Source organism: Pecten maximus, chromosome 16 (genome assembly GCF_902652985.1).
Source record: "Pecten maximus chromosome 16, xPecMax1.1, whole genome shotgun sequence".
Classification (NCBI taxonomy): Eukaryota; Metazoa; Mollusca; class Bivalvia; order Pectinida; family Pectinidae; genus Pecten; species Pecten maximus.
Window position 1 is genome coordinate 20,877,208 of NC_047030.1, and position 144,179 is coordinate 21,021,386.

The window sequence follows — 144,179 nt, forward strand, 5'->3', positions numbered from 1 at the left end:
CAAATGAATTAAAGGAATATGTATAACTAAACAAAACATGTCTGACATTTAGTCATTTATCGAGACCCAATTAGGCCTACTGTGCGTTCGTGGTTACGTACTGCGAAAACAAATTGATGTAGTGTCAATCAGATTTGATATAATTACTATGCAGTATTAAAGCTTTATGAAAGAATCATAAACTGCAATCAGTAATTGAGTTATAATGATGCATTACAGCCTATTTTCACGAAGATTTAATTTATTTTCCCGATATAAGATGTTCTTGTTGTTTGATTTAATATTTACATGTATAATTTTAAATGTACTGTACAGTGTACAGTAATACGACATGTACGTGTCGTTACTTTCAAGTCATGACTAAACTGTAGGCATAGTCTTTGTCTTGTCATTACAGATGGTACACATTCATTCGCTTTTCTTCAGAAGTCTGACAAAATTATACCATGAAAGATCTATAACTGAATTGGGTTTATAATGTAGAAAATCTTGAGGAATAATTTAAAATGAAATTATGCGTTTATTTTTTAAATACGTTTTAAACTTGTTGATTTCAAACTGATTTCAAACTTAAATTAGGTAACTTCTTCAGAAAAATCTATTTAATATATATGTCTATGTTTAGTGAAATAAAAACAAACCATGCATTCTATGAGATATTAATAATTATTTTTAATCATCTTTTTTTTAAAATTTAGCCGATAGCCATGGGGCTCCAACTGTGTCTGCTGATCCAAATGCAAAGGTTGCAGCACATGCTTCAACTGAAACAGAAAGTAAAAATGAAAATGATTGCAAGTCAGCTGGAATTTGTAAAAAGTTTCAAGAGGACTGGATGAAGAAACACAAATGGTTGCAATATGATAAAGAACTAAACCTTATGTATTGTGAACTCTGTAGAAATTACAATAAAGACAATGCGTTGGCCCTGGGAACTGATAATTTCCGAACAAGTACCCTAACAAGACATGTATCACTTCCAGATCATCAGCTACTCATAACGGGTCGAATGATGGAAAAAAGCACAAATGCAGCATTTGACAAAGCATTTGAAAATGAATCTAAAGCTGCCATTACAGCCATAAAAGCAATTTATTACCTGGCTAAAGAAAACTTACCACTTAATAAGAACTCTTCATTAATCAGCTTGTTCCATGATGTCAAGGCGGAATACATCCAATATCTCAGAGGTGGTGAAGGGACAAAATATGACAGCACATATGCTGGAGCAGAGTTTCTGGAAGCAGTTAGTGACTATTTTATTGAAAAAACTAATGAAGCTCTCAGATCTTCTACTGTAGTGACAATTCTATGTGATGAAAGTACTGATGTTGCTACACACAAGAAACTGTCTTTGTGGGCACGGGTTATCAATATTAATGATAAAAATGTTAATCCAGAAACCCTCTTTCTTTCAGATCTGTTCCTTGAAAAGGGTGATGGGGCTACTATTGTAGATGTCATAAAACAAGATCTGTTTAAAAGGGGTATCCATATGTCAAAGGTCATGGGTCTAGGTACAGATGGAGCTAGTGTCATGACAGGGAAAATAAAAGGAGTAACTGGTCTGCTCATGAGAGAAAATCCTCATTTAGTCAATGTACACTGTCTAGCACATAGAATAGCATTAGTAACTAGTCAGGCAGCTCAGGGGTTACCGGTTCTCAAAGATTTTCAACAGACGTTAACAAATCTGTTCTATTACTTTTCAAAAAGTTCTAATAAAGTTCAAACCCTTGAAGAAATTCAAACTATTTTAAATGAACCTGTGCTAAAAGTTAGAGAAATTCATGAAGTAAGATGGTTATCTTTCTTTGAGGCCTTAATGTCGGTGTACAAATCTTTCCCTGCCTTGTTAACATATTTTGAAGAAGTAAAGAAACAGAAAGACCCGAAAGGAAACTTGTGACAAAAAAATTCATTTATTTGACATGCATGATGCTTGATGTCCTGGCCCCAGTCATGATATTGTCTCAGAAATTTCAAAAACGGGACCTTAACCCATCCATGGTGGCAGTTCATTTGGAGGCATGCAAATCAAACTTGGTAAAGGTCAAGGAGGGAGCACTTCCGGGTTACCTTAGTACTCTTGAAACAGATTTAGATGACAATGGGTATAAAGGCTATAAAATAGATATGTCTCCACCCCCACCCACTGTTCTATCCAAATTTGTTGATAAACTGATAGAAAACATTGATTCCAGATTTCCTCAGATGGATATTCTTGGTGCTTTTGGTGTTTTGGCCATGCGACCAATTTCCCTTCTTGACAAGACTGAGTTGGCTTCTTGGGGTGAAGATAAAATGCAGGTTTTGGTTGATCATTTTAGGAACAAACAGATTCACAAATGGAAGGAGGGTAAAGAGGATATGGTGAAGGAGTCGAATCCTATAGATGATCCTGAAAAAACAATGCAAGAGTGGGGACTCTGTAAACTTACTGTCTTAAGTCAATTGTATCCAAGGGTCTTTTATGGCAGATAATAATTAAGTTTCACAAGGAGGAGTTTCCTAATCTGATTAAGTTAGCTGCCCTAGCACTAACATGTCCAACCAACACAGCAGACTGTGAGAGGTCTTTTAGTGTCCAAAACTATATCGCGTGTCAGAGAAGGGCAAACATTGGGGCAGAAAAATGTGACCAGTTGATGAGGGTTTGCATTTGCGGTCCACCCAACTTGGGTACAAATGAACTCAACAACATTGTTTCCCTCTGGAAGAAAAAAAGGAAAAGACTACTTTTCTCTAAGAGAAAATCTTGTGACTGATAATATGTAATCAATGAATTTATTATGAAAGATGAAACATTTCACTTGCATGTAGTTTTACATGTCAAACTGTAGTGTTTTAGTTTATATTTACAGTACATTGTATATGTAATAAAAAAGAAACACAGTTTCATATGCGTTTTTTTTTTATTAGTAAAAATATCACCAATAATATTTGATAATTTTAACACCAATAGGGACCGGCCCATGGTTTTGGAAAATGACCCCTCATTTCCGACCCAGAGGGGTCATGTGGCCCACACCCACTGAAAACAATCTGAGACACTGAACGTGAGGCAGTGTCAAGGGAGGCGTTAGGAAGAAGAAAATTGTCAAGAAAGAAGAGAAAAGATAAGATCCCAAATTAAGTCGCCTCTTACGATCATGCAATGGGGGCAGCAGGTACAATTCCTACGCCCTGTACCTGCAGGGAAACAGTGAGATAGCACTTTAAATCGGCAAAAGTTCCGGCCTATCACAAGGAGACTTAACACGAACATACCGCAGCCTCCCAAAACACACATACGCACTCGCCACACGCATACATGTCGCACGCATGGGAGGCCGTCCTTGAATGACCTTGGATGTTGGTGGGACGTTGAACAAAATAAACCAAAACCTGGGATATCCACCCATCGTTCCTTTGGATTTATAATGACATTGTCTTTAAATTTTCCTCTTAAACCCTTTTACGCTCACTTGCTAGGCAGACCATCTGGAGACAATCGTCCTGTGTCCAGTTCGGACGTCTTGTCTTTTTTGATGTCGCCATTTTCGGAATGCCAGGAACGCCGGTGCCGAACCGCACGAAGTATAATTCAAGTAGTGTTTTTATCTGAAATGGCCCTGCTATTTGGCCTGTATCATGTGCGATTGTAATATGAATGAATATTGGGTTTTGAATCTGGTGGTTTAGGTTTAGGTTTATTTTGTTTAACGTCCTATTAACAGCTAAGGTCATTTAAGGACGGCCTCCCGTGCGTGCGACATGCATGCGTGTGGTGAGTGCGTATGTGTGTTTTGGGAGGCTGCGGTATGTTCGTGTTAAGTCTCCTTGTGATAGGCCGGAACTTTTGCCGATTTATAGTGCTACCTCACTGAAGCATACTGCCGAAGACACCCAGCAGCACACCCCACCCGGTCACATTATACTGACAACGGGCGAACCAGTCGTCCCACTCCTAATATGCTGAGCGCTAAGCAAGGAGCAGCAACTACCATTTTTAAAGACTCTAGTATGTCTCGGCTAGGGGACAGGGCCCAAAGCCTTCCTCACAGGGGCGAACGCTCAACTAAAGGCCAAAAGTGAGGCATTGTCAAGGGAGACATTAGGAAGAAGAAAGTTGTTCAGAAAGAAGGGAAAAGATAAGATCCCAAATTTAGTCGCCTCTTACGATCATGCAATAGGGGCAGCAGGTACAATTCTTACGCCCTACCTGCAGGGCAAGAATCTGGTGGTTATTCACAGATGACGTACAAAATCTAAAACCGAACTCCAGTGACGGTATACGCGATGCAGTCTGATAACCTGAATGTCCAGAGCTCAAGATCACTAAAAAGTGCAACGATGTGCATTTTAGTCGCAGATCATCTCAAAATATAGGACTTGTTGTCGCACTGGGATGTAAATTCTGGTAAAAGTAAGTAAGAGAAACATTGATTTTAAAATTGGTGGTATTCGACTGCCTGAAACTAGTGTCCTCCATTTTCATAAATGAACAGAACCTATAGGTTATGAACTCGGTACTATCGGGAGTATCAATAATCTGTCATTTGTTTAGCACATCACTCAGCTGTTGCTACTTGTATATACAATTCACAAAATGAAAGTGCATTAAAGTCCGAGGCAGTACAGAATTGTACCTGCTGCCCACACTGCATGATCGTAAGAGGCGACTAAATATAGGATCTTATCTTTTCTCTTAACTTTCTTCTTCCTTATGTCTACCTTAACAATACCTCACTTTTGGGCCTTTAGTTGAGCGTTCGACCCTGTGAGGGAGGCTTTGGATTCTGTCTCCTACCAGAGTCTTTGAAAATGGTAATTGCTTCTCCTGCTTGGCGCTCAGCATATTGGGAGTGGGACCACTGATTCGCCCGTTGCCAATATTGCTGCATTTTATGGAGTCATGAAACTAGCCCCGAGGCGCTGCAGACAATAATGAGTTCGTAACCTAGATGTCACTGGGAGAAGGAAAGTAAACGGTACTAAACACTGAACGATGTAAATAAAGTTTCCTCGTCCCAGAATCATCATTTTAACCATAAATAGATAACAAATGATTGATATCAAATAATCGTGTTCGGGGCATCCGATTGGGGAACTATTCGGGGCTCTACTCTTGGCAACCCTTACCAGACGGAATGAAAATATTATTTTAAACTATTTTTAAAAAAGAATGTGGCAATAAATACGTGTATCAATGAATGTAACGTGCCTGGTGCCGTTTAACAATTAAGAACATTTAACAAAAAGATGTAGCTTCCAAAGGGGTAAAATATTACCTTTTTATCTGGCGAAACAATGCTGCTGCCGCACAGATGAGTGAGTGGAGGAAGAATCCCCGATGCACCTGCTGAGACAATAGACATGCGCATCGGAGGTCGAGCGTAAAACCGACCGACCAATGATGCGACGCGATCAATACAATCAGCCAATGATATCCTACGTATGTACTTCAGTAGGTTATTAAAACACTTCTGACAGTATTAGAGGATACTTAGACGTAAGTATGGCCTAGTGATTGTTGTTATAACAAGGTTAAGATGCTATCCTATATTTAATACTTAGGAATAGCATAAATACTTATTAAATAATTAGTAAAACAACAATTTACATAACGAGCTGCAATGAGCTGATCTAACAGTAGGCTAACAGTACACAGATTTTTGTAACAACATAATGTGACCAGGTGGGGTGTCTTGCTGAGTGTCTTTGGCAGTATGCTTCAGTGAGGTAAAAACAACTTCACAAGGAGACTTAACACGTACATACCGCAGCCTCCCAAAGCACATATACGCACTCACCACACACATGCATATCACAAACACGGGAGTCCGTCCTTAAATGACCTTAGCTGTTGATAGGACGTTAAAATAAAACCAACTTAAACCAAACCAAAGACTACAGTATCGGCAACAGCCGTATCGATATTTTACCTACCTGTATTTCACTTTCCGCCAGGCCTCTGCCTTACATTGAACGATATCAAGGTACTCCCCAACAGCGTCAACCAAAACTTCAACCTCTTTTGAGGAAAAATTGTCTTCGCTTTTTCTTCTCCGCAGCTTTTGGGCCTCCAAATGAAGAGTTATCGACAATTTTCGCGCAAAATTTGTATTTACGTACACTAATCTTAAGTGTGAGATCGATAAGTCTGCGTAAAAATGGATCGGCCTGGTAAAACAACAGATGTTGCGAATTGCAATGTGCCGATGAGGGACTGAATTTCTTTCAGAGTAACCTTTTTTCTCTTTTTAAAGGATGAACATAACTCTTTACATTTCGCTAGTTTATCCACTGGAAGCCATGCCTCCATGATTATAGCATCTAATGTTATTCCAAGTAATGGCATTACTTAAGCAGGGCCAAACGTTTTTTCAGCAGATAACGGTACAACGACATGTTCAGATGATTTTTGAAACTTGTTTAAAATGCTTTTACATGGTTCAAAGCCCTCTTCTATGAACAAAAAATCATCTAGGACATGAACAATAGCACTCAAGCGCCTTGCTGAATTCCTCAAAGATCCTGCAACTTTCTGCCAACCCCATGGGTAAACATTTATCAAAATAGAATTTGTTTTCCCAAAGGACCTGAATATCGTTTGTGTATATCTTGTACCTTTATCTTGTATGGAGATCTGTAGGTTTCAACAGATGTCTTAGAAACAATTTAATATCAAGTTATTTGTGGTTAATGAGTTGGAGATGGATACCGCCCATATGACTCCCGTTTTTTTCAAGATTTGATAATAACTTTGAGAATGTTATTTGCAGGGGAATGTCTAACGTCAGGACATTCACTAGGTCGGGGTTTTAAAGCGAGCGAGATCTAGCTCCGGATAGATGACTTGGCAATAGAGATATTTGGAATCTCGGATGATTCATTTCTCAACTCGTTCCGTCTTTTCCTTGACAAGGTTTAACTCAATATACAGACATGAATCTGAAGCAATACAGCATCATGATTGGAGTGCCAGGTCTTTGTGGTCCGGGCCTGGTTATCCAATGGACCACCATGTATCAGACTGTTATTGCGTTAAAAGTCGTAGCTTTTGTTTTAACGCGTTAAAATGACTAAAATAACAGACCAATCGAATTCCTTGTTGCATATATAAGTATTTGAAGGACTTACAGTATGGCTGCCAGAGCCAGCTTTCTGGGGAGAATGCATTGACTCTACCGTCAGACAACTCGGAACGTCTGTAAACAATGTGACGTCATCAGAATGTACCAGTTACAGTAGTGTACAACAATGTATCTTACAGACCTACACAAATTACCAAAAGAATGAAGCACAGTGAAAGAGGAAAAAAATTGTTGGTTCATTGCACAAATTGGATATTTTGATACGGTCTCTGTTCAAATCGGTTTTCAGAAATATCAACCTTTCTCTTTAATGTGTTGATATTCTGTCAACGCGTACTGTAATATTCTGTCATTAAACTGTTTGAAATAATGATAAAAAAAATAACATCAGCAGACCAAAACAAACCAAACGCCGACATCGGGATTCACACGTAGTAGTCATACATACAGTTGACTCTTCATTTTTTGGACAAATGACCATTGTCAAATAGTTTATAGTCTACATGCCCACTGACAATATCGCCGAAGTGAAGAGATAGTCTTGGCACAGCCACAAGGCATTCTTGCACCACCGCCCGAACCTCTCTCCTTGAAGCTTTCATATTGTTTCCCGCTTCCATGAAGAACTTTCACCCGAATGCTGATATGCAATGGTGCAACTGATTGGTAAGTCTGATAAATTGTAACGCGTTAAGATTTAACGTGTTAAAATAATCATGAACGTGATAAAACTGTATTTAACGCGTTAAATCTTTAAAAATGGTAGTTGCTACTCCTGCTTAGCGCTCAGCATATTTGGAGTGGAACGACTGGTTCGCCCGTTGTTAGTATAATGTGACCGGGTGGGGTGTGTTGCTAAGTGTCTTCGGCAGTATGCTTCAGTGAGGTAGCACTATAAATCGGCAAAAGTTCCGGCCTTTCACAAGGAGACTTAACACGAACATACCGAAGCCTCCCAAAACACACATACGCACTCACCACACGCATGCATGTCGCACGCACGGGAGGCCGTCCTTAAATGACCTTAGCTGTTAATAGGACGTTAAACAAAATAAACCAAACTTAAAATGTATCTCGTTTTTGACATGAACGGCCTTTCATAGAAGAATCCCGACATAAACCAACAACACAAAGCCAAAATTAAAATTTGTGTTTGCCCTCAACGACTGACCCTCTTAAATAGGCCAACATTTATTTCATTGCAAATTTTAGAAGTATTTTTATTTTTTTTGTTTTGTTCCGGTTACTGAAACTCCAGGTTTTAGTATATCTGACCACCAAAAAGTCGGTCATCAGTGTTTTCGTTGTGAACGTCACAGCATATCTGCGACTTCGATCTGGCTCTGCATTAGAAATGATAATCAATATCACCATAGCTGTCGAGGAAATGATAGCGATAAGCATCACAGTATTGAAGTGAATAATTATTTCGGAGGAAAAGAAAATGGAACCATAAATGTTTTAAAATATTCCATATTCAATGTTCCTTAGTCTTTAACAGCATTTGATTGAAATGGGGATATTTTTCAAAGGGTGTTTAAATACAAAATATGTTGCTAACAGAATATACTAATTAATGCACTTTTCATGAAATTATATATATATATATATATAGTAATAATAATAAAAAACACAAACCAGAAATTCACACTAGCGCTTTCACATGCTTTGAGAGCAAGCTCTTCAGGTGTGTTATGAAAGGATTTACTGTGTGTCATGGTTACGTCAAAACAACATAGATTGATGACGTCATAAAAGACAATGATCAAAAGTACACATAAATACAAAATTTATGAAGTCAAAATAAAAAGATACCCAATTAGAAATTATGTAATGGAAAACAACTGTTTTTACAGTAACATTGATTTGGAATCACACAGAACTACATGAATTAAGACTTGGTTTTAATAGATTACTAAACATATTTTTCTTTTGATTCTCTTTCTATAGATAGCATCTGAGCTAGACATTTGGTATATAGGTAAAACATAAAACTCACTTTTAGAACTGTTAAAAATCTTAGATTGTCTGTTCTTATTTGCTGTCTATGTACTGTCATACGTTTTCTTATTTCGTTGTCCGTCTGGCCAATGTAAAATTCTGAACAATTTTTGCAAATCTTAGCATAGATAACATTTTTAGATATACAATTCATATTTGCTTTGATTTGAAATTTAAATCCATTTTTGAACGTAAAGTTGGAACATTCTATGATACTTTCACATGTACCACATCTAGGTCTACCACATTTAGATATACATGGAATTTGATGTTCAGAATCAAACTTTTAACAGCATAATAAACGTTTCAAATTTCTTGGTTGTCGCTTACAATTTGTGATTTTATTTCTGTCTAATATCTTTTTCATCTTGTCACTATTCTTAAGAAAATCCTCACAACTTCTAATGATTGGAAAAATATTAAAATTGTTTGGATTGTATGTAGAAACAAAAGGTAAAATGTCTGTGTTCTTTTGGCTTGCCACATGGGAAGTAAAAGGTCCCTTTTCCTTAGCTTTCTTTATTCCATTCAAAATTATCTCATAAATAGATAATAAATTGTTTTTATCCTTACGGACGAATTATAAAAGTAAAATTTAAAAAAAAAACTCCGTTAGCGCTTTCGTCGCGTCATGGCGACTCTTCAGAATGATTTTATTTTCAAAATAGATCTGCCCTGCAGGTAGGGCGTAAGAATTGTACCTGCTGCCCCCATTGCATGATCGTAAGAGGCGACTAAACTTGGGATCTTATCTTTTCTCTTCTTGATAACTTTCTTCTTCCTAATGTCACCCTTGACAATGCCTCACTTTTGGCCTTTAGTTGAGCGTTCGCCGCTGTGAGGAAGGTTTTGGGTTCTGTCCCCTAGCCTAGACATACCAGAGTCTTTAAAAATGGTAGTTGCTACTCCTGCTTAGCGCTCAGCATATTTGGAGTGGGACGACTGGTTGGCCCGTTGTCAGTATAATGTGACCGGGTGGGGTGTGCTGCTGGGTGTCTTCGGCAGTATGCTTCTGTGAGATAGCACTTTAAATCGGCAAAAGTTCCGGCCTATCACAAGGAGACTTAACACGAACATACCGCAGCCTCCCAAAACACACACGCACTCGCCACACTCATGCATGTCGCACGCACGGGAGGCCGTCCTTAAATGACCTTAGATGTTAATAGGACTTTAAACAAAATAAACCAAACCAAACCAAGTATTCAATACCTTGTTTTTTCTCTACAATGTCATACAACTTTTCTTCTAAATATCCCAATACTAAAGTTGCGTATGTTGGTGCGACTTTCGTACCCATAGCAGTACCCTTTTTTTGGTGATAAAAAATATCATTAAAATAGAATACATTTCTTTTGAAAACGATCTCCAGAGCATCAATAATAAATTTCTTTTCAAAACGTTGATCGATCTTATTGGGATACTTTTTCAGCCAATAATCTATGGCTTCTAATCCAATATCATGAGGTATATTGGTGTATAAACTGACCACATCAAACGATACAAGTTTAGATTTAGATCTGACATTTTTCGGAAGATGTTGTAAAAAGTCAAAGTCATCTTTAATGTAACTTTTAACTGAACTGCACATAGGTTTTAAGATAAGGTCCAAAAATGACGAAGCCTTTGAGTGCTACTATTAGGACCACCAACGATAGGTCTGAATTTCAAATCATCTGGAGCTACAATCTCTACATACATAGAATTTTGCTCTCTGATAGCATCGTTAATTTTTACGCTCTTATGTATTTTTGGCAAGCCATAAAAATAACTAGTATTATGGGAAAAAACTGTAAGGTATTTTATCTCCTCATCTAGTAGAGTGTTTTATTTTTGTTTCTTTATTAAATCACTTATACATTTACGGGTATCGTTGTCAGCATTGCTGTCGGTTACTTCATAAAACTCATCATTTAATAACATATTGGTTATATGTTCACAGTAAAATTCAGAGTCCATGATGACTACAGCACCACCTTTATCTGCTTCCTTAATGATTATAGATTTGTCGTTCTGTAATTTTTCCATAGCCTATATATATTGTGAAAAAATAGTTTGTTTCCATGTGAAAGTAAGAATAAAGATATAATAATAAAAAAACTCGACGACTGACTTTCAAGCGCTTTCGCAGCTCTTGCTGCTCATCAGGAAAGTGTTTATTTTGAAAAGACAACTTAATGACGTCATAAATAATGTGACGTCACCATGGTATACATGTACAACGTTTCAAAACAAGCTAAAATTGTGGCGCCATTTTACACATTTATAACAATTTTTCTATGGCCTGTTGAGGCTTGGTTTTAATATTTTTATATTTGGTCCTCTTTCTTTTCTAATAAAACCGTGTCAGTCGAATGTAATTGGTATAAAGGTATCACATTAAAATGATCACCGGCACAATCATGAATATGCTTATTAACATGTAAATTTCGTAACGAGTCGATCTTAGTTTGTTGCCTATGTACAGTCATTCTTGTTCTAAGTTCATTACTAGTTTGACCAATATAAAAATCACCACAATTGGAACAGATAACGGCATATATAACACATTTTGATTTACAATTCATATTAGCTTTTACTGTAAAATTTAAGCCATTTTTGAAATTATACGTATCACATTCAATAATAATAGGGCAAGTAGCACATCGAGGTGTCTTACATTTTGATACCCCGGGACTAACCCTTTGAGTGCCACAGGATTTTCTTTAGGGAGTGCCAAGCCAGATTTTGAACAAATTGGGATTTGAAAATAAATGACGTAGAACAATCGAACAATGGACAGAACGATGACGTCACGTCATCATGTCATGCCCGAAGTCTCCGGAATTAATTGACACAAACTTGGACTTTTTTTAGCTTTCCTTGGTTGGTGTGTCGACTTTCAACTTACAAAAGGACACGTTACATGTTTTTCGTGTCATTATTTGTCAAAGTGCAACCTATTACTAAATGTAACAAACTTGTTTTTCGAATTACATGTGCGTATTTGTTTAAACAAAAAACTAGAAATCATGTATGAGTGAAGCTTGATATATACAATGTATAGATGCATTTATTAGTCTTCACGACGGCATCTATGTCTTGCTATACACATTGCATGTACTCCACGGAGACACCTAGAGCATGCTGTACTTGCTAGGCGCCTCCCGTTACCCCTGACCCGCGAACAAACGACACACTCCTTCTGCTGATGTTGCGGGAGGTGTATCAAGTGATGCCTTCCCGCCGGTTGTCGTTCGGTTTCCCTTCCTTCTAACTGTTCACTACAAAGGCTGTCCACGAATCCTGAATGAAGGCCACCCGGCTCAGCTTTTGATTAGGGTCTGTATTTTAAGTATAACATATATAGGCATTTAACAATACCCTATGAAGGACATTGAACACAATTTTTGTCCATAATTTAAGGGTTTTGCGGTTGTCGTCATAAGTTAGAGTAAGCATGTCATTTAAGTCTACACCACCCATATTTTTGTTGTAGAACTCTACGATTTCCGGTTTCCTTAACCATTTCTCGCCGCCATGCAGTTAGTTACAAGCCGGACAGCTTTCCTGTTTGGTCGCTCTTTATATGCGCACAATAATATGTTCCTTTTTCGCATGTAGACACATTGCCCAGCATTGACATGAGGTGTTCTGATAGCATTCGGTTGATCTCTGCTATTTGCTCGTAAAGTGCCAGTAAAGTTTGTACCAACTTGAAAAAGTCTTCTTGCAAGATCTATTGAGGAAAACAAACTGTCGGTTATCAGATGAAACCCTTTACTTAGCAATCCCGCCGCTTCCAATAACTCCAATACTACAGAAGATCCCTGCGTTTGTCCAGCAGGAACAGGATCATATCTGCGACCCCGGTAGACCGTTATATGCAATATATATCCAGTTACCGACTCAACCAACATCCAAACTTTGGCCCCGAACTTTCAGTGCTTCGAAGGACTATACTTAAGTTATTTCAGTTCTATTCTTCGTACTAATCAGTGATTCGTCGATGGTAAGATTCTGTGAGGGTTTGTAGTGAAGTTTAAATAGCATGTTCACGTGTTGGACAAAATGTTTAAATTTGTCACATGGGTTATAGGAAGCATCGGTCCGTTTTGGTTTCTTTGAATTGTCGACAGTATAGAAGTATTTCAAAATGATTTGAAACCGATTTCTGGACATAACGGATCGAAACCATGGTGTTTGTTGACTTGCTTTTGTCGACCAATATGAATGGGTGGACGGCTTCTTAATCATTCCCATGTTTATTATAATCCCTATAAATGCGGTCCTAATGTCGCTGCTGCTGCTCGCAATAGGGCCCGGGCGTATCTAAAAGAAAGACGGGAATCAATCAAACATATGATTTGAATTATTAAGTTTTTAAGTTTTTAAATTTTTAATTTGTTTTACATAAGACGGACAGAGCGGGACTCGACAGATAAGAGAGGGACGGAGCGGGACGGAGCGGGACGGAGCGGGACTCGACAGATAAGAGAGGGACGGGCTGAACGGAGCGGGACCCGACTGATAAGAGAGGGACGGAGCGGGGCTCGACAGATAAGAGAGGAACGGGCGGGACGGAGCGGGACTCGACTGATAAGAGAGCGACGGGCGGGATGGAGCGAAACTCGACAGATAAAAGGGGGACGGAGCGGGACTCGACAGATAAAAGAGGGACGGGCGGGATGGAGCGGGACTCGACTGATAAAAGAGGGACGGGCGGGACGGATGTGAATGACTTTGTGTACTTATATCAAAGGTACATTGCATATACTGCAATACGGGGTTTAAACAAAATACTTGAAGCAGGGAACAGTTCGTCTTTATTTCAAATTAATCAGAAATTGTGTAGAGTAACGTTTTAGAAATGTTCAGACTAATGAACGACTGTTAAAAAACAAGAACCGGTAATTTCAGGTTAATGTTTTCATGTAACATACATGTAGCGTCAGTTGTAGAGAGCAATGGTACACGGAATCCAGGGGTAACAACCTGCATCAATGAACAGCCATATTCCTTCCACAATTGCCGATAAGTTGTCACCACGATCATATTTAACTGCCATCATTATCAAAACGATAACGCCCACGGAACAAAGACAAAGATACAGAACCTACGTTTTATCAAATTTCTTTCGTACAATGTCTGATTTCAAAGATAACTATTTGTTCATTGCTTCTGTATCCATCACATGGTAACAATGGAGTCTTGAGTTATCAATAGGTACTTATGTGCTAGACCTTATTCATGCAAAACGGTTAAAGCGGCTTCATTATACAATAAAAGTTCACCTGCGCCCTTCTAATGTTGTGTGCCTCAATATAACAAAATCCAAACACTTTTACCTGTAATGTTCAATCATTGTTTCGATGCACATGAATATAAAATACTGTAAGACAATATCACTGCAAGTACAGTAATAATTACAGTTCGTAGCTGATATAAATGTTATTCAGTATCAGTATATAACAAGTATGTACCACAGTTCAAAAATGTCATTGAAACTATCAGATTGCGTACGTTACCTGTTTGTTTCCAAGACGCATTTCTGTAATAAATTAACGGAAAAGAAAAGCAAGAAATATGCAATTGGAGGTGAATTCCTTGGAGGCATATCGGTTGGTCCCGGAGGTTCCAAACATGGTTGGATGAAGTCACGGTTCTCAGGGGGATAAGGTCGAAACCAAGGAGCATACAATCGCGCCGCCATTATTCCGCCCAGCTGGAATGCCGAGACACGGAAACGCCGTCTATGACGTTATTTAATTGTCGATGACGTCATTGATATTGTTGAACGGTCGGATTTCGGAGAGCCTACAAATAGGCTCTCTGGCACTCAACGGTAGTAGTATAGGGCCTATAAATAGGCCCTGTGGCACTCTGGGGGTTAAACCAGAATTATCAAACCTAGAACGTGATAACATTTCCTTCAAATTTGTAGGTTGCCGTCTACTATGTAAAATAGTGTGGTTATCAAACATCTTTTTCATACGGCTGCTACTTTGCTTTAACTTCTCACATTTGTTTTTTATCAATGAATACACATTGAAATTCCGTGGATTAACAGTTGAAACAAAAGGAATCAATCTTGTGTTACATTTTTCTGTGCGTACATGGGATGTAAACGGTCCCTTTTCAATAGCCTTTCTTATACCATGTTCTATCACCTCAACTGGATAGCATTGAGCTTTAAGATATTGTTTCAACTGACTAAGTCTAATATCTTGTACCTGTTTCTCGCTGACAATTGTTATAATCCTTGAGGCAAGATTAAAAGGAATATTCACCTTAGTATGTTTACTATGATTTGAATTAAAATTAAGATAATTATGTGCATCAGTAGCTTTGCAATACAAATCAGTAGAATTTTTTCCATAAGTATCTATCTGAATTAAAACATCTAAAAATGGTAACGAAGTATCGCTACACTCCATGGTATAACGAATTGATGGGTGAAGAGTATTCAACATTTGACGAAATTCATCTTCGTCCTTACCAGGAGGCCATATTATAAAACAATCATCAAGAAACCTTAAAAAGTTATTCTTGACATATTCAGTAAAAGTTTCTCCAAACGTAGTTTCAATTTTAGAATAAAGAGTTTCCTCTGGATATCCTAAAACTAAAGTAGCATATGTAGGGGCAACTTTAGTACCCATAGCAGTACCTTTGATCTGCTGGAAAAATCCTTTGTCAAAGTAAAAGGCATTACGTTTCAAAACAATCTCCAAAGCTTTAAGTATGAAATCATTACTAAAGCGGGAATCAATCTTGTCCCTTTTCTTATTTAGCCAATATTTAACAGCCTCTATACCAAGTTCATGTGGAATATTAGTGTATAGACTTACCACATCAAAAGAAACCAGTTTACATCTATGCTGAACCTGCCTAGGTAAACGACTAAGAAAATCAAAATCGTCTTTTATATAGCTATTTACACATTTACATAATGGTTTCCGTACCAAGTCCAAAAAAATGACTCAAGCGTTGGGTTGCACTATTAGGTCCACCAACTATAGGTCTAAATTCCATATCTGTAGGATTTTCCACCTCGATATATAAGTACTATTCTGCCCTTCTATAGCTTTACCTATAATTGAACTTTTGTGAATTTTGGGGAGACCATAGAAAAAACTAGTTTTATGCATAAAATTAACAAGATAATCTTTTTCTTTTTCGTGTAAACATGCGTGATACTTTTGTATAAGACTATTGATAATTTTACGAGCTTCAGTATCAAAATCGTCGCTGGTTGTTGTGTAAAAATTAACATCATTCAGCATACTATGTATATGTTCACTGTAGACATATGTATTCACCACAACTACTGCGCTACCTTTATCTGCTTCTTTAATAATAATGGAAGAGTCAATTTTTTAAAGTTTCAATGGCACATTTCTGTTTATAAGATAAATTACTTTTAATATGTTTCGGATTGTTGTTTTCGAAAGGAAATCTCTTTAGAGTATCAATAGTATCTTCTAAATATTTATCTGAACTTTTTGGTGGCTTATATTTTGATTTGTTATAAATCAAATTATCGTTCTCAATGATACAACTTTCTCCTTCTTCATTGCAAAATTTTTCACAAAGTCTAAGATTTCAAAGAATTTAAAAATAACTGTAGTAAGTTCCTCATTATTGCATTTAGATGGAGTTGGACAAAATTTCGGACCTTTAGATAATACATCAATTTCATCTATAGATAATTTTCTTTTAGATAAATTGATAACTTTAGGAAGAACTTTTTCAATCTTGTTGTAGTATCGTCTGTCTTTTTTCGCCTTTCTTTGGCTTCAATCCTCCTCCTTTGTTTGGAATTGGAGAGTGTCCTAAAAAATGATTAGATCTATTTACACTTTGTCCAATGAAAGTAGTTCTTGGTTCTTTACGACATGGAGTTTCCGGGACTTTGTCTTTTTGAGTTTTCTTTGCGTTACGGTGGAGTTTTGTTCGTAAAATATTCTTCTTCGGTGTTGTAGTTATATTCAAAGATAGAGGAGGAGTCCGTACAATGTTTGCGTAAGATGGAGTAGACTGTAATTCTGCTGAAGGCCTAGCTGTTGCAAAAGGCGTGCTACTCTTGGTTGGAGTTATATTTTGACTCTGGAAAGATCTCTTCACGGTATTTTTATATGTTCCGCTTTGAATAAAGAGTTTGTTTCCATATGTTTCTTCATATCTACCAAAGCCCTAAGGATTTTTCCTCTTCAGTTTGACATGCCATCCTCCATTGCTGTTGAAGTACATCAATGATTTCAGAACTTGAGGTTTTGTTGTGTATTATTCCATCCATAAATTCATCTGCGGTTTGAAATTTACATTTAGCTCTTTCGGCCTTGTTGCACATAATTCTTATTTCCGACTCAAAATATTCCGAATAGCTGTTCCTTTTCTGATTATACGATCTTCTTCCATTTCTCCTTCTATTTCTTTCGGTCGAAATTTTCGTTGAACCACCGGGTTTTCTTTATTCAGCCATTCTTCATATATATCTATTGTCTTTGTCAGTTTGAGGAAATTCCAGTACTGCTGCTTTCTTTCATTTAGCGTTTGCTTCCACTGTTGAACAATGGACTTCCGTAATATCCGAGCTCCGTCATTTACGGAATCTTCACCAGGAGTAAACGTTTCTGTATCGACAGTAGAATGTTTCTCTTCAAATGAAATACTCGAGATATCTGGAGTGACCAAGTCCTCAGCAGTTTCTCTTACCAACTTGTCATATTATTTATATATATATAGTGAATAAAAACATGTTCAAAATTCTAAGGCAGAAAAGAACACACGCTGTGAGGCAGGAAATGGTAAACAAACATTTTAATTTAGGCCCAACCATGATGAAATAATTGAAAGTGAAAATAGATGATTTGCTGCCGTTGAACCCTATCTGTGGTAGATCAATGCATAACACTACTGCGAAGTATCAATAGTACATTATGCAATACAAGTAAACCGTCACTTAAAGTAGGCGGGGCTTCAAGGACATCGACTTGTTGTGCAGGTGTGTCTGACTGCTGCCCTGCAGGTAGGGCGTAAGAATTGTACCTGCTGCCCCCATTGCATGATCGTAAGAGGCGACTAAATTTGGGATCTTATCTTTTCTCTTCTTTCTTAACAACTTTCTTCTTCCTAACGTCTCCTTGACACTGCCTCACTTTTGGCCTTTAGTTGAGCGTTCGCCCCTGTGAGGAAGGCTTTGGGTTCTGTCCCCTGGCCGAGACATACCAGAGTCTTTAAAAATGGTAGTTGCTGCTCCTGCTTAGCGCTCAGTATACACGGAGTGGGACGACTGGTTCGCCCGTTGTCAGTATAATGTGACCGGGTGGGGTGTGCTGCTGGGTGTCTTCGGCAGTATCCTTCAGTGAGGTAGCAATATAAATCGGCAAAAGTTCGGCCCATCACAAGGAGACTTAACACGAACATACCGCAGCCTCCCAAAACACACATACGCACTCACCACAAACATGCATATCGCACGCACGGGAGGCCGTCCTTAAATGACCTTAGCTGTTAATAGGACGTTAAACAAAATAAACCAAACCAAACCTCTTGTTTGAAAAGTACTGGAGGGATGTTTCTCAATTTACACAGATTAGTAAGAGGAAGGGAATAATAGAGAGAAGATCAATCTGACATGGAACCTATAAAGATCATTCATTTGTGGGCGCCAAGATCTCTTTGGGATCTCTTGTTTGCGTACTTCCAAGATTGGGATAATTAACTTTCCGACAGGGAATTTGTAAAGATCATTGATATTGGTATACAAAGAATGGGATTTTTAGATGTATTCAATCGGATCCAGGTTAACAAGCAATGTGAAGCGTAGTAGTTCTTTGACTATTTCTTCGTCGCATGTTGTGATCTTGAAATGGTTGACTCGCTGGCCTTGCTGTGAATGAAGGTAGCTCTCCAAATGGTTCCTTGGTAAATACGCTGCTGAAGAAATTTATTAATACTAATACTTCTGCTGTTTCTGAATCATCTGTTGCGTTTTGCTTCGAGTCCCTATTATGTCCTTTTAGGTCCGAAATTCCCAGTTTGATTTTTTTCATAGCATTTATATATTTCCAGACTGTTTGGGGCTGATGTTGTGTTAAGTGCAATTTCCTTTTCTATTTCTTTGACTTCCGGAGTTCCCATTGGACTTGATTTCTGAACTTCGTATGCTCCTTGTATCATCTGGTGTTTTTGTTTCCACATAATTATGATACATGTACATAGTTTATATTATTGTAACGACGACTGATCAGGACATGTACCAGTGCTCAAAACCGCCGATCTTAGCCTTCATAGGAATCAAACACAAGATTGCACAACGAAGGAAGGACCAACACAGTGATGGTTTGAGGCTGTGACTAACAAGGATCAAGTGGTATCAGAGCTGCCCTAATATGTTCATGAATTCGAAGTGGACCATTGCGGATCCTTGGCCTTTGGATAATTGAAAATGTTATTTGAAAATTTTGAATCATTTCATCAATGTTATTCACACATATGGCCCTGGGACCTTGAAAGTGTGCCAAGGTGATTCCTTTAAACTAAGTTTGCAGCATGATAAGACAAAATCCGAGTTGAAATTGTGGACTGACCCAATATCATGGGCCTGTGCATCTTGGTTATTGAAAAGCAGTCATAACGTTTTAGATTTTAACACATTTCGCCCATGTGACCTTGAAATTAGATCTAGGTCATTCATGAACAATCTTTGTAGAGTTTGGAAAATTATGCCGATTGGATAATGCGCCATTGCAACTCGCTTGCTCTTCTGACAGATGAGCAAGAATGCAGAAGCATAGCATAATTTACTATTCCAATATTGTTCTTACCAATAAGAATTTTTCATATCAGCATTTAGTATACAGATAATTGGTAAAAACCATAGACAAATAACTCTACATTATAATGTGTATCATATTATTTATTTTGTTAAAGGTAAAATGGATTTAAACGAAAATCCAAAAATTATCACATGATCTAACAGTAGCCAATTAAATATCTTTTAACACGACAACAAAGATCATTAAGCTGTGCCACAAGACTCAAGCTCAACAATAAACACACAATCATTCACAAGGTTGTTTATCTATACAGCAGACCAGTAGTAGTATTTACTGGTGAACACAAATTACTAATCAGTTAAAACTGGAGTAATGACTCTAATGATAATGGACCAATAATCAATTTGTTTTTAATTGCAATTTCCTATTGCACGTCAATGTTTGAAATGAACTTCGTAAAAAAAAAGTTTTATCCTTAATAAGAGAGATCAGAGCTTTTCTCTTTCTCTGTAATGATAATGGATTTTGTAATTATATTAATACTGTTTAAAGTATAAAACTAATTTGATTAAGGAATGCAGATTCACAAAATCAAACATATGCTTCCGATAAAAAATGCTGCAATTTTCTTTAAGAAAATCATTTACACTTTTAACAAAATTTTTCATTGAAATTTAATTTCTTCAAGAAGTCCTTTTGATTTAATACCAAAATTTACATATATTTACAACCCAGATATCGAGTCATACTAAGGAGCTGCCTTACATTGTAAGGAATTCTATGTGACTGCTGTAGGAACAACAACTCAAACATACTCTATTCTACTGGGCATTTATAACCACACAAGCACACGGAATATTGGCACATATAAATATCTCACAAAATATCACCATAGCGATGCACCAACTGTTAACGTAAACATGTACAGTGTGCGCTGCCTACTAAACGTCCATTACTACATGTTTACAATGAAAATCGTTATAAATACTTTGATGCACTGAAAATCATTTCATGTTTGCCTCAACTTTAAATTGTCTTCTTGTGTCATTTTTATGACATGACAAGCATCAGATTTATTTTTCGGGGTTTGAATTTATAAATTTAAAAGGGAGTAACAAATGTTTTAAGTTTCTTTTACAAATGCACTTAGAATACTTTGTTAACAAACCCTATAAATAAGATGTCATTCCCCACCGCCCGCCCCCCCCCCCCCCCCCCCCCCCCCCCCCCCCCCCCATTACAGTGGAGTGTGTCCTTAAATGACCTTAGCAGTTGTAGGACGTCAAAAACTATGCAAACCTAAATTGAAACATGTGGCAGTGATGTATGTACTGTAATAAAAAAAAAGGTGGAAAAGTTTTTAATTAAAAAGAGACATGTTTTACTAATAAACTCATTGCAGTACCTGGTAAATTTAAATGCCTGCAATAACTTGTCAATGAATATTTATGAAACATAATTATCACATTACAGAAGTAAAGTACAATTTAATCTGGAGCAATGATTAACAAATGTTTATGTTCCATTTAACCCTTTTAAATATCTTTCTTTCAAATTAACCTAGATACCATCCAAATAAAATTGGGAAAAAATAGAATGAATAATTGAAAACAACCAGTAGTCACAAGTCGAATTGCAGTTTCTGACATACCAGGATCAATGAAATGATAATTTCTAACGGCTTCCTAGCATAAAATTTAAACTGAACTTGGTTTTTAATGTCTGGGTTTTCCAATGCATTTTAACAAAGACCTATTAATTTGAACTATATTAGAGAAAATGATATCAAGGAAATGCTGTGATATATCAAAGACATATAGTTCCTGTTTAAAACAATATGTGAATAATAGTATATTAGAGAAAATGATATCAAGGAAATGCTGTGATATATCAAAGACATATAGTTCCTGTTTAAAACAATATGTGAATAATGTTATCCTAAATATCTATGCCTTCCATAAAATGAATGTAATTTTTAAATAAAACATAAATATATAAATAACAGCACTGAGTGACATGGATATCTCTAATCATAGGATACATTGTTACAACAGTAGGCCATACTGAAACACTGTCGCAGTGATGAGCTTAAAAATCCTAGATTGACAAATAGCAACCAATATATACTGAAACTTAATGACTCTGACAGCCTTATGTCTTCACAACAAATGCTAACAATATTAATTTGTAAGAAATACATTATCTAATTCAAAAGCAATAGCTTTATACTGTAAGTCCTATTCCAGTAAAATATATATCCCAAGGGAGGGCTATGCATGGTTGATGCAGACTTCACTAGCCAAGGGTGTTCAGTATGATACTCTCCACGGAGTGTATCTGATATACCTCCATGAGCCCATATTCATAAAACTGTTCTCTTGCTCAAATACACATTTTAAGCTCAGACTTTCGGTTATCAATCTGATATCTGGATTAATATAAAATGTATTTCAAAGATTTGAAGGAATCGCAAACGCATTTCAACCGAAATAATATTCTTTGATTTTTAATTCATTAAAAAAATAAGCAAGTTTAAAGGAAATTGGGTTGAGCACATATCTTATGCTGAAATATGGTTTCATGACTATGGGCTCTGGAGTTCTCCAGTTGGGTAGATATTTTGCTGGAGTGCCCCATCACAGATTTGATTTTTTTTTTACTTCAATGAACATCACATCACAGATATCATAATTGCAAATAATACATCAAAAGTTCAAAGTTTTCTTGGAACACCATCATCGGATACCCACGGCCAATTGCACTACACTAAGTGACATTTGCAGCTAAGCATAGTGCAATTGACTGTTGATATCCCAAGATGTAGAATAACATGCTTAAAATCTACAGCTGACAGGTGAAACCTTCCGTAGTGGAATTACATATATATTTATTAATACATCAGTTGTAATTATATCAGTTATAATCATGATAGAATTAATGTCCATGATATCATTTAAAATTTCTCATCTTACGAGTTGTTTGTACATAAATGTATCTGACAAGAATCTCATAATGTGTATATTTAGTATTTTCTAGTAATAAGTATATAATCATGCATATGATCCAACTGAACCCAATACTTTTAATTTTGTTTTTCATTTGGGTAGGGGATGGTGCTAGATTTGCAGCTGATTATTCTCCTCACCTCTCCCATACAATATAATACTTGGTATTTGAACATATCATCAAAAAGGAAAATTTGTGATGGACTTTTTCTATTGAAAGCATTTCAATTTAAAGGCTGCTTTAGAATATCAAATCATTGAAGTTCTGGTATAAAGAGGATTATTATAAGAATTATACAGTCTAGTTTTAAGTATATTTTCCATTTAATTTCTAGCCTGACAGGACTTGTGATTCTACATTTAATTTAGACTCCCACATGATTGATTTTGAAAAACATATAATTTTGATCTGTTACATTTATAAAGTCCATTGCAGGTAAATTATAATATTTTTTAAAAATAATAATGAAAAAAAAAAAAAACAAATATATAAATTAAGCATGATAGCACTTTGTAGATTAATTTCTAAATAATTTGTTGGCTGCTTTGTCATGATTGTCATGTTTTAAGGAGACAGAGTGATGTACTACTTGCATGTTCAAACTTTAACACACTTCTTCAGTTCAATATTCAATGATCATTCGCAATCTTGGTTAAGTGCAAAAAAAAGTTGTCAGAAGACAATATAGCTTACTGAGTGGGTTTAAATTCGGAATAAGCATTTTAAGCGTAGGTCAAGATTCACGGACAAGGTCAGCAGGTTCACCAATGGAAAGGTCTAATCAAAAGGAACACGTCAAACATGAAAGCCCTATCTCATACGGTTCACATGCTATGGCCAAGGTTAAAGTTTTTATAGAAGTAGGTCAAAGGTCACCATGTCCGTAAATGTAGTATCAAAGAAAAGATCTTGTCATAAGGAACATATTTGTCAAATATGAAAGCCCAATCTCATCCATTTATGAAATACTCCTACTGTGGCAATTGCATGAGAGTCAAAAATGTGTGTAAGGAATGATGAAATTGTAAGCAATATACAAAATTTCACTGTGATTTGTGATATAAGATTTGGTAAATACAAAATAATGCACAATTGATTTTTGTCAAAATAAAATATTATGATTTTGTTTCCAGTGCAATGTGATCAAATTATGAAATTGATATTCTGTCCCCTTTTCTCTCAAAGAACAGACTTTCTGACTTGGAAATTGCCATTTTTGGTCAATCAATTTGTAAACACAAACATGTACAATGACTGCTCCAACACAGACAACAAAACTTTAATGCTTTTTGTACCAGACATCACTTTCTCCCTATCATTACAATACTACACTTTTTTGTTTTTTTACAAAATGTCATTTAATAAAAGAAATGTCCTGTTTTAATATTGGTAGTAGCATTGGTACATTTGAATCTACATCATCTAGCCCCAATCAAACCATGTTGTACATATTAGGTAAGTATTGAAGCAATACTCGGTGGTAAGTCTTGGGGGTTTGTCATTCTTAGTCAACGAAAATCACTATCACATTTACATACAGCTTTATTATAATGAATACTTCTGACTAAGAACACCATTTATATTAATTTGGAATCAGTTACTTTTTATCAAAAGTAATAAAATATAATTGACTTAATATGAATACATGTTTCAGTATTTATTACAAATGAGAAAAACATGTCATTGGGTGTGAATACATCATTGAGACAGCTTTTCATATGGAAAATGTCAAAACAAAACTTAGTCTAATTTATACATTCTGAATATGTTATAGATTTCATATGAGAAATCTAATTATTGTTTATGTATAACAAACATCATACATGATTGGAATCCTGGTACCACATCAATCACCAGATCTAGAGTAATGGAACTTTTCCTGTTGACCATAACGTCCACAACCTCAATTCAATGACGTCACATCTCATACGGTTATATACATCAAGACTTTCAATGTTATTAGATGTAATATTGAAACATCTGAACTCAAATAGTTGTTTTATGGGCTCACTAGTCAGGATTTTGAAAATAATATCATTTTTGATTTGGGTTCACGGGGTGCAACTTTTTGGGATTTATAAGGGGTACGGAATGGGAAGATTCTTAAGTTAATAGGCAGTGACCTCAAAAGGAGTGGTAAGATTCTTAAGTTAAAAATTATGAGATTTTCTTAATGTTTGGCAGTATAGAATTTCATCCTGAGAATTGATATCTCCTTTTCCATTACATCGGTTAGCTAGCCTGGTTTCTTCAACTTAAGAATCATCCCCCTTCGATTGAGATCACAATGTGTCACACCCAAGGGCGTGAAAGATTCTACAAGACTCATCCACAAAATTCTTTACCTTATTTTTCCTCTTTTGTATGGAATATTGATGCTACAGCTACAATACAAGACATACTGCAGAGACATGATTGAAATACCAACCATGATATCTTTGTACTGTTGCCATGGAGTCGTACGATTGATAAGGACTTTTACACTGGGCAGACGTAGCTACTTTTTGAAGGGTATGTGAGTTCCTCATTTCAAACTCCAGTCACAAAAGCTGCTTGACATCATGGTAACAATACAATGGTGTCTTATATTGATGTCTTGCTGCAAATCAGTATTACATGCATAAGAGGAACCACAGGATAAGAAAAAAAATTGTTATCCTATATGTTCAGCCTGACAGTGATGATCATATTAAATTATTTTTAACAGAAGATCTATTTATATTTTCATAATCTATTAAAGGCGTTGAAAAAAAAACCTTTAAATCTGAAATAAAAAATTCCCACTTGAACTTTAACCCTGTATTGAACCCTGTATCAAACATTTTCACGAATGATGGCGAAATGTCCTGGAAGTGAACACCGTATCATGATCATAATACACTTTGTCATATAATTAGAAACCATTTCACTTGAATGACTTTACAAATGACTGGGAAATGTCCTGGAAGTGGACACTGTATCAAGATCATATTAAATACACTTTGTCATAATAACCAACCCTTTCACATGGTCAAAACAGCACTCCAGCAGATTTGTAGGTCATTGGTACTCTGTCTAAACACAGGGAAAATAGTTGATAATGATGAACGGCCTTTTCATCATCCTTATAATTATGTCAGTACATCTATATCAACACAAGTATCGTGTAAAGGAAACATCAGATCTCTTGTACATTTATTCTATCTTGACTAGTAGCCCATCCAGCATAATTGATCCCCGCTCCTTTGTTGACCATTCCAGCTCATTGTTGCTGATTTTGGGGTCAATCTGTTCATTAACCCCGAGTGACTGAGGCCCCACCTTGTAAGATCCTGGCTTCAGCCACACTTGGAATGCTACCCGTACATGATATGTCTTTCGTGTCTTGGGGTCAACCATTCTGTTCAAATTAAATGTAAAAACAAATTATTTTTAAATGCCTCTACTAGTCGTCACAGTAAATATGATCACTGTCTAGTCATGTGTTAATTACCTGTCAATGACTGTAGCCGTAATCGTCATTTTTTGACGGAGGCCGAATGACGAAAGAAAGAAAGAAAGAAAACAATTTCTCTTAAAACTGACCTACTTTTGGTACATGACACACTGCCTCACCTAGGTAAACCTATGCCCCGTGTATATATTTCCAATGAATGGTAGTCTAGGAAAGGAAGCCAGAGAAACTTTTGATGTAGGTTAGTGTCTAACCATACATTTCACTTAATTGGACATGATTGATCAAGTCTAAATCTTTAGACCATGTTTACTACTTCAGAGTTTGATTTTCTAGACACAAGTTATTTGAAGGAGAGCAATTTTTGGAGGAAAGTTACCTGTACTTTGGAGAAAACTCATTGCAGCCTGCGTATCTGATGGTAGGTGATAGAAAGATTTGTTTCAGGCCACAGCCGTCTGGACTGGACTTTTCTGTGACGGGTACAGGCTGGGGGAGGAGTATACTGCCTCCAGTCGCCACCTCACCTATAACATACAGTAGATATTCTGTTTGAACTTTGGTTATATTGAACTACTTCTTAACTCTTCTTTGTCCTAATTCTCTAACCTTCAAAATACACAACATTCAAAATTGACAATTTCTGTTTACATGGTTATTTCAATGGTGGTTTAATTTCATAATAGGTAAACTGTACTCGTGGGGATATTCCCATGAATTTTTCTGTTTCACCCGTTCTGAAGATACACCGAAAGATCCTCACTTATTTAGGGTCAATTTCCATGGTTACATTACTCTAAGCATACTAATTTCGGCACGTAAATGGATTACAATAGATAATCAAAAAGAAGAATTTATTGGTACATCCACAATGTTTGCCAAAGAAAGAATTGAAACTGAAATCTAGAACACTGATAAGACACCCATATCCCCAATATAGGGCCCTATTTATGCCAATCATAATTAAGCAGACATCTTTCAGCACAAAAGCTAAAAATAATATTACCACTAAAATAGTTCTGCTTGCAGTACACCTAGACTATTTTTTGTCTCATCGAGTCTTATTTATACTTAGAGTCTGAACAAAATGAAATTTTGATATCTACATCTATTATGAATCTTGAGACCATGCTCCTAGAGTTATCTGCCCTTACCCACAGCATGAAGATCTCCACTATCGAGAATTCTCCTTACAGCTTCCATCCTGGCCCCATAATAACCAACATGCCACTTCTCCGCTATATTTAATGCATTCGCTTTGTTGAGTAACCTGAAAATATTAAAATATTTATATATACATGTGTAGATGTAGAATCTATATATTCTACCATAAATTGGAATATTTTGGTGCTTTATGGTCAAAACAGGGTGGTTTTATTTTGGTGTTTAAATTTGGCATTTCCATCAGCCCTATATCAAATTTTGGAGTATTATTCTGATGTTAACGATGCATTACCAATATTTCTGCCATCTGAAAAAGGATGTAAAATGATTCCCTTTGGGCCATGAAAGTTTATCATCATGATGTGGTGATTGCTTTTGGAGTTATTACAATTCAAAGACTGAAAGATCTGCTGTGACCCATACAAAGGATTAACCCTTTTTTGTTAAAAATTACAATATTTCATACAAGTAATCAATTCTCATATATAGCCAGTGCAAGTGTCAGCAAACCTATATATTAGAACATTTTGGTTGATTGAATTTGAACTCTGAATTGATTGAAACCATGGCAACTTAACTGAGATACAACATGAGCAATGCTTTTAATACAACAAACAACATTCAAAACGAAATCAACACAAATTTTAGGAACCCTAAGTTTATTGTAGAATGACAAACCAACAAATTCCTTTCAACACCCTGACTCTGATAAATGGTCCTCTGTAAACAGTCGTTTTCACAGAAATTAAACTCCATTATGTAATTAGAGAACCAGAATACAGTGCGACTTGGAACCGGAAATTAAATATGATGCAAGTGGAATATTTGGCATTTTACAGTGTAATACCGATAATATCATGATTTGGTGTGTTAGATTTTGCTACTTAACGCCAAATTAACCAAAATATAACTACTGCCAAAATATCCCGATTTTCTGTAAATGATATAATAGCACCATTAATTTTTTTTTTTTTTTCAAATTAAGAATTATGGAAAAAAAATTCACATGACATCTGAAAATATCTTTCCATCAGTGGATATTTACATGATTTTATTGACAAACAAGGTACAGTTGTGGAATCGCAATTGTAGACTCTCACCTAATAGAAAACCTGCACCATCCGTAGGGGAGAGCATACTCCCGAGGAGGATCTCCACGCTTATGGTACACCTCCTCTCGTCTGATCTTGTGACAGGTCTCACAAAAACACACATTACTCTGAACATCAAAGTAGTTTTCTACAATACATAAAAAACATTTTAAAGACCACAGTTAAACTATTCATTCATACTCTAACTACAATGAAGACTTGACAAGTAAAACGTAAACACTGTATTCTTTTCTAAAATGTAAATTTTCACATAGGTTTTAACTCAAACCTTCCTAATATCACAAACAGAGGAGAAAAAAGAGCCGATAAAATAATCTTCTCTTTGAAATTTTAGAAGAAAATTAATTGATGTAAATTAATCCAGTTCTTTAAAGGGGCATTCCTTCGTTCGGACATCAGAAACATGCTCAATTTCTGTTGATGAAATCTATGTCCGAATGATGACTAGACGAGAGTTTGTGCCAACAAGTAATGAAATAAACACCAAAATGTGCAGAAAAACTGTATGTCTTTGCAGTAATTAGTCATACTTCGGGTCGAACTAAGAATTTTCAGGACTAAATACTTGAACAACTTTGGTTTATCTTGAGAGAAAAACTGCCTTATTAATGTAAAGATTATAACTTTTACTACTTGGAAAAATTACATATTTTCCAGTAAGTTTAATTTTGACAACCTAAACTTTGTTCAAACGAAGGAATGCCCATTTAAGATTGTTATAATTATGCTTCACATTCATTTGAAATGAAATAAAATTGCTCCTACCATGACAATATTCCTGGGTACATAATTATAACCATTGTAGATAGTTTTACCATCACATAATGACCTCTTCCTCTCAGAAATGTGTATTCATAGATGGAGAGACATTATCTGACCTGATAATTTCAATGACTGTATAACTAACCTGGTAGACCTAGCTCAGATTTGATCCTGGCACAGATGTTCTGGTATTCACAGTTCCTCGTCACATTTACATCACTGCTCACACGATGTAACTTTTCTTTCACTACTGTATTACATAAATTGAAAGGGAGATAATTCATCACAAGTGAGGTTTAATCTGTTGAAACTAGCACAAGCCAGATATTTTTTTGTTGCAGACACAAGTGGTAAATGTCAAACATTATGTAAGCTTAGTTTCAATATTGATCTGTTTCATTATCTGTGCCTTTTTTAAAAGTTGAACCATTTCATAATCAACAGTTACACAAAAGCAGCCAGTGAATCTAATCCAGAAACTTTATATGCAATTGTATTATTAATAAAAACATTCAATTATTAACCCAAGGAAAGAAATTGTTTGATAAAGATCTATAAAATCGCATGTTTTAATCTGATTTATAAAACTCCCCAGCACTTACATGTACCATATCATTACTTTATCAATTCACATCTTACCATCATCAATGTCTGCTTTTTCTCTCTCATCCACAGTGCTGACTGGTGATGAGACGCTCGTGTCCTCTGTAACTACGGTGATCTGTGTGATATTTAACAATAAACATTTACAATGTGAACAGTCAATGACAATGTACAAGTCCAACAGCTTTATTTCTTTATTACAGCCAACGAGTAAGGGAAGGGATTCTAAAAATAAACTTTGATATGTATGTGGCATCCTATGGTATAATATTTATCTGAAATCTGTGCTTTAGTATTTGTGTTTTTTATCTGCGTTACTTGTAATCGCATGTTTACTTTCATTTCATCTGTATCATACAGTATGCACTATTATAGTAGGCCCTGAATAGGCATACTATTGTTATTTATAGGTGTCGTGTGATATGGACAATGACTGCCCGCTTGACCCTTGACATGAGCTGCCCAATTCTTTCTTCCTTTTCCCGCCTTATCTTTCTTTCCTGTCTAACTTCTTATTTTGGATTTGAACCAGAAAAGACAATATACTGATTTGTACCATTTTCCTAAAAAGAGTTAAACGTCCTTCGTGCCATACACGGGCGACATTTAGTCAATTTGATTCGCCTGATTGTGATCACTATGGTTCAACAAATAAATATTCAGAATGTCTTCAAATAGTTGGTCGTTTGTCAGTCAGTCAACGAAGAGAACTCTTAATATGGCCTCAAAAGGTAACTAGAAGGCAATAGACTGACCAAAAACAGACTTTCTGTTGAAAATACAGCAACCTTGACCTTGGATTAACCATGACGATTGATTCATGACCTTGAAAGACAAACCTGAATGAGATATTTGTCCACTGAAATCTTACCTGCTTGCCTGCTGTAATTTCACATTTTTTACTGGTACAGAACCTACCTCCTGACACTGGCCGTACAGGTCAATAAGAGCATGACAAGGGTTAGGGACATCCCGAGCCGCCACACCTTGGTCCACCCCATTGACATACAGATGGAGACACGCCTCATCGTCCACTAACACACCCACACAGTGACCAGACTGGAGGCGGTCAATGTTTGGGCCATAGTGCTCCTTCACCTGTAACAAACAATAGTAGTTAGATCATGTGTTTAATTTACTAAGTAATACAAAAGATACCAGAGGGATCTTGGCACCCACCATTGAATGATCTTTATGGGTTCCATGTCAGACTGATCTAGTTAATCTCTCTATTTTTCCCTTTTTTCTTTTTTCCTCTAATTAATCTGATAATATGACCACATGGAACCTACATGTGAAGTTTGAGTAACATCCCTCCAGTGCTTTTCAAGAAATATTGATAACAAATTTCAATTATCAAAATTCAAGATGGCAGCCACTCTGCCATTTCGTTTTCTTGATCGAAAATCTTCATTCAAATGGCAAACTTGGGACCAAGAGGAACCTACACATGAAGTTGAGGAATATCCCTCTTGATGGTGGGCTAAAAACTTTATTTATTTCATAATAATTTTTTATACAATTTATGTTAACTTATATTAATCACTCCTGTTGGCCTGGACTGAAACTTTTGCAAGGTGTTAATGCTGGAGGAAACAATGTGGTCCGTTATAAATTAAAGTGGGGAAATCCCCAAAGAACCAACGTTTAGGAAAAAGTTTGTCTTCTAGGTCTGTGGTCCGTTGGTGACCTCATACCTTTTTCACTTCTTATTGGAATAAAATTCTTCATTGCTTACGGTGACAGGTGGGTTATCACTGTGCCACCACATTACCCAGGTAAATTACTATAAAATCAAAGGAACTCCTCTGTGGTAAGATTTGTCTACTACTTAACACTCTGAGTGACAGATATTTTATTCTTTAATAAGCTGATAGATATGATAAAAAAAATGATTTCTGCAATAATGCATTTGTTGCTGGTAATTACACAATTTAGCAGTACTTTTCATCCTTATAATTATGCAATTGTTATTTAACTTACCGAGTGTCAGAATTTACTTCATAACTATTGTATAATAATACGCCGTTACTGTTAACAAGAACTTGGCGATATGTAAAACATCTTACCTTGCAGCCACAGTTGTACACAGAATCCCCTTGGATGATCATGCATGACTTTTTAATACAGATGGCAGACACGGGAAAGTTGAATCGCTCAGGTGAGAAGCCTAATATTCCTATCATCAGTGATGCACTCCACTTAGAGTTGAGACTGTTTAGCTGCACCTGCAAACAAACATTGGAATTGTTTTAATAAACCTACAGTCTACCCTCGTTATATCGCCACATTTCGTCCGTGTCAATTATGGCGGTATAACGAGGGTGGCGTTAGTATCGAATCATGAAAATTACAACAGTAAAAGATAATGTTGTACCAACGTTTTAATAAATACACAATGAGTTAACATATAAGACACCATGGTATTGACCGTATATTTCGTAGCTTACAAAAACACATTTACATATGTAATTTCTGAAAAAAGTCATTAATTTGCTCAAGAAGAACACGCTTTCTTCTTGGAGTTTCCATCTCGACTGACAAAGCCAAATCGCTCATACCATAAATAAGAACACTTATTGAGCAGAAATCAGTCATGCTTTATTATAAATCAAACCATACCTGCGGGTAGATGTCACATATATAAACATTGATACATATATCTACCTGAGTGATAGAAACTCATTCAAGCGTATAACTAAGTAATTAGTTACCTGTGAAAAAGGAAATACCCTAATTCTATAAATAGAACACTAAAGAGTTCCTCGTTGGCAGAAAAAACGGACCAAGATGGCGATATCTTCGAGGGTAATATATAGGGATTCGGGACGTTCGTATTGTTATGAACGTGGCTGATGGCGGTATGCGAGGGTGGCGAACTTAACGAGGGAATTATATAGAAGGGAAATCCGTTCTAGGGGTGTAGGTGGTGGTATGCGAGGGTGGCGGTAGATTCGGGTGGCGATAGGTCGAGGGTACACTGTATTATGCATTATCACAACGGTATTGGATTTAAAAGTGTGATGCTTTCGTGACAACTCCGTCACCTTCATCAGACAAATGACCAGTGGATTGTACGTACACCGAGTGCTACAAGCATGTGTAAGTGAAAGAAATATCAAACTGACAGGTCTTTATGGCTACACTATAATTAGACGTACATAGAGCTGTTAAACAATATCCAAGTTGGCTACTCTGTATAGAAGTCAATTTGATTGGGATTGCTTTTAAAAGCTCACATAAATTAACATATTAAATGTGAATGATGTAGTTCAAATAGTCAGGTGAAACAATTTATTAGGGGTCTATATACCTTTCACAATATGGACAACACCACCATGTCCCATGCTTTACTTCATATTGCATAGTATAAATATCATGGTTAAATGTTACGAAAAGTCCATAACTAAACAAGAGAAGAGATCCTAGAAAGATCCTGCAGCCAACCATTGAATGATCTTTATCAATCTTATGAAAGACTGTTCTTTTCGCCTTCTTTCCCCTCTTAATCATTTGATAACATGGAGAACCTACACATGACATCTAAGAAAGATCTAAGAAGAACTTCCTGATAAAACAAACTGAATTTGTCAAAATACAAGATGGTCACCTGTAGGCCATTTTGTTTTCCTGATCAGGTTCAAAATATAAACAAGAAGGGACCAAAGGAAATCTTCATGTCAAATGAGAAATATCCATCCAGTAGTTTTTCAAGAAATAGCAATAAGAACTTCAATTGTCAAAATGCAAGATGGCTGCCTTTCAGCCTTTTTGTTTTCCTGATCAGTCTCAATATTAAATGGGCACAACAAGGCACCAAGGGAGACTTGTATGTGAAGTTTGAGAAATATCCCTTTTCAAGAAATAGCGATAACAAGGACAGTGGACCACAAACAGAGCAATTTGAGTAGCCCACTATCTGAAGATGGTGGGCTACAAAATTAGCATAATTATACATTTCATATACTAAATTGTTTTCTCTCGATCAATAATGTATTTCTAAATGTTAGATATAATGGTAATTTTATGAATTTTATTTACATTTGATTTAGCAGCCTTTTGTATTGAACATCTGGCACACATACAAGTGCATTAGTCCAACTACTGATTTTTTTGGTGAGTTAATGTCAAATTATCTCTGTCATCAATATAAGTATACATAAGTGACCACCTCCTGTTGTCTACATGTGTACATAAATACTTGCCTGGAAGAGTTTGTTGCGTTGTAACGGTCGACTAGATACAAGAACACCTTGGTTATAGCTAGCTGTCCGCCGGGCTGTCAGATTGTTGTTGCTAAGGAGAACATTTTTACCATGGTTACAGTGGAATTCAAAACAACAAGATGTGTTTGTATCCTGGTCCTGGTCACGTTCAGTCTGAAAAAAAAAATCAAAACCATCGTCTCTTAATTCCTAAACTTCTATACATACAACCATCATCCTGTCTCCTAAACTTCTATACATACAACCATCATCCTGTCTCCTAAACTTCTATACATACAACCATCATCCTGTCTCCTAAACTTCTATACATACAACCATCATCCTATCTCTTAATTCCTAAACTTTTATACATACACCCATCATCGTGTCTCTTAATCCCTAAACTTATATCTCTCTTAATCCCTAAACTTATATATATACAACGATCATCCTGTCTCTTGATTCCGAATACAACATTCTATAAAAATTATTATTGTAGTACAAATTTCAACCTTTAGTTATGAATTTCCATCACTTTCAATTTCAAACTGGTAACAGACATCAAGTGTACATACCAATTATTTTAATTGTATGTATATATTTTTGTGAGGGGGAAGAGGGGAATAACAGCATGCCTATAAATAAAACACTTAGTCTAGATCGTTACAGAAAACAATAAATTGTGTATAGCATTGAAGGTAAATGGTGACAGGTGATGGTGGGAGTGAGGCAAATACAGGTCTGCTATTAACATCAAGTGGGCAGGATGTGAGAGTGATAGGTCAAGATAGAGCACTACCAGGCAAACTTCAACTGAATAACTCTGTTACCTTACTGGCCTACTTACCTCATTACTGTGTTACTGGCCTACCTACCTCATTACTGTGTTACTGGCCTACCTACCTCATTACTGTGTTACTGGCCTACCTACCTCATTACTGTGTTACTGGCCTACCTACCTCATTTCTGTGTTACTGGTCTACCTACCTCATTTCTGTGTTACTGGCCTACCTACCTCATTACTGCCTTACTGGCCTACCTACCTCATTTCTGTGTTACTGGCCTACCTACCTCATTACTGCCTTACTGGCCTACCTATCTCATTACTGCCTTACTGGCCTACCTACCTCATTTCTGTGTTACTGGCCTACCTACCTCATTTCTGTGTTACTGGCCTACCTACCTCATTTCTGTGTTACTGGCCTACCTACCTCATTTCTGTGTTACTGGCCTACCTACCTCATTTCTGTGTTACTGGCCTACCTACCTCATTTCTGCGTTACTGGCCTACCTACCTCATTACTGTGTTACTGGCCTACCTACCTCATTTCTGTGTTACTGGCCTACCTACCTCATTTCTGTGTTACTGGCCTACCTACCTCATTACTGCCTTACTGGCCTACCTACCTCATTACTGCCTTACTGGCCTACCTACCTCATTTCTGTGTTACTGGCCTACCTACCTCATTTCTGTGTTACTGGCCTACCTACCTCATTACTGCCTTACTGGCCTACCTACCTCATTACTGCCTTACTGGCCTACCTACCTCATTTCTGTGTTACTGGCCTACCTACCTCATTTCTGTGTTACTGGCCTACCTACCTCATTTCTGTGTTACTGGCCTACCTACCTCATTACTGTGTTACTGGCCTACCTACCTCATTTCTGTGTTACTGGCCTACCTACCTTATTACTGTGTTACTGGTCTACCTACCTCATTTCTGTGTTACTGGCCTACCTACCTCATTACTGCCTTACTGGCCTACCTACCTCATTACTGTGTTACTGGCCTACCTACCTCATTACTGTGTTACTGGCCTACCTACCTCATTACTGTGTTACTGGCCTACCTACCTCATTTCTGTGTTACTGGCCTACCTACCTCATTACTGTGTTACTGGCCTACCTACCTCATTTCTGTGTTACTGGTCTACCTACCTTATTACTGTGTTACTGGCCTACCTACCTCATTACTGTGTTACTGGTCTACCTACCTCATTATTATCTGTTAAGTCGGACACAATACTCTGCGACTGCTGACTCAGTAACATTAAGTTGTCTGTAGAGGCGCTACTGGTAACAGACACCGTCTCCACAACACCGAACAGGTCGATAACAGCAAACACGTTCTGTAAACCAAAATCATGAGTCTTTATTATCGCTATATCAAAGGCCATGTTCACTACCTTTCTGGCTGAGCGCATATTTTGAGGCTAATATTCACACATTCAATAGTTGAATTGTGTTATCTTTGTATATATCAAATATTCCGTGATTATTTAGCTGTCAAATGACTCTGACCTTTTGTATATTGGAGGCTGCTACACCTAAATCTTCTCCGTTCAGTAGTATATGCATCGTACCATCCCGACATCTCTTGACACCAACCTTGTCCCCTACCTGTAAAACACGAATGAAGACAAATTACACGCCATGATAACAAATTCATCCATAAAACTTTTCAATTACTATTATCTGACCATTGCCAATTATCCTAAATAAAATTACATCAAAGTCAAACTCTGCTTACAAGAAATATAAAATGTATAAACTTTCTTTAATCATTATTTCTTTCATTAACATAAAATAGTTCTGTGACTGTGTTTAAATTTGATGAATTATATCTTGATATTATTAATAAGCAGATTATTTAAGTTTAGGTAGTAGTATGACTGTCTTTCCTATACAATACAATTTATCACAAGAAATGTGTAAACAGGTGGTTTCCAGTATCAAAGAAAAAACATGTTATTCAGCAAAAAAATGTCAGAATTATAATGCATAATAAAATCCTCTGTCACTTTACCTCTAAACGTTCCAGCGAAGGGGCGTAGTTTTCTTTGATGACAATTCCCGATTTTCTGACCTCTGAGCTTGTGACAATCCAGGTCAACTTTGTGGTCAAGGCAAGAGCAGATGAAGGAATGGATGAGATAGGAGTGGTGTCCGAGATGGCTAGAGTGGTCAGTCCAATGTGTAATGATCCCGACCATACTTTAGATAACTGCTCAACTTTTATCTGTGAATGGAAATCACTATTTCTATCGAGTTCTAGAAAGCAGGGGTATCCAAATGACTGTTTTAACCTGAGAATTAGATATTGTATGTAAGCATTTTTTATACCAAGTACTCTATTTGAAACAAGTTTTCCCAAGAAAACTATGGGGTGGAAAAATATGCAAATAAGCTTAAATCCGTTACTCTTTGACAACGAAAACCTGGCTTTGGATGTTAATTGCAATTTATTCAAATATGTGCAGTCTTTCATTAAATCTAGCACAAGATTTTGTTCATAAACTATATATTACAATTTACATTAAATGTAATTTTCTTCTTTCTATTGTTGAATTTGAAATTAATTGTCTGTCATCCCTGCATATAGGCTAATCAGATAAAATATTCTGTTGATAGAAGGCTTCATATTAAGTTGCTATAACTTGGGCTAAATTCTTTGTGCCAATGTTGGACAATAAAATATGATTAAAGAAACAAAGTATGTCTGTCCCATACCAAGAAGAAATGAATAATTGTATGAAGTGAACACAAATACTGAAGTTACTATTTTAATAGTATTATAAATTTATGCAACAGATAAAGCTTGCATGTATGATCTTCGAAGAGTAAAATGATCTTTGGTCCCATGACATTTATATTACAATGAACTTACTTCAAAGAGTTCATCCCGTCTCAGTGGATCAGAGCTAAAGATGAGACCGTGCTGGAAGTTACGGGCTCGACAAGCCATAGCCCCGTTGTTTTTTATAGTGATGTTTTTCCCACAGCATTGACTGAATCTATGTGTGACATCTGTGGACACAGAGATTAACTGGATATAAAATACATCACACAACATGATTATACAAACTGGACAATACATATTATCACAATGTATATATCAATATACAGCTTTTCAACATTCATCTACAGGATACAATACATAATCATCATTTACACTTTCATTGCTAGAAATGTTCTCAAGTTATATCCTCGAACACTGAAAGGTCATTAAGAGCATGTCATGCCCCTAATGTTACATACCATATCATGACCTAGATTTGTATTAAAGAGACTTGATATGCTGACTATATGACTTACCTGTGTTGATCGGTGAGGTTACCGACTGTGTGTCTATAGAGACTCGGTGGGGTTACCGACTGTGTGTCTATAGAGGAGACTTGAAATTCTGACTATATGACTTACCTGTGTTGATCGGTGAGGTTACCGACTGTGTGTCTATAGAGACTCGGCGAGGTTACCGACTGTGTGTCTATAGAGACTCGGCGAGGTTACCGACTGTGTGTCTATAGAGACTAGGTGAGGTTACGGACTGTGTGTCTATAGAGACTCGGTGAGGTTACCGACTGTGTGTCTATAGAGACTCGGTGAGGTTACCGACTGTGTGTCTATAGAGACCCGGTGAGGTTACCGACTGTGTGTCTATAGAGGAGACTTGATATACTGACTATATGACTTACCTGTGTTGATCGGTGAGGTTACCGACTGTGTGTCTATAGAGACCCGGTGAGGTTACCGACTGTGTGTCTATAGAGGAGACTTGAAATTCTGACTATATGACTTACCTGTGTTGATCGGTGAGGTTACCGACTCTGTGTCTATAGAGACTCGGTGAGGTTACCAACTGTGTGTCTATAGAGACTCGTTGAGGTTACCGACTGTGTGTCTATAGAGACTCGGTGAGGTTACCGACTGTGTGTCTATAGAGACTCGGTGAGGTTACCGACTATGTGTCTATAGAGACTCGGTGAGGTTACCGACTGTGTATCTATAGAGACTCGGTGAGGTTACCGACTGTGTGTCTATAGAGGAGACTTGATATGCTGACTATATGACTTACCTGTGTTGATCGGTAAGGTTACCGACTATGTGTCTATAGAGACTCGGTGAGGTTACCGACTGTGTGTCTATAGAGGAGACTTGATATGCTGACTATATGACTTACCTGTGTTGATCGGTAAGGTTACCGACTATGTGTCTATAGAGACTCGGTGAGGTTACCGACTGTGTGTCTATAGAGGAGACTTGATGTACGGACTATATGACTTACCTGTGTTGATCGGTGAGGTTACCGACTGTGTGTCTATAGAGACTCGTTGAGGTTACCGACTGTGTGTCTATAGAGACTCGGTGAGGTTACCGACTGTGTGTCTATAGAGACTCGGTGAGGTTACCGACTGTGTGTCTATAGAGACTCAGTTAGGTTACCGACTGCGTGTCTATAGAGACTCGGTGAGGTTACCGACTGTGTGTCTATAGAGGAGACTTGAAATTCTGACTATATGACTTACCTGTGTTGATCGGTGAGGTTACCGACTGTAGCATATCTGTATGAAGTACGTTATTATCCGTAGGTAGTATGCCCGAACCACTCGTTATTGACACCTGAGCACACTGTCCATACAAGTCGATGACAGCAGACACACCTGTTTGGGTAAACAGTTATTGATGACTTACAGGTTAAAGACCTTGTAAACATCTTACTACAAGAATTTAAGTATTTTAACTGTTTCTGAACAATAATGCTAAGATGGTATTACAAATGAGGAGTGAAAACTAAGATTTGAAGTATTTTGCTCATTTGTGAACTTAAGTCTTTGCTGTTTAGTCACAATTATAACCTGAAAACACATGTGGAGTATAACAATGTTGTGGTGGGATAGAGAGACATACGTATAGATATGGGTATAGTATGATTACCGGTCAGTGTTTGTTTTGTGGGAGAGACATAAAATTACACAAGCATCAGTTATGAGTTAAATATCAATGAGTATCAATTTCCAAATACATATCAATGAGCATCAATTTCCAGATACATATCAATGGGCATCAATTTACAGATACATATCAATGGGCATCAATTTCCAGATACATATCAATGGGCATCAGTTAATTGGCATCAGTTTACAGATACAACTTAATGGGCATTAGTTTACATATACATATCAATCAGTATAAGTTTACAGATACATATAATGACCATCAGCTTACAGGTACATATTTATTAATGTAAAACAAAGGAAAGACAGTTCTGATCAAACTAGACAATAAAACGATACACCAAAACAGAAATGAATGACACTGTCAGAAATCACCAAAAAGCTGAAATTAAATACATCATAAACTTGAGAGTGATGGGAATGGTGACAGCAGGGAAGCTTTATGTAGATCTATACATCTTGTTTTGTCTATAGAATGGATTGCTACAAAACGAGTGATACTTTAAAGGGAGATAACCCACCAGGAGGAACATCAGAGCAGGCTACACCCTTGTCCATGCCGTTGAAGTAGTAGTGCAGTGTTCCATCGCAGCATCTCATCATTCCGATACGACAGCCAACTGACATGATGTCTAGGTCAAGAGGGTACCCGTTACGGATGGTTGAGCCATCCTGCATAATGGCCGAACCACTGAAATAAAGAGGTGACTCTCTCAGTTCCAAGATTGTAGAATTTTTAATTTAAAGAACATAAAAAAATTATGGAAACATTTTCTTACTACCTAGGATTCCAGGGAAACCAGTTTCCAAAAGCAAGGCTGCTGCAATGACTGATGTCCCATGTATATAGTTTCTAGCTTTATATACTAGATACATTTTTCATAAATATGATATTTTATGGTGGACTGTAATTGTTGGTGGCAACCTACAATGCGCCTGTACAGTTTTATTGATGAATACTTTCTGTCAAATTTCACATACATGCTGAACTGATACATCTACTTTTAACATGTTCATCTTGTTATGCCAAAAAACAGAACTCACAACATAACAAGAGATCCCAGAGGGATCTTGGCGCCCACCATTGAATGATCTTTATAGGTTCCATGTCAGATTGATCTTTTCTCTACTTTTCCCTTCCTCTAAGTCTTACTAATCTGTGTAAATTCAGAAACAGCCCTCTAGTACTTTTCAAACAAGGGGAACCTATATATAAAATTTAAGATTTAGCGATAACGGCTGTCTGTCGGCCATGTTTTCGGATTGGTCCCAAAATCCAATATGCATAACTAGGCATAGAGGGCAACATACAAATGAAATTTCAGAAAGATCCCTTCAGCAATTTCTGATAAATAGCGATAACAAACTTCAATTGTCAAAATCCAAGATGGCTGCCTGTCGGCCATGTTATTTTCCTATTGGTCCCAAGATGCAATATGCAGAACTACAGACCAAGGGGAACTTACAAAAAAAGTTTGAGAAAGATCCCTTCAGTACTTTCTGAAAAATAGCGATAACAAACTTCAATTGTCAAAATCCAAGATGGCTGCCTGTCGGCCATGTTATTTTCTGATTGGTCCCAAGATGCAATATGCAGAACTACAGACCAAGGGGAACTCACAAAAAAGTTTGAGAAAGATCCCTTCAGTACTTTCTGAAAAATAGCGATAACAAACTTCAATTGTCAAAATCCAAGATGGCTGCCTGTCGGCCATGTTGTTTTCTGATTGGTCTCAAAATGCGATATGCATAACTAGGCATCGAGGGGAACCTACATATGAAATTTGAGAAAGATCCCTTCAGTACTTTCTGAGAAAAAGCGATAACAAACTTCAATTGTCAAAATCCAAGATGGCTGCCTGTTGGCCATGTTGTTTTCCGATAGGTCTCAAAATGTGATATGCATAACTAGGCACCAAGGGGAACCTACATATGAAATTTGAGAAAGATCCCTTCAGTCCTTTCTGTGAAATAGCGATAACAAACTTCGATTGTCAAAATCCAAGATGGCTGCCTGTCGGCCATGTTGTTTTCCGATAGGTCTCAAAATGCGTTATGCATAACTAGGAACCAAGGGGAACCTACATATAAAATTTGAGAAAGATCCCTTCAGTACTTTCTGAGAAATAGCGATAACAAGAATTGTTTACGGATGGACGGACGGATGGAAGGAGGGACAGACCACGGACCACGGACGCAGGGCGATTTGAATACATCTCAAGTGACCGCACTTAATTTTCAAGAAATTGGTAAAACTTCCCATATTTACTACAGTTTTTGTGTCATCTAAATAATAATCATTGTGGCCTACCTTAATATCCAAGTATCATACTCAATATCTGTCATTGTATTGGGAAAGTCCAAATCCTCTGCCTTGATAAGTGTCACACCTGAAAACATATATAGTTTGTACTTAGACCATGTTTTCATTTGACTCTGCAGATAGCAATACACTGTTTTGTACCACATTGTCTCACTTTTATACATTTTTCAATATACAATGATATTTTCAATGTCTTTAAAATTGCAATATGTGCATATTTTCAACCTTCCAGCTCCTAGAGATCCTGATCACCTACCAGCTTTTATAATAGAGCCCAACCACTTACTAGACTCTATAGACCCAACCACTTACCAGCCTCTATAGACCCCGACCACTTACCAGACTCTATAGACCCAACTACTTACCAGCCTCTATAGACCCTGACCACTAACCAGCCTCTATAGACCCCGACCACTTACCAGCCTCTATAGACCCCGTCCACTTACCAGCCTCTATAGACCCTGACCACTTACCAGCCTCTATAGACCCTGACCACTTACCAGCCTCTATAGACCCCAACCACTTACCAGCTTCTATAGACCCCGACCACTTACCAGCCTCTATAGACCCCAACCACTTACCAGCCTCTATAGACCCTGTCCACTTACCAGCCTCTATAGACCCCGTCCACTTACCAGCCTCTATAGACCCTGTCCACTTACCAGCCTCTATAGACCCCGACCACTTACCAGTCTCTATAGACCTCGACCACTTATACCAGCCTCTATAGACCCCGACCACTTACCAGCCTCTATAGACCCCGACCACTTACCAGCCTCTATAGACCCCGACCACTTACAAGCCTCTATAGACCCCGACCACTTACCAGTCTCTATAGACCTCGACCACTTACCAGCCTCTATAGAGCCTGACCACCTATCCACCATCTTCTCTATGATCACTTCGAAGAGTTCATTATCCTTCAGCGGCCGATTACTCATGATGATAGCATCATTAAATTCCCCTGTGGCATTGGGTCGAGCGGCTGTTCGGCCGTTGTTAAGAACTATTGCATTCTGCCCATGCATGGAGTGGAATTTGAGTTCCTCTGTCTCCAGGGCACAGCTGGAGTCTGCATCAGGTGAACACAGGGATTCTGTAACAATGCATAATACAGTTCATTAAAGAGCTGGAATCTCTGAAGGAATCACTCTGAGCCAAGTTTTAGGGATTTGTGGCATGTTTTTACTGAAAATCTCAGTCATTGGATTTCTCAGAATGTGATATATACATGTAATGTCTCATCCACTTTCTCCAATACCCTTATTTTTTCTTTAACATTAATGACCCAGAGTTATCCCTTAAAGGTTAGTAAATATTCACTGAAATTTGACTTCATGTCAGATTTTGAGTTTTATATGCTTGCAACAATACCAATTTAGGATTATTGCAACACAAACATATATAATATTACAAATATTATAATATTACAATTACATTAATTTTGTACAAAGTGTGATCTTTGCTTTCAACAAATTCTCTAAATATAGATGTACCCGAAGGTACAAGCTTACAGATAATTTCTAAATCGGGATAATGAGAAATGTTCAAGTTGAATGAATTCCCCTGTAGCAAAGTTTGTATTTTGTACAAAATTGTGATCATCCAACTTTGTTAAGCATAGATAGCCTTATAGTGGCATTTTATTACAACTGCAGTGAAAATGCAGTTTTGATGATTGCAGCTTGACTATTTACCTGAATGATCTACTACTGTAGCCTGAGCAGCCTGTCCATACAGATCAATGACACCATACACAAACTCAGGAACATTGGAAGCCGCCTGGCCTTGGTCTATACCATTAACATAGAAATGGAGTGTTCCGTCGGTCTTCCTCCTTACACCTACACGGTCTCCAGTCTAAATATGTAGAGTAAAATTTTCTTGTCTAAAGTGTACAGTAAGATAATTTAAATGTATATTTTAAGTTTCATTTTTTATCTAATATGTCATAATGAACGAAAAAAAATATGGTGAACATGTGATCTCTTTGATTTTGAAAGTTTTGTTTCATCTATTTGACTGATAGCATTGAAAAAATTGCACACTGTGCATTCATGGTATAGTTCAATTTAAATTTTTGAATTTAATAGTTAATAAATTAATTTCAGAATATCATAAATGAAATAAAAAGAAACACAATGAAGTATATCATCAATACTAGAGAAATACATTGTAATGTATTTTGAATCAAATATAGATATCCCAGTACAGTCATTAATCAGTATACACTCACAGTAAGAGCACGACAAATAATATCTTAAATATGTGATCTTGATCGTGACAGCTATACTTTACATCACAATATTTTCATTTTCCTGTCACATTTTCTTTAATTATTGCAGGTCATTGTTTTAATAGATAAAATTTAAATGTTGAAGTTTTTTTTTATATTATTTCAAAAATTAGCTATTAATGTACCTGATAGTAATTGTAAGTGGGTCTTAAGATAGTATCTTCTCCTTCGTCCATGATAGGTACATTCATATAAATGTTTTCTTTTTAAAAGTTTTTTAAAGATTTAAAATGTCCTCCTACCTTGAGTCTGTCTAGATTTTGCCCGTACTCATCAATGATTGTGGTGCCATTATGCATCACACCATTTCCCGTCATCATCCAGGTGCCAGATCGGATGTTAGTCATGGTGGAGGGAAAATCAAGGTCATGTGGGGAGTGCAACGTCACACCTATCTCTATTGACCCCGCCCACTTGTCAATCATTCTGTCTATCCGTACTTCAAACAGTTCTTCTGGCCTCAGGTGTCTGCTTGTCAGGACCACACCATTGTTAAAATCGTCTAAGGCGCTGAGTATAAAAAAATAACAGACTATGGTAAAAATCAATTAACTTAAAGACATATCAAATCATTGTAAAAATCATTGTAAAAATCATCTGAAGGTGCTGTATAAACATACATTATAAAAGACAACCATGCTCCATATCCTTCACTTTGTAAAGACATCTGTCCTTGTTCATGCCTCTATGTATATGTTGTTAATAAATTATTATATTATTCTTGTTTAATATTAATAATACATATAAGTGTTCCCATGGCAAATTAAAAATCCCCAGTACAGCTGTGACAAACTGAGCTATTTAAAATACAGTTGTACATTACAGTAGATTTACAATCATAATGTACTGCAAGCATAGTCAAATGTGGTGTTAGTTACTGGTTTACCACCTACATAACTCCATCCCTAGCTAGGCTTCGTCTCACCGACAATAGTCAGTGGTCTATCACCTTTAGTTAGTTACTGGTTTACCACCTACATAACTCCATCCCTTGCTAGGCTTCGTCTCACCGACAATAGTCAGTGTTCTATCAGCTTTAGTTAGTTACTGGTTTACCACCTACATAACTCCAACCCACTGCTAGGCTTCGTCTCACCGACAATAGTCAGTGTTCTATCAGCTTTAGTTAGTTACTAGTTTACCACCTACACAACTCAACCCACTGCTAGGTTTTGTCTCACCGACAATAGTCAGTGTTCTATCAGCTTTAGTTAGTTACTGGTTTACCGCCTACACAACTCCACCTTTTGCTAGGTTTCCTCTCACCGTCACTGACTAACCACTAAACCAGGATTTTGTTCTGGTGATATATTGCCGACTTACTTAGGTCTATGTGCCGTCTTCTGACCACTAATGACCGCTGCGTGAGAGCCACAGTGGGGATGAAAAAGGAGTTTTTCTACACATCCCTCTTCCTCAGCTGTAAAATATAACAATACATATCAAAACAATCTAGCTGCTACTATACAGCTGTAAACATGCAAATGCACCCACAAAAATTAATAAAGCAATGATGCTCATGACATGTTAAGAGAGAGTACATGCAATTTTAATGCAACATTAATACAATTTTCATAGAGCCAGCAAGATCATTTTGTGTTTACTTCTAATCATGTCTTACAGGAAAGATATACCTTGAATGTTTACTCTTTACCATTAAATTATATTTGTTGAAAAAAATGTTGTTCAAGTAAGAGTTTAATGCAATCACCTGTCAGGAACCCAATCTTATATAAAAACATTAGTACACATGCGGGAAATGAAATATCACTCCACCGTTTTGAAGTCTGAAAGTGTTTTCAATTTGTCCGTGTGTACCTTTCAGCTATATGTATTATCAGCATGGACTATTTCTTTTCAATACCAAAATTTGCATACATGTTACTTTACGCTATTACCGCCCTCCAAAAGTTTGAGCTTTGAACAAATAATTAATTAAATTCCAAAAAAATTCTATCATGCCCTTTCTTTGTATGTAATTTCTGGCTTTAAAAGCCTAATAATTTGAATGCAGTGCACAGGTTTTGTTTTCATTTGTTGTCGTTAATAATATATCATTCTATACTCTGTAGTTGGTAAATCAGAACCTAAGTACTATTAGTAATAACTATGTGTACCATTTACTGAATGTGCTGTCAGCTATATAGCATCTTTAAACATCAATCTTTTCTTCTGATAGATTCTGGAGCTGCTAATCAGCCCTATTCCCAATTGAAATTACTTATTATTAAATATATCAAAATTAAAATATTAAATATTTTATTTCATACTAAATGCCAAAATTGAAAAAACTCGAAGCTCACTCCTGAAAATCTTCCAAAATCTATTTTCTTATTTTAAATTATTATATGTCTTATTTCAAGGGCTATTCTAGTAAAACATCTATCCCACCCCAGGACTCCAGGTTTGGTTAAGGGGTACCACCTAAAGAATTTATTTAATAAATTACATAGAAGTAATAGGAAGGCAATCCAACCATGGATAGAAGTGATTTATTGTGGAGTCCTAGGGTCAGGTAGATATTTTAATGGAATAGCCCTTGAAATAAGACATATAATAATTGTATGTATGTTCTAAACCAAACAAGTGATTTAAAACCCTGAGCACAATCAAATCATGTTACTTATAACTTGACCCCAGGTACAAAACTCTTACCCTCCTGTTCGTCGTCGTACATGTCCGGGTACTGCCTGAAGATATTGGTGTTGCGGGGTGCAGCTACAGGTAATGAGTTCGGGTAGTTGGGGTCATTTCGGTCCAGTATGGTTACCTTTACAGCCATACCATACAGGTCAACAACACCCCAGATTGTGACCGGTGGCTCTGTAGAAGCCACACCCTGGTCTTGACCGTTGATATAGTAATGGAGGTGACCATTGGATTTCCTCATAAGTCCAATTCTGTCTCCTTGCTAAAAAAAATTAAAAGATTAAATGTAAGAAATTAAGATTATTTTTTTTAATTATCATTTCAATTTATTCAAATCTCAATTTCAATTTTATCTCCAAAGAATTGGAAAAGTTGAAGGCACTGTGATCTTAAAAATGATGGTAATTGGTACTATGCAAAAGTTATGTCATAAGTGGAACTCATGAAATAAACTCCAATGAAAATATATGATGGCCAAAACCTCTTTCAAGTCTCAGCTATTCCATATCACTAACCTCTAGTTCATCCAAGTTGTATTGTCCATACTCTCGCCGTGTGCCTTTCCCATTGGTCAAGATTCCACATCCACTCATCATTATAGTGCCTACAACAGAATATGAGTATATACAATTATCACAGAGAAATTCAAGACTGAAATTCTGTAGCCAAAAGCTCTCTTTATCAAAATCAGGATCTCAACTATTAGCATAAGACCTAAGGATTTGAGTTTCCAAAGCAATTCTGAACCCAGGAGCCTATTAATGCACTATTGTGCATTGAGGAAAAGCAACAGAAAATATGTGTCTTTTCGTCTCCTTGTATCCATATCAAAAAGCAGAATGAAGTTCATTCTCATGTCAAATTGCAATAAAATTATATTAATCATACAAAAGGGAAATAAACATATTTCAAGTGAGATTAAAAAAATATATATATCTATAAGTTGTTCTCATTTTGTCCATGTTTTCATTGAAAAGTGTCATGTATATCACTTTATGTCACCCTTTGGTTTGAATAAAAGCTGAAAGAATTCAGATAATCTTATACAACTTTCCAAAATATCTGGCAAGAGGCCCAGGAGGGAAAACCAGGTCCAAAGTACCAGTGGGTAAGCTTATTACTGGGATGGGCTTTTGTTGGATAACAACAGTACATTAAATAGCTGTTGGCTCTCATAACTAATCACCTGAAGTCACTTGAAGGGCATGAATTTCTAGTATATAACAAAATAATACCTGATCTCATATTAGTCATAGTTGCTGGAAAATCCAATGTCGAAGGGTTATGTGTTGTGATGCCCACTTCTATGGATCCAGACCACTTGTCTACCAAGATGTCAAGTCGGATCTAAATCAAATAGCAGTCTTCGTATAATAACATCAAGCTACTGATCAAAATGTGTGATTAATGGGTGTGTCTTGGAAAAAAAGATATTTCATTCAAAAGTTATATATTTCAAATTATTTGTGATTCTAATTATGAATAATAATATAATATTCAATCAATGTCAAAGACAATGATGATAATTAATGGTCAAATTTTAACAAAAACGTTTTATGAATATAAATATGAAACTGTGGGGAACATAATACAATTGAAAGACAATAAAACAACAACAGATCAAACTATTGCTTCCTTACTTCAAACATTTCATCATTTTTTAGGGGTCTGTTTGTCATAACCACGCCATTATTGAACTCATCCAGTGGTCGCCGCCTTTCAGCTGTTCTGTGACTTTTGCTCAGTTTTACCAGACTTCCACAGCGTTCATGGAATGTTAGTCGTTCATTAGAATGTAAAGCGCTCTCTTCAGAAACACTAAGGGCCTCAGCACCTCTTGTCAAATCATTCACAATCTGGTTGGACAACTGTGTCAAAAACTCATTGGCCAGCTGACTGGCCACGTCGTTGGTTACTGATACAGCTGTAAAGAGATTGACAAAAAAATAAAATATATATTTTTTCCTAGTTTATTATAAGGGCTGTTCCAGGAAAACATCTATTGGATGGGGAGAAGGCACTTGAATTAATCACATGTGGTTGGGTGGGCTCAAATTAAAATCACATCTATGGGTTGGTGGTCTACTGTTGGTTGTATTTGATACGTTTCTATCATTTTTTATATTAAAATTGCTTCTGTACCAGAGTACCATTCACAAAACAGTGGATATGTGGCCATGGGAGGTCATCAAAATTTCAAATTGCTTCTACAGGTTGGTCCCAAATTTAAAAGTGCTTTCACCCTGGAACAGTTCTTAACAAAAAATTAAACACGTTTGCATTTCACTCAATATAGTATATCTAACCATCATCAATCATTGTTCGCTTCAAGAAACCATCTACAATGATAATGATGAAACATGGACCTTTGGTCCATACCGTAAGGATTGATTGACAAGTATTTTAACCCAACAGTAGGCGTAAGTTTGTCTCCTTCATCTTGGGTTGAGTCTAACTTGTAACTGACATTAAACCAATATTTTGTAATAATTGTATGTATTGTTCTAATTTCCCTGTGTGAAAGTTGATGGATTTTCTGTGTCTAATTTAACTTATATTTATAATTGTCTATGAAACACAGCTTAATCTAGACTATAGCATTACTACCAATCAATGTTATTTCATCAAATATGTAAAAAAAAGTTTAAACAACAGTAAAACAATGACGAAGGAAGACACCGGATCATGACCAGGCCTCAGACTCATGGTCTATTAAGCCAGAAACCCCTGCAGCTTACACCACTACACCACATCATACATGAAAATGCTTATTTATAATTGATCCTTAGACAAGAATAAATCTTGCATTTCTCCACAAGTTAATTACCATTTTGCTGATTTTCTTGGCTGACATTAGACACACTTTCAATAATGGATACTTGGGCACATTTCCCATACAGATCTACAACTGCATACACCACAGATCCGATGTCTACTGCAGCTACACCTTGATCTGCGCCATTCACAAAGAAATGCAAATGTCCATGCGAAGTCCTCATTACTCCAACTTTGTCCCCTTCGGACAGCTGGTCAAGATCTGCTCCATACTCCTCTATCACAGAATGACCATCCTTCAGGATGGAGCTTCCCGACATTACCCATGTGCCTTCACGGAAACCTGTAGCACTTATAGGGAAGTTCAGGTTGTTGGGGTCACAGGTGGTGACTCCAATTTCTATTGAACCACTCCATGAATTCACCTGAAAATATCAAAACAACAGAAATTTAATTTAGAGTCAGAAAATTTCATTTGAACTGTTAATGAGCAGAGATCATTACAGCACACTGTTTCCCAATATCAATTATGACAGTATCAAATCAGCATTGGATCAGACAGTTTGTTTGGGTTTTTTTATTGTTTAACATCCTATCAACAGCTAAGGTCATTTAAGGATTGCCTATCATGTGTGCGACATGCATACATGTGTGGTGATCCTGAAGGTGTGTGTGTTTTGGGAGGCTGTGGTATGTTCAAATTCATGTTTGTCTTCTTGTGATAGCCCGGACTGATATCAACTTTCTAGTGCTATCCTCACTGAAGCATACTGCCAAAGACACCCAACAGGACACATGATAATCTATATGCTCCTGATCAGCCAGCTGAGTGGCAGACTGTATATAAATTAAAACTATATAATGTAGAAGCCAACTGACCTGTTGTTTCACTTAGCATACCATTAATCAGAGTCTGATTTGGACACCGACACAGACCATTAGTGTACCGAAACATCTTGCCAAAGTGACTAAGCCTCTTGTCAACGCTGCATAAAGTCTGGATAACGAAACGTCAGTACGCATACCCCAGATGACAGCTGATCATAAGAAACATTATTTGGAATGCACAGCGCTAGCTGATGCGGTGATACAGAGCAGACACTTTTGGGTTTAAAGAAAAAAATCGTGTAAATCACTTAAAATTAAACATGCAGTAGCTTGCTATTTCCACATAATATCCATAAATAACTATACATACACATATCAAACGAGTTTCAGTAAGATTATTTCAGTACTGTGTTCGGTCAAAATAGTTTTGTATAAAAATGCACCATGACATCACCTTTTTATCAATTTTCACTTCAAATACATTATCATCCTTTAGTGACTCTGCACTCAAAACGACGCCATTGTTAAATTCTTGAGTCGGATGGCTTCTCTGTGCTGTACGACCGTCGTTACTTAGCGTGACTAGCGACCCTGTCCGACTATGAAACTTTGGCAGGGCCGCCATGTTTATGAATGTTTTAAAAAATACGGATCACATTATTAACACAAACGAAACAGCTTTATTTAGGATAACTTTCTTTCAATCATTTAGATAAAAGCTAATACTAACAAACTCAAAACACTAAAAGCAAAATCATGATATTTGTTGGATAGGAATGAAAACTACTAAAATATATTTTTATTAATTTTCGTTTCTTCAAAATATCCAGAATATATGACAACATCATAATAATAATGTACCCGAGGACGAAACATGTTGATGGTTATCTTTTAATAAGACGATGCTCTATTATTATCTTCACTTTATATAGAGAATGCAAAAACAGTAGGCCTACAGTGCACTTATTATTATGCAAGGATATACATTACTTTAAGTAAACCAGAAATTGACGTTTCGACAAGTGCGACATATAACCCGGCTAATCTCTATCACAAAGACGTTTTGTCATCTCCGTCAGTGCCACATGGTTTCAAGCATTTGAGAGACTGAAACAAATCATCACGTGACCAAAGTAAAATATATGCTGAGATGGCGACTGCTATGTATCTTGAACATTATTTGGATAGTAAGTGTGTTTATTGTCAATAGACAGAAATGAGTATGTGGTAATGTTAGTTATTGGGTACAGTTCTTAATACCAAGCACATTAAGTTCATTGATTGGTTCCCTCTGACGTCCTTTAATTAACTAACACACTTCCCGCCTCCGCACTCGACCGCCTTTCTTCATTTGTAAAATGCGCGGTTGGCATGACCGGATTTTTTGGTCATTTATGTTGACTAAGTACATTTTTAACTGATATTGTTAATTTTGTGCATGTATAGTTTCATTTCGACATAGAAAGTCTAAGCAGTTAGCTTGTTTTGATTGTCCATTCATTTTGAGTAGATTTCCTACCATTTTGACAGATCGTCTTGTCATATTATATAATTAGGTAATGAAAACGCTGAAAATAAAATTATAAAATCTGTCTGTTTGAATTAATATTTTATTATAACTTCGAAATGTATTTGTTTTCTTTATGTGATATCACACTCTTTACAAAGTACGTGAAACTCCAGATATGAAAGTATATGTCAAATAGACGAGGGTTTTCAAACTAACAGGAAGGAGCCTGCCATAGGGGGCTAAAGATAAATTTAAAGCTAGCCTCCTGAACTAACCATATGCTCTCCACTTTTACAAGGGTCCCAGCTCCTATACAAAGTCTTTGTCAACAGCAAGCTAGGTTCTTTGACTACAGGGACATCTTGATCTGCTTATGCTTACGCTTGTAATGGTCAATGGTGTAATAGTAAGAAAAATACCCAGCCGCAATGGGCCTCAAACTAGCAACAAGATAAATTTTGTCTCTCCAAGCGGACATCCTACCACTAGACGAAAGGAAAATTCCTGCTGTCAACCTTTAAGAAAAGAAAGATAATTTTTATATTGTGTAGCATCAAGCAGATTTAAATTTGGTGCAGATAACATGTATATAACTGATACCACAGACGTCCGCTTCTGGTCAGTATTTTGAGGGGGGAAATTAGACCCTACACTTAATACTACATCAACAAGTTGGGTAAATTGTTAATTGCTTAAATTGTACAGAATTTGTGACATTTTCTACAATAAACTCTTTGATTCTTGGGAATTTAAATAATAGACATGAACTTTTCTATTTGATTTATGTTTTTTCTAATGAGAAATAATGAGCAAATTAAGATATTTAATTTGTAAATAAAAACTTTCAACTCCTGCATGTATAATATGTCAGTCTTCTGTAGAATTTAGGGAAGCCAAAATGTTAAAACTGGGTATGGCCTTCTCAATTCTGGGCTTCATTTCTTCATTCCCCTTTCTTGATTTTTGTGATGAATGATACTTTTGTTTCATGGAATAATTCTCACATGCAGAGATTTTCAAATAATTCAAATCTGTATGCATTATAATGACCTGTAAATTAGATCAGAAATATTGTTCTTATGATAAAAGTGTGAAAACAGAAATAGGTAAGCAATACAATTTGTATTAGGGATGGGGTTACATGAATTATGAATAATCATGTTTAAATGCATTATTTCCTTCCTTTTCAGGTCTGGAGTCCTTGCCTACAGAATTACAAAGAAATTTCAATCTGATGAGAGATTTAGATCAGAGATCACAAGGTAGTTTAAATTAACAAAAAAAAACTTAACATTTCTACTAGTCTATACTAGATGTGTTTGTTTTTGAGAATAATATATATAACCTCTACAATATTGACATACAAATTAGTTAATATTCAAAGTGAAATAAATCATATGATATATCGAATGTTTCTTTTCACTTTTCAGAATGGGGACAGAGACATAAAATTACATGAGGTTCTTGTTTAATTTCAGACTTGATGAAGGACATTGATATTTTGGCCGATGATTATTTGGTGAACGTCCGTGGCATGACAACAGACAAAAGAACAGAACACCTTGATTCAATTACTAACTTGTATTCCAAGAGTAAAGAGTTTGGAGATGACAAAGTTCAGTTAGCAATGCAGACATATGAAATGGTATGTATTAAAATAAAGGAAATCTTAGAACAAAAATCATGTGGCATAAAATATTAATATATATTTCCTACCTTTAAAGACAAGTAAATACTTTTGAGAATTAGCTGAAATTGATATCAGAAAAGTAATGTTTGAAAATTTTGGTGCCTACGGTAAACCTCCGGTTAGTTTGAACAAAATTAAATAAATATTGACGAACCTGTTCGAATTATTCGAAATTATGCTTCAGAAAATAAGCGTGAGTTCGAACTATTCGAGTCAATATCGGCGAAAATCTCAGCAGAGTAAAATCATTAGACACAAACACATCCATCGTAAATCTGATACATAAACGGTGGCCTGAACAATGGCACATTTATAAGTAAGTAAAGTCATAGAATTTTATTTAATTCAATGTTAATTGATCGTTAAACGTTCTTCATTTCGCGATAATTATGATGGTTATTGCGCGAAGCCGCTCGGTTAATGCGTAGCTACAGTAGGCCCCAAAACAGTTCAGTACACGTTTCATTTGTGACACAAAAGTTAAACATTTGTACAGTATAATCTTAGTGACTTAATGATGAGGATGATCATTAATATATAATGTTATTTATACATTATCGGGGCCTAAATTTGCAATCAGCTGTCTCGTGCGTGGTGTATTTTGCAATGTAAAAAACTGAAATAACGCTAAAATATGTGGCATATATTAAATCACAGACGCATTCTAATGATCACGCATACAATCTAATAACATAAACGTGCTTGCTGAAATGGTGTCAGTTATAAACAGCCAGAGTTCGAACTATTACTAGCTAAAAAAATATTGTTCTATCCGCGTGTTCGAATTATTTGGAGGTTTACCGTACTTAATCTAATTTTAAGTACCTTAAAAATGAAATTGATTAGATATTGATTGACATATTAATGTTTTTAAATTGTCATCATTTTCTATCAGAATTTGTTGGTGATTGTTACTACTCAGTAATTTTGCTTTATCTTGAGATGTACGAAATGGAGATTATTTTTTGCAGGTTGACAAACATATACGGAGGCTTGATGCAGATTTGGCAAGATTTGAGGCAGACCTGAAAGAACGAGGATCGTCAAACATGTCCAACACTGATTCTGACTCAGGGAAGAAAAGTGAGATTTTAGTGAACATCTTTAGATTTACCTTCTAATTGTGTTTTAGAAAAGTTTGAATTAAGAGTCTGTGGCTAGGTGAGACCACTGAACATTACTTACAATATTTGATCTATTTCTATTTGAACAGCGTTTTTGGGGTTGTGAAACAAGATAAGTAATGATACATTGAGGATTATATCTAAAACCTTGAGACAGATTTTTTGGCAGTTACAATTAAAATGCACTTCATAAAATAAACAATTCTTTAGGCCAACATGTTTTTACATCAACCTGATGAGCAGCCATTTTACACTTGCAAGTTTGAGATTGTTATTATTTGAAATTCAAAATACTTATATAATTTAGTTATTTACATCTTTATTAGAAACTTTGTTGATAAATAAAATCATTAAAATTCATAGACCACTTTATATCGGGGGGAAAAAACAAGAAATACTATTGTACTGTCAGATTACATTTTGGTTATGTTTGGAAATTTTATAATAAAATGATATATGTTACATTTATATAAAGACCCTATTTGATAGTCAAATTACATTTGGTTGTTGAGATAAGTGTTACAGATGTATGTTGGTGATAATCAGATATACAGCAGATTACAACACTGCATACAAATATACATATCAATGCATTCCTAGTCTTAATGTTTTTTTCTCAAATTCATCCAGTGTAGAAACCAGTAATTAATTAATGTTTTCTATTTTCAGCAAATAAAGACAAAGATAAGAAAAGAAAATCAATAAAAGACAAATTTGAAGATGAAATTCCAAGGAAGAAAAAGAAAAAAGGACAATCGTCAGTAGTAGTATTTTTTCTTTACTATATTTTAGGAATTAGTGTCCAGTTAAATTGATAACTTCAAAATGTTTACACTACAAAACAAATTTTATAACTTTTCTTTGATTTCTTCCCCCTGTTCAAACAAGAGAGGTCCCTCGTCAGACACCAGTTTAGCAATAACCTGCATTTAATTACAGTTGATGCCAAATTGTGTTATTATTTAATTAGTACAGGTCAATCATATAACTTTACACATACCTTATCAGTTTGTTATATGATTTAATGCATTGTGATCTCTGCTACACTTTGTTTTTGTTTCCCTTTTAGTTTTACATTTTTAGACATCGTCACTGTCAAAAGTGTTGCATAAAAAACATTGGACATCATAGCTAACAATGTAACAATAATGGGATTAGAAATGAACTGTTACATATCCTTTCCTTGTGTAACAAACAACCACACAGCTATTTAACATGTTTCTGTTTACAGTGTTCCTGAGGAAGACGAGGCGCCAACACAAGTTACCATTATCCCCCTACCTATCACCCATCCCTCAGATGTCCTGGACATGCCGGTAGACCCCAACGAACCAACATACTGTCTCTGTCACCAAGTATCCTACGGAGAAATGATAGGCTGTGATAATCTTGAGGTATGTCTGACACCCACACCTTCAATTTAATGTTGAAGAGTAAAATTAAAAAATAGAAACAGTAAATAGTCAGATGAGTTTTAATAGTTTATTTGTTTGTGTTGAGTTTTATTGATTGAACTATGAAGAACTTCTTTAAAATTCCAAGTTTCTTTGACATATAGTATTCAAACAAGCAATTCCGTTATTGTATTGTTAAATATATACCAATATGTGTATGTTCTTAATATGGTGTAAAAATGGAAATAAAATGACAAACATCAATAACAGCCACTCAACCAGTCTAGAAAGTTTTACACAACCTGATACACACATAACTCTAGTAGACCTTTTGGTATGGATTGGTTTGTATTTATCATAATTTTCCAGTTACCAGGGAAACAAATGATTAAAAACCTAAATATTGCCGTGTTTATGAAGCGTAACTCCAAAACAATTTAAGATAACTTCATGAAACCTTATAAGCATATTGCTGAGGTTGTCTAGTAATGTGGTACCCTTTAGCATGGAATTGATTGTTTTTTCCAAAATTTCCCATAACCATGGAAACAAATGATTTAAACCGTAAACATCACACTTCATGCAAACAACCAAATGCATACATGTATGGGTGCTTTCCATTAAGGGAAGGGGGATTTTGATGACTTACATCTTTATGTAAATAATTCAATATCAGAAACCATCGTAGATATCCGATTTGAAATTGTGCTTATTTTTATTACAGTGTCCCATTGAATGGTTCCATTTTGCCTGTGTGGGTTTGAAAACGAAACCTAAAGGGAAGTGGTACTGTCCGCGTTGTACAGAAGAGCGGAAAAAGAAATGATAGATGTCTGTGTTCTTGGGGTCCTATAACACATGGCATTCCTGGGATTGATGGCCGTGACTTGATGTACAGGCCCTGGAAGGAAGGAATCTTCAAAAATATCATCGCCATTCATCATGGTTAGGCTTGACTGGTCCATATCTCATCTCTGGAATGTGCCTCTCAAGAAATTGAGAACAGGAAGAAACAACATCTCCATATATACATCATACCTTGCTCCTTCAACCACCATTCAACATTCAGACAGTGGTATCATACATATAATCATTACATGAGCGAAATAGCTGAAGAAAAAAATGTATCCTCTTACCAGGTGTTTTTGAAAGCATTCTCAATCTTGAGCTTGAAATCTGCTTAATCCAACTTCTTTCAAACTCCCTTAAATCAGAAATAGCAGTTTAAAAGAAAAGCCTTAATGACAAAAATAATATCTTGTCTGAAGTCTTTCTGAAATTCCTTCAGATCATTGAAAAAATGTTAATTGAAACATTGGATTCATCACCAAAATAATTTGAAACTGAACACAAAATGTGTGTTTGAGCACGATTACAGTTTCATAAATACGGGCCCAGGTGTTCGGTAAATATCAGTTTTCCTCCCTGTTCTGATCTATCATATTCATAGGAAATGATATTGTTATTCCAGTAAGATATATATATTACTTGAGTACTGGTGCCCCAGAAATAAATTCTACTCGTGATAGATGTGACAGAAATATGTCTCACTATTATGGTTTTGTTTCATTTTTCTCCCGATTTCCAAACCTGGATTCCTCCCATCAAGCAGAAATTTTACTTAAATAGTCCCAAGCACATTGAAATATTCTTAATTTGGGTATGGGCTATAATGATGAACCTGCCTGGAAATGCTAACATGTTTGGGTTTTTTTTAGTTGTACCAAATTGTACCAAAGATATATCAAATTACTGAGTTACTATTACTCAGTGGTAAGAAAGTTTACCAGTTAAAGTTGTTAAAAGTTAACAGCTTTAAAATGGATTTTAAAAAAAATCTTACTTTCTTTCAGAAAAAAACCTTGTAAGAAACATAATTGGAAAATGTTATAATCGGACAGTCAGTATTTATATATATAAATGTTTACTATGGAACAACTGAAGTTATTAGTGTACATGTAAATTGACAGTCCCTATACCACAGGAGTATTGAATATATTAGGACAAATGTGGTTTCAAAATATCTAACATTGTTGACCTGTTAAAGGAGGGTTACCAACAATGCAACCTTCTGTTCCCCATAAAGTTTGAATCTTCTGTGTTTCCAGCATAAAATCCAACCTAGCTGATGAACTGGAAGCCACATTATTAAAGATGTTTCTAACATGACTGGCATAGAGTTCACCTGTGTGTAGTATAAAACAGACTTTTTTTTTTGGTAATTGCCTTGCATAATTCATTGTTGCTTTTGTCACATCCTTTAAAAACAAACAAAAACAAAAAAGTTATTACATTTTATCATATCAGTCATAGACTTTCATCACAAGTTCACTGGTAGAATCAATTCATCATCAGAATGTTTTCATTTTGTATCACCGCCATTCTGATTATACCTTTTAATACATCATACCATTTCGTAGTCTGTAAGTAATGGTGTCATTGTTACTATTTTTGTTCTATGTTTTTTATGTATGATGGAGTAGTTTTTTGAATCATTACTTTATCTCCAACTTAATGAATTTTGAAAATCGCTAGGTAAAAAGCATGGGGGACCTTGGTAAAAACAAAATACTTAGAATTTGTTATAATGACCTAAGAGCAGAATGGGATGTTAAATTGTTGTGTTTGAACGATTGTTATTTGTTGAAATGTTAGATTGGAGATTTACAAACCTTGTCTACAGCCAGTCTATCTGGTCTGAAAAGATAGAAGTTAGTTGAGACAATTTTTAGGAATAGGTTTCCAGGTACAAAAATGTACTTTGTAGATTTACAACAATTTAAAAATCAAGCTGCACAATTTGTTTTTTGTTCATAGTAAGTGCCAATATATGTATAAAGATGCATATAGTGATGTGTAGGTAATGCTGATGTAATCAGTGAGTTTATTTAATATTTAAAATGTTACTTTCAGTCAGTATTATATCAAACACTGATTGGATTGCCTTGTGCAGTCCCAAATAACGGTAATATCACACCGGTGTTGGTTCTGTGTAAAGACGAGAAAGGTTTTGTTACCTTTCAATTTATTTCATAGCATGCCACAATTGTTGTCCTCAATACCAAAAATGAAAAAAAATTAGTATTATCTTTTGCTAGGTACCAGTTATCTATAAAATTGGTATTTACAGTATTCTTGACGATAGGTATATAAAAAACAGTGTATTAAGAAAAAAAACATACTTCAGAAAGTGCAGTGAAAAATAAAAGAAATCACTGTTAAAGCTTTCATTGTTAAAGGCCCTGTAGTCCAACCAGATGCACTATACAGAGTTACATTTTAAGTTGATTTTATTGAAATTGTACTATTTGAAACTCTTTTTGATTTCTGGGTCATACAATTTTGTGTATTACATAAATGATCACCACATTGTTTCAGGTTTTGTGTACCGGGTACTATATAAATGTTATTTGTATTGAATTTGAATGCATGTATTAACTTTTTCATTTAAACTTCAATTCTAGCTCGTTGTCATCTGAAATGTCATGCATGAACGATCATGTCTTAATGTCGAATCATGGATTTATATCACTCAACTGTCTAGGCAAGTGTTATTTAAAATTATTAGTAAACGCCATGTTTTAGTGGCAGAAGTGTAAGATTCTTTTTATTACCTATTTGAACCTGTAGAAAAATAAGCAAAAGTTGTCATTAAAATGTATTTACACTGGAATGGTTCCTATTTAGATACTAAGACAATCGTAGGTAATTTATGTATGATGTAACAATACTTATAATAGGACAGACCGGTTATGTGATAAATCTCTTTGCAAACTCTTATTTTACTGTCCATCACTTTATCATTAACAGAAGTGTAGATGTAGTTGATTAAAGTAGAAGACTAAAAAAAGAAATACTTTAAAAGTGTTTCGACATACATGTATTATTTAAACTTTTTAAATTTTAATCAGATAAATGGTTCCTATTCTGAATTCAGTCTCAAGTGTTGAGTGTTGAGTGCGACAGAATACTCAGCTGATCAGTTGATAGGAATTTTACAATGTGTGACAGCAGTTTGGAGTGAGAAATCAGTTTAGGAAGTAAAAGTTTGTTGACTTAACATTTTAAGCCACTGTTAAATTTGATCTGTAAATTTATGTGTAAGATATTCTCCACATTTGATATATGTTAATTATGTAATACATACACGGCATGTGTACAACAAATGAAACACTATGTTTTAAATATGACGCAGTGTTGTCTTGGTTATGTCAGTTGGTTTTTAAGTTTTTCGCAAGATTGTGGTTCTTTGATAATGTCATAGGAAGTGTGTGCTGTGTTTAAAGGTTACTACAGTTTAAAGTAAATAATGATTATATAGTAAACTAAGATTAGGAGTCAATACAGGGGGGTTGGGGGGGGGGGGGGGGGTGGAGACACAATGGCCCATAAGGTAGAGAGTTGTAGCAAATCAGACAAATCTGTCGTAGATAAATAGAGGTTACACAACGAGTGGTTGTTGGATATGGAATTTAAAGCGAGTGTCTTTTGCAACTTTTAGAAAATAACTTACGAGTGTGAAATAAATTCCATATCCAACAATTTCGAGTCGTGTGACCTGTTTCTACCACAATAATATCGGCTTGAATCAAAGGGAAACGTGGCCAAGTATAATTTCGCGTATGCAAATAAAGTGTACCGGTGACGTCCGGGACCCTGTGATGTGACGTCATTACATTATTGATGACGTCAATAACAATAGCAGCTTGGGTCAAAGTTCACCGTGTTAGCCAATCGAAATGCGTACAGAGTTTATACCACGTGTGGTATAAACAGATTGTTAATCAACAGCTGTAATGATTAACTGATGGTCTGAGAGTTGAATAACACAGGGTATTGTGGTAGAAATATGTATACATGAGGTCGTACTAAAAATCCAGGTAATGAGTGTGTACAAATGGTGAGCCCACCATTCTCTGTGTTGGGCTTACTGTTTTTACGTTAAGATTAACAATGTTCTCAGACATACTGATTCACTGAATGGAGTGAGATCATTTTTTCCTAGATTAAACTATATTGATTTGTACATAATTATTTTTATTATCCATCTAAAACATCATGAAAGCATCCTGAAAGTGGCTAGTCCATTAAACTGTTTACCCAGCAGAGAAGTGCTATATGTGATCTAATCAAAAATTAATGTTCTAGGGAATTAAGAAAGTGGTCTTTTAGGAGTTTTAGATGAGCTGATTCACCAAAGGTGACAGATAGAAACAATAATTTTAATTATGTAGGAATTGTTTGATATGTCTGAAAATTATACAAAGTATGCATGCTTTTAGTTATATGTGAACAACAAGAAGTTTTTAAATCAAATTTCAAAAAGTTAGAAGTGTTGGTACATGTTTTTAACTGAATGCTTCTGCAATTATATCTAATCAATTAGGTCACTTTATTGGGCAGTCTCCAAGAACTCCGACATAGGTTTATAAAAACGCCTTTAATTTCTATGTAAGGTCTGTCAAACACCCCCGTAACTCTAAATGGACAGATGTTTAATGCGGGAGATATGATTGCATAATGGCGTAATGGTCATATGCCAAATGAAAATGTCTGTTTTGTTGTGAATAGTTTGCAGGTGTACTGTCACGATTTATCATTCAGAATGAACATTTGCTTAGTCACCTGGGTTGTTGTAGAGGACGGGCTTAACATCAGTCCACTATTGAATCTCCACCATGTGGATATCTGTCATGACCAGCTACATCAAAGAATGACAAAAAACCGTGTGTTTACTGTTAAGGAGAATATGAGCCAGGAGACACCTTACTCTATAAATCTTTTTTAAATTTCTTTTGGATAGTAAACATTGTTGCATCTTTAGTGGAACATAATATTTCAACAACAAAAATTTGGATTTTATTTCGCTTGTTTCAATCAGTGCTATAGACTCCAGACCTGTAAATATGCTTTCTCCTCAGAATGAGAACAAATTGCTAATCTGCACAAATTTTGTCCCTTTTTGCGTGTACATCCACCTCAAAATAGAAAGGTTGAGTCCTTCCTTTTGCATCAAGATCAGCTGCAGGTGAAGTTTTGAGGATACTTTCAAACTTACATCATGAGCATTAAATATACAATTAAGTGGGTATAAATAATTATAATTATATATCAGCTGAGATGGGTAAGTCTTGGATGTTTAACTAGCGTCATGTTTTTTTGTTGTTGTTTTTTTGAGAATACAGAGAAAAAAATATTGTAATCTTTATATTTGATTTAGTTTTCTTATTGCATACCCAGTGGTATCAGAGAAGATAAATTATTTTGCATATGGTATTTGAATGTCTAGGAGATCTACAGAGTTCTTAATTGGAAGGGGGGATTATTTACACCAGGGATATTAAAGTGGCAGTGTGATAGCTGACTGATGATAAGACACACCTCTACAACACCACATGTGATTCAGCAAATGTTTGTTCTGAATGATGCTTTGGGATGTACTATCAGAAGTATAATTACCCAATCTAATTAAAATTAGACTTGTAATTTCCACTCCTCTACGATACACTGCAATACAAGTCTTGTTTTGAAGTGTATAGTAGAGTATTGTAGAGGAGCGGAAATTACAAGTCTAATTTTAATTAGATTGTATAATTACCATGATACATCAGAGAAGTTATAGCCACAGCTGACCATTGTTTTGGGGAAACAGATGTTGCTATGGTTTGACATTGGTTTTTGTATCCTTGTATCTTAACTTTGTTTTCATAATCTTTCAATGATACAACTCTCAATTCCTTGTCACTGTAACAGTACAATTTTTCACATGATATGGGGCATTACAAAGATAATGATAGTCTACAGCAAGGGCTTGTGTTCTACACAGTTGGTCCTCAGCTAGAGCTGGTGTTCCTACACAGTTGGTCCAAAGCTATGGCTTGTGTTCCTACACAGTTGGTCCAAAGCTAGGGTTTGTGTTCTTACACAGTTGGTCCAAAGCTAGGGTTTGTGTTCCTACACAGTTGGTCCAAAGCTAGGGTTTGTGTTCCTACACAGTTGGTCCAAAGCTATGGCTTGTGTTCCTACACAGTTGGTCCAAAGCTATGGCTTGTGTTCCTACACAGTTGGTCCAAAGCTAGGGTTTGTGTTCCTACACAGTTGGTCCAAAGCTAGGGTTTGTGTTCCTACACAGTTGGTCCACAACTAGGGCTTGTGTTCTTACACAGTTGGTCCCCAGTTAAAGCTTGCATTCTGTACACAATCGATCCACAGCTAGAGCTTAAGTTCTGAACAAAAATGGTCCAGAACTAGATATTGTGTTCTATACACAGTTTGACCACAACTACCTAAAGCTTATTGATCCATTGCTGGAGTTAGTATTGTGTCGATCCATGACTAGAGCTTATATGTGTATTCTGTATGAGCCTATCTGTGTGTTCTGTATATAGTTGAAGCTCCCAGATACCCAATACAGCTTGTTTCACTGTTGATTGTATCATTAAACGTTGATGTTATCCACATTGATATTTTGTTTTAGTTTGTTACATTTATATTTACCATATTTACATGCAAATAAGCCTATGTGCACAAAGAAGTCATTTTCTACAAAACAAATAAGCATATGCCTCCATTTTCTACAAATAAGCATATGCCTATAAATAGTTCATAAATAAGCATGCCTCAAACATCAATACTAATCTTTAAATGATGGGATATGCTGTACTTTAACATTGAAATACTTTCAGGTGGCATTATCATTAAAGGGGGATCGTTTGATCACTTCCGACATGTTTAATTAGGGATTGCTTACCGACATTTGACAGACTTGGAATTTACTTTGTCATTGAATAACGTTGGATTTACTTTGCTATTGGAAAGCTTGAAACCCTGTTGTATGCCATTGAAAATCATTGCTTATGATATCGTTCCCTATATATGTAATACTAGTAACTGGCAGTATAGAGAAATCTACTTTCAATACTTTGAAGAGCAGCTCGTGTTTAAGTCTGACGACTATGAATTTCACTTTATTGTTGTGAAAGTTAACGTCATTCCTATGCTTCAAAGAGTTACCTCCCTTCCATAGGGATTCTGCAACATTCACCATATATGCGCCCTGTAACTTTTATGATCAGTCGGAACTTGTGTTGCTTTAAATTACCAAATGATAACAAAATTGGTCTTAGGACCGTAATAAACCAGCGTGATCAGATCACCATGACAATAAAAAATTTCCAAAAACAACGTGCATGCACATCTAAATTGGTTCCAAGTTTTCCAGTACATGTCATTGTAATTATATCACAATTGTGGTATTCTGGACAAGCTTCGTCCAAGTATAAAGAACTTATTTGATGACCATATCAGCCAGTACAATATTTTAGGAAACATATAATTGTCATCCCTAAACTTCCAGTATACCAATTTTCAGCGTATGTAGACATTTCAACTTTTACCAATGAGAAGTCCCCATTGTATTTCCATAGTAACGGTTCTTGAAACGCCTAATACTTAAGATAATAAACCTTGATTACCTGCACCACTTGAACAGTTTAAATAGAATTGATCAAAGGACTAATAAGTATTACAAAAAAAAACTTTTAAGTTACCTTATTACCACAACAACCCAAATTTTCAGAGGGAAAATGACGTGCATAAATATCTGCACAGGGTCCCAAACATTCCTGTAAATTTTTATTTAATTGGTTCACAAGTTGAGGAATTTTCAAGTTATTTTATCTACGAAAGGACCGACAAGCTGATTCCAAACAACACCACCCTCCTGAACTACGATTCGTGGGAGGGGGTTATATGGGTAGAATGATATTTTCGGTTACATTCGTTACATAGACTGTAACAATTTCATGTAGAGGTCACTGGAAGCGGAACACCTTTGGTTAAATCATGTGGCCCAGCGAATCTGTCAATTTTGGAGAAGAAACTCGCCAGACTGGTATCGAGAAGGTTAGTCGTATTAAAAGACAGACTATGAATGAAATCATAAGACAGATGAAACTATATAATTAAGTTGTAATTAAATGGTCATATCCGCTAGCCAAGGCCTCCGATTGCGTTACACCTGGCTTCTGTTACACTTGGCTTCTGATTGCGTTACACTTGGCTTCTGATTGCGTTACACCTAGAGTTCAACGCGATCAGAAGCCTTGGCTAGCGAAGATGTGGTATGCATCGAATGAAATCGTCGAAGACATCAAATCTATGATCATGGAAATGTGACCTGTCTCTTCTAATCCTAGAGGGAAATTTTACACGTCACTATTCAAAAAGTCGATGATTTTATTCTGAAGGCTACAGAGATATCGGACGTTTAAAACAATAAACGTGTGCTGGAGTCTCGCATACCAATCCTGATAAAACCCCTTATTGCTAAATAGGCCGCAGTCCTGTGCATAGAGGTTTCTATAAGAGAAAGCCTTACCACTGAGTATACAAATCAACTGTTGATGTGATATATACCACTATAGATAACGAGGAGGGTGTACGGCGTACAGGGGTAGAACGAAAAGTATGGTCATTTATCGGAGATCTCCATAGCAACGGCAAGAGTCTTTTACCGGTGACATGGTCGTTGTGAAGAACCTGTAAGGAGCGAGACAGGTAAGAATACTCAGTACAGACCTAAACAATATCTATAGTCGTATAGAACTAGACAAGACGACAGATTTGCTACAACATGCAGACTTTAGCTATGTGCTTTACACCACAGGGACTTGGCATCGTGTATGGAAGTTCCCAACAAGTCAAGTCAAGTCGAGTCAAGTCAAGTTAACCATGCAGAATCCTTACAAACTCTACCAGATGTGACCACAGGCGCTTGCATAGAAAATATGACTTTCAATTATTTTTTGATATGACAGTGGTATGTGTAATCTGTTATCAGATTACACATACCACTGTCAAAAAAAAAATAATGAAAATAACATTTTCTATGCAAGCGCCTGTGGATGTGACTGCTAAGACACGCTACCGTTCACTTGTCCGGCCTAAGCTTGAGTTGTACACCATACATAACACAATGTCGATAAAATAGAAATGGTCTAACGGAATACAGCCATCAATACTAGAGAAGATTGAAAATCTCCACTAGCCACTCCTAACTGTAATTTCCCCTCCTCTACGAAACATTGCAATACAATTGTTATAAGATTGTCTAAAAACCTAATGATATTTTACAATTTTTTTCACTGTCTCATATACATATGTGGAGCTGTTCCAACCTCTGATTTACGTTTCCCAATATTGGTACTAGAAACCGCAAAGCAAATAATAAGAATTTTCGGACATTTTCTTTAACCAACCTGACTCACTGAAATGGTAATTTTCCCCACGCATCATAGTCTGGTGGAATGTACTTTCTCGGACACGTGAATATTGCGTGTGATGTATGTCTGCATTCCCGCATCCGTTAACGTTGTTGACTCAGTCCAACAGTCGATGCATTTAGTTATCAGATGATCTTGACCTCATACGTTCTACGACACAGGGGCTTGGCACGATTTTCCAAATGATGGTCCATATATATATATGTATTATAGGGGCTTGGCACGATTTTCCAAATGATGGTCCATATATATATGTTGGCACGATTTTCCAAATGATGGTCCATATATAACTATAATACATATATATATGGACCATCATTTGGAAAATCGTGCCAAGCCCCTGTGTTCTACGACGCCTCTAAGATTTTCTGTATATAATTATTATATAGTTTCATGGAAAAGTATCATTTATAAAAATGATAATAATCACTATGGTTGTATTTTAACAAAATTAATAAACACAATTGATTTCCGTTCATGCAGTCTTTGTAATCGACCATACCCGGAAATCAGGTGTACATATGTAAGGTCACTAGAGGACTTCCATGAAGGTCACAGTTATTTAAAATAGAATTTTGCTAGATATTTTACGAAAACAAAATATTTCTGAAAAAAATGGTTGAAATGACATGAAAAGTCGCATAATTACATGTCAGCGTGTCAATTAAGACCATAGGATTAATATGTCAAAAGAGGTATTGCGCACATGCAAGCGACCTCCGATCGAACACCTGTTTTAGTCGGTCGCATTTATCTTAAAGTGCATGTGCCTTATTGGCGACGCTAAAGGTATGATTAAATTAGCTGTCCTTAAACCACATCAGTTATGACTAAGACTTAATTAAAGATCTATATACGAATTAGGTATTTAATTATTATTCAATTTTCAACCACAAACCACAATTAAAAGCCTATATATGCAGATCTAGAATACAAATGTACTTGGATAATATCATTATATGTTTCTTCTTCTTCTTCTTCTTCTTCTTCGATGTTTTGTAGTATGTCTGTACCATTATTTCAAAAAAGGAATTTTTGTTTTCTTTGACGCTGAAAAATACAGTTCAGAAATCAAACATTTGGTATAAGTATGCCATGTGTAAGACCGCAATGCATGACCTATGTCTTTTTAATCATAACATAGATTGGATGACATTTTGAAGCAGAGTTGATTAAGATACATGTAAGTGATCCAAATCAAGAAAGATTAAGAATTTTTAATTCCATACGTCGATATTCTTATTTTCGTTTTGTTCCGTTCGTAGCCACAACTTTTCTGTTGCGAGAAAAGCCGTTTCTCGAGAATCCATTAAGTTAACAAGAAATGCCATTCAGAAATCTAATTAAGTGAAAATAAATATGTACAGAAACACAATTTATAATAAAGCATATAAATACCAAACTCTAGCATCTATCATTATGGTATCCTATACTATGAGGTCTTGTTCCTAAACAGTAGACCTATCCATGTCGTTTGTTGTTGTATTTTGTGACTACAAATGTACTGGACTGCTTTTAGTATACTTTTGGGTGATGTTGGTAACTTCCGGTTTGTTTTCCTCCGACTGCTAGCTCCTTGCAAACGGTGGACAGGTGAGTATGCATCGCTGTTTTCATCCGAAGTAACAAAAAACAAAAACAAAAACAAAATCAACGATGGGAAGGTCCTATTGATTAATCAGATACATATCCGGTGTCATATTTTATGAGAAATCGGTTCCTACATTTACTGGCCGGTCACCATCATTGACATCAGCTGAATGTTTTTCGTCTGCATTGTTGACAATGTTCATGTGATTGATAGCTAGAATGCGTAGGCCTAATGTAATTAAGTGTTACTGTTAATGTAGGCATACGGTTTAACAACTGTGCATAGTCTAGATAGACTTATCTAAAAGTGTTAAAATCCCCTAATCTGACGGAATCTAGTATAGGTAATTCACATTAAATATTTTCTGTACATGTGTTGTCCGCGATAGACAAAATAATTACTAATCAATTTGATGACGTCACTTCAACAATTAAGAAATTGTTACATCATTAATTTCGTGCATTGCGGTTCTGTTATGTAATGTTGATGCCTCATCCATTGCAATTTGACATTACTTTATTCCGTTTTTGATGTGACATATATTATTGCATAGCCAGATGAAACTCGGGCTAATATATGTACAGTTGTCTGAACCTTGAGAACATCCCCTTCTTAACCCTGGGGCGATAGTAATAACATAAATTACCTACAGGTATATCATAGATCTATATATGTATTTGAGATGGATTTATCGGAAAGAGCTGAATTCTGTAGCAATAAAAGTCTTAGACAAAGGCAATATAAATGTTACAGAATGTCAATCTGAGACTGATATACACCAATAAATGATTACATATTTGCATAAAAATGACATAAAGATAATATTAAAATAATTTGCTGCAACAGATTCTTCAATTTGACTGAATTACCTCCCTTGTGGATTTTGGGTCAGAAAAACAATATTGGCCATAATGCCATTTCAGCATTATATATCACTTTGCAACAAAATTTCACAAAAAAATATGTACATGTATGTACTTGGCATTAACACCAAGTTCTGGGTAGCATGGGAAATTTCCTTGCTGCTTGTAAATTCATAATATTCTGTTGTCATATGCATGTGTGTTCAAGCTCAAGATCGAGGGCAGACATTCGGTAACAAATCATGCTCAAGGCAAAGTGGTACAGAATATCAGCCAGAGACTGAGATAAATTAATCTCAAAGGCATATCTGGGTACATGCAGTGGATAGAGTGCATTTCCAAATTGATTAAATTACCTCCCTTAGCATGTGGGTTAATTTTGAATTACTGTAGAAGGATTGCAGTTGGATTTTGAGTTGACATTATTTTAATCAGATCATCACTTTGCACCAATAACACATAAATGTTTCCAGACAGATCAGATAAGTCAGTAGAATCTAGCACTAATAAGCACATGTGATTTCCTTTTTTCATGTACAAGAAAAGGTAGTATTATTCTCAGCCTGTGAAAATGTGCGGAACACTTATGAAGGGTTACCTGGGTTACCATACCATATACAATGTACTTAAGCATTGATGTCATTTTTTTCAGTTTCATCGGGGTATGAAACAAATTTTGTTTGCAAACTGTATGAATCCGCGTAGCGGATTCTTACAGAAGTTTGCAAACAAAATTTGTTTCATTTCCCGATGAAACTAAAAAATTATTGACATCAACGCTTATAATTAATTTTTGAAAATGATTTTCTAATTTAAAACATGTTTTATGTACAATTTTACTGGTTTTAAATGGGATTCTTTTTCTCAAATCAATAAACAACGTCAATTGTCGTATTGTGACGTCACATTTTTCGCGCCATTCTCGGAATTTCTTTCATAGAAGAATGAAAAGAATTTTTCGACCAATCACATTTGAGTATTTATCATGAAAACAAAGAAAAATTAATTATATGATAATGACATTATACTGGAATTGGTAATAATCATGGGGGATTTCATTTCAGTAAATATCTAGGTAATTGAACATACTGCGAAAATGAATACCATGCAAGCAAATATTTAACATTATTTTAAAGTATTATCTATACACAAAAATGTATAAATATATCAGCTATACATTGTTTACAATACAGAGGTGTGCTTAAAATTATGCCATGAATTATCATAATAGTTTATAAAGTTTCAATGACCAAAAAATAATAGCTCTGCAAAATTAAAGATTAAACCATAGAATCTTTCTTTTAACCATTGGGTGCATGTAATTTGAAATCCCAATCAGGTTGGAATTATTAATTTGATATTTTAGAAAGTGTATTTTTATCTTTTACATAAAAAGGCATTTAAAAATATGTTCTTAAACTTTTTTTCTTTCTTTCAGGTTAAATGAGTAGTGAACTCTAAAAGTGATGCTCGAAGGGATTCTCAAATTCTAACTATTCCCCTGAGGACTTAACTTAGGTGCCCAGATATCTGTAGAGCTGTGATGGTACCTCACTGCCTGCTGTGATAGCTGTATACAATAGCATCAGGATGGGTGTGCAGGGTCTCTTGTCGGCCTGTATGCGCCAGAGAAATGCCTGTGTGGAAGAAGTTGATCTTGTACAAGTCGCTCGAAATCGAGGTGGCATAGAGATACTAGTGGATTACTACTCATTCGAATTGTTTGTTCTAGAACAGTTTTGGTTCTCTTTATGTCACCACCAGCACAACGATTACCTGTGGATTATGGGGGGTGAGTACGCCTCCCTTGATGTTTATCTGAAGAAACTTATTTTAGATCTCAAGGCTTTACGCATCAATTTAGTGTTCTATGTTGATGGTGCAAAAGGTGCGTCTACAGAAACGACTCGTGAGAAAATGGACACATGGATTCAAAGACATCATCGGGATGTTGGAAAAATTGACAACATCATGAAGGTATGTTGTGGTGGGATGCCTATTACGGAACTTCAGGAGAATGTACGACCACTTCTGCAGGAGGAACAGTTTATATACACTCTCAGACAATGTGGTTGTGAGGTTTATCAAGATCCTGCAGGAGAAGCAGACTGTGTTATTGCTCAGGCCCTACATCAGAGAGAGAAAGCGTATGGTGTGTTCAGTAACGATTCCGACTTCTGTATATTTAAAGACTGCACATTCATCCCCAACACACAGTTTGACCTGATGGGTGACCTCAAGTTGGGTGCAGCATGCAACATGCCCATCAAACCAGAACGTTTAATTGTCGGAGTGATCACAACTGATCGAGTCATGAACATATTTGGTGTAAGTGTGTGTGTGTGTTTTTTTTTATTTAAGTCCCTTATCTGCAAATAAAGACAGGTGAAGTCTGTTCAATTTGGATTCTATCAGTGACATAATAATATAATTTTCCTTTAAGTTCTAAATCCTATTTGTGGTTACTATCTCTAGTTTTGAGTAAACCCAATTCAACCAATATAAGGAAGTTTTGGTAAAAAGAGCTTGAAATTTTGATCAAATTATCCAATATGTACTGGAATGAACAGTTGATTCTTAAATAATTCAATAAAATTAGCTTTACAATAAATCCCAAAATGTGACTCTGTATTAGCATTGTATATAAACACATATAGAATACAAATGGAAAAGAAGCAGATTAACTCCAGGAGTCAGGTTTCCAAACAATTAATTCAGAAATAAAAAGATACTGTTTGGAAACCTGGCTTGAGGAGTTGCTCCTCTTCTTTTTCATTTGTTTACTACTTACTCAGTTATGCCCAGCATACCACAAGGTATCCTCCTGAAGCCTGATCCTCAACACATCATAACTTAGCATGACATTATACTTCGAAAATTTCTCCAACTCTAGATTTTTCTCTTCTGGATTTAAAGATCTAAATAGCTTATCATTAAAGCAAGTGGTTTCTTCCATTATCATTATGGTAAATTTTCCCTTTGGTTCTACTCAAAATTATTAAAACCATATTTTCTAAGGGTTTTTTTTGGGGGCCATTAATGGGCCCCTTTCCCAATTAAAATTATTCATATTTAAGCTAAATCCCCAAAATTTTGAAAAAAAGTTTACACCTGAAAAAAATTCTTCTCAAAATGAGATAAAAAAGCTCCATCTCAAACCACTGGAAAAACCCCGGATTTGGCCACTAACATGAATGGAATAATTAAATTAAGTTCAGTTGCAAAGTTACATGATCTTGTTAAAGGCTTTTAAGCATTTTTGTCTGAATACCCAATTAAAATATCATAATTGATGGGTAGTTTACCAGTATGAAAGCATATCAAGTTTGAAAATAAAATTACCTCAAAATTATTCTTCTCATAAGGTGGAAAAAATAAATCTTGTCCGAAAAAATATCATATTCTAATGGATTTGACATACCAACAGTATGAAGGTACCATTATGATTTAAAACAATAACAGGTGAGCAATACAGACCTATTGGGCCTCTTGTTTTTGTAGCTTCCTAGTCATGACCACCTGTTGGAGCTGAGTGTTGTAGCTGGTAATGACTTTACTGGTCCATACATGAGAAGTGGGCTCCAACGGAAACTGGAGATCAAAGGTCGTGGGGTCGAAGGTGTAGCAGAATGGATCAGAGAACATAATGTCCCAGAGACTCACCCTGTGTTTGCGCAGGAAATGGTAGGTGATGGTGGTGGATTGTAACACTGTTATGTAACAATTCATATCTGCTTTCTTCCACCATATCTTAAAGTGTCCTTACTCCTATGATGAACTGATGCATGGGCAGGTGGTAAAATAGGAGAACTATTATTTATGTTTAATTTTGAATTTTGTGTTGAAATGTTCATGGATTTCTTGATTTATAGGACTTTACTTTCTTGTATATATTGCATTTCATAATTGGAATATAGTAATGTAGTGGATTATATATATCACTCAAGTTGATGAATCATTAAACTCAAAATAGTTGATCTCAAAACTCAAAATGATAAAATTAATTTGTCATTTGTTTGCCATGGTAATCAAGAAAAGCCCTATTAGAAAGGGAAATGCTTCATCTGCGAGGTGGATACATGTATTAGTTATCTTTTGGATGACAGTTCATGCATTCAACAAACTAGTATTCATCAAACTTGTTAGGGTGACTCGAGTCGTAAGATAATTAAGCAGAAAACCATTTCTTGATCACAATATATACAACTGCATCCACAAATACTTGAACAAATATGTGGTCATCCTATGCAGAACAGACTCTAATAGTCTAACCAAGTTTTACCAAATGTGATTGTACATTTCAACATATAATCATCTACATTATATATGTATGCTTCCTCACAGAGAAACAATATGAGATTCTGCAGTGCAGTAGTTCACAGCCGTAACTTCTACAACCTGGGGGTGCCACCAGTGAAGCCAAGTAAAACAGGGTACCTGTCTGAGCTCCTAGAGAAAGGAATCCGCGAAGGACGCTTTGTAGCCAGGGTGATGGGCATGCACAACAACTTCTACTGGCATCGTGTGGTGGTAGAGGACATGAGTCAAGGTCAGCCCTGCGCAGAGGTCGCCCTTGCCCCACTCAGGGCTCATGTGTATAGAATTGTTCTTCAGCGACATGAGAGCATGGTGGAGGAGTATGGCCGTAGCCCTTGGGAACCTCTTAGGACAGCAGGGGTAAATATCTAGCTTAAAGTTTGCATAGAATTGTTCTCTGTATTTAAATTATGCATCAGAAATGACATGACAGATCAAACAAGATAGAAATATTGAGCAATGAGATTTCGCTGTTTCATGTACTGGAAAATCCTGCTTCTGTGTGTCTGTCCTTTCTTCTTTCCATCCATCAGAATATTATTTGATATACTATTTTACAACAATAATTTGTCAGGTTCTGGCTCTGTCAGTAATGCACAATGGGTTTTAATGTAGGATAAACCAGGAAACAAAAATGCATTGGGAGATTACCTCTCTCATGTCCATCATGGAACAGACCCCATCTGTCTTGTTGGAAGGCATGAATGCTATCCAGTATGCCATCTGAACATTCCAGCTCTAGATGAAATTTAATACTTTTAAAGTCCATTCTAAGTTATGTAGTGATAACATCTTGAAAGTGATTCTCCCAATCATGTAAATGAAAAATAATTTGTTTCAACAATCTTTCTTAAGAGTATCTAACTTCAAGTTTGTAAAAGATATCAGAGAATAAGTTAATTATTGTGTTTTATGTTTACATCTTAGGTTTTGGCAGTAGAAGATGGCAACATTCCTTCAATAAACCGCATCCAGCCTGACAAGATATTCTGGAACCTGAAACATTTCCACTACATCATGTCTCACCTGGAGCAAAGTAAGAACAGTACAATCTTAAGAAATTACATGTATTATAAAGTTTAAAGTGATACAGGTGTATTTGTAGGTGTTTGAATTTTAAGTATCAGGGATTTTCCTACCATATAATCTGGGTCTGTTAATAGGACCCATTCCCCTAAAGAAAACCTTGTGAAAATTCCAAATTTGCCTGCTAAAGATTTCCAAAATAATGGTCAATTTTTTCAAGCTTATGCTTGATGTGAAAAGACCTCGGGTAATTTTGAATAAATAATAGAAGTAAAATATGAAATAAAATTAAAAAAAAAAGAATAAAGGTAATTTCTGTTAAGAACATGAATTTGTTTGAATTTCTCTTTCCTCTCTTTTCCCAATTTCACATTTTGTCGCATAAAAAATTCTCAATTAAATGAACCCTGGACCCAGAAGAAAAATTGTAGGAAAATCTCTGAGTATTTGCAGACAACAATAGAATTTGAAGCAAGATTAGAATAATCCTCCAATACTGATCTCTTTAGAATAATCCTCCAATACTGATCTCTCTATACTGTTTTATTTTGTATGATCATTTCAAAATAATTTATAGGTACATTGTACATAAGTACCTGGTTAGACCCTGGTTTATTGAAAACATGAATTTTGTACTTAAATGATTAAATGTGTATACAGTTGTATATATTTTAAATTAAATGTGACATATACCTACATGTATTATATTGCTATCTCATTTAAATTTGACATGTGCATTAATTACTGTTAACTTACATATTTTAGCGGTAATGTTGATTAGCACTTTTCACTTTGAAAGTCTTCTGTTAAATTATGATTATGCTAATTGAAGTTTCTTACATTGTTTTATATGGCAGCTGTCAATTCATCATTGCTCAAATTCATATACAATGTACTTTCGTAAATTTTGTAAATGAAGTACATGTACATCCTTCCTTGAGGTTGTTTATATTTTTGCTGAGTTTATTTCCTGGAAACAGCCAGGATCATTTTGAGATGGGGTTTCAATGTAGTAGTTGGTGACTACCTCAACATACAGGATGCCCGTGACATGGCATCCAGAGCAATTAAGCTAAATTGTCTTACCAATGGACACAACTACAACAACACAAACCGGCCTGTTTCACAGCTTCCCAAGAAACACTAACTGATATAGGTACGGAGCGTCAAACCACACACCTTGGATCTTTACCATGGCCGGCGCTCTGTGCTATCACAGCCCCTTCCTTCATTTAGAAAGTACATTCTTCATAGTACAGTACTTATTGTTGTTGTGTCTTGTTGAAGTACAGCTGTCCATGCAGAAAGCAATTCACTTCAAAATTATTTTGTGATAATTATAAGTTTCATGATATCTGGCTTTGATTTGACCAACATTTGTGTCATACCCCCATTCTAATCTAATGTACTCTTCATTTTTATTCATCAGGAACTGGTTCAGAGAGTAATTGGTTCGAACGATATGGTAGGAGAACAGGCTTCTCAGTGTACGTTCTTCGATATTTCCTTCTACTCAACTGGGGTCGCAATCTGTATGTGACAGAAAATGAGTTTCTTGCCTTGCTGGCAATGATGTTGGGACGTCCTGCAGCAGCTAAGTATCAAGGGATCTGCATCCGCCCAACGCCTCGCTGTGTTACCCTCGGCAACTGGTTCCAGGTACAGTGGCTGTTTTGATGTGTAAATCATACTGCATTCTACCCTCATTTCCCCGCCACCTTTAATCCATGCCAAATTTTGGCTGTATAACAGATCAGAGGTGGTGATAGGATTGAAATTTGACAAATTACAGCTATAAGATATACATGTATGTAATAGACAAAAATTTTGATTCAGTCATTATATTTGAGGAAAATGCGACAAAATCAAGTATTGAGCAGTGGTTATACCAACAAGTGTCTCACACAACAAATTGTCTAATGCGCTAATGAAAGCTTTTTGGTCAACACTGTCAATGTTAATAATTGATGATTTCTGGCCATCTGGCTTATCTCAGTTATAAGTAATGAGGGGGAAATTACTATCAGCTAGCGTTGGATTTGTTTTGCATAAAGTAGTGGAACTGATTAGTGGTCTTCCAAAAACAACTTTATTTGAGGTTTTCCTGTCTGTAAATTTTGTATTTTGTCGTATTAATGACACATACCTGTTAAAGTATGTTTAATGGAGAGTTTTGAAGAGGAAAGAATAATGTTTTAACATGTTAGATAAATGCATTTGTGGCTGCACATTTTTATGATTGATATGAAAATTAGTTCTTATTTCACTCATTCTAATAACTAATGTACATGTCAGCTATAAGTTTCATCAGAGTCTATTAAAAAAAGCTATGCTCAGGACACCAAAGTTTAACAAAGGGAAATAACTGTAATTAAGGGGTAGTGGGCCCTGAATTTGGTACCCTGCAAATCGTCTTAGTATATATCAACCAGTGTATATACCAAGTTTCATGATCCTTGTTTAAATTCAAGGAAAGTTATGCTCCAGACACAAAATTTTAACAAAGGGCAATAACTCTTTAAATAAGGGGTTGTGAGTCTTGAACCTAGTACACTGCTCATTGCCTTAATGTATCTGATGCACTCATTAAGTTTCATGATCCTTGCTTAATTTTGGGCAAAGTTATGCTCTAGATAAAAAGAGGACAGACAGAAAGATGAATAGATGAAGTGGTAACTATCTGCTCCACTGAAAGTTTTTGAGGAGCATATAAATGGCCATATTTAACTTGAATGACAAATTCAATAAGTGTTCAGAAATACCTTGTACAGTTGGAGTTACTGTCTGAAAGTTGATTGTTCTTCTATTCATGTTTACCTGTAGGATCTCTACTATCATGCATACTGCTTCCTGGGGAAGCTACTGAACATTAGCCACGAATTCCCACTGCCTAGTGAGGTGTACTCCGGAGCAGTATGGACTGTCTTCTACACCTGCTCAAAGGATGGAAGTAAGTTTTATTTAACCGATTCTGTATTGTATAGATTTAACTACGAAATATTGTTTTGTGTTACATATTATCCCATGTATTTCGATATTCTTCCTATAAAGAAAGCCAAAATTCCAGTTACGTTGGGAATCTCTGTTATGAGATGACATAACTTTCCATATACATTGTACATTTGTAGTGTGGTGTTATGTTTCAATAATATAGATGTCTTTAGTGATTGAAAATTATAGACAAAAAATGTACTTTTTAGTATATAGAGGATATCTAACAGTGTCTTCAGTAATACCAAATATATTTCACGAGTGGGGCTAATATTTTGATATTTTTCACGAGTGCGCAGCACGAGTGGAAAATATCAAAATATTAGCCACACGAGTGAAATATATTTGGTATTACTGAAGACACTGTTAGATATTCTGTTTATTACATTTTTTATCAACGAAAAACCTACCCCGTAGGCTAACTAGGCCTACAGCGAAAGTTTGCATACAAAAAAAGTAGTTCTCCCTGTCCAGGTGCTGACATATATGTCGGGCTTTCTGATTGGTCAATTATTTTGGTATTTTCTAATCATTAATTTGATTGGTCAAATCAGCAAAAGTAATATTTTTCACTAGTGAAAAATAGGATTGAAAAATATCACTTTTATAGAAGGAATAATTTTTGATATTTCACTGGTAAAAATGTAATAAAACTTTGTTTTATCTGACCACCAAATTCCGAGTAATGTTAACACATCCTTAATAAACCATACAAATAACTTTTGATAATAGTATTACTAAGTACATGTACATGTAACGTATGCATTATTGACAACACTTCCTGGTTTTAAAACTAAAGCCTACAGCTAAAAATTCACAGGTAAACATGGACACTTCCTATTATCTTTGTGGGGTTTTAATATTTCACTCCTGGGCACTGCTTGTCTATTTGAGCCATTTTCATCAATCATGATTCAAGCAGTTTAACCGAATGAACCAAAGTTGTTCTCTAAGATCAAAGGACGAACCTATTGATCTTTTTTACTTTCTGCCAGGCCTCTACAAAGACTCCCAAAGCCTGTAATGATATCTGCATTAAAGTGATTTATGCCTTTAGTTTTGAAGTTAATTCCAATCAATTTCTTTGCTGTGTTCAAAACTTCACATTATTTCTAATGCTTGAAGTTACTTTACATGTGTTATCCAATAGATAGATGACTTGATTACTTGTTACACATTGACTGACAAAATATTTTCCTTTCCTGATCCCAGCATTCAGATCGGCACTAAATCAGGTATCTATGGACGTATTGAAAGCAACTCAAGGGGATATGAATGCCATTATCAAAGAAAAACGCCACATGATCCGATACATTGTGGAAGGAATTTTCACATTCGATGCTCGATTCTGATTTCTGATTGGAAGAGATTATTCCTACCAATGTTGGACAGATACAGGGTATTCTCATGAACGTTTCTGATTGGATAAGACATTTCTACGTACCAATAGAATGATATAACGGATATTCTGAGGACCGTTTCTGATTGGGTGAGACATTTGACTATTCCCACCAATAGGACGAAATAACGGATATTCTGAGGACCAAATCTGATTGGATAAGACGTTTGGCTATTTCCACCAATAGGACGAAATAACGGATATTCTGAGGACTGATGCACCCATCATGTCATGCCTTGAGAGAAATTATGTTAAATGACAAGAACCCGCGATTGTCTTTAGCAGTACATTATGATTGGTCGTAACATTTCCTCCATGTCTCCTGTAGGGACTTTTAAACGAACGACTACATTCTACGTGGTGTCTTTAGTGATAATATCTGGAATTAGAAGGTATTATAAACAGTAAAATAGTTAATGACAAACAACCATTAAACATCCAACATTATCCATTCTATATAATCATCTAGTGTATGCATATATACATGCACACGCACTATTTAGTTAGATACATTAAAGATTGGTGAAACACCAATGACGACATTAGTTCAGCTACAGAAAAATGAAGGAAATCAGTAACCTTTATATGTCTTTGTTACCCAGATCTAGTTCTTCTCGTATGTACTTATAGCAGCAATCATACAACTGCCGGTGGCGCGGATATCTTTGATTTGTTGTCAACAAGATCTAGTTTTTCTCGTGTGTACTATTTAATAGCATGCATACAACTGCCGGTGGCGCGAATATCTTTGATTTGTTGTGAAAAATAGATCTGGTTCTGTTCGTATGTACTTTCAGATGGCTGAACACACAGCAGTTGAAAGCTTTAATCATATGTGGCTAGACTTAGAATTTATAGAGAGTGTTCTTGATAGTAAGGAAGTGTAAATTCTTTAAACCAGGTGTTTCCATTGATATTGATTTTACTTTTGTTCGTTTGGTATGATATGCTTGGGTCTGTAAGTTCTTCCATTGAGGAAACAGGCAGTTTCTTCAATGATTGCTATACAGATCCGGATGATGCGAGCTATGCAGTCATGGACATGACGATATAAGAGTCACAAGGATGTCTCTTTACCCAGATCTAGTCATGATCATGTGCACTATTTGATAAGCTGCATGCATCTGTTAGTGGCGTGGATATCTTTGATCTGTTGTTAATGAGATCTGGTTCAGTTCGTGTTTGCTAGAATAGGTAAGATCAATCAATGCCGAGCCTGGAGGAGTTCTTTGGCGTTTCCACTTCAGTCTTGGTGCTCATCTCTGTATGGAAAAAGGTATAGTAAACGTTTTTATTCTATTATTTCTTATGATGTAGGTGACAGTTTTGTTGCAGCCTGTTTGAATTTGATTTTACTTAAGAGAATATAAATGGTGCAATTTCAGGTAGCAATTTTTTCCCTGTTGTTTACTTGCTTAATTGAGTGATCATTAGAGTGGCAAATTAGCACAGACAACCAATTGTTTGGTTTTGTATTTTGTTAATTTCAAATTTGATTCATACATTAATAATGTTCCTGTTTTTCTTCTGTTTTAGTTCAGATGCAGTTTTGAAAGCTTTTATTTTCATTTCCCATTAAGTGCTAAAATGGTATATGATATTGGTATGATATCGCGTTTAAGAGAAAATTACATTGTTTTAGATGTAAAGTTATTAATCAAACATGGATAAGAAAAGCAACAATACTGACTATTTAATAAAAAATTGTTTGGTTGTGTTGTTTCATATTAACTTGTTTTAGTATCGTCCATGGACGTAATGGAGGGGGGTCGCGGTTTGCCGAGTGGTTAAGGTGTCCCGACACTTTATCACTAGCCCTCCACCTCTGGGAAACCTACGTGGGGCAGTTGCCAGGTACTGACCGTAGGTCGGTGGTTTTTCTCCGGGTACTCCGGCTTTTCTCCACCTCCAAAACCTGGGACGTCCTTAAATGACCCTGGCTGTTAATAGGACGTTAAACAAAATAAAACCAAACCAAATGGACGTAATGGTGGGGAAAAGTCAGCGACATTGGGGGGGGGGGGGGGGGGGGGGATTATCCACAACATTAATAAATATAAATAAAAGTACAAAACCGACTACGGCATCAACACACTGAAAAGTTATACTGCACATCAACACATAGAATTTATACAATCATCTCACAACACACCACGTCATTAAACAGACAAAATATAAAATATAACACAGCTTAAAACACTGCAACGAAATTGTATAAACTCATCATATGGCAAAATATGACTTACCACAACGAAAGCAAACGGTGTAAAACCAAAATAACATAGTGTACAAAACCAAAATAACATAGTGTACAAAACCAAAATAACAGTGTACAAAACCAAGAAAAGAAGGCAAGGATCCAGACAAATTACACCTTTACTTACATTTCTGTGAAAGTTCTTCTTGTAGATAATTTTTCTTAATATTTTGCCATCATTTCATTAATGATAATTTATTTATTTTCAAGTGATGCGCTTTGCCTTTAATATTTTCAATTCTGCACCCATTACGTGATTCGTAAGAGGCGACAAAATTTGGGATGTTTTTTTTTCTAAACTTTCTTCTTTCTAATGTCTCCCTTGACACTGTCCCATTTTTTGTATTTAGTGAACTTCACCTATATGAGTTTTAGGTTCTCTTTCCTAGCCGAGAAATACCAGAGTCTATAAACATGGTAGCTGTTACTCCTACTTAACGCTCAGTTTTTTTGAGAGTGCGACGATTAGTTCGCCCGATGTCAGTAAAATGTGTCCGGGTGGGATGTCCTGCTGGATGTGTATGCCTCCATGGAGTCAACATCAGTTTCGAGATATCTTAAAGAAACAAGATTAAATACTACAGCCTCCTAAAACACGTACACTTGCGCACGTGCATCTCTTACACAGGGTAAGCCGTCCTTAAATGACCATCGAGATTAAAAGATTAAAACGTTAAATAATACAAAGCCAAACCTAACTTTATTCCATTCATGGAATTCTGACGATACTTAATTAATACCATCACTGGTAGAATTATACTTCATTGAGTTAAGCTCACAAGAGGTATATTAGATATACAATGTATTATGTTAATGATATGCTATATATGGTATACGTCAATAGTATACATTCACCTTGTTGCGTTGACTGCGTACCATAACACATTGATAAGCGAGCATTCACTACCGTTAATATTTGGCGTGTTTCCTTGTACATATCATCCATCACCTTCCTGACAGGTCGATCACCAGGCATGCCGTCGAGGTGTGGTCTGTACCAGTATACATGATCAGAAGTTAGTATTAGGGGAATCAAAACCCGGCAAGCATTTCTTTAACCAATATTATTATAATATGGTATATATGCCCTATCTGCATTGATTAGTTATTCCTACTATACTAACACATGACAGGTCGAATACTTATTGTGATGAAAGACATCAAGGCTATATATATCTCGAAAGGAATGTGGATATTTCATGATAAATGTAAAATATATATATATATTTTGGTTTACATAACTAAATATTTTATATTGATTTCCACTGATGTTTTTCTCGAGATATTTATTGGCATAATTATCAATGTGTAAAAACCATACATACCGATATGAAAACTTAACTATTATCCAAATCAAAATCGATTAACCGAGGGCAAGGACAAACAAAATTTTGTGTTTACACAGATACTCATGAAAAAATACAAGGAAAATAAGACCAGGTATCCCGACAGAGTAAGCGTCTTCTGTTCGTCGACGACATCCGTCTATCTAGGTCCGATCGGGGTTAAGTCACAATCATCTGACACCAACAGTTACACCCAGCTATGCATCCAGAGCAATTGTTTGATAAGCCCGGTGTTAATCGACATCGTCGGTTTTTGTTTAGAAGAACTAAATAAGATACACTGACTTGAAACTTAGTCCATATTTGCTTTCATAGACTTCGTCGTTCCGGACAGATTTCCACATGTTAAATGCCTAAATATGCTATTGCTCTTCATTGTTTATCGTCGGTTAAAATCCATTGTTCTGTACACAGATTTACTTTATGGAAAGACATCTGTATAGTAAAACTGCGAGTAATGAACCTCTTTTGATATTTTGTTATCTTTCGTAGATCAGATATATATCTATTGTGTCTCACCAATGTAACACATTCTGTCTGCTTTACGTGATGACACAAAATACATGCAATGCCGTCATCCCGCCATTGTCTTCAATATAGAAGACTTCAGACTCTTTGCTGAACAATGACTTACCCTATTTCTGTCAGTTTTCGAGGGAGACTATTATTTTGATAATTTCCTTACCTTTACTTTCCACTCTCTTTATAGCAGCACCATGCCAATATGTTCTACATATGTCAAATCAGAAAGAATATTTCCTGTACTAATTCACATGTAACATTGGTATGTTATAATATCATGTATTGACTTTGTCATAGTAAACCCTTGACTTAATGAACGGTAAGTGATATAAATCAATTTCTCTGATGTCGGGTTGATAAATAACATAAGAAATAACAGGAACATGCTCATTTACATCGATTCGTTATTACACCAGCAGAACTAACTACACGCGGTATTGCTGCAGACCTAGAATATATTTATTGTAACCCTTACAGGAATAAAGTCCTGTTCCACTTAGGCAGTTAATACATATTCTATGAAGCTACCGCGTTATTTGCCGAAAGCTAACATATTTGGTTTCATTTAATGACGTATATTTTGCATTGCGGTTTCTCATTAACCGAGATATTTTAGACTATTCACAGAACTCTAAATGTCCGGTACATTCTGGTTCACATGACACGATACTTTTGTTTAGTAAATTTATGTGACCAGATTGTCAAACAAACTACCGGCATAACCATGGGACTAACTTGCCCCTCTGTTGGCTGACCTGTTTTTGCGATGTTTTCCGGATAGGGAAACTTTGCATAGTCCTTCAACTTCACCTGTATGTATACTGACGATGTGTTATCCTTTAACATCAAAAACGTATTGACCATGCCGATTAGATATAACGTAGATCTCGAAATCGTGCTTCAACACCAGCTGCTTACCTCGGTCTCAACTTACAATGTAACTAGAAAGGACAACTTGCAACTAAGCTGCATGATAAACGAGAGGATTTCAACTCCCCAGCTGCTAATTTTCCATTTCTACATAGTAACATCCCTGCTTCCCATTTGTTTTGAGAATAGAAACGTAGCAGTAATAAGATACATTAAAACTCATTAATCCTAAATTTTAGTGGCATATCTCAACATTGATCAACACCATGTCACAGTATGATCTATGTGTAAACTACACGAATATACGTAGCATAGACCATTTCCAGTGAATCTTTTTTGTCCAAATGTATAGAACGATAAGACAGACAACCAATAGACTTGCAAAATGACCATTGGCAAAGATGAAACACTATTCTGATGTCACATAAAATGACGTCACTCTATTGTACTTGCTATATTCTAGGAAGTGAAAAACATGTTTTTAACTAATGTTTGCGTTCAATATTGAATGTGTTCAACTCTTTAAAAGATGAATAGTTCTAAATGTTCAATATCACATCATGCCCACTCGTGTTCTATCCTCTATTTGTTCTATCCTCTATTTGTTCTATCCTCTATTTGTTCGAGCCTCTATTTGTTCGAGCCTCTATTTGTTCGAGCCTCTATTTCCGGCGGATTCTCACTGCCAAACACAGCATACCTTACACGTATTTACCACATACTTACTCACATATACCAATCCCAGAGTGTCGCCAGTTCCTATGCTCGTGCCTTTGATAGGTTAAGTAATTCACCCGTGTCAATCACATGTAGGCGTCAACACGCACGAGGACCTACTCCATCACACGGAGCTCCCATCATTGCTAATCTGGCGGCCATTTTATACGATAATAATATCAGGCTGTTTGAAGCTATGTAGGTACCCGGTTCACATACAATGGAAGCTATACGCTTTGTGACGGTTGGCATGCTTCTGCTGCTGACCGTCGGAGGTGCCCCCTCTGTATGGGCGGGCAAACCTCTCGAGGGGGCCATGATATCCCCCGTGATGAGGTCGGCTATGTGGGCATACCTTGGAAACGCTGGTTACGCCAATCAACTATGGCAAGCCGTCAACCATGACTACTTTAACAGGCTCAATTGTGGCGGGAAAAGAGTGAGTATGCATAAGACATTGTTTATCGGGTATTCATACAAGTTAATATGTTGACACTCGGAAGCTGCATTGTTCTTTTTCGATGGACTTCATAAAAAAAGTATACATATTTTTTGTATTTTGCCACCATTTTGTTAATTTCATGTTGAAATATGATATTAATTTGCTCTTGCATCTATTTTCAAGAAGCAGTGTTTTCTGTTTATAATATCAGTAAGGAAGAAATGTTTACCCCCAATTTAAAGACAATAATACCATTATAACTTAGCCTTGTCCATATGCTGATATTTGATGTCTGAGTGAAATAGCAACATACTATTCACACACGCACGGGCAGAGTTTCTGCGCCACTCTCCTGGCCGGCATATTTTTGTTTTCAAACGAGTCCATCAAAATCTTGTCAAGACCTTAAATTCACTTACGGTATAATATACACTACGGTACATTCCCATAGATATATCATTCAGGTTAAAATGAAAGACTTGGCAAAGATATTGAGCTTTTTGATCAACACCTCGTCGTTTCCTTCTCATATGTGCGTATCATTTTATTACGACTGATTTCAAATTACAGTGGACGTAGTTTAACTGCCTCTGTACCCATATCAGTTACAATAATATCATATTTGCACCAAGTAGCTCTGACGTCATAATTGTCATTAACTTGCATTGCATAATAATAGAATCTAGATATAGAAGATTTCCAAATTGATTATCGATATGAATAAGTTGATATATAAATTGAACTAACTTATCTATGGACACTTAAACGATATTGTCACCACAAATATAATCATTGTCATAAATATGCTCTAAACTAGAGTCTATCTGTATGCTTGTATTGCCGTTTGTATAGTTTTCCTATTGTTTAAAGGTGCAAGAATGCTACAGCTTGGAAGAAGTCTATTTCCTCAATTAATTCGCAACATGATTTTTATACAAGCTTATAGAGTAAAATAGTCAAACGTTTTTGTGACGGAAAAAGACGTCAATGATTGAAGTTATCAAGATATCGTTTGAATTTCGTTAAAATTTTCATTGATTACACAGTTTGAAGAATTTAATTTAATTTTATGCATTATCCTGGTAGTTTTTTATTGTACATATTATTCAATGGTTGTTGCCACTTTAACACAAATCACAAGTAACGAAACGAGTGTTTGTGTGTGCTGTTTGGTTTGTGGAATTCCATGATATTAAATACACACACACACGTACCACATACGGATTAGCCTTCTCGGATATTACCCCGAGGATGTATGATTCCACCTGATGGCGCCAAAGATATGTGGTTTACTTGGTGGTAACATGCCAATATACCAGGCACCTATGTCTGTAAAATGTTGGTCTCGATTGACGCTATCTCTACTGTAGTTAGAATGTCCACCTGTCGTAGTTTTGGGAGACCATATCGTCTACGACTGCCAGTAAAGACTGTTGTGTAAGACAGCTGATGGAAATCAGACATAGCTGACTGCATACACTTTACGATAGTTGGCAGCATCAGACATCCTCTCTTTGTTATATTAAGGTGTATATTAATTATGGTCTTCAAGGTCTGCTGTAGTGAACCTGTTACTACATGTACACGTGGATTTCGTGGTTTTCCTATATTAAATTTTTGCAATTTTTTTGTTTTTTTTTATTATTAATTTTATGGTATATTGGTTTTATCCATAACCATAGTCTCGCCCTGTTCGTATTGAGGACATTTTGTTTATGTTCATGTTAACTAAATTTTATACATAACTGTTTTGTAAGATGCTCATTTCCATTACAATAAATAATTTCTAGGATAGTTGTTCATTAAAAGGTTAAGATTCAATTGATCTTCTTTCCTTCTGAGATATTTTTTGTCTTTTTCCGGAGATGATATTCATCACTAATTCGTTGGTTGATAAACTTTCTCAAGCAGCTGTTATCCTATGAGAGAAACATCTCTTCACTAGTATTGCATATGTGAAATTTTGCTCCGTTTGTCACAAACATTCCAGTTTCATAAATGACTTCTATTTCTTTCAGACAACCGATGCAGATTACGAACAGAAGTGCAGCCCCTGTGGGGATGCTGCCAACTCCAACAGGCCAAATGAGTACGGAGGAAAATACTCCATTGGCAAGGTAGTGGCACAATATCACGAGGGACAGCATATCAACGTCTCCGTGGATATAAGAAGTTTGAATCCAGGAGGCACGTTCCGATTCTCACTGTGTGTAACTGACAAAACCACAAAGGTATCTCACTCCTGCTTCCAAACCCACGTACTGCGCTGGCAGAACACACAGATCACACAAATCCCTTCACCACACCAGCTTGGACTTGCGACATACACCCTACAGCTGCCATCGGGAGTCAGCTGTCAAAACTGTGTGATACAGTGGCTGTGGAGAGGTAACTATTAAAAGAATAGTTGGTATATCAACAATATAATGTAATAAAAACAATATATTACTCTAGAACAAATGTAGGAAATGATATAATACTCCAGGAAAAATGAAGGAATAACAATATAATACTGTAAAACAAATATAGGGAAACAATACAATACAATAGAACAGATGTAGAGAAACAATATGATATTATGGAAGAAATGTAGGACAACAACAATATGATGTTTTCGAGTAAATGTAGGTCAACCCATAAAATGACATCTCTCGGCCAAATGGAGATTAATTCTCAATAGGATACCCCCGTGCAAATATAGGTCAACCCGAAAGTCAGAAATATGATACGCTCTGCCAAAGGATCACTAGTTCACAATATAATACTTTTGAATAAATGTAAGGCAAACCAATTTTAGCCTGTTGTTCAATACGAAATAAATGGGTTTTTTTTAAATTTTTACCTGTGAAACACAAGAAATTATCAACACGATAGAAAACTTCTAGCATCACTGCTTATATCATCACAATGAGGATGTTACTTTTCTGATTTAATCTGTTTTCGGTGCAGATCCAAATGAAGCGAAGGTAGAACGAGTAGTTATGCACTTTTGTAATATACGTTGCAGCTTTTGATAAAATGCTCGTTGTACAACAGCTATGGAAGCAAAATTTACCAGCTATTAGCAGAAACGATGAAATTGCGTTGAGCAGTCTTTTCGAAATGGCGTCAAGTTCCCAAGCTATTATTATTATTTTCTACTTATGTTATAAAGTAATATACTTTATAACGGTTGTTTTGGAACATGTACCCTGATTTTAAGATAAAAACTAGAACAGAAAAGCGGTGCAATACTTTCTCATTAAAATATAATTTCAAAGGGAATATTGATGTTTTATGTTGTGATAATTGTTTGGGTTTTTTCCGAAAATTTTATATTTTGTATATGTATCTAATGATAATAATACTTGCCATTTTCAGACATGGTTGGCTATTTCATTAAGTTTCCGTCAACCATCAATTACATACAGTAATATCTTAATTGGCCATCCTTAACCTTCCCATATATTTACTTAGCCTGTTTATATCAATATGGAACAAATCTGTGAATCAAAACCAGTTTTATACGGTTACTATAACGCAAGAACATTTTTATGGCTTGGATGAATATGTTTTTATATAAAACTTAATTCTAGTGTTAATAAAAATCTTGTTGGAATGTTCTCCATATTTATAGGATTGGCCTGCTAGTCTCACAGAGAACGCCATTTCATTATCAGTTTAGTTAGTTAACTAATTCCATTATCAAACAATAAACAAAAAACAAGAAGGTACTATTAAAATAAAACTGCTGAAAAATATTGACATGGATAGTGGTTACTAAACTTATAACCATACTTATTGGTGTTTGTTTAATGTTCCACGTATTTCCAAACACAATAAACTATGGATTTATGACACTCTCGAACAGATTCACCATGCGTTTTGTTCCGCATATATATTTACAAAATAATGTTTATTGCTTCATAGACTGTCGAATGTTATCAGAATTAGGTCATACGCTTGATTAAGGTTCTAATCGATACTTCTTGCTTTCACATATTTAGAGAAAACTTGGGAGTACCGATTCCCTATTTGGGAATCAGTATCCAACATGTCCTGTTCATATACAATATGTACATGTAATTGAAACTGTTCTATTAGAATAACACCCTTTCAAACACTCGATCACTACCATGGTATTCATGAGATCAGTTTCATGTTTCCTTTATTATGTTTTGATTCAAAATTATTTCAAATTAAAAAAATATATATATAATAAAATGATTTTTTTCTAGGGATATTTTGTATTGCCATTTCCAGTGTAGATACAAACTTCAGAATATTTTTTTCCCTTTTATGTAAAGTGATTTCGGTTGTACTGACATAGGCACAAACTCCCGAAGCATTTTTTCCATTATACATAGTGATATAAGTATTTATATGCAATTGAAATGCAGTAACATTGCGTTAGATTACTCATTAAATCAATATTTCCGAACAGATGCAACGTCGGCTTGCGATCCACAGAGCAGTACTAACTGTGGCCAGCAGACTGTCACCAACTGCGCAGATGTCCAGATCTTAGGTGCGGGGGTTCCATTCTCGGAAAACTTCGACAAACCTAGGTACGATGCTTACTCCAGTATCTTTGATCCGATGGATACACTTAATGATGACGGTATTGGAATACACACACCACGATCCTCTCTTGATCCCGCAATTGCAATCAAGCCAGGAGTAGGGACCACATCTGCAGCAACGTCACCTGGCGGATCCATCCCCATACTCCTTCCAGGTGGTACTCCTTCCACAAGTCCGTCAACTGGTGGATCTATTCCTATCATACCGGGCGGCGGTCTTCCCACCAGCACATCATCGGGCAATTCGTCTTCCGATGGTTCACCTCCGGATACTTCAGAAAAGCTTGTGGACCCAGTCAGTGTCCTTTTGCCGGCTGCGGTAGGGACATCCAGTGTTCTTGCGGGCGAAACAGGTATCGGTATGGCATTGATTCTATTTGCCCTGTTCATGTATCTGTCACAGCAGCAGTTGATACAAGGTGCTCCGGGAATTGGATCTCCGACGTCACCTACATTCCTTTCCACCCCTTGGACGCAACAAACTTACTTGAATCCAGCCATGTCGTTTCAGCAGACAGCTATTTCAAGAAGACCAGTTTTCAATAGCGCTCCAATGCCCTACGCGCAGGCCATGAACAGTGGATTTTCTCAAGGTGTATCTGGAGTTGGTGGGATGACATTTCCTAGCAGTAATTTCGCATCAGGCTTGGCAAATCAAGCAATCGTCCCGTTGCCACAGTCTGCTTTTGGAAGTACTAGTACAGCTGTTTTACAACAACCACTCGTTAACATGAACACGGTCCCTTTGTCCAATAGTGTACCTGTTGGAATGTCCCAGTCTGTCATACCCACAAATGTCAACACTGGCTTCACAACATTCCAGTCACCATTTACTAATATCCCTGTGGATTTTTCACGAAGTACAGGTTTCGCCCAGCAAGCATTTTTAGGGAATGGTATGGCTGCAGCAACGTCAAATATTCCATTCAACAACAATGGGTTCAGCGGTTCATTTCAGCAGATTCCACAGAGCAATTCTGCATTCGTGGCGATTCCGTCACAGCAATCTGTTATCAGCGGTACCCTACCAACATCTACATCATCTCTGTCACAGCCGTCCTTCCAAGCACCATTCCTCACACGGCAAGATGTAGTGATTCCTCAGTTTGACCAGGAACCATCCACAGTACGAGAGAGGGAAACAACGCACATTCAGATAGATACCGAGGACGTACGCAGTTGTAAATGTCATGCACGTGTGTTCTTACTTACAGCACATTGTCACGCGCTATCAGCGCCAAAATGTCTTGAAGACGACGCATGTTACTGTAAGGAAGAAACACAGGTATCTGCCACTTTCAACCAAAGGCAGCGACTGTCTTTGTCATCTAACCGAAACCACGTTCGGAAAATGACGTCGCCAGCACATGGTAGACAATTTCAGCGCCGTTTCATGCTCTGCAACGTAATAAACAAATCCAGTAAAACTTTAATTTATCGTAGATGCCTATATAATGACTTCTGATATGAAGGAATAGGATCTTAAATCTAAATTGGTTTTAAAATTTTCCCATCAATATAAAGATATAATAAACTTATCGAAATATTTCTAGTGTTCATTTAGATAAAAGCAATACTTTTGTGTCCAGGGTAGCAGATTTCTGTTAGTTTAATAAGTTCTTACAAACACGGGTCAGGATCTGCATTGTTGTTTTGCTTTGTTCTCTCTCAGTATGCAACAGCTTAGAATTTATCACAGATAAATATGCAACACTTCTTATAACACGTGTTGTTATTTTTAATTAATCACGGCATTTATCCCTTTGCTATCGGATCAACTTTTACCTATTAACACCGTCCGTGGACGAAGACAAGATGCTACTACAAAGGAAGGGAATGTTCATGACCATAAAACGTCAGAATATCGAGGTTACCAACTGTCGTATAATTGTAAGTAGAGTGTCCTCATCATTGTCCATAGTATAAGTAATAAACAAAAACAATCACGATTAAGAATGAAAGATATACAAATTTATTGCATAAGAGTTTCCGGGTTTACATAAATATACAAGTAGATATGACACATATGTTAACATTAATTACAGCTTAAGCATACTTGTAATATTACACAAACAATTTTGTAGAATGACCAACTCAAATCTTGTTCTAGGATGACCGGTAACACGAGCACTGAATAGATACCATCATTATGTATTCATAGATTGTAATAGTTAAGTGGTTAAAACATTGTCATCAATGGTTGAACATAGTTATTCCCTCATATTGACATTGTATCGTATGTTTTCGAAATCAACAATTCCAATACACAAAAATGTTCTGCCAGATTGAAGTCCAGGTGATTTGAAGGCAAACTGATATTATGTAATAACGATGTCCGTCTGGCATCACATTGTGGAATCTTTGGAAGACAGATAATATTTAAACCCCATTAAACGTGACATAGGCAGTGACTTACAATACATTCTCCCAAGAGATTTACAAATTAAGAGCACCGTTGAATTTAACCCTAATAAGGATTATTTGAATGTGACGTTGGAATCCCGAGATAGGTGCTACACTATATTGTTATGCTAAATATCCGGGCATACAACAAGTAATTACATTTCACAGTATTTATATTCAACCTTATATCAGAGGTGATCGATGCTTAGGTGAAGATATAGCTGGATATTCAATAACAGGATGTTTGATAATGATTTATCAGCATGTATCTATAATGTTCATCATTAATATGTAGATACATCAAAACATATATTTTCGTTGTTTGCAGCATATTTCGATTACTATTTTAACATTGAGGCCTTATCAAAATTATCATTTTCGTGAATTTGCACGCTGATATGAAATAATAGATTTAACATAAAAAATCACGTTTGTTTTGAAAAATATTCAACATATTTTATGTTAGTTTGGACGTATTGATAATGTGGACGTTGTACAAATATTTTCATCCGTGGGACAGTATACCACTGCCGCATTTATAGAATAATAGATAGAATGTACCCATATTTGTGTCTCTGATATTGATAAAGCGTAGTTACTATTACATAATTTGGACATTATTTACATTTACGACTGCATTATGTACAATAGAACTGGAATGTGAATACAAACGGATTACATAGAGATGACACAGAGATGACATAGAGGTAAGCCGAGAAGGGAAACAGCGCATGTATCAAAACATATTTTGTAACTTGTATAATTACACTGGATGAAGCATCACACGTGGATGTTCTGTCACGATATTTAATCTAATGACATCATATTTCTGTAACATACACATGAATACACATCATACACTTTATAAATCATAGATCGGTCTTCTGTGATGTCACAAGTAGAAAGATGATATCCGGTAACATGTAAGGTCAGAAAAGAAGACTAATTTCGTCTCATATTTGTACGGACAAAAATCATACCTGATTATCCATACAGCGCATTACATTCCATATATTTCGAAAATATATTCATTCGAAGTAATTTTAGCAGCCTGGATGATTAAACTATAAGCGTGGAGAGAACATAAGCAAAAACATTGAAGAAACAGGATATTGAAGAAACATGATAGGGGAGTGGTACAATGCTCAGTGGTTAAGCACAATTTGTCAGCAAATGATATATATGGTGATATGTGGACGTTTAAATGAAACAAAGAAAGAAATAACAATGACCGGTATAATTATATACGGGACTTTGACATAATCTTGAAAACTTGGTACGAGTGTCATAATCGGATGAAAAAAAGCATAGAAACAATAATTAAACGAATACAGCATTTATATAAATCACTTGAGGTATACGCTTGTGTTTTATATAAAGTTATACAAAAATAAGAAAAAAAAACAACGAAGATCCCTATATTTTTAAATCCGAAAATAAAAGTATCAAACATTGATATGAATTAGCTGTTCAGAAGAATCGAATATAACATACATGTATAGCAATCGTACAATTCATCTCAAATGAGATCATGTAATTTGACACAATATGCAAAGGGCGAGTTTTATGAAAAACAAAGAAATATAATGTGGTCAAATTGATAATTGACATGTTTGATTCTAAAATGTTGTATTAAATTGTGGTATATATAATGGACATTTTTTCATATCACATATTGGATCTGAAATGGGTTTTTTTTCTTCTTAATTTTATGAAATTCTTCTCAAGTTTTAATGTTTGCTTGTTGCGGACTGACAAAAATTTAAAATTCAGACTCGCTTTATAAAATCAAGATAATATACTACATTTATTACAAAACTCATTAATTTCCCATTTTAACAGTCAAATGTCGAGACAGCCATTCTTTTGCGCCATTTTAAATTCATAACGTAACGTCATAGTCCATGTAATGACGTTACAATTGACATCTGATTTCTTAATATTCGACCAAATTTATATTACAATGTAAATTTAACTCTGTGCGATACATACTCCTCATCTTTCATCTGACACTGGAGTATTACACTGTATTATCCATACTGCACATGTTTCATATTACAAAGTAATATATATTGAAGTATGCATAATGGACATCCTGCATATTACAAGGTAATACTATACCATATGATTGATTAGAGACATATTTAGACATTATTTCATATCACAATGCAATATATTATCGTATAATACATACTAGAAATGTTTTATATGACAATGTAATATCAATGTTTTCATATAACAATGAAGTAATGTTGATTTCATATAACAATGACAAATTATTGTTTCAATATAACAATGAAAAATTATTGTTTCCATATAACAATTAAAATTATTGTTTTCGTATAACAATGTACATGTAATATTGTTTTCATATTACAATGTTATGTTGTTTTCATAGCACATAATAGAAATGCTTCTTTTCATAACGTTCTTTCTTATTGTTTGATATGAAATATTATATTTCTCTTAGAATGATATAGAGCAATCATATACGTGTTTCACATTACAAAAATATATACTGTAAAATGATTCGTGATATTACAATATAATGTAATAGAATTGTATTCATTGATATTTTGATAACTAATTAAGTTGTAGAAAAGTACCACAGACTTTCTATAACTGTGGACATGATTAGTTCGTGTTTAAACAAAGATTATATTGTTTTATTACGGATAACTACTGCGATACATTTTGTGGTCAAATGGACACAAATGAAATATGGAAATTGCTTTACTTTATTGAAGAGTCAACATTTTGTAAAAATAATAAAAAAAACACTTGACTGAATATGCAGCGTGAGGATTGTATCTTTTGTAAATAATAGGAAATTTTATTGCATAACATTTAATGTTATAGAAAACCAGAAATTTCAAGACAATATTTCATTTCCGAAAAAATAAATGATATGGCACATTGTTTTGTTTTTAAAACTGATTTCAATCTCAAGCCTTTGTTTAAAACGAACATATAAATATCAGTGTTCATTAGAAAATGTTTGATCCTAGTTGTTTTAGTGTCGACACACAGTGATCACCACACTCCACACTTTTTATTTGGGTTCATGTAACTACCTTTCTGGCAGTTAAATGCAGCAGCAAAGTCGGGAGAATTTTGTAACGTTCCAACGACCCTGAAAGTACAACCAAATGTTTCTTTAATGTATAATGAAAGGTAAAATACGTGTATATCTCTCACCAATGCTTTTACCGGTGTTTGACTAAAGCTGTTTTTTCTTCGTACTAGTAAGTGACATATCGTTTTTTATTAATATGATACTGTGTAAAGATGTCATTTTCATTATTGCACATCATATTATTACTTTCTATTACAGCAAAGTTTATTTAGTTATTTGGCAAATTGATGCGAGATGCAATATTTACACACACACACACACACACACACACATATATATCACATTTTTACCAGTGAAATATCCAAAACTATTTTCTATAAAAATGTAATTAACAGAATATCCAAGTGTCTTCAGTAATACCAAATCTGTTTCACTCATGCGGCTAATATTTTGATATTTTTCACTCGTGCTGCGCACTCTTGAAAAATATAGAAAAAAGATTAGCCCCACTCGTAAAATAGATTGGTATTACTGAATACACTGTTAGATATCCTCTATATCTAATTTACAACACAATTAACAATATTTCTTTGGAAAAAATATTAGCAGATTATAACAGAGATATGTTGTGGTCTTTAATGTGAATCTGACGCCGAAGATTCTGCTGTAAATTCCTAACCCGTGTTTCCATGGTACCTCTGCGTCACTGAATGCACCATAGAGATCGTTTAAATAGACATCATGGGAATTTTCCTCGTGTGACAGAATATTTGGATGGATCTAACGGTGAAATTTGGGTTTACACACGATATACTTTATCATACTCGTGACCAATAGTAATTTGGTTTTTAAATACTGTATACTCTATCCTACTCGTGACCAATAGTAATTTGGTTTTAAATACTGTATACTCTATCCTACTCGTGACCAAAAGTACTTTGGTTTTAAATACTGTATACTCTGACTTTCTCGTGACCAATAGTAATTTGGTTTAAAATACTGTATGCTCTATCCTACACGTGACCAAAAGTACTTTGGTTTTAAATACTGTATACTTTTTCATACTTGTTACCTATACCAATTTGGTTTTAAATAATGTATACTCTGCCTTTCTCGTGACCAATAGTACTTTGGTTTTAAATACTGTAAACTCTATGCTACTCGTGACCAAAAGTACTTTGGTTTTAAATACTGTATACTCTGTCCTACTCGTGACCAACAATACTTTGGTTTTAAATACTGTATACTCTGTCCTACTCGTGACCAATAGTAATTTGGTTTTAAATACTGTATACTTTTTCATACTTGTTACCTATAGTAATTTGGGTATATACATATTGATAGACAGTACCGACTGACATAGTAAAACACCATCTGACGTGTTAAGGATGCTACAGCGCCCACACCCTTAACACCGCCTATCACAAAAATGAATAAAATTGAGCCTACTACATAAAATATCGGTATAATTAACGACCATTAAATGAAAAAAATGATTCAAACAGAATAACCTCTCCTATTGACAGCTGATTGGCAGACGAGTTATCGGTATTCTTAGAGAGAAAATAAGTATATTGCATATGCGTGTTTGCAACCTTTTCCGTCGACGAAGCATTCGTGAGAGCTAAGTGATTATGTCGGTGAGCACAAGATTAAGTTAACGAGTTCGAATCGCGTAGAGCATTGCTGTTTCTGCATAACAAATTTAATTATTTTTGAGTGCATTTTAGTTATGCGTTTGTTGTATCGTTTTTCTTTTCTTTTTTATTTTTCCTTCTTGAGTGTATAAAAAAACCCGGACACTGTTCGCTGTTGTCTTCCCAATTCATTTGTATGAACGTTATGTGATCGATGCTCTGAACCGTACACCTGCGTACAATGTGACAGATATATTTTTTCGGGATGCAAATAATTAGTATCAACTTTAAATTTAAGATACAGTTAGGAGCTCAAACTTTCCATGTTTACACTTATTATTACGAAAGACGAAATAAAAATATATCTTAGTAGACTACAAAGAAGCCAACATACCTAAAGCGCCCGGGACTGTGCACACCAGTGAGGATTCGGTTGATTGCATTTTCTCTGCGCATGCTTGCGCACCATATCTAAAATATATTTAAAATCAAATAAACATCCTTGTATTGAATATGATTGTTACTATTGATTAGAAGTATCCATGGAGCTATGAAACAGGTTACCCTATTACTTATATGGCGAACACATTTCTCCTGTATTATACTACGAAAGTGTCTATCAAGTTATCTCTCCTGAAGCGAAATAGTGAACTACCATTTCCAGATTTTGCACAATCCTTTGTATATTAAACATTTATTTGGCAAAGGGCTTAAGATTCACAACACGATACTGAAAATGAGGCTAGTCACACTCAATACAAAGAAAATTGAAATAATTCACTCTCTTCATTTCAGCTCAAAAACAAAGTCAACATAATCTCATGCCTTAAATGATGCACTCTCATTGACCCTTCACGTTCAATTATCATTACAGGGTTGTATATAACAGTATTTGCAGATAATCACACAAACAACAACAAAATAAAATAAAAATAAATAAAATAACACTCATATGGCATTCCTGTGAGGCCGGTTATCTCACCTGTGCAAAATTGATGAAGAAAAGTTGGTTATGGTTATAACTAACACCAGGTAACTGTGACTCCTCCTTGCCTCTCTCCTTTACCCAGTCACGATAAGCCTATCAGTCAAATAAAACAACATATATCACTACTTTGTAAGTATGACAGCGTCTATGCATTAGAATTCTCCACAATGCTGTCACAAGTAGCTCCCTAAATGAAGCACAAGACGCTAGCTCATATGGAACATAAGGTCGCATTTTCCTTATTTCTCCTTCTAACGTATCCGTGTAAATGAATTTTTTTATTGTTGTATTTGCCCTCGATTAATTTGTCGATTTTGAGCTTGAATTATGAAATGTCAGAAGTCTGTATTGTTTAATTGATTTAGCAGTGTATAACGTGTTATCAGCAGTTTAGGTCATTTAATGACGGTCTATCCTGCGTGCGAGATGCATACGTGTGGCGAATGTTTGTGTTTTGAGAGGCTGTGGTATGTTCATGTTCGTCTTCTTAGATAGCGCAGAATTAATGCCTCACTGAAGCATACTGCCAACAACACCCAACAGGGCACCCCACCCGGTCACATTATATTTACAACTGGCGAACCAGTCGTTGTTTTATTGATCAAACTCATTTTAAAGTAGACTTGTCATGAACACTTCTGCCATCATTCCCTCTGCCAGCTTACTCTATTATCAAACCTACGTAGATTATTTAGCCTTCAACAGATATCGTATCTACCATTTTAGCGTTGTTTATATATCAAGGTCTCTTCTACAGACCAGACTGCCAACTTGTTTCTGGGTGCTTTTCAATGTTTAAACAAACAATCAATAAATTTGTTTATTTTATATCTTCCCGACATAGAGAGCTGTCAATAAGGGCTGTACTCCTTCAGTTACGACTATTGAAGTATGGTTCAATAAGCAACATACATAATTTATGACGTCTCCTATAGCCTCATTAATATGTTAATCGGAATCAAATATTTGTAATTAAGCGTCTCCGCCCTAAATCAAACTAATTTGATTCATAATTTATTTTAGTGACAAAAGGTATCAACTTATTGTAATTCTGACCGATGTTTACAAATGTTACGTTTACTATGTGACAGTATGAGCCGATTGTATGATTGTTCACCGTCGATTTGATATAGTACAACAAATTCATCATTCAGCTGATGTATCTCTCACATTAACAATCACAATATAATTCAGTGTTAAAATAAGCTAAATTCATGATTCTGATATCAACACGCAAGCACAAAACGAAAATCTAAAGGAGAATGACCGCTGGTAAAGATATCCTCAAAACAAAATCAAAAAATAATTTCAGGTAGACTCTGTATCCGTTAGTTTTAGTTATATTGGGTGAGCTATTGTTTTATCGTCAAAAGTCTTATAATGTCACTCTTACCCTGAAGCTCTGTTTCAGACCACCGTTATCAGCGATGTTTTCTCCCTGGGTATTGATGCCATTTAACTGAAGTAAAAAAGAAAAGAAAAAAATATGATAAAACCAATTAAAGTGACATTCCTTCGTTTGAATAAAGATTAGGTCGTCCAAAAATTAAACTTACTGGAAAATATTATTCTTTCCAAACAATAAAAAATAATCTTTACATCAATACGGCAGTTTTACTTTCAAGATAAACCAAAGTTCTTCGAATGTAAAGTCCTGAAAATTCTTAATTCGACCCAAAGTATCACTAATTACGGCCAAGACATACAGTATTTGTATACAATACGACTTATATACATGTACATTTTGGTGTCTATTTCATTACTTGTAGGCACAAACACTCATATAATCATCGCTCGGACATAGAATTTCATCAATAGTAATTGTGCATGTTTCTGATGTCCGAACGAAGGAATGCCCCTTTTACCCAAGTAGGTGACACAATCAAACATTGCTCACACTGCCGAAAGGGAAGTGGTCTAACCGCTGCACTGAGCCAACAAAGCATTCTCATATTCGTATAAACTAACCTATAGCAATATACTGTAAGAGAGCACCGAACTTAAAAACCTTGTATAGAGGTTATAGAACTTGTACATACCGAAGAATTATTTCCTATCAACATAAAGGAAAAGTATAAAACCACTTTGATGCAACACATTAACAACTTCTATCCTCAAAACATAACTTGTGTCAACCCTGTAGGATTTTCAGTTAAAATGTAAAGGCTAACAGCTGATAATAAACATTCCTATAAACTGGAAATGTGAGGATTTTTTTTAATATGCTGTCGTGTTCTCGCTTGATTGCAGTTGTGAGAGTTGGGGAATTAACGATACAAATACTTGTTCCAGTTCCACATGTTCTTATTTTATTCGCCATCTTAGTTACACACAATTTCAGAGTCGGATCCGGACTATCCGGAACCCGGTACATACTAAAATACAAAATTTTCCGGACTTTCTTATAAATTCTATGGTCATATACAGTACAATGCTTCTAACTCAAACAACGGAAACAGGCTATTATATAGGTTATTTTTCAGTTGGTATCTTTTGCGGTAATAACCATCTTGACTGGTTGTTATGTATTACAACAACGTATTTAGGATATCATTTAAGTGTAAGTATAGCTTACATGCATGCCGTCCGCCTCTGGAAGCGAGAAGTTTCCATACTGGTCGATGATACACTGAGCCTTGACCTTGAACCTAGAGATGGCATCATCAGACCACCATTGTTCCAGGTTACCATCTTTGTCGTACTGGCGCCCTGTGAATGGTAATATGGAGGATTTTTAACAAAATGACCCTACAAATATTGACATCTCTCTGGAACGTAAATGACTCCATAAGCCGGATTCGACCTTAATTGACATGACGGCTGCTATCTATGGAACAGAAGACTTTTCTGAAGCATGTTGTTTTTATTCTTACGGACTATCCCGATGGCGTCATTAAAAATACCTTCTAATGTTTTGTATATTTCAGAGCTGAATTTTTATTCTCCTTGCCTTCCCTAGACCTCCCTTCAAATACATTAAAATGTTTTGTATATTTCATAGTTTCTTTTATTCTTCCGGACTTTCAAAGGCCCCCATTCAAATATATGTTTGTATTATATAGTATCTTTTTCATATTTTGCACTCATTTTACGGATTTTGAGTTTAATCTGTTGGATCAATCTACTAGACACGACTATCTTGAGAAATTCCCTGTCTCCATGTAGAAATTACTCTTTATAACTGCCGGATTTTGAATAACGTACACCAATTATGCATATATATTGATTAATAAAACATCATTAATATCAGAAGATCGTGTAACAAGTATGCATGATACAGAGACACAAGTGAGGGACAGTAGAGGCAACTGGTACGATGTATGGTAGAGTGTTAATAGGTATAGGTGGGAGGGCCATAACATATATATATACTATATGATAACCTCTTCACCATATACTTAATAAGACCATCCTCATCGAGCCGTATGTTTATGATAGAGGTAGTTAATCTAAACAGTAAAGCCTGTAATAAAGTGCCCTGGCATATATGTAATCATTACGATATCTTCAACATACGTAAATATAAATAAAACAACAAACAATGTTATAATAATCATTTGTAATATCATTAATATTGATAGGCGTTATCGACTTTGAAGTACTTAGATATTTGTTATCGTCATTTACAGGTGTTGAGGAAGAATTTTACGTAGTTACGTAACAAAAGATATAAGCACTTTTCAAAATAAATAGAGTTAGATAGAGTAGAGCCATATTAAGTAAACTGCACCACAGACTGTATCGTCTTTCAGGAATTAGGAGGTGACCAAATATAGGTCAAAAGAAATATTAAAATCTTAATGTGGGAGACGCAAAAAGCCAGTATATATATAAATGTATAGATATTAAACTTCAATTAATGTCATAACTTTTAACATTGGATTTCAGAGTAAATATATTCTGAACCGTGTCACTATAAAAATAAATTAAAACATGAAAACGACATCAAATTATTATTATTATTATTATTCTCATTTCAATTCAATATCAATTAAATACAGAAAGTGTTACTACCTCTGTCATCGAATCCATGTGTGATTTCATGTCCTATGACCACGCCTATACCACCGTAATTCATTGACCTGTAAAGAACAAGTTGATACACTTTAAGGTTATATATATATATAATAATAATAATGATATGTAATACTCACATGTTATATGTAATACTAATATGTTATATGTAGTACTCATATAATACTTATATGTTATACTTATATGCTATATGTAATACTTACATGCATATGCTATATGTAATACTTATATGGTATATGTGATACTTATATGTAATACTAATATGTTATAAGTAATACTTATATGTAATACTTATATGCAATACCTATACAATGCTTAAAGTAATACTTATATGTTATACTTATGTAATACTTATATGTAATATTTAAACACGTTTAAAGTCAGATTGATATGATGTTGTCCATAAGACATTCGGGGTATTACCGGATTTTAATGGTTCACATCAATTTAGACACATTTACATACTGATTGAGTAACGAATATAAATCTACATCATGCATTAACATTCCATGTCCTTCTATATATCATCACAAAGAAGGTAAAAGGTATCAAAAACTCTACAAGGAACTCAGGCACATCGACGATGAGGCCAACGATTATAAAAGAAAGAATGATTATTTCAATCCAGACTCAATGGTCTAATTACAGATTTGATAACAAATGAGTATGACATCATTCAAATGTAAAGAACATTTTAGGCATTGATTATCAGATCTTTATATATAAATGACTGATTGGCGTGAAAAGTACAGAAGACAGGGGCGATAACTCTTATATAACCGTTAGTAAAAAGTAAACAATATCAAGCTTCCTTCAAGTCTGTAGGAAGAGGATACTCTCGTATATGATGTAAAGCAAATATCTACTCCCTCGTTTAACTCATATCCTGAAAGCAAATTAATCACCACGACATACAACACAAATATTGCCAACGTCTTAATTGAGTGTTCCTGTCTCAAGCCATTGTTTTATTTCTAATGACCAGTATACGCTCTCTAACACAAATCTAAATCATTTACACACATAAAAAACATATAAATAAGTACAAAAGAATTATTTATACACATGTAATTTGATGTAAAACTAGGATCATAAACCTGTCCCTCCCGGCTATTTTCATTATGGCTGCATGTGTTTGAAAGATCTTTGTAACGCTATTTATATGTAGCACGTGTGATAAGAATATATTGGAGTATACGACACACTTGCACGGTTCCTTGTTTTCCGACTGGTTATATTTACAAGATGGACTTTAGTTTTGAATAACAATTGAAGGTATAAGCATGTCTTGTATTTTTTTGCATTTCAATGAGGTTTTATTGTATATTGAAATAGAGATATCTTTGTTTGAATAGTCCCTTGTTTATTTTTAAGTGTTACCATTAAATAGCTTTAGTCGTATTTCAAACTTTGTCCCATTAAATAACTTCAATCCTATTTCAAATTTTGTTCCTTTTAATAACTTCAATACTATTTTAAACTTAACCCCATTAAATAACTTCAATCATATTTCAAACTTTGTCCCATTAAATCACTTCAATCATATCTTAAACTTCGTCCCATTAAATAACTTCAATACTATTTCAAACTTTTTCCCATCAAATAACTTCAATCCAATTTCAAAGTTTGCCCCATTAAATAGTTTATATCCTATTTCAAACTTTGTCCCATTAAATAACTTCAATCCAATTTCAAACTTTGTCCAATCAAATAAATTCAGCCCTATTTCAAATTTTGCCCAATTAAATAATTTCAAGTTTGACCATTAGTTTCTGTTCTACTTCATTTTCCCCCTTTTTGTATGTTTTGTCCTAGTTTTTATCATGCGTTTGTCCTACATACTAGTGGTTTCTATTTCATTGTGTACCGTTTTATAGTCTGATGTGCTAGAATAATGTTACATGTGATCGTGTCAATCCTATTTCGTAAGCTCTGACCTATTTTTCAGGTTTCGACTTATTTCATGAGAGTAACGCCGAAAGGCTACACATATAGAACATTAAAATGAATACATAGCGAACGTCTCCGATAAGGCAAAAATGCGATAATTTGCTATTACGATAACCGGTCTCTGAGCGCAGACCAGACGCGTGTAGTATCACGGAAACTGATTGCTGCCCACGTCACTGGAAGCTTTATCTCTGATTTGACCACGCCGTACAGTAACGGTTTGTGTGGGGCTGATACAACCCCTATTACCTGATTGGCAGCTAACCTCAGTTAATTAGGGTCGAGATAGAGTTTCTTTTGTAATTACTGGTGTTTATATTGCGACCGTTATCGTTGATCAACGGTCAACACAACTTTTATAGAATTAGACTTATAATGTTGTATTACATTTTTGCATGTGAAATATAGAATATTATCAAACTGATATAACTTATATTTATATCACTGCAGTGATGAGCAGCGAAAATATAAGGTTTTGCCTGAATTACTTTCAGTGATAGCGAATGAAGCTACAAGTCCATCTAAAAATCATCCATATTTTTTGTGACTCAATTTAGTGGCGTTTTTTTTTTTTTTTTTTTTATACTTTTCCCATACGAATTAAAGCCCAGTCTAATTCCCCGTGCTCCGTCAGTCGCTTCGGCATGGGCGCAGTAATACCATTATTATTATTATTATTATTTTTTTTTTTTTCAGTTTCAAATATTTTATTCCCCCAGCATAATCAACATATATATATATATACTTAAGCTAAGCCATTGTTATATATATATATATATATACATGATTTATAGGGATTGCCAACCCCCTGAACAATATTGTGTCCTCACGCAGGAGGGCTTGCTCACTGCACACAAATTAGATTATATAGAAGGGAGGGTAACTATTGGCAAGATGTTATTTTCACTAAAGTCGATTAAGTTATTATAACATTATTACTACGTTTTATTATCATCAAATTTATATGTCCATGTACACTGTTGATATAAAAAGTGAATATTTTTTCCTGTTTTAAGAATAAAGAAACACGAATTGGAGTTATAAGTGTCGTTTAATAGTTTTAACATATTTTTTAATGAGAAACTATATTTTTTAACGTAATCGTATTTTTAAATGCGCAGTTATCCCGATCGGTTGTCATTTCAACGGATTAGCCTAACTATTTTCCAGTAGGTAGGTAAAGACAAAATCCAATAAAAGCATTTCAAGGTCTCATCCGAAAAATAATAAAAATAGATCAATGGTTTGACGTTTAATATCAAATATATTTCACGAGAATGGCGGATGTTTATATATCTAGTATTCACACTACTATGAATATTAAAATTATCAAATGATTTAATTAAGACGACACTTTTATAATTTTATTTCTGTCGATCTACGTTATATGTTATAGTATGATGGGCTGTTTCAATTTATATTAAGTGTTATCAGTATATCGTCAGACCATATTGATGTTCCGTCGATATCGTCAAATTATACTGTGTTCTATCAATATCATTAAATTATGTTGCTGTTCCGTCAATATCATGGGGTTTTATTAGTTATATATGTCATCAATATCGTTACGTTATAATGCTGTTCTGTCAATATCGTCGGGTTATACTGCTGTTCCATCAATATCGTTACGTTATGATGCTGTTCCGTCAATATCGTGAGGTTATATTGCTGTTCCGTCAATATCGCTATTTATACTGTAGTTCCGTCAATATCGTTGGGTAACATTGCTGTTCCGTCAATATCGTGGGGCTATATTCTTGTTCCGTCAATTTCGTTGGGTTATTTTACTGTTCCGTCAATATCGATACGTTATACTGCTGTTCTGTCAATATCGTGGGGTTACATTGCTGTTCCATCAATAACGTCAGTTTATAATGCTGTTCCGTCAATCGTTAAGTTATACTGCTGTTCAATTCAATCAATATTGTGGGGTAACATTGTTGTTTCGTCAATGTAATCAGTTTATATCGATGTTTCGTCAATATCGCTAGGTTACATTGCTGTTCTATCATTATTGTCGGATATATTATTGCTGTTTTATAAGTATCGCTGGGTAGGAGAGTACACTTTAATCAAACTGTAGTATGATAAAAGAATACAATCGTATGTTTGGGTAAATTCAGTTATACCAATATCACAACTTCGGCAAATATATCTGAGGTTAATTTTGAATTTTGATGAAAAATATAGAAAACACAACAAATTACAAACAGAACGTGTTACTCCATGGCGTGAACGCTCTGTAAATACCATGTTATCTCGTGTATATTTGATAAAAAGTCATTTTGACATAACTCGACGTTAACTTCCATTTGTTTTATCTGAAACATGAAAACGAATATTAACATATAGAGCAGGCACGTGCTACATGTAATAGGAATATTATCAGTAATAGCTGATATACTGTAATAGTTGACATACTTTGGTTGAGATCTCCCGTAAAATGGTGGTTGCAGGATCCCGGCTGGAAACACTGTGATAACGAAGGAAAAACAATACGTTAATGACCTGTGGAGGATACTTGTATCTAATGACGACTATAGAGGATTCTTGTATCCAGTACCGACCTGTAGTGTATACTTGTATCCAGTAACGACCTGTAGAGGATACTTGTATCCAATAACGACCTGTAGAGGATACTCCTATCCAATAACGACCTGTAGAGGATACTTGTATCCAGTAACGACCTGTAGAGGATACTTGTATCCAGTAACGACCTGTAGAGGATACTCCTATCCAGTAACGAGTTGTAGAGGATACTTGTATCTAATAACGACCTGTAAAGGATACTTATATCCAATAACGACCTGTAGAGGATACTTGTATCCAGTAACGAGTTGTAGAGGATACTTGTATCCAGTAACGAGTTGTAGAGGATACTTGTATCCAATAACGACCTGTAGAGGATACTTGTATCTAATAACGACCTGTAGAGGATACTTGTATCCAATAACGACCTGTAGAGGATACTTGTATCCAATAACGACTTGTAGAGGATACTTGTATCCAGTAACGACCTGCAATCTTTGTCGGCTTTATCATCATTACCTACTTGGGTGATAATATTGTCATCAATTGCTAAGGGTAATACTTAAAACACGTGTTTATCTTTAAATTACCGAAACTGACGAGTCTTACTTGAATTCGGTGGATATTCTAATGGTATTATTCTTTTTTCTCATGAACTTTATTTATTAATCATAATCTAATTGTTACAATATGTAATACATACACATATAGCCAATTCCACTAGGAATATAATGATAGATAATTAAATCAATACACTTGTATGATGTTTCCATAATTTATGTAAAACGAATTATATTTCACCCTCTAATTAATTACTGCATTGATAAAATTAATGTATTAAATGTTGTCACGTACAGTTTACAATTACATGGATATGAAAATATTTCTAAAGCAAGCCAAGAAATGTGAATATAGATATATGCATACATTGACGGCGATCTCGAATTATATTATATATGTAAAATAATGTGATGACAGTTGTCAGAGCTGACCACTATGTATGGTCAAGATGACCAAATGCTACTACAGCTCAATTGTCAAATAAAGGTTTTGGTACAAGTGATAATATCCTGATAAACAGCTACTTACTAATTCTGTTTAGGACCGAGTTGTAATAAGCATTTACAGTGGCAGGAGCCGTCGTCCACCTGTCCGAAAAGAGAACGGAAACATATACTAATTAAAACTTGTTTTAATGTAATTTATGCAGGCAAACTAATAGTATTATAAATAAAGTTTATCATATTAATATGGAAGGAGGCATGTTTGAGGGATGTGTGAAGAGGTCAAGCTTCATCAGTGTCGCGCATTAATTTGTCGCTTTTTTTAGACTGTTATATATATAAATCGATGACGCAGTTGTTTACACACAGAAGCTGAAGAAAACATGGCGGAACAAGGTGCGTACGGTCAAGGCCAACCTGTTTTATTGTACTTTTGCACCAAGTATTTTAACTACTTTGACTAAGTTCTATTTTGCCCACCACCTTCCTCTTACTGCCTCCTTTCCGAAGTTATCAATACCATATTATGATTTTCATAGGTACTTATGCTAAAGTATATTAAACCTATGTTGGTCTGTGCCGTATGATTGTATTTTGTAAATTCTGCAGGGATAATCTCTGTATGAGAACTTTAAATTTGTATGTATACATGTACTTGATGTAGCGGGTTTCGACCCCATCTAAGACTTTTAACTCTTATATATCTATATGAGAACTTCATTTTTTTATGTATACTTGTACTTGATGTGGCGGGTTTTGACCCCCATATCATGTTACTACTATACTGTATATATAGATATGAAAAAGTACAATGCATATTGTTCTATGTATAATTGTTAAAATATTATTGTGTGGACTAACCACGAAATCTCTAAACCATGAAAGAAAGTACATATGAACACTGCATTTTATATTGTATAAACAAATATATGAAGGTTGTTGATATACCGAGTGGTTCATCACCCCAGATCTGACCTAGATTTGTTTGGCGGGTGTCGTTCATAAAACAGGAAAACCCCTTTGGAGCCCCCTTGGAACACATGTTCTTATTCACTTTGCACTTATTCATGGTTTCGATACAAATCTATGTTATTTTCATATTTTGCCATCGTTTTTGCCATCTATTTTCAGTTAGAATTGCAGTTTCGTCATTGTCTTTCCTGTCTGATGGTGTTTATACATATATATTTGATGTAAACGGGAAAAGACACAGCACCGCTGATCATTTTCTAGTTTTCATATTGAAATTAATACAATATTTCTAAATGTAATTAACTTACTTTATCATCATGTTTATCTACATTTAAGTCTTTGCAGACAAACAAAAAACAAAACAAAATAAATAAAAAAAAAAAAAAAAAAAAAACAGGTTTCATTAAACACAACTCACCAAGTTTTGTCAACTTTCGTGCGCAACATTCTGATACTGTCGATGGAGATCCTGTTGATAATTGCCAAAATATTCTCAAAATACGTGTCGGCGTTCACTGAGTACTGAAGGGTAAAGCACATTTAAACCATCAATTCCTTTTGCAACTAGCAAAAAATGTTAATGTTATTGTAAATATTCATTGTACAACTCAATATATATGCTTGTCGCTAATCAGAAAAACATTTCCATGAAAGAGTATTCAAGATGTTGACCATTTTAAACATAATTTCTTGAGACAATTAGAAAGTGTCACAAAGAGAAGACGGTATTATAGAATTCTTATGTTCCTTCCTTGTAGTCAGTGATGGGCCGTCATCGACCCAAACATCAAATCACTGGATCATTATTTCATTATCCTTACTTTATATCTTATTCATAGAATCATTACGACATCAAGGGTTGTATATGTCTATATCTTGAAATATTGAACCAAAATCCGTATACGATAAACAGCAAAACTCACATTGGAATAAAGTTTGTCTATTTCTTTGTCATTAAGTATTACTTCCTGATAGCCGATCTTCTGCTTGATGGAATTTGCCTGATGAACAGAAACATATTTCAATATCATGGAGTCCATTGTGGGTTTATATCAAACAGTGGCAATGATTGTAAGTTCATCATAAAAGATCATATGTAGATATAATCAAACATGTTAACATATGACTTGTTTTCTACCTATCACAGATTATCAAAGGCATTTCAGCTGCAAGATTGGATTTCGAGATAAACGTCATCTTCGTTAACCAAGAGGAGTAGGCGGATTGTATACCTTGGCTGGCGAAGATGGTAAAACCTTGGATAATACAGCAACATATACATGATCATAACAGAAAAACACGCATAAAAAGTCGTCACATCTTAAACTTAGATAAACTACCATCGTTTAACAAGAACGAATGTCGGGGGAAAAAAACTAGTAGACCTCCAACATATTGAGGAAACAACTTTAGGATGCAGCTTTATTCAGCGTATACTTGTTTGAATAGTATGATAAACAAAGCTCCTAACATAGTATTACTTATTATTATACTAAGTATTATAGCATATTCTGAATTGGCATATTAAACAAAGATATATTAGTGCTTACTTTGTGAGATTACTCCAAAATTTGTCCAATTGATTTTCAAAACTAATTAAATTTAGGGCTTGAACTACATTTTTTTGGTAAATAGTTCCAGCTGTCCACAATTCCTTGAGTGAACGAATACTTCCCCATGTCCAGTCTACTTCTTGATTAATTTAAGATGAGTGAATGAAAAAATAGATCAACAAAAAAGGAATAGAACAAAGCCATTGTTCTCAGTAACATAAATGTCTACCTTTTCCCTGGCTAATTCCCTGGTGGCATCGTCCATCCAGTCGTTTCCTCCCACCAGTTCATTGAAGGATATCTTTAACCGCCTAATCAGCTCCTCTGTCTGCAAATATCAGTATTATATAATGATGTACTAGTAACAGATGTCCGTCCAATTACCCTAAGAACACTTCTAGACATTTTCGCCAAACCGTTGGATGTGAGAATAAGCTATTAATGTGAACTTCTAACAGGGATCATCGTCTTAATTTTAGTGCGGATTTCATGGTTTATTTTAAAACTGCCTTCTGCCCATGGCGAATTTTGAAGAATATCAATATGCACGTGCGCTTACATTTTATTAACTTGAGCAAGACTAATGTGTGCTGATCAAACAGCGAGAGGCGAATTCGCTCTCCGAACTCTTAGCACGTTACGAAAAATATATGATCATAACATATTTATGTTGTCGTTTAAGTCAACGAAGAAGTGTAAATGGATATATCCACCGATGGGAAAGCATGTCATTATATAAATTAACATAAACTTTTGAAAAATCAAAACTTCAAAAGTATTTACCGTGTCGCTATCAAATGAATCTGACTGAAAATATATATCATTATTTTGCATGTGAGTTATGCCATGCGTGTAAAACGTATAGCCTTTATTTTATCAAAAACAAACTGAATACGAAATGCATTGATAACTTAACACCGAAGGGCATGTTGCTCTATTGCAGTGTTTCCGAAAGTTGCTAAGCTGCTGAAACTGCTTCGGCACATTTAGGTACGTGAAAATTGCGCCATGATTTCTGACTGAAGATAGGACTATGTTCTTTTATTATTTCGAGACTAGCTTATGTTTCTGTTAAAAACATGTTCGGCGATCCAAGTTATGACCATCATACCTTAACAGTCCATAAATAATACAAAAGTATAATTATTCTATTTAAAAAAAATTCAAATATCAATTTCTTGAATATAGACTTGTACCTGGATGATGTCTCACAACCCCTATCATTACACCCAATTAACGTGGTCTTACATGTGATCGTAACATGCATGCATGTAATAGTCGAGACATTTAATCATCACACGTCTACCACCACGCATGCTTTCATCTAGGTATCCTGACCAGATAGATATTGTATAAAGTAATTCCAATATAAAACAGGACTTCTATTATAGTGATGTATGATATAACTTGACATTTTTATCAACATCTACCCCTACAGTCATGACTGTCGTACAAACCAGTCACACGACATGTTACTTTAAGATCGTATTATCGAATATAGTACTGTAATTAGCATATACCCTAAAGTATCATATAAGGCAACGTATACTCTTAAGTTTCATACAAGGTACCATATACCCTTAATGGATATGTCTAATTAGATTACAGTCTTAAACGTAAATACAGTGCATTTTGCCTAGATCATTATAATCTCCAAATAAGGGTCGTGTCAGAAAATTATATTTTTCACTGAATTCTCCCACTAAATTCTCTAAGAGCAAAGCCTGTTAAACAAGACAATACAAGATAACAAATGTAATATAGAGACTCTGTAAAAGGGAAAACAACAAAAGAGTCCATCATTTCAAACATTCGTAACAACTTTCATTGTATTTGTCTTTTTACATTAAAACGTTAATCAATTCCATGCGTTCATAATGACACTTTACACCGATTCGTCTCAAATCATTCATCATTCCTTCACATTTCTTACATCCTTCTTGGATTCCTCGTCAAATGCTTCCTTCACGAAAAGTCTCCCCAATGCCATTCCAAGGTTGGAGTTTATGTAAGAGGAACATTTACGCCACCTTGCACGTGGAACAGCGGTTCCGTATAACACCTGGAACAGATTAAACAATGAGCTATTAAATCGTAATAAAACTTCCAATTAACTACAGGTAGGATTTATTACCCATCGAACAACAATGCGTGTGTCAAACTGTTTTAAACATGTGTCTAATCTAAAGCTCAAAATTGTTTTTGATAAATATCGAACTCATTCAAATTTTGTAATTTGCACGTGTCTAGTTATTAGTAAACGTGTTTCAAATAAAAACCTTATCACTGGGCCTTTCCACAACGAGAAAATATTTCTCTCCTGGGGAGATTTTCAAGAAGCAAATTCGAGACATTCAACTAGTCAGCACTCGTGAACTCTATTTGGTGTGTTTTATGTATTAACTGATCAAACACATGTATGAGAAATATCACGGCGTATTGATTATTATTATTCATTTATTTATCATTAGCCGACAAACAATGCCAATTAAAATCTCAGACTAACGGTATGACGTCAACATCGGTGAATTAAACTCTCCGAAAATAAAACAATATAAAAACCAAATAAATTATGTCAAGTGCAACAAATCTTGCATAGCAGTGCATGTTTTCTTACTTTGCCCCTTTTTATTGGTACATTTTTCAGAATATAGTGTACCTAATATCAGTATACTCTTCTGTGTTAAATGAGAAAACGCCGTGAATATAAGTGTAGTACTGCTAGTGGTAAATTTGGGTCGAATAACCGTAAGCATACACAGCTCTAACTGTGATTGGTAAGCTAATTAACTATTGTTAATAAGCTAAGTTATTGATGACAAGCTTACCTTGTTATATTTCGTTATCATGTCCTCGTAAGTTTCGTCCAAATTATAAATCCTATTCTTCATTATCCTCCACACGACGTAGTTGGAAACAGTTCTATAAGCAATAAAACTATAAATAACATCTTTTTGCATATTAACGAAACAGATTTTATTAACTATTTTGTGATGACTTGGATCTTTAATACTTGAAAACTGATCTGTTCAAGAAAGATACTGACCTTTTTCCGTGTTTCTGTAGAATTCCGAAGAATTTTTCGAAGTAGGGAACTGCCCGAACCACAATTGGTTCACTTTCATTTACTGTGATGTTTACTCCTTCCATAAGCATGATCCCGGTGATGTAATTATTCCAATTAAACATCACCTAACGATTAAGTTTAAACATATATTAACAACACGAAATTTTTACATTTAGAATTCGGTTAAACATTTTCAGGAAAACTACACCAACTGAATAAGGTTAAAAAATTGGCAACAGTTACATCGCAAAATGGGAACACATTTTAACTAGGGCTCATAAGATATCAATTAATTAAATCTAAAGTATCCTATTTATCATAAAGTATTATACAAGGTAACATATACCCTTAAGTATTATACAAGGTAACATATACCCTTAAGTATTATACAAGGCACCATATACCCTTAAGTATTATACAAGGTACCATATATCCTTCAGTATTATACAAAGTACCATATACCCTTAAGTATTATACAAGGTACCATATACCCTTAAGTATTATACAAGATAACATATACCCTTAAGTATTATACAAGGCACCATATACCCTTAAGTATTATACAAGGTACCATATATCCTTCAGTATCATACAAGGTACCATATACCCTTAAGTATTATACAAGGTACCATATAGCCTTATGCATTATACAAGGTACCATATACCCCTTAAGTATTATAAAGGTTATATGTACCCTTAAATATTATACAAGCTACCATATACCCTTAAGTATTATACAAGGTAACGTATACCCTTAAGTATTATACAAGGTAACGTATACCCTTAAGTATTATACAAGATAACATATACCCTTAAGTATTATACAAGGTACCATATACCCTTAAGTATTATACAAGGTACCATATACCCTTAAGTATTATACAAGGTTATATGTACCCTTAAGTATTATACAAGGTAACATATACCCTTAAGTATTATACAAGGTAACGTATACCCTTCAGTATCATACAAGGTACCATATACCCTTAAGTATTTTACAAGGTAACGTATCATACAAGGTATCATATACTAACTGTTATAAAAGGTACCACATAATATATCCTGATTATACCCTTATAAAAACAGTAAGATTACAATCTCTTTGGTATTTTATAATGTATCTAATATCCTTAACGCTTACAAAATCTAATGTGTCATGTGTCTTAAGAAGAATGCATGTCTACAAAATCAAGGGTAGAGTGTATTCCTGACACTTGTATATGTTTAATCTTAATCAATACTAAAGAGTTCACAGAGAGAGGGTTATGATGTATCTCTATCGCTAAAATAGATTTAATAAACGTATAACGTGTAAAGTAGGATATCACGGACTGATTATATATGGAAAATTGTACATACATCTGCAGGTTCCGAGAAATTTTCTGACAGCTGGGACATGGGCATCCGGTTATAGAGGACATTGCTGTCTCTCCTATCTTCGGCTGCCATAGAAATCTAGAACAGACACGATCTTTATCAACGCAAACTCTGACCAGTACAAGCTCGTCGGCTGGAGATGCGTTTGTATACTATTTAAATGCTATACATATATGATTTGGTTTAGTTAGGCATTACTGAAATGTAAAGACTAAGTAATCAGTGAGTTCCGGGACCGAAAGTGTTGAAATTCAGGAAGAACATTACGAAAATGAAATCTTTGAAAAAGTGCATTTTTATTTGCAACGTCGAATTTTGAATTTCGAAATATGTACATACTGGCTACAAAGATGTTTATTGTTAAATGATTATTTACATTATCAATGCTATCTTACATTTGGTACGCTATCTTACCTCTGAAATACTAGCTTACATTTGATATGCTAACTTACATTTGCAAAGCTTACTTACATTAAGAACGCATATTAACAAAAACAATGCAGACTTACATATACAATGCTAACTTACATTACAAATGCAAACTTACATTTACAGTGCTAACTAACATTTACAATGCTAACTTACGTTTGAAATGCTAACTTACATTTGAAATGCGAACCTACATTTGAAATAGCGAACTTATATTTGAAATGCTAACTTACATTTGAAATGCTAACATACATTTGAAATGCCAACTTATATTTGAAATGCCAACTTATATTTGCAATGCTTACTTACATTTATCATGCTAACTTACATTTGCTATGTCAAATTCTAAATCGACCATAGCTTTTACATCATTGGTTGCTGTTTCTTCAGTAGCACCAAATGACATTACGACCGACTTAGCTAGTTCTTCATACGCTTTCACCATGACATCGTCACGTCCCTTTTGGTAGTACTTCTGACCAGGCATGCCAAACCCTGGCTGATCGAGCTAAAACGATAACCGAGAGGTACATCTATTATTCATTTCTTGACAAAATGGTTATATTTGTGCACATACATACTCTGATTAAAATTAGAAAGATGAATATGGATGTACTAATATAAGAAATAGATAAAGATATCTATCAAAGCTAACCAGGGTTTTTATCTTTCAAAAACAGATATTTTAAGTGCAGCACAGTCTCATGTCCTTGCAAATTTTGAACGAATTTTAAAATATCAACTGAAGCCCGTTTAAGAAAAATCCTGTTAACATATTTTGATAAGAACGCATTGATAAGTGTTGATAAACCATACTTACACTCAGAGGGAAAACTGAAGCATTTATATGTTTATTATCAACATAATTTTACCACTAAATACTGCAGTGTGCAAGCTGTGTTACAATTTCGTTCAGAAACCAGGAAAGAGCTGTTGCCGCAAAAAGTCTTACAGGTCGTTAACTCGCAGCTTACTATAATGCTTCAAAAGCTCAAAGGTAAGATGTGAAATTTTAATCTCAGCGGAGAATTCTAAGTTGTTTAACCCTGGTGGTTATGCCGCGGTTTGAACAGTGAAATATTCCCAACTTTCCCCAACAATTACAATACATTTTACTGATTTCGGTAATTTGTACAATGACATGATTTTCTGTCCAATAAAATCTGGAAAATCCTTTCCGCTTCCGTATTGAATAAGTCTATAAATACGACGAGACAAGGAAAGTAGTTTAATTTTTTTTTTTTTTTTTTTTAAATTTTTTTTTTTAATTTTCAGAGCTAATGAACAAATTTGAAACAACGGTTACTATATCTCCTTTTCAATAGCACGTGCGTGGAGTAGTGTAGGGATATATCTATCTAGAGATATGGGTGTCTCTGTCCTGAAGGTAAGGGCACTGGATTTAACATATTCCACATAAGTGTTGGGTAATTCCTCTTGTACTTACATAAATTACTCTGACGGTGGAGTTCTTTACATCTGTGTAGACATACATCTCTAAAAGTGGCTTGTTGTTGTATTTAATTAGTTCAATCAGAATCTTCGTTAGGTCATACTCGCTCTCATTCCAGTTACCGCCTGGTTTTGAACCAAGCACCGGCCAACCTCCAAGATCGTTTATCACAGGGAATGCGACTGAAATGTTTCGTTGTTTGATAAGATCTACAAAGTAGAAAAGTGAGAGATGTTTTAAATCCAATCTTTTAACATATGATATGATAGGAATACGTGAAATAATGTTCACTCCTCAGGATAAGAAATGGTCTTCTTTGGTTAACTGTCGATATTTACGATTGCGCTGCTACTGTACTAAAATGTGGCTTTAGGTTTGCATGGCGGGTGTCGCCGTTGACGCAAAACACGCTTGCCCTTCCGGAAAACTTGTTATCCTAACTTTACTTTTCCAAGTGTCTATATACTATATATCATATACGGTGTAATTCATAAGAAATCTGGATACATCGGTTTGCCATCGATATCCCAAAGAATCAATATTTCTTCAGCATTAGATATTGCATTTATGTGTAAGTGTATAAGTTTGTTAACAAAAAAAAATCATTCAAAATGTCCAACTCTTTTTTCAGAAATAAAGATATACGGTACGTCTACACATATAAACTAACATGACTTATCTCGATGGCATTGGTTCATTTCTATATTGCATTGTTGAGGCTAAACCCTATATAACAAAGAAGTTAAAAAATATAACGAAAACAGCATAGGCATAGTTTTTATACAATGTATAGTATGTTAATACTATCAAATTTAAAATAATTTGCGTCTGTAACTTATGATTTGAAAATGGTAATTAATCTTATTGAAATAATAATAATAATTGAATAATCGTTAGTGTCAATTGTCTAACGGAACCAGCATACTTATGTACGAATGATGCGTATAAAATGTAATCCAGCGCCCTATGAACATGGTAATGAGTTTTCATGTTGAAAATATAAATAAATTCCTATTGTCACTCTGTGGTTAAGTCGTCCTTTTGTGGATTAATTAAGATACACTCCAGGTCAGCAAGGTTTGGTTTGACGTATATGTGTGACTTTACTTATATAAACCCATAATTACCACGGCTGAACGATCCTGTCAACAAAATGTTAGGCTTGCCTTCACAAATGCTAATTCCATATTCTGCTGACTTGTAAATAATTTAACGCATGTCATTTCTGATGACAAAATCCCTACGCTGTGTTCACAGAGACGTATCTATGTGTTTGTGTCCATTTTTATACGTATTTATTACGCAATCCCCAGTGATTTATCATATTACCAGGCCGTGGTCTCATCAACGTTCCGTAACGCAAGGCCATTTCTTTACTTTAGTTTGTCCACAGCACAGCAATATTGGAGTAAAAGAAAAGTATTTAAGGAAGCTCTAATTTGATAACGTTTTCATATGGAAATTTTTCTTATATAGGGACGTTGTTGAAACCGGATTCACTTTTATACATATGTAATAATTATGTTTATACTTTACGATCTCCCTTCACCAATTATTTACTAATACTTATGTTTAATGCATTCTCTTCAGTTGTCGTCCAATGTTTTCCTAATACCAGGATACACATTTGATATATGTATTTCGTGACGATAGGTAAAATATCTGTCCCGGTTTATCGCATATATCGTCCATCTTCTGTATAGTACCACTAATAATTCGCTATATCTGCCTTTAATTAACAAGTTTTTATGCTTCACTAATTGCACTGTGACGTCATTCATCCAAACCTTGGTAAGAATGATAATTTACTGTAAATACTCCTTTGGATAATATACTTGAATAGATACTCAACTTTCCAAACCTTCCATTATCTTTTTCATCATTTAACTTGTAGTTCTTTTTCTCACATTTCGAATTCTATGCCACAATATTTAAAAGACAGCGCTGAAAACTACCTTTTTTTGATGAAATTGCTAAATCAAGAACCTTATTATACTATCTTACTTATCTGACACGAATTAAGGGACAAGAATAGTAACACAATCTTATTTATAGTCCTCCCTGTTTATATACCAACGTCAACTGTACATAGACAACGTCACTTTAACAAGCCTACCAATGTCTGACATTTATCCGTTACCCTCCAAGGCTACCACAGACAACGTCACTTTAACAAGCCGACCAATGTCTGACATTTATCCGTTACCCTCAAAGGCTACCACAGACAACGTCACTTTAACAAGCCGACCAATGTCTGACATTTCTCTGTTACTCTCCAAGGTTACCACAGATAACGTCACTTTAACAAACCTACCAATGTCAGATATTTCTTCGTTACTCTCCAAGGCTACCACAGATAAAGTCACTTTAACAAACCTACCAATGTCTGATATTTATCCGTTACAATCCAAAGCTATCACAGAAAACTTCTCATTAACCCATTTTTACACTAAGAGATGGTATTCCATTTGAAACTTTAAACCTATCAAAACGTTAATGCAATTCAGATAAATGTATAAGGTTTAAATAGAAATTCTAATACATGTATTGATACTAATAATTGAAATCAGTGTATAAACGTCATCTATAGAGTAAGATTCAACCTTCATTCGTAACAAATATAGACAGTTTCGCTGTCCTAAGCTCAATTCCAGATCTGACTCGTCAACTGAATATTCTGCCAATCATTGCATTATTAAAGGTATTAATAATAATAATTCACACTCATTCATCTAGCGCATCCAGAGCATTACTTGGTAGTTATAAAACCACAGGTTTTCTCATTTATTAATATATCTATATTAATGTTGATATCCTGTAAACATGGTTTACGGAAAGGGCTTTCATTGGCTTTGCACTTCGCCTATTTTATTTTATGTCTGATCGATGAAATAAAATATTATCATATAAAAAACTGCTAACGTGAATTGATAATGTGAGTAATAGAATATTTTTATATCTATATATATACACTACATAAATCCTGTATAGAATGTTATTAGGCGTTATGACAGATTAGGAACTACTTTTACCGGTCTGTTATTGAGGAAGTGTGAAAATAGTTTCCATTTTCATAAATGATGCATAAAAAGATAATTCATCATTCGAGTCGTTAGCAAGAACAATTAAAATATAGAGGTATAATTTTGATATAACTCATATAGTTTAAAAAAAACATTTACAACACACCCCAGTCTCACCCTCCTTATTTGCATCACGTATACAAGAATACGCAGGTTTACAGACGGCAAAAACGGAACCGTAAACTAAAGGAAACGAGGGTTCAATATTAAAACAAGAAACAGTTACAATGCATTTGACAAAATAGTAGTACACGGAAGATTGAAAATATTTCCATGTCGCTTACAACATTCGATGCGTAGTTTAAGCATATTATTGTAACGTTCTTATAATGAGAACCGGAATTTTGACAAACAAAGCCGCCAGGTAACCTGACTAGCTTCGCACACTTTAAAAGTTTGGATCTGGTTACATAATATTTTTGGATAGATCATGTCAGCGATCGTTAAATTCTCCAAGGTTTACATGAACCTACATCGTGATATTTGGGAAAATAATTAAACATCGAATTCAACATGTAATATTGTAAGCTGCAGGATCACGTCTGTTACTATCAAGAAAGGGAAATAGCACGCATACAGTTTTGTGAGTTTACTGTTGTGGTTATCAGATAGGAAACAAAGGTCGAGGTAAGTGGCCGATGTAGAAGAATATGTTGCATTGTGTCTTTTATTTCTAGTTCAGAAAAGTACAGGTATCGCGATTGACATTGTCACTAACGTTTTGGTATAAGGACAAACATATATCGATAGATCTTAATAAGACATAACTGTGTCAAGTATGTAGCGTTCCGGACCTTCACATACTGCACTGGCATTACGAAATTAATAGGCATTTTGTAGGAGTTCACACGAGTCATTGATATCAAACTTTGTAGCATGTACCTGGCCTGTTAACAATGAACTTGTATAAAATGTGTTAAGTACACGACTTGACTGATTGGTTTCAGTCTGAGGTACCTGATTTAACGCCATGAAACAAATGTTCTAATTTGTATAAAGACCGCGTCAGGCCATGCATCATTAAGCTGTCTGGGATCTGAATAATGACCTTACCACGTCTGTCACTCATTCCATGATAAATAATGGATATTGGGCATGTCACATTGTCTCTCTACGTTTGACTCAGTGAAATGCACGTGCTTATCTAATTCAATAATGATATGCATAACCTTTTTTATTTTGTCGGATATAATATTAAAAGAATCGTACCTCAGCTTGACAATTTAGATCATATGTCATAATAAACCACATGCCTACACACTTTTTCATTGGACAATGATAAACTAATACAATATAATTTGCAGTTAAATCAAAGTTTCCTGATTCATTTCAATACCATTACAATGTATTATAGTGCATGATGCGTGCATCTTTAATTTTTGTTTGTAATGTATGCAAAATATTCCTATAAAATATTTTTCTCGTGTTAAATGTTAACCATGTTTTCCTTATGTGATATGTACATGCATACGAAGTTGTCTTAGTGTAAAATTATAAAAAATGCCCCTAATATAAAATGTATAAAAATGCTAGTGCTAAAAGTACACGTTATTTCCCTAATATAGAAATATACACAAAATGCAAATGTAAAATTATACAAATAGCTCACGTGAAATGTATAAAAAATACTCTTAATGTGAGAAAGTGTCATAAAGCAGATCAGTCGTAATTCCACAAAACACGTGACTTACCTTGATTCATACATGAAGAGTACATATTCTTTATGAGTTTCTCCACTCCTATATCCTTTTCTGTGACGGGGGCCTCTAAGAGGTCTGGATGTAAAAACAGAAATATGAGCAACCCTTTCATTCTGATTAAAACTTCCTTTACTATATCTTAAAATATTGAATAACCATTTTGATTTTCTAATCTCTCTTCTTTATTGCCGCACGTTTGGTTCCTAGCACCTCTGATGAGTTTTCGAATGGCGAAACAGCTGTACGATTCATAACTTACTTCAAATTTACCTTTTTGTGCTCTCCCTGGGAAAAGTTTCTCTTTAGATATTAGGCCTACAGATTTACCTGGAATCAGTAAGCTTCCGCCAGGGTTTCTGCTTATTTTGTGGAACAAGCAGAATATCCTGGATATGTACTGTTTATAATAGTAGATATAACTTTCGGTTTGATCATGTTCATCCAGGTCATCAAGGTATTAAAGTCGTATTTCATTCATGACTAGATAACTGTAAATGTCAAATTTATGAGAATACCTGTGACACGAAAGAGGAAACAGACCTGCTACTGACAGTTTCCAATATACAGTGACTTATATGGTACAGAAACTGTTACTGGCAGTTTCCAATATACAGTGACTTATATCGTTCAGAAAATGCTACTGACAGTTTCCAATATACAGTGTTTTATATGGTACAGAAGCAATATAATAAGAACAATAGGTATATACATGTACATTGTTATTCGATCTAGATTTGATCGTACATATAAAAAAATCAACTTAATATTATGCCTGTTACACCAGCAAAGTAAAGTTAGTTAGAATATAGATGTATGTTATTTAGAATAACGAATAATTGTTTAACTGCAACACCATCTTCTTGCATTATATCTTTTGTTACAGAACCGTCTTACATTATTTATTTTTACAGTATCAATGTACGTTGTACTCCGTGTAAAAATATTAACATTTGTAGGCATTATCTACTGATACAATATATTGTTACAATTTATTTCATTTTTCCAAGTTAAATATCGAAAATTATTCGTTCTATAAAAAGTAATATTTTCACTTGTGAAAAATATCACTTTTACTGATTTGACCAATCAATACACTTACAAACGACAACGGGAGAACTTTAAAGCTACTCTGGTAGATTTTGCTATAACAATGTTATAAACAGAATATCGAACAGTATTTTCAATAATACCAAATATATTTCACTCGTGTAGCTAATATTAGCCACACGAGTGAAATATATTTGGTATTACTAAAGATACTGTTAGATATTCTCTATGAATTTTGACAATGTATTATATTCTGTGTTAACAACGACTATATACTTTGATATATAATCGACATACCATGTATACTTTGTAATATATTGTCTACTTACTTTTAAGGACCACTTCCACTTCATCACGTAATATCCCGAAAACATCCTGACTTGAGCGGTCCTCTGGAATGATGTTCAGTTTTCGCCAAGTCCCACAGGCGAAATCGAAAAAGTTATCACATGGCTTCACACTTGTGTCCAGATTGTTCAACAACCGAGCAGCTACAATATAAAACATCAAACATATCTTACTTGGTGTCCTTATCATGTATGTGTTATAAAAACGGAAATCAATATCAGAAAATTAAAGTTACCTTCTCCTACATTAACTTGGTTGAACACATTTCGCTAACGGATAAACAATGGACCCTTGCCTTGTGATATCACTTAACTTTAGATGTATTTAAACATTGTACATGCTGGTAAATAGCACCCATTTCTAACCTTCACAACAACGTTAACAAGAAATTACCTGACTCGGTGCAGTCTGTAGTTACGCAGATATCTGAATAATAAATAAGAGGAATATAAATGAGTAGTTAAGAATACAATAATTCTAAATACATTCGAAATACAAACTTCAAATGACCTTGTCCCAGTTTCATCAATAATCTTTAACGAAAGGCAATTCCCAACTTTAAAGTGTTACAGTTTTACTAATAAATGTCGTCTCCTCCACATGGCAAGCAAATCCCTGTCACAAATCACATGCCGTATCGGCCGTATGAAGGTAACGGTTATGTATATACCAATTATAACTGTGTTTTTGCCCCTTATATCTTTATCATGTTTAATAACTTTGTCTACCATGTCTCTATCCTAATGGTGGCCTTTGTTACATTTTGTATATGAAGAGAATTGCAGCTGCTGTCTGGAACTCATTTACAAATATAACATAATTTAACATGGAGTGCACTCCAGTGGTTGTCTATCTCTGATCATCATTAACATGACTGAATTATGCTGTTATTACAGATGGAAGTGTTAACGCTCTCTGACGCACTCAACAGATATACGTTTTATATATGTTACTACGATTATCATTATTCAAATGACCATTTCTTCCTTGCTTTAATATTGATTTTAATTGTTATGTATATGGATCCAGGTCCTTTATGCAGTCTAGACATTGCTTGTTTAAACATCCGTTCGGTAAAAAACAAACTGGACATATTAGAAGCTTAATTAAATGATAAATGTACTATATGTTACTGAAAGTCATTTAAATGAAATGATTAATGACAACGACTAACTTCTCGACTATTTTTCTAATCAGATTTTCAGAAAGGACCGCTGTCTGCGCCCAGGAGGTGGCATCGTGGTTTATTTTAAGGACAATATCATTATGAGAAAAAAGACTTGATCTTGAGACGCCTGATTTAGAGTTGCTTTGGTCAGAAGTTATAGTGAAAAATAATAACAAAATACTCCTAGAATGTATCAATAGACCTGATAGCAACATGAAGTACTGGGATAAACTTGATGATATACTTAATCATGTAACTGATGACTCACATCACACACATTCAGGTATTATTATTACTGGTGACAATAATGTAAACATGAGTAATATTCAACCTAACTCTCACTTGAAAAGATTTTTAACAAAACATAATCTGTACAACTATGTAAAGAGCCCACAAGAATAACGCAGGACTCCTCTACCTCAATTGATATTATCCTTACTAATAATGATAAAATTGTTAAAATGTATAAATGATTGTATACCTATAAAGAAAATCACTATTCGTCCGAATGATAAGCCATGAATGTCAAACGAGATAAGATTAAAACTAAGACAGAGGAATAGAATTCATAAAAAAAGTAATGCAGACGATAATCTAGATCATTGGGCTGATTTTAGGAACATTAAGAATGCAGCTATCAGCCTAATTCATACTACCAAAGATCTTTATGTATTTTTTTTTTTAGAAAATTCTTTAATTGATTCAAATATTTCCTCATCTTAATGGTGGAAAACAGTGAAAACTATTCTGAAAATTAATAACAAAATACCTAGTATTCCATCACTGAATTATTATAACACTGTTTTGTTTCATCCTCTTGATAACGTGGAATGTCTTGTTGACTACTAGTATTTTACATCCTTATCAACATCCTCTTTTTCTGTTATACAGTCATAACAGAAAAAACTGGAGTGTACTCTAAATAAACCGCGAAATGTTATGACTGTACAACAGAAAAAATAATTGATGTTAATTCTTATAATTTAATTTCGTCTTATACACACCAAGATATTTCACTTTCTTTGGCGAACTCTTTTCTGTGATAAATTATTACGCAACGTCATCAGCCAATCAAAAATGACGTTACATTTCGCAACGTCAAAATTTTTGTTATGGAGGTATAACAAAATTATTTCAGCCAATGAAAATGCGTGTTTCATACAAAATTAAATTATTGATCCCTTATCTCCTGTTTCTGACTCTCCTAACACACTTAATAGTATTTTATTTCATGAGCAGGATGTTAGGGATCAACTGATCATAACTAATGACAAGAAACCTGCAGGACCGGATGAAGATATTCCGAAAGTCAATAAACGTCTTACCCCATCACTAGTAACTCCCTTAACTATGTTATTCAATAAAGCTATGTCATCTGGTTCTATTCATCTGTCTTGGAAACTGGCGAATATAAATGTTATATATAAAGGTAAAGGTGATAAAAATGATGTCTCTAATTATCGTCCAATCTCCATTACATGTTGTTTCAGTAAGGTATTGGAAAAATTATCTTCAAACATTTATATAATCATCTATTGGAGTTTGAATTACTAACACAATACCAATCTGGATTAATTCCAGGTGATTCTACTGTGTATCAATTACTATCCATGTACAATACTTTTATTCAAAAACTTGATGAAGGACATAAAATTAGATCAATATTTTGTGATGTAAGTAACGCATTTGATCGTGTCTGGCGTCCTGGCTGATTATTCAAACTTTAGAAATATGGTATTAAAGGAAATCTCATTAACTGGTTTAAAGATTACCTAAGTAATTGCAATCATAGAGTGACTACTGAAAGCTTCCTCTCATCATATAGACAGGTAAGTGCCAGTATACCCCAGGGATCAGTCCTCGGTTCATTTCTATTTCTAATCTATATAAATGATATTACTGAAGAATGTATAACTAATGAGAAAAGACTATTTGCTAATGAGGGAATGCTTTGTGCTTAATTTTCTAATTGCATCCCATTATATTATATGAATAAATATATTTTATTATATGAGTAAATATATTTATTCATATACTAGTTGTTACCTCTAGGAGAGAAGCAACCATATAAAGGCTATGCCTGCTGCAACTTGTTTGATCATTTTTCTTTATTGAAATGAAATTTGTTAAAATTGAAAAGAGTGAAAACAAAAAAATAAGTCATTCAAGTTTGTCCCCAAGATTGTGTCGTTAGTCTGACACAAAACTCAACAAAGTTTCAATCAATAATTCTTACGGTTTCATCAAGTTTATTTGATCTCTGCCTTAGGCGTGCGCTTAACAGAATTAATGCACTCGAGTTTAGTTTCTAATCCTGTTATGACCTTCACCTTTCTCGAAAAATATAACAAGGTATTTCTGATAGGAAGATTATCAAAAGCTCTTTGAAGTTCATCGAAATCCACATTTCATTAATTTCAACTCTTCAGTTGACAGAAAGTGTGCGAAAACAGAGGTAAAAAAATCGTGAAAAATTAATTTGTCAAAATAAACTCTTATTTAAGAAATAATTAACGATGATTCGTGTATTATTGCAGGATATACAACGAGGACGAGGATATTTTGCAATTAAATTAATAACGAAGGCCGCACCTGCAACAATACACGAGTCAAAGTTGATTATTTCTATTCTACCATGTACTGTTTAGTTCTGAGATCGACCTCTTTCTAATAGAAAAACAGCAAAGAAACCCCGAGAAAACCTTGTAATTTATTTCTTGAGTATTGCATTATTTGTTGATGAAATATACAGGCAATACAGTACTACGATCAAGAGCATCTATCATATAGCATTGATTTTGAAAATAAAAAAAGGATAAAAAAAGAAAGAAAGAAAAAAGGGGGGGGGGGGGGGGGGGGGCCTCCGTAGGATTCGAACTCGCGTCGTGATAAAAATTTATTGAAAGACTAAGCCATTAGCCCACTCGGCTATGGTAACCTTTTATAAAATGGGTGAATATTAGATATATAAAATTGTTACAGCCGTGACTCCCGACCGTGTATTATTGGCACGAGCGTGGGTTATTGGAAAATAATACATGGTTTTAAACCAATCAAAACTGGCGTTGCATAGCAAACATGGTAGAATTCAGGATAAACCTGCATCGACATCATCAACCCAATAATAGGGAAACTATGTTAAGTATCCAACCACAGAAGCAGTAAAGCCGGACACATCTATTGTACTGATAAGTCTGACATGTATTACAAACATCCGTGACCCTCCCTGTATCTATTGTTGTGGTCAGCAAGCTGATGTTTGTGTTGTAATCCAATTATGTTGCAACTATTCTGTTTTAATAATATAATTAATAGAGTGATTATTATAACATGTTTACCAGCTAAGTGAAATTTTATTACTATTACAGTATATTCATGATATTTGTCGTTCCGCTGTGACAGGTAACACACGCCAGTTTCGCTCTATATCTTCAATTACATTGTATATAATATTTTTTGGTGTGGGGTGTGAGATTTTTTTCGTGGAATGCTCTTTCTTTGTCAACAAAAGTGAGAGAGAGAGAGAGAGAGAGAGAGAGAGAGAGAGAGAGAGAGAGAGAGAGAGTTATATATTTTTTATATTTTTTCCTGATAAGATAAATATTCACTTATTATAACGGATTGTGTCGACAATGTATCGCTGTGCGACGTTAATTGACCTTTCACTTAATTCTAGATCAAACGGAATATAACTTACATATACATTTGTAACAACCAACAATCGGTTTTACATTATCATCGTCAAACTGTATTGGATTTACTTATATCAATCTACCAAGGCTAGGAGTTAGCAAAAAGATGTAGAAACCAAGATGAAATCAGAAAATACAAAAATAAAAGGATTTGAAATCAAATTACAAAATGTAAGAAAACTTACTGTATGACATCCAATGTTTGTGTGTATTTATTTTCGTGGTTTGGAGCTTTCAAATCAATTCATGGGTACAGACTTTCATGGTTTGAGCCCACGCAACAATAATATAACAATAATGCATACAATAGTATATGTTGTATTTATATTCGTGGTTCTATTACAAACAGGAAAACAGCGAAAATTCATACACAAATGTACATAACAAACGTTCATGTCATACTCTGTGTGTCAACATCAAATTTGTAACATGTGATAAGATGCAAATGTATCCCAGAAGAATCTAATGTCATACAACAAAATGTCACAGGTTGTACACTGTCTTTGTACTTGTAGATGTAATTAATAAACATCAAGTATAATTGTCCACTTAAGTGTCCAAATATTAAATCTGTCACATAAATGTCCGGGACAATTAGCTAATTAATTCAGAGTTAAGATTTATAGCCCGCAGTTAATATTGCAATATTGAAGTACTGCACATAAATACAATTGAAATGCTTTAAGAACTGCTGTTGAAATTATCCTTGTGAATCTATAAACAGGATAGAATGTTTTTATCAGGAATATAATAAAGATGTTTATTATATCACACTAGATCGATTGAGGGGATGTCAGGTTATTATAAGGCCTGGATCGTGCTTCGTGCAGTTCGTGAGGTGATGAACGACATGGTCTTAATCAAACTAAATGAATTGCGAAATTGTCATTTCACGTTTTGCAATCTACCTTACAAAAACAGATGACGCAATTATCAAGTCAGTGAATAATATAAAAGGCTCAAGAGATCCATTATCTTAAAACATGAAAACAAAAACGTAATACGGTATATGCCCGATACTTAATAGATATGCACCATGTCGCTGTTTTGTTCATCGTAGAGGTGTAGGCAGCCTGGTGAGACGTTATGAAATACACACGAGTCTAAACCAAATGTCACTCCACAATTCAATAAAGGAGTTTTTATACTGGACAAATTTTCATCAAAAGGTAAAGTTTGAGTCGATGCCAGTAATCATGTTTAAAACGTGGAGATTACGGCCAACATCACAGGTTAAACAACCTACCTACACGCTAACCAACAACATTGTATTGAATACGTGGATAATTCCAGAGGTTAAACAACTTACCGGCGTTACTACTGCTAACCAACAACATTGAACATATACGCGGATAATATCGTACTTCGTGTCGTTTTAGTGAGAGAGAGTTTGTGCCAAATAATGAATATGAGACTGCACCATACAGTTTTTTTTGTCCTTCTAAGACAAGATCTTCAGTGATACCGTGGGTCAAAAGTGAGACAACTCAGCGGGGAATCGGTGAAAGAAAACTATACATATATACGCATATTTATCGGGACATCCCGGAATCATTACACAATCATTACCACGGCGGAATCATTACACAATCATCAACACGGCGGAATCATTACACAATCATCACCACGGCGGAATCATTACACAATCATCACCACGGCGGAATCATTACACAATCATCAACACGGCGGAGTCATTACACAATCATCAACATGGCGGAATCATTACACAATCATCAACACGGCGGAATCATTACACAATCATCACCACGGCGGAATCATTACACAATCATCACCACGGCGGAATCATTACACAATCATCAACACGGCGGAATCATTACACAACCATCAACACGGCGGAATCATTACACAATCATCACCACGGCGGAATCATTACACAATCATCACCACGGCGGAATCATTACACAATCATCAACACGGCGGAATCATTACACAATCATCAACACGGCGGAATCATTACACAATCATCACCACGGCGGAATCATTACACTATCATCAACACGGCGGAATCATTACACAATCATCAACAAGGCGGAATCATTACACTATCATCAACACGGCGGAATCATTACACAATCATCAACACGGCGGAATCATTACACAATCATCAACACGGCGGAATCATTACACAATCATCAACACGGCGGAATCATTACACAACCATCAACACGGCGGAATCATTACACAATCACCACAACGGCGGAATCATTACACAATCATCAACACGGCGGAATCATTACACAATCATCAACACGGCGGAGTCATTACACAATCATCAACATGGCGGAATCATTACACAACCATCAACACGGCGGAATCATTACACAATCATCACCACGGCGGAATCATTACACAATCATCACCACGGCGGAATCATTACACAATCATCAACACGGCGGAATCATTACACAATCATCAACACGGCGGATTCATTACACAATCATCACCACGGCGGAATCATTACACAATCATCACCACGGCGGAATCATTACACAATCATCAACACGGCGGAATCATTACACAATCATCAACACGGCGGAATCATTACACAATCATCAACATGGCGGAATCATTACACAATCATCACCACGGCGGTTTCATTACACAATCATCAACAAGGCGGAATCATTACACTATCATCAACACGGCGGAATCATTACACAATCATCAACACGGCGGAATCATTACACAATCATCACCACGGCGGAATCATTACACAACCATCAACACGGCGGAATCATTACACAATCATCACCACGGCGGAATCATTACACAATCACCACAACGGCGGAATCATTACACAATCATCAACACGGCGGAATCATTACACAATCATCAACACGGCGGAATCATTATACAATCATCACCACGGCGGAATCATTACACAACCATCAACACGGCGGAATCATTACACAATCATCAACACGGCGGAATCATTACACAATCATCAACATGGCGGAATCATTACACAATCATCAACACGGCGGAATCATTACACAATCATCAACACGGCGGATTCATTACACAATCATCAACACGGCGGGATCATTACGAAATCATCACCACGGCGGAATCATTACACAACCATCAACACGGCGGAATCATTACACAATCATCAACACGGCGGAATCATTACACAATCATCAACATGGCGGAATCATTACACAATCATCACCACGGCGGTTTCATTACACAATCATCACCACGGCGGAATCATTGCACAACCATCAACACGGCGGAATCATTACACAACCATCACCACGGCGGAATCATTACACAACCATCACCACGGCGGAATCATTACACAACCATCAACACGGCGGAATCATTACACAATCATCACCACGGCGGAATCATTACACAATCATCAACACGGCGGAATCATTACACAGTCATCAACACGGCGGAATCATTACACAATCATCACCACGGCGGGATCATTACGAAATCATCAACACGGCGGAATCATTACATAATCATCACCACGGCGGAATCATTACACAATCATCACCACGGCGGAATCATTACACAATCATCACCACGGCGGAATCATTACACAATCATCACCACGGCGGAATCATTACACAATCATCACCACGGCGGAATCATTACACAATCATCACCACGGCGGAACCATTAAACAATCATCACCACGGCGGAATAATTACACAATCATCACCACGGCGGAATCATTACACAATCATCAACACGGCGGAATCATTACACAATCATCAACACGGCGGAATCATTACACAATCATCACCACGGCGATATCATTACACAATCATCAACACGACGGAAGCAGATTTATTACCAAATTGTCGTTACTTAATGAATATTGTTTTAAATGATATTGTATGAGCATGAACATAATCTACTAAACAAGGTTATGCGATATCCCTATCATATGTGTAATAGATATTGTCCAGCCAAATGTATATAATATTCTTAGGAGAAAAACCGCGAAAATAATCAAACATCCGTAAAATTAAAGGTTTGTTGATATTTCTGTAGTAAGAGTACGCAGTAAAACCCAGTCGTGTTTAGAATTCTAATTCATTAATGAAATGCCGATAAGCATTGAGCCGTGACATAATTGTTGACATGGGTCAATCATCATATGTTAATGAGATTGTAGAACGCGAGCAGCCAGGACATGCGCAGTGGTTACCTGATAACTCCCACCATCGCTGGACTGATGATAACCGTCCGGACTCTATGTTAGTGTTTACCTGACTAAATAATAAAGATTGAGCGATCCTAAGGTTATATTCTACATAAACATAGAAGAGTTATATAAAGATACAAATTGGGAAATATGGAAGAAGAGTTTCTTAATAAACAGAAATCTCGTTATTTTACACATGTAGGAAAAGAAAAAGTAACTTGTGTTTGCAGACAATAATAACGCGATCATATGTCATGCACATATAGAACACTGTCATGAATGTGGTATGGTAATAGACAAGTGATAGGTCTTCTTCTATTTCACAATACTTTGATGAACTGAAGTCCAGTCAAATATGGCATAAGCCTATTTTACAAGTAGTTACAAATTCCACATGTCTACACTGTAATGATCACTGGTCAGTTTTACTGGCGCGCCACTCTCTAGATATTTACACGGCAGATTTACATTAACATATTTTATTGATTTATGGCGAATCACAAGATCAATCTAAAGTCACAAAACTAATCTCAGATACTACACTGTTTCTGAAGTCAAGCATCCACCTGAGGTATGCTGTTTCGAAAGTCATGACTCCACCTCAGATATTACGATATCTAAGTTCTAAAGTCACGAACCATCGAAGGTATTATAATGTTTCGTAAGTCATGAATATACTTCTGACATTATAATGTTTCGTAAGTCATGGCTATACTTCCGACATTATAATATTTCGAAAGTCACGAATCCACCTCATATATTATAATGTTTCGTAAGTCCTGAATATACTTCCGACATTATAACGTTTCGTAAGTCACGAATCCATCTAAGATATTATAATGTTTCGTAAGTCACGAATCCATCTAAGATATTATAATGTTTCTGAAGTCACGAATCCATCTAAGATATTATAATGTTTCTGAAGTCACGAATCCGTCTAAGATATTATAATGTTTCTGAAGTCACGAACCATCTAAGATATTATAATGTTTCTGAAGTCACGAATCCGTCTAAGATATTAAAATGTTTCTGAAGTCACGAATCCGTCTAAGATATTATAATGTTTCTGAAATCACGAATCCGTCTAAGATATTATAATGTTTCGTAAGTCACGAATCCATCTAAGATATTATAATGTTTCTGAAGTCACGAATCCATCTAAGATATTATTATGTTTCTGAAGTCACGAATCCATCTAAGATATTATAATGTTTCTGAAGTCACGAATCCATCTAAGATATTATAATGTTTCTGACATAACAAAACTTATGTATCTCCGGAGCTAATGGATTATAAAAAGTTACAACATCTCACATATCAATGTTTTTAACATTTATATAGAGGATATTTCGCACTCGTGAAAATATCGATATTCTGTCATACTTGTGAACATTCCGATGATTTGATTCAAATAAATTATGTATTGTATTTATGTATTGTTTTGAAATCTCTGTACAGAGGAAATAAAGAATCTGTCTGTTTGTATGTTCAATACCATTCAATTTTCTTTTTATTGAATTCTATGTGAAAAAAACAAAATCATTATGGTATATGTCACCGGTAACAGAGTTCCGGTTCCCCTGAACTATAAATTCTGTTGGGTATACATTAGAAAGTAAACACAACACACGCGAAGTAATAGCGAGATTACAAGTGTGATCAAATATTTAACCTCAATTATGAGAAGACTATACTGCATTATAACACAATATACAGTATACACCCTTGCGCATGCGTTACACACCTTTGTCAAATTACGCAAATTGCATTGAATGAAGGGAGTCTGAAGACGTGAGGGTGTACTTATGAAACCGTACGTTAATTTTGTGGACGATTAATGTATTTTAAAATAAATGAAATATTGATCTAATCTTTTTAACGGACAAGTGGAAAATTCCAATCCAAGTTAATTACACAGGTCCCCGCCACGTGCACTTAAAGGGTAAACAAACCGAACATGATCTCGTTGAAGGATTCTTAATTTTGTTTGAATATGTTAATTAGAAATATCGATTTCACTTTATGTACTACTCGAAAGTCATAAATAAGGTTAACTTAACCATTAAAGGTCAAACTGTAGTAATGGTAGAGTTGATTTCAGTTTATTTTACGGCTGTATGTTTAAAGGAACCGGTCCATAGTAAAGCACCGTCTATTTCTTTAAAACTTTACTTTTGTCCTTATGAGCTCGATTTGCTGCTATATACAAACAAAAGTTTATACAATGGCATGAAAACAAAGAAATATAGGTGTAATGCCTACAAGGTTTTTTTTCTTCTATTCATCAGATATATTTTCGACCCTCCGCTTCCCTGTCGACAATATAGCAAAAGTATGTCTGCCATTGGTAGGATTTACAAAGATCGCAACAAAAATTGTCAGGCAACGATTGATTACATTGGGGATTGACCTGTCGGTATCGAAATGTAAATCAACAGGGCCCCGTTAAAAGGGATCTTGTTTCACAAGCAGTTCAAACGAGACGTACCTTATAACAACAACTCGTATACTCGTGCGCATGCGTTCGAAACTATTAACATATATTATTATAGAAATAACAGGATTGAGAGATAGAGACTGTCTGGAGACAAGAGAGTATGCTTATTTCACATTACATGAAGTTTGTTTGCGATTTAAATACTGTTTAAAATAATTGACGTACATGTACTGATATAACCTTTTGACCTAGCATGGCATATTCCAAAGTTAGTGATCAACATTCCGTCTCCTTAAAAAAATACCATAATAGCGAATCAAAGCTCAGTAAACCATGTTTACGTTTTACGATGACGTAACCGTCCCATTTACGTCAACCTTCTCTGGCCTTAGTCCGATCCTGTTATTTTCATAAAGAAAAACGGCGGTAAAATATAATTTGGAAAGAAATGGTTTGAAAACTTAATTTCAACGTGACAACAGGAATATGCACGTATATCTTGTCGCTATCCCAGCATGCATTATTACTTACCTTCCTTGTCTTCCTGGGTTGACCTGACTGCCAGTAATACAGCCAGAACTATGACTGTGATCAAAAAACACAGCAGCAGAAAAAGCATAACCTTCTCCATCATCGAACGCCTCCCAAACCATCCTTTCTTTTCAAAGCTGAAACAAAACGTGAACAATATGATAAATAAAGTTCTATCAACAGCATGATTCAATACGAAGAAATAATCAACTACATGCATATATTTAGTTTAGAGATGTGTGCCCGCATATCCTGTGAAAATATTTAATAATTTCTATATTCTCTGGGTGTCGGATTGTGAGCTTTGTGCTAACACGATAATTTGTCAAGTAGAAATATTTACATTTTCACTTCGCTCCGCCTCAATGAACATAGTAAACTCAGATCACTTCATTTCCCGTTGAAGATTTTGGGTCGCGTGCTTCTGTTCTGAGAGACGAATCACTTTCTTGCCGGCGTGTGAATACATTCACTGAGTTTACAATGGCGATCGAGTTCTGTACCGCCTCAGACTTGAATGCACTTTCACTTTGTGAATTGTGTAACATTGTTATAAACGTATATGAACACAAGTGGAATAGCCGCTTTATGTGCTAATAAAAATGCCAGTATAATGCAGACAGTTTAGAAAACAGGATCTGACAGAACACTGACACTCTCGATAGCACCGAGCTCATGACCTACGTAGCGCAGTAGGTCTAACATTAGCTGTATTTCGAATGCCATGCTTAATACCATTTCAGTGGTAACAGAAAATAAACCTCAATTTAAAAACTATTTAACAACACAAAACAGACTGGTAGCAGAAGTATGCTATATCGAGAACAGGGACACATTATTGTCGTAATTTGACTCAATCTAAACATATGGAGGACACAAGTTTCCGGCCGTCGAATACCGCCAATTTTCAAATCAATGTTTCTTTACTTACTATTATCAGAATTTACATCCCAAAACGCCAGTGCGACAATGAAATCCAATATTTCAAGAACACCATGTATATCACCAGCTAACCTGCGACTAAAATCCACATTGTTACACTTTTTCTCGAGCTCTGAATATCCCGGCTATTAGACTGCATCACATCATTTTTTTAACCGAGTCCCTGTGTCTCGAGTGACCAAATCACACACATACTATACTGTCAACACTGCACTTTAAATTCGTATTTATATGGGTATTGCTAAGTTTTTATTATACAATATCATAAATATTTGTTATAAATGAATATCTTACCTTGAAAATATCGTATCTATGTGTATCAACATCGTAATAATCAAAACGTGTATGGCACTATATTTTGTGTTGCTTTGGCGACGAGAATAGTTGACTGTCTGCTGTTCCACTACTGTGCACACATGTACGATAAGTATAACAATGTTACAAAGTGACACACTTACGTCACACTCTTGCGACCGAATTTTGCAATCTGGTGGCGAAGTTTTAAATTTGGTTAACGTAAATATAAGGATTGATTGTCAATTTTGTTGCTTGCATGGACTGATGAAGAGAAGTGAACCTCGCGCAAATGGTACATGAACTGCTTCGCAGTTCACTTGATTTGCACGAGGTTCACTTCCCTTCATCAGTCCATGCAAGCAGCAAAATTGACAATCAATCCTTAAATGAAAAGTCTTTTTCTCAAATTTAACAGATGTATGTACCCCCTTATACAAATGTACATGCCTACGTATTTGCACTAGGCGCGTCAAGTCGGGGAAACATGTACCAAAATAAGACACAGAACGAATACTGCATTTTCCCGGTCCAACCAATCGCACGAATGAAGTAAAGACACGTGCATCGTGTTAATACGTATCTAATACATATATAAGTACGTGCTTGAGATTTGAATTCATTTCTAACTTAAAAATATCAGGCAATCAACGGGTGAGTCCTATAGCTGTGCGTATGTGTTATTTATTTATGTAGATGAAATACATGTAGTGTAGCAATGGGATATTCGAGAAACGTGAAACTTGAATCTTTAAACGCAATTTTTTTTTTCAAACCTTGATCTCGGGGCTAAGGGGTCTGTCTACGTGTTTAATATGTAAATTGAAAATCATGCTGGCCGGAAAGCTTGTTAAATTGGCCGTGCTGAGAATCTTTAAGTTTGGTTATCTGAACTTTCAATGCCTGAAGCCTGAAGTATGTACAAAGCGATCCATGTACAAAATATACACCGTTTCTTGTTGAAATGTGTTTAAGATGGCTTAGTTAGTCAGTTTATCAGACAAACGTACCAAACCTATTGTGTGTACTGTAAGTACCCTTTGTACACAGTAGATATTGTGGTGATAGCGCCCTCTATTGGCGAACTCTTTACCCATAGAGGCCATTATGACAGAGCAGTGTTTCGTGTTAACGTCCTTAACCGTTGACTGACCGGTGTAAATGGATTAATTTCAGGGCAAATAGTGTCACCGCCATCGTTTTCTATTAACATACATACGAAACACATACCTCTTGTTAGAATGATCGCAATATAATGGCCGTGTTCGAGAAAATATGGACAAATTCTCTCAACACAACACCTCTTTTATAGTATCTTATAGAAAAAATGTTTTGATTATACAACACATTGGCACATGTATCTACCTTGTAAGAATTTTGAATTACCGAGACCGATTCGAATTTTATGATATATTTTCAATGACAGATTTATAAAATACAACGTTATTTTAAATGTACCTTTAAATCTACCAAAATATATCCGTGAACTAGCGGAGTATCGCTTATTTTTGTCAGTCCTAAAGATTTTCCTAAATACAGGACTAACTTCCTTTATTTTCTGTGCACTTTTCGTTCTATAATCAATCTTCGAACTAAACAACACAGCTAGCGATTTTTTTTGTTTATTTTTCCATGACGTTTTTGTCCAATTTATTTCTATACATCACAGAATGAACCGACTAATTTCGTTTGTCTGCACATTCTTTAGCAATTGAATCGGGTCGTTATAAAAATATTGAAAGAAATAGGAGATTTTGTTTAGTCTGTAATTCAACTACTGAAGTTGAAGATGAATTTCATTTTTTATTAATGTGTAATATGTACCACAACTTAAGAATTCGTTTAATTAAAAAGTACTACTGGCAAAAGCCATCAATGTTTAAATTAATACAGTTATTAAGTGTCACTAATACCAAAGAATTATGTAACCTGGGTAAATTCATATTCGAAGCAAATAAGATTCGATCTTTACATATGTAACCCGTTCTCCACAATGTATTTCATTGCTGTTTCATTGTCATTTTCATGTATTATGTACTTATGGGCCACAAGGCCTACGGTCAATAAAGAAATTGAAATTGAAAACCATCACGCGGATATGAACGTTGTTACGCGCTTCAGTAAATTTAGATTCGGATGACAAAGCCAAGATATAAACTATTTAGATAGATTTACAGTCTGGGGGGGCATGAAGGACACCAAAGACGTGACATTAGTCCATGTTTACAAAAGCCCTCTTCACAAATATATATTATAAATATTGTGATAGCGACACGATATACTTATAATGATTATAAAAAAAGCAGAGAAGAATGGAAGGAAGAAAGACATATCTAGGTACAATTGTATTAACAGTAAGATTAATGTTGCTACATCACAATATACTACAAATTAAGGTTCATAATCGATGTACACATTACATATCTTTAAATACACTTAAGACAAAAGAGGCAGAGAACACTGGAAATCAAATCACGACATTTGGACGTCAATGTTTTTGGTCACCTTCACAACTTATGCATGGCCAAATAATTATAGTTCATTATACCGAACCCATCCGCCTATTGAGAAAGGTTTAGGACATGGAAGTGGAAACTGTGGAATAAGTCACGGAGAGAGATGGGGATCTTTGGTGTACATTATATATGACCTTGACCTTGGAATTAATAAAGGTTCAATATTCCATGTACATAATACAAATGTATTCCAGTGGTGTTTGTAACTTGATGTTTACATATTTTAAATCACTTCACTCTCAAGTGTACATTGTGTATTATGACTATAGAGCTTCCATACTAAAAGTATTTCCACAATATTGTCTTCAGCTTCATTTTAAATATCAGCTTTTCGTTGGATAGTTGTTTATGTAAAAGCTGTTTGTTGTTTACCAAGTAAGAAGTCTCAATGACCTTCTAAAAGTTACGAAACTGTGTTTTTTTTTGGTATATATTGTAGGTAATGGCGTTATGGTGATTCCCTAGGATTTGTTATCAGTTGTGATTGATCAAAAACATTTGCATATCATCCTATCATTAATCTTCCTTATACAAAAAAAACCCATGAAAATTTGATGTGTTGGATAATACATCAATGCTAATTTTGTTGTTAAATATTTACGTTTTCTTTCCCTTCATTTGACTTACTGGAAGTCAGAACATTAACAATGATAAGTTGAATTAATTTTACTTACGTAATATGGCAATTATTCTGAAGTTATATAAAGATTACGTCTTAAAAGGTCGCGGTTCCAAGCGTCTGCAATAATTTTCATATCTCCTGATCCAAGAATATACTTATAGTTAGTATTACAGATATTAAACACCAATGTACACAAGGTACATGTAATTTGTTTTGAGTTAAGGCTATATGGTACAAAAAATGTACCTTACATGTATATAAATTATTTCCGAAATTAATGTCACGAGTTTAGGGTGTATGCTACCATACACATTATATCAGCAGTTAAATGAATTAAGGCTATATGCTACCTTAAAAATTATATCCAGAATTAATGTCAAGAGTTTAGGGTGTATGCTACCATACACATTATATCAGCAGTTAAATGAATTAAGGCTATATGCTACCTTAGAAATTATATCCAGAATTAATGTCAAGAGTTAAGGATGTATGCTACCATACACATTATATCAGCAGTTAAATGAATTAAGGGCATATGCTACCTTAAAAATTATATCCAGAATTAATGTCAAAAGATCAGGATATATGCTACCATACACACTATATCCGGAATAAAAGAATAAAGGCTATCTGATGCCTAACATACAGTGTTATATATATATATTAATATGAGACTTTACTTGGAGAGTTGTTTCTGTAAAAGCTGTTTGTTGTTTACCAAAAAAGAAGTCTCTATGACATTCTAAAATTTATGAAACTGTGTTTTTGTATATTTTGTAGGTATTGGTATTTTGCTAAAAAAAGAAAATTTGACGTGTTGGATAACACATCAATGCTAATTTTGTTTCTTAAAAACGTTTTATTTGCCTTTGAATCAGACGGAACCTTAAAAGTAATACGTTTAATCTATTTGACTAATGTAATATGAAATCCATTCCGAAGCAATACAAAAATTGCGTCTTAAAAGGTCGCGGTTCTACGCGCCCGTAAAGACTGTCATATCACCCGATCTTGCTAAATGAGATTGACAATATTCAACAAATGTTGTCTTGCCATACACGGCCTTCCGTAAGGGTGCGCCGTACAGGGTCCCGTGATAAGCTGTATATACATGTAATTTATTCCGTACCTGATGTAACGGGGTACAGAATTATTTGTAATGGTCATCACGTACTTGAATTTTTCTCCTTAATGTAAAACATGACGTCTCTTTGCCTAAAAGGTCGCCCGAGTTCTTGCTATATATACAACACAAATATTTTGCAAATTGTTATTACCAAATCACATATCTAGTAGACACCTTTTAAAGTGAAGAGTTTTTGATTTTGGCATGTCAGTGTTAAATAGTGTTAAATATTGTAGAATTATAGACAAATCTGACTTCGATGAACCCCGCCCCTCGGCCGCTTTGTTCGGTTACGGAAAAACGTTTATAGCAATGGTCAATAACCAAGGATAGCAAGCGATAGTAGACTAATATAAGCACGGTTTAAAACCGTGGATAACAGGCGCTGGTAGACTAATATTAGCACGGTCAATGACCAGGGATAGCACGCGATGGTAGACTAATATTAGCACGGTCAATGACCAGGGATAGCAGGCGAGGGTAGGCTAATATTAGCACGGTCAATGACCATTGATAGCAGGCGAGGGTAGACTAATATTAGCACGGTCAATGATCAGGGATAGCAGGCGATGGTAGACTAATATTAGCACGGTCAATGACCAGTGATAGCAGGCGAGGGTAGGCTAATATTAGCACGGTCAATGACCAGGGATAGCAGGCGATGGTAGACTAATATTAGCACGGTCAATGACCAGTGATAGCAGGCGAGGGTAGACTAATATTAGCACGGTCAATAACCAGGGATAGCAGGCGATGGTAGACTAATATTAGCACGGTCAATGACCAGGGATAGCAGACGAGGGTAGACTAATATTAGCACTGTCAATGACCAGGGATAGCAGGCGATGGTAGACTAATATTAGCACGGTCTATGACTGTGGATAGCAGGCGATGGTAGACTAAAATTAGCACGGTTTATGACAGGTTATAGCATACGACGGGTAGACTCAACACTTGTGTATTTATTTTGAATGAATTCATCAGAAATCATAAGACGGTTTTTGCAGTCTTTACACGAAATGTTGATATTGTAACATAAGTCAGAGAACACATGTCTGTGAATATTTATCTATCTAATCAGGTTGATACCGACTGTCTCCAGTTTCACTCTATCTACTATCTACACGAGATCTACCAGTTACGCTGATTAATCCGTCTCACCTTCGTAAAGAGAAAAGACGGAAATTTAACGACCCAGTACCTTCTATTCATCTCAGTAACTTGATATATTTTCAGCGTTTTGTTTGCAGTTCGACGACCTTAAAACAGTACAATGCAAGGACGGTATTAGCACGTGATTATATTTATTGATTAAAAATTAATGATTTAGTGATTATGATTATAATTACCACATAATTTACCCGTTATCGGCGTAAAGATACATTTTATATGTCGTATTATAATAACACATGATACAGACGTGTTTGGTCCTAGGTTCTTGTTACTTCAACTCAATCACTTCCACTGTGACGTCTACAAGGTACGACGCAAACAGTCAAAATATTATATTTTAGTCAGTTTGATAAAATTTTGCAAAAAGGGATTTCTTAATTGTTTAGAAAATCCAATCTAACATTCTTTTGGGACTTTTATAAATGTTTAGTCTCGCCCTGCCTCGCCAGAAGCTCAGAAGTAGGAACATAAACAAGGACTCAAGATAATTAAAACCTCAATATGTATGTGTTGAATACATTTTTATATGTAATATGTGTACAATTCGCATCCATGTGATTGTATATATTATACCCAGGTATCTATATAATGTAATAAACGATTTGTCAGTATGATGATGTTAGGGTATCGAACCGAACATTACTGCGCCATTGAAACGTTGTTTTTAAGAACTTGGTTCAGTGGTATAAGCTGCGGATATTTCTGGATAGGCTATTATAATTGTAGATCTTGAGTTCGAGGCCCGGTGAGAGCACAAGTCACAAAATTGTCTTCTCTCGTCATATGTGTTACTATAGAGTGTGAAAACACTGTAATAGTAACGAATTACACTGTCTAAGACATTTATCAAGGTACGTATGGTCAACACCTTTGTAGGCCAGCTTGACACGAAAACCTCATCCGCCTCTTAATCTCAATCACATGGCTTCATTAGAAGGCCCCGTGAATTAAGTGACATCGCTATGTACGTCACATAATTCACATGCTTCCATTACTTGACAGATTGTGTGTGAATATCATTAGAACCCGCAGGGACCTGGTACATGTTCCCAACCCCCAAGGTCCTTATTGTTAAAGTCCACAGGGACTTCGTGGTATAAATTCCAAACCTATTATCGATACAGTTAGAACCCACGTTGACTTACTAATTCTTATAGTTATGATAGCCAATTATAGCCCACAGGGCCTTGGCGCTTATTCCAAACCTATTGTTGTTATTGTTATAAGCCATGGGACAAATATAGCCCACAGGTCCTTGGCATATATATCGCCCAAATTGACTTGGCACAATTATAGCCCACATGGACCTGGCACACATATAGCCCATGTGCATTTTGCACAAATATTTCTCACAGGGACCCGGTACAAATATAGCTCACAGGGACTTGGTACAAATATATCTCACAGGGACCCGGTACAAACATATCTCACAGGGACTTGGTACAAATATATCTCACATGGACCTGGTACAAATATAGCTCACAGGGACTTGGTACAAATATATCTCACAGGGACCCGGTACAAATATATCTCACAGGGACCCGGTACAAATATATCTCACAGGGACCCGGTACAAATATATCGCACAGGGACTTGGTACAAATATATCTCACAGGGACTTGGTACAAATATATCGCACAGGGACTTGGTACAAATATATCGCACAGGGACCCGGTACAAATATATCTCACAGGGACCCGGTACAAATATATCTCACAGGGACCCGGTACAAATATATCGCACAGGGACCCGGTACAAATATATCTCACAGGGACTTGGTACAAATATATCGCACAGGGACTTGGTACAAATATATCTCACAGGGACCCGGTACAAATATAGCTCACAGGGACCCGGTACAAATATATCTCACAGGGACTTGGTACAAATATATTTCACAGGGACCCGGAACAAACATATCGCACAGGGACCCGGTACAAATATATCTCACAGGGACTTGGTACAAATATATCGCACAGGGACCCGGTACAAATATATCTCACAGGGACTTGGTACAAACATATCTCACAGGGACTTGGTACAAATATATCTCACAGGGACTTGGTACAAATATATCTGACAGGGACTCGGTACAAATATATCTCACATGGACTTGGTACAAATATATCTCACAGGGTCCCGGTACAAATATATCTCACAGGGACCCGGTACAAATATAGCTCACAGGAACCCGGTACAAATATATCGCACAGGGATTCGGTACAAATATATCTCACAGGGACCCGGTACAAATATATCTCACAGGGACTTGGTACAAATATATCTCACAGGGACTTGGTACAAATATATCTCACAGGGACCCGGTACAAATATATCGCACAGGGACTTGGTACAAATATAGCTCACAGGGACCCGGTACAAATATATCGCACAGGGACTCGGTACAAATATATCTCACAGGGACCCGGTACAAATATAGCTCACAGGGACTTGGTACAAATATATCTCACAGGGACTTGGTACAAATATATCTCACAGGGACCCGGTACAAATATATCGCACAGGGACTTGGTACAAATATATCTCACATGGACTTGGTACAAATATATCTCACAGGGACTTGGTACAAATATATCTCACAGGGACTTGGTACAAATATATCTCACATGGACCCGGTACAAATATATCTCACAAGGACCCGGTACAAATATATCTCACAGGGACCCGGTACAAATATATCTCACAGGGACCCGGTACAAATATATCTCACAGGAACTTGGTACAAATATATCTCACAGGGACCCGGTACAAATATATCTCACAGGGACCCGGTACAAATATATCGCACAGGGACTTGGTACAAATATATCTCACAGGTACCCGGTACAAATATAGCTCACAGGGATTTGGTACAAATATATCGCACAGGGACCCGGTACAAATATAGCTCACAGAGACCCGGTACAAATATATCTCACAGGGACTTGGTACAAATATAGCTCACAGGGACTTGGTACAAATATATCTCACAGGAACCCGGTACAAATATATCTCACAAGGACCCGGTACAAATATAGCTCACAGAGACCCGGTACAAATATATCTCACAGGGACTTGGTACAAATATAGCTCACAGGGACTTGGTACAAATATATCTCACAGGGACTTGGTACAAATATATCTCACAGGGACCCGGTACAAATATATCTCACAAGGACCCGGTACAAATATATCTCACAGG

At 35.4% G+C, this 144,179-nt stretch overlaps 5 protein-coding genes across 7 annotated transcripts in view; 3 read left to right on the plus strand and 2 right to left on the minus strand.

The window, feature by feature from the left end:
* Positions 1-21,065: 21,065 nt before the first annotated feature.
* Positions 21,066-51,360, minus strand: LOC117344903 (neuralized-like protein 4). The gene is made up of 26 exons (XM_033907780.1): positions 51,190-51,360; positions 49,960-50,332; positions 48,773-49,056; positions 48,368-48,479; positions 47,648-47,736; positions 47,139-47,394; positions 45,807-45,903; positions 44,726-44,993; positions 43,885-44,047; positions 43,041-43,283; positions 42,176-42,254; positions 40,386-40,555; positions 39,436-39,570; positions 37,797-37,936; positions 36,936-37,148; positions 36,431-36,529; positions 36,124-36,258; positions 34,129-34,302; positions 31,993-32,151; positions 30,842-31,021; positions 29,960-30,041; positions 29,466-29,570; positions 28,547-28,685; positions 27,437-27,552; positions 26,662-26,809; positions 21,066-26,228 (listed from the first exon to the last, which is right to left on the minus strand). The coding sequence occupies exons 1-26, from the start codon at positions 51,358-51,360 to the stop codon at positions 26,024-26,026; spliced, it is 4,335 nt and encodes a 1,444-aa protein (XP_033763671.1). The 3' UTR covers positions 21,066-26,023.
* Positions 51,361-51,584: 224 nt separating this feature from the next.
* Positions 51,585-60,643, plus strand: LOC117345140 (inhibitor of growth protein 5-like). Its single transcript, XM_033908133.1, has 7 exons — positions 51,585-51,922; positions 53,436-53,507; positions 53,724-53,890; positions 54,907-55,018; positions 55,729-55,816; positions 56,291-56,453; positions 57,178-60,643. The coding sequence occupies exons 1-7, from the start codon at positions 51,886-51,888 to the stop codon at positions 57,277-57,279; spliced, it is 741 nt and encodes a 246-aa protein (XP_033764024.1). The 5' UTR covers positions 51,585-51,885; the 3' UTR covers positions 57,280-60,643.
* A 7,627-nt stretch (positions 60,644-68,270) lies between these two features.
* LOC117345304 lies at positions 68,271-80,650 on the plus strand. Of its 2 annotated transcripts, XR_004536409.1 has the most exons (9): positions 68,271-68,329; positions 70,629-71,518; positions 72,692-72,874; positions 73,535-73,867; positions 74,435-74,543; positions 75,963-76,192; positions 77,357-77,483; positions 78,737-80,199; positions 80,460-80,650. XR_004536409.1 is itself a non-coding variant. In XM_033908370.1 (8 exons), the coding sequence occupies exons 2-8, from the start codon at positions 70,781-70,783 to the stop codon at positions 78,874-78,876; spliced, it is 1,860 nt and encodes a 619-aa protein (XP_033764261.1). In that variant the 5' UTR covers positions 68,271-68,329; positions 70,629-70,780; the 3' UTR covers positions 78,877-80,650. The 2 variants fall into 2 exon arrangements, 1 of the variants encoding a protein (XP_033764261.1); XM_033908370.1 differs by having other exon boundaries at positions 78,737-80,650.
* A 4,075-nt stretch (positions 80,651-84,725) lies between these two features.
* On the plus strand, positions 84,726-91,359 carry LOC117344894. The gene is made up of 3 exons (XM_033907765.1): positions 84,726-85,074; positions 87,096-87,465; positions 89,501-91,359. The coding sequence occupies exons 1-3, from the start codon at positions 84,856-84,858 to the stop codon at positions 91,102-91,104; spliced, it is 2,193 nt and encodes a 730-aa protein (XP_033763656.1). The 5' UTR covers positions 84,726-84,855; the 3' UTR covers positions 91,105-91,359.
* A 229-nt stretch (positions 91,360-91,588) lies between these two features.
* Positions 91,589-144,179, minus strand: part of LOC117344892 (neprilysin-like) — a 54,528-nt gene continuing 1,937 nt past the window's right edge. For both annotated transcript variants that reach the window (XM_033907763.1, XM_033907764.1), the window contains exons 2-22: positions 134,305-134,441; positions 122,684-122,716; positions 122,272-122,433; positions 120,887-120,970; positions 116,107-116,321; positions 114,988-115,167; positions 114,213-114,308; positions 112,833-112,978; positions 112,615-112,708; positions 111,720-111,848; positions 110,016-110,114; positions 109,157-109,234; positions 108,652-108,755; positions 107,347-107,405; positions 106,150-106,201; positions 101,758-101,825; positions 100,319-100,452; positions 99,137-99,202; positions 97,738-97,836; positions 97,150-97,226; positions 91,589-95,175 (exon numbers count right to left, since the gene is read on the minus strand). In XM_033907763.1, coding sequence (XP_033763654.1) covers positions 95,076-95,175; positions 97,150-97,226; positions 97,738-97,836; positions 99,137-99,202; positions 100,319-100,452; positions 101,758-101,825; positions 106,150-106,201; positions 107,347-107,405; positions 108,652-108,755; positions 109,157-109,234; positions 110,016-110,114; positions 111,720-111,848; positions 112,615-112,708; positions 112,833-112,978; positions 114,213-114,308; positions 114,988-115,167; positions 116,107-116,321; positions 120,887-120,970; positions 122,272-122,433; positions 122,684-122,716; positions 134,305-134,441 — 2,212 coding nt within the window. In that variant the 3' untranslated portion in view covers positions 91,589-95,075. The remainder of the gene's footprint in view (positions 95,176-97,149; positions 97,227-97,737; positions 97,837-99,136; positions 99,203-100,318; positions 100,453-101,757; positions 101,826-106,149; positions 106,202-107,346; positions 107,406-108,651; positions 108,756-109,156; positions 109,235-110,015; positions 110,115-111,719; positions 111,849-112,614; positions 112,709-112,832; positions 112,979-114,212; positions 114,309-114,987; positions 115,168-116,106; positions 116,322-120,886; positions 120,971-122,271; positions 122,434-122,683; positions 122,717-134,304; positions 134,442-144,179) is intronic.

What these genes read in the sequence shown, in the direction of transcription:
- LOC117344894 (XM_033907765.1), top strand. Translation starts at nt 84,856, where the DNA reads ATGGAAGCTATACGCTTTGTGACGGTTGGCATGCTTCTGCTGCTGACC. An exon ending in TCAATTGTGGCGGGAAAAGA is followed by an intron (nt 85,075 to 87,095) that starts GTGAGTATGCAT and finishes TATTTCTTTCAG; the next exon opens with ACAACCGATGCAGATTACGA. An exon ending in GATACAGTGGCTGTGGAGAG is followed by an intron (nt 87,466 to 89,500) that starts GTAACTATTAAA and finishes ATTTCCGAACAG; the next exon opens with ATGCAACGTCGGCTTGCGAT.
- LOC117345140 (XM_033908133.1), top strand. Translation starts at nt 51,886, where the DNA reads ATGGCGACTGCTATGTATCTTGAACATTATTTGGATA. An exon ending in TCTTGAACATTATTTGGATA is followed by an intron (nt 51,923 to 53,435) that starts GTAAGTGTGTTT and finishes CTTCCTTTTCAG; the next exon opens with GTCTGGAGTCCTTGCCTACA. An exon ending in TAGGCTGTGATAATCTTGAG is followed by an intron (nt 56,454 to 57,177) that starts GTATGTCTGACA and finishes TTTTTATTACAG; the next exon opens with TGTCCCATTGAATGGTTCCA.
- LOC117344903 (XM_033907780.1), bottom strand. Translation starts at nt 51,360, where the DNA reads ATGGCGGCCCTGCCAAAGTTTCATAGTCGGACAGGGTCGCTAGTCACG. An exon ending in AAGACGGCACATAGACCTAA is followed by an intron (nt 44,994 to 45,806) that starts GTAAGTCGGCAA and finishes TTTTATACTCAG; the next exon opens with CGCCTTAGACGATTTTAACA. An exon ending in AACGCAACAAACTCTTCCAG is followed by an intron (nt 32,152 to 34,128) that starts GCAAGTATTTAT and finishes GTTTGTTTGCAG; the next exon opens with GTGCAGCTAAACAGTCTCAA.
- LOC117345304 (XM_033908370.1), top strand. Translation starts at nt 70,781, where the DNA reads ATGGGTGTGCAGGGTCTCTTGTCGGCCTGTATGCGCCAGAGAAATGCC. An exon ending in AACCTCTTAGGACAGCAGGG is followed by an intron (nt 73,868 to 74,434) that starts GTAAATATCTAG and finishes TTTACATCTTAG; the next exon opens with GTTTTGGCAGTAGAAGATGG. An exon ending in CCCTCGGCAACTGGTTCCAG is followed by an intron (nt 76,193 to 77,356) that starts GTACAGTGGCTG and finishes GTTTACCTGTAG; the next exon opens with GATCTCTACTATCATGCATA.